Source organism: Apodemus sylvaticus, chromosome 19, assembly GCF_947179515.1.
Source record: "Apodemus sylvaticus chromosome 19, mApoSyl1.1, whole genome shotgun sequence".
Taxonomy (NCBI): domain Eukaryota; kingdom Metazoa; phylum Chordata; class Mammalia; order Rodentia; family Muridae; genus Apodemus; species Apodemus sylvaticus.
This window is the reverse complement of record NC_067490.1, coordinates 59,956,158-60,100,336: the sequence shown is the minus strand read 5'-3', so window position 1 is coordinate 60,100,336 and position 144,179 is coordinate 59,956,158. Positions and strand designations below refer to the sequence as shown.

Below are 144,179 nucleotides of genomic sequence, written 5' to 3'. Positions count from 1 at the left end.
TGGGTTGCATTGTGTAGAGCTTTGCCTAGTTTGAAGCATCAGTTAGTTGTAGATGGGTGATACCCAAATCCTTTCCTGAAAAAAATGGAGTTGAAGAACAAAATGGATTATGGTATTGCTTTCTATTACAAATTTTCCATTTCTCTACTACCAAGCTCTATCTCTACAACTATCAATATTTAAATTTCATTTACTTGTTTTATGTGTAATATGCAGATGTTTTGTCAGCATGTATGTATAGCTGTGCTCTATATCTGTGCTTGACATCCATGGAGCCCAGAAAGTGTATCAGATATCCTGGAACTAGAGTTTTAGATACTTGGGAGACATCATGTGGATGATGGAAATCCAAATTGATTCTTCTGGCAATACAATGCTCTTAAACATCAAACATATACCCAGTCCCTGATATTAATATTTTAAACAAACACTTGACTGTAATCAGGAACCAAAGTACCTTTATAGAAAAAAATAAGTCTAACTTTTAAATTTGTTGCCTACTTTAATCGGTCTGCTTCAGGATCTGAACAGCCTGGGCCTCCGCACTCGGTCTCCAGGAAGTTCAAAAGGCCTGATGTGCACCCTGAGACAGGCTGGGAGGACACAGCATGCTCCGGTGGGTCCAGCCCCACAGAGCTTAGGTTCAAGTCCTGAGACCTCTGGCAGGAGCCTTAAGATCTCTGCTTTGGGATCCAGAACAGCGTGCGCTACAACACCACATCTCCAGGCCTTGCAAGAGGCCAGAGGGGTACACAGGAGGCCGGTTGGGAGGAGTCAGGGTGCTCTGGTGAGTCCAGCAGGCCCCAGGCAGGAGCCTTCAGGTGTCTGCTTTGGGATCTGAACAGCCTGGGCCACAGCACTCAGTCTCCAGGAAGTGCAAGAGGCCTGGTGTGCACCCAGAGGCAGGCTGGGAGGACACAGCATGCTCTGGAGGGTCCCGCCCCAAAGAGCTTAGGTTCCAGTCCTGAGGCCTCTGGCAGGAGCATTCAGATCTCTGCCTCGGGATCCAGAACATCCTGGGCTACAACACCATGTATCCAGGCCCTGCAAGAGGCCAGAGGGGCAGCCGGGAGGCCGGATGGGAGGAGTCATTGTGCTCTGGTAAGTCCAGCAGGCCCTGGGCAGGAGACTTCAGGTCTCTGTTTTGGGATCTGAACAGCTTGGGCCACAGCACCCTGTCTCCAGGCAGTGCAGGAGGTCAGCTGTGCACCAGAGGCCAGCTGGGAAGAGGCAGCATGCACTGGTGAGTCCAGCATTGACAACAAGACCAACTAACACCAGTAAGAACTAAATGGCAAAAGGCATACACAGGAACATCACTAACAGAAATCAAGGCAATATGGCAGCATCTGAACCCAATTCTCCTTTAACAGCATGTCCTGGATACCCCATCACACCAGAAAAACAATACTTGGATTTAAAAATCACTGGTCATGATGCTGGTACAGGAACACATGAAGGACATACTTAAAGAAATTCAGGAGAAAATGAATCAAAAGTTAGAAGCCCTTACAAGGGAAACACAAAAATCATTGAAAGAAATTCAGGAGAATACAAAAGCCAATAAGGAGGAAACACAAAAATCACTTAAAGAAATACAGGAGAAATTTGGTCAACAGGCTGAGGTCATGAAAGAGGAAACACAAAAATCTCTTAAAGAATTACAGGAAAACACAAAGAAGCAAGTGAAGGAGCTAAGCAAAACCATCCTGGATCTAAAATCAGAAGTAGAAACAACTTAGAAAACTCAAAGGGAGACAACTTTGGATATAGAAAACCTTGGGAAGAAATCAAGGCACATAGATGCAAATATCAACAACAGAATACAAGAGATAGAAGAAAGAATCTCAGATGCTGACGATACCATAGAAACCATTGACTCAACAGTTAAAGAAAATGCAAAATGCAAAAAGCTTGTAACCCAAAACATCCAGAAAATCCAGGACAGAATGAGAAGACCAAACCAAAGGATTATAGGCATTGGTGAGAGTGAGGATTTACAACTTAAAGGGCCAGCAAGTATCTTCAATAAAATTATGGAAGAAAACTTTCCTAACCTAAAGAGAGAGATAACCATGAATATACAAGAAGCCTACAGAACTCCAAACAGACTGGACCAGAACAGAAATACCTCCAGTCACATAATATTCAAAACCCCAAATATACTAAAGAATATTAAAGACAGTAAGAGAAAAAGGACAAGTAACATATAAAGTAAGACCTATCAGAATCACACCAGACTTCTCACCTGAGACAATGAAAGCTAGAAGATCCTGGGCAGAGCTCAAGCAGACTCTAAGAGAACACAAATGCCAGCCAAAACTATTATAAGCAGCAAAACTCTCAATCACAATAGATGGAGAAACTAAGATATTCCATGATAAAACCAAGTTTACCCAATATCTTTCCACAAACCCAGTCCTACAAAGGCTAATAGGAGGAAAACACCAATACAAGGAGGGAAACTTCACCCTGGAAAAAGCAAGATAGTAAAGTTCTTTCTTCAAACCCAAATGAAGATAACCAATCAAATTTTAAAAATAACATCAAAATTGACAGGAAGTAATAATTACTATTCCTTAATATCTCTTAACATCAATGGGCTCAATGCCCCAATAAAAAGACATAGACTAACCGACCGGATACGTAAACAGGACCCTACATTTTGCTGCATACAGGAAACACACCTCAGTGTCAAAGACAAACACTACCTTAGAGTAAAAGGCTGGAAGACAATTTTACAGGCAAATGGTCTCAGGAAACAAGCTGGAGTAGCCATTCTAATATCAGATAAAATTGACTCTCAACACAACGTCATCAAAAGAGACTCTGAGGGACACTTCTTGCTGGTCAAAGGAAAAATAAAAGAAGAACTCTCAATCCTGAACATCTCTGCTCCAAATGCAAGGGCAGCCTCATTCATAAAAGAAACTTTACTAAAGCTCAAATAACACATTGCACCTAATACAATAATTGTGGGTGACTTCAACACTGCACTTTCCTCAATGGACCAATCAGGAAAACAGAAACTGAACAGGGACACAGTGAAACTAATTGAAGCTTTGGACCAATTAGAGTTAACAGATATATATAGAACATTTCACCCAAAAGAAAAAGAATATACCTTTTTCTTAGCATCTCATGGTACCTTCTCCAAAATCGACCATATAATTGGTCACAAGACAGACCTCAACAAATATAAGAAGATCAAACTAATCCCATGCCTTCTATCGGATCACTATGGAGTAAAAGTGGTCTTCAATAGCAACAAAAACAGAAATCCCACATACACATGGAAACTGAACAATACTCTACTCAATGATACCTTGGTCAAGGAAGAAATAAAGAAAAAAATTAAAAACTTTTTAGAATTTAATGAAAATGAAGACATAACGAAATCTATGGAATACAATGAAAGCAGTGCTAAGAGGAAAACTCATAGCCCTGAGTGCCACCAAAAAAGAAAATGGAGAGAGCATACACTAACAGCTTAAGAACACACCTGAAAGCCCTGGAACAAAAAGAAGCTATTTCACCCAGGAGAAGTTGAAGGCAGGGAATCATCAAACTCAGAGCTGAAATCAATCAAGTAGAAACAAAGAGAACCATACAAAGAATCAACAAAACCAGGAGCTGGTTCTTTGAGAAAATCAACAAGATAGATAAACCCTGAGACAGACTAACCAAAGGGCACAGAGACAGTATCCAGATTAACAAACTTAGAAATGAAAAGGAAGATATAACAACAGAAACTGAGGAAATTAAAATAAATCATTAGATCCTACTACAAAAGCCTATACTCAACACAACTGGAGAATCTAGAGGAAATGGACAGTTTCCTAGACAGATATCTGACACCAAAACTAAATCAGGATCAAATAGATCAACTAAACAGTCCCATAACACCTGAAGAAATAAAAAGGGTCATAGAAAGTCTCCCAACCAAAAAAAGCACTGGACCAGATGGTTTCAGTGCAGAATTCTATCAGACCTTCATAGAAGACCTAACACCAATACTCTTCAAACTATTCCACAAAATAGAAACAGAAGGAACTCTACCCAACTCGTTTTATGAAGCCACAATTATGCTGATACCAAAAACACATAAAGATCCAACAAAGAAAGAGAATTTCAGGCCAATTTCTCTTATGAATATTGATGCAAAAATACTTAATAAAATTCTTGGGAAGCGGCAGCGGTGTGGTAGCAGCAGTGCAGCAGTGGCTGGTCCAGCCGAAGGGCCATCAGCAGTGGAACCAAGGCGACACAGGGTCCAGTTAGGCCCTGCGCCCACGACCACTGACCTTCGCTGGCCAGCCAGGCTGCAAGCACTTGCAGATTTACAGTGCCTTTCACCGCACAGAAGCCACATCAGAACTCTGCCTCCCGCCAGTCACGAGAGACTCACCTCCATCTTGGTTTCAGACTCCAGAGAGATCGGACAGACTGAAGTACACAAGCATAACCCGAGGCCAACATCGCGGGGGTCTAAGCCCGAAGGGCGTTGGCCTGTACCCAGGACCTGGGCTGTTCGGGGGGCCATCAGGTTGCCAACCCAGCCAGGAGGTTTTTTTGCCCGTGCAGGCGTGCACGCCGCCATTTTGCCTACAAGACACCAGAGAGCTCTAGCAGGCAAAGCCGGTAACAGGCAGAGCCTGAGGCTAACGAAGTGGGGGTCTAGGCCCCAACAGGCCCTGGATTGACCCCAGGAACTGTGTGTCAACCCGCCCAGGAGGTTGTTAGCCCAGCAGACTCTCCCGGCACTTTCAGGGAGCACGAGCGCACATGCCTGCCACCCTGGCCACCTGACAGACCCAATTAACAGTCATAGCCCAAGGGGAACTTTGCTCGGACCTTGGCCTCCCAGGCTTTTACCTGGACCCAGGGCCTGAGCAGCCAGGCTAGCCTTGTGTGAACCAACCCGGTTGGGAGATCGGCTGCCCAGCAGAGTGATCAGCACGCGGAAAAGGTCCAGGCAGCATACACCATCAGCACTCCCTGAAGGTGCAAACGGACTCCATCTGGTTCACAGACACAATCTGGGGCAAAGCACACTAGAGCTGCAAGGGCACCCAAGAGGAAGACAGCACATCAGCAATCAGCTACAGGGGAAACCCAGCCATATAGTGTTGCAGTAATAGCCCCAGAGCCCTTCAGGAGGCCCAAACACCAGCCAGGGACAAGAACAACTAACTCCAGAGAACAAGATGGGAAAGGGCAAACGCAGGAACGCTTCTAACAGAAATCTAGGCAATATGGCAGCATCTGAACCAAACTCTCCAACATCAGCAAGTCCTGGTTATGCCAACACACCAGAGAAACAAGATTTGAATTTAAAATCACTGATCATGATGCTGCTAGAAGAACACAAAAAGGACATAAATAAATCTCTTAAAGAAATACAGGGGAACATGAATAAGCTAGAAACCCGTATAATGGAAACAGAAAAAATCACTTAAAGAAATGCAGGAGAATAAGGCTCAAGAGGTAGAAGCCAATAAAGAAAAGAAGAAACGCAAAAAAAAAAAAAAAAAACTTAAAGAAATGCAGGAGAACTTGAGTCAAGAGGCAGAAGTCATGAAATAGGAAACACAAAAATCTCTTAAAGAATTACAAGAAAACACAAACAAACAAATGATGGAACTGAGCAAAACCATCCTGGATCTAAAAACAGAAGTAGAAACAACTAAGAAATAACAAAGGGAGACAACTTTGGAGATAGAAAACCTTGAGAAGAAATCAGGGGCCATAGATGCAAATATAAACAACAGAATACAAGAGATGGAAGAAAGAATTTCAGACGCTGAAGATACCATAGATACCATTGACTCAACAGTCAAAGAAAATGCAAAATGCAAAAAGCTTGTATCCCAGAACATCCAGTAAATCCAGGATACAATGAGAAGACCAAACCTAAGCATTATAGGTATAGATGAGAGTGAAGATTTACAACTGAAAGGACCAGCAAATATCTTTAACAAAATTATGGAAAAAAATTTCCCAACTTAAAGAGAGAGATACCTATGAATATACAAGAAGCCTACAGAACTCCAAACAGACTGGATCTGAGCAGAAATACCTCTCGCCACATAATAATTAAAACCCCAAATGCACTAAACAAAGAAAGAATATTAAAGGCAGTAAGAGAAAAAGGCCAAGAAACATATAAAAGAAGACCTATCAGAATCACACCAGACTTCTCACCAGAGACCATGAAAGCTAGAAGATCCTGGGCAGATCTCATGCAGACTCTAAGAGAACACAAATGCCAACCAAGACTACTATACCCAGCAAAACTCTCAATCACAATAGATGGAGAAACCAAGACATTCCATGACAAAACCAAATTTACACAATATCTTTCCACAAACCCAGCTCTACAAAGAATAATAGGAGGAAAACTCCAATAAAAGGAGGGAAACTACACCCTGGAAAAAGTAAGATAGTAACCTTCCTTCATCAAACCCAAAAGAAGATAATCACTCAAATATAAAAATAACATCAAAAACAACAGGAAGTAATAATCTCTATTTCTTAATATCTCTTAACATCAATGGACTCAATTCCCCAATAAAAGGACAGACTAACAGATTGGATAAGGAAACAGGACCCTACATTTTGCTGCATACAGGAAACACACCTAAATGTCAAAGACAAAAACTACCTTAGAGTAAAAGGCTGAAAGAAAATTTTACAAGCCAATGGTCTCGGGAAACGAGCCAGAGTAGCCATTCTAATATCAGATAAAATTGACTTTCAACCTAAAGTCATCAAAAGAGACTCTGAGGGACATTTCTTGCTGGTCAAAGGAAAAATCCACCAAGAAGAACTGTCAATTCTGAACATTTATACTCCAAATACAAGGGCACCCTCATTCGTAAAAGAAACTTTACTAAAGCTCAAAGCACACATTGCACCTAACACAATAATTGTGGGGGACTTCAACACTCCACTCTCCTCAATGGATCGATCAGGAAAACAGAAACTAAACAGGGACACAGTAAAACTAATTGAAGCTTTGGAACAATTGGATTTGACTGATATTTATAGAACATTTCACCCTAAAGCAAAAGAATATACCTTTTTCTCAGCACCTCATGGTACCTTCTCCAAAATCGACCATATAATTGGTCACAAGAACATCATACTAAGTGAGGTAACCCAGACTCAAAAGGTGAATCATGGTATGCACTCACTAATAAGTGGTTATTAACCTAGAAAACTGGAATACCCAAAACTTAATCCACACATCAAATGAGATACAAGAAGAAAGGAGGAGTGGCCCCTGGTTCTGGAAAGACTCAGTGAAACAGTATTCAGCAAAACCAGAACGGGGAAGTGGGAAGAGGTGGGAGGGAGGACAGGGGAAGAGAAGGGGGCTTACGAGATTTTCGGGGAGTGGGGGAGCTAGAAAAGGGGAAATCATTTGAAATGTAAATAAATTATATCGAATAAAAAAATTAAATAAAAAAAAAGACAGACCTCAACGAATACAAGAAGATCGAACTAATCCCATGCCTCCTATCAGATCACTATGGTGTAAGAGTGGTTTTCAATAGCAACAAAAACAACAGAAAGCCCACATACACATGGAGGCTGAACAATACTCTACTCAATGACACCATGGCCAAAGAAAGAAATCAGAGACTTTTTAGAATATAATGAAGATGAAGGCACAACATACCCAAATCTTTGGGACACAATGAAAGCAGTGCTAAGAGGAAAACTCATAGCCCTGAGTGCCTCCAAAAAGAAAATGGAGAGAGCATACATTACCAGCTTAATGACACACCTGAAAGCCCTGGAACAAAAAGAAGCTATTTCACCCAGGAGGAGTAGAAGACAGGAAATCATCAAACTCAGGGCTGAAATCAATCAAGTGGAAACAAAGACAACTATACAAAGAATCAACGAGTCCAGGAGCTGGTTCTTTGAGAAAATCAACAAGATAGATAAACCCTTAGCCAGACTGACCAAAGGGCACAGAAAAAGTATCCAAATTAACAAAATTAGAAATGAAAAGGCAGATATTACAACAGAAACTGAGGAAATCCAAAAAAGCATCAGATCCTACTACAAAAGCCTATACTCAACACAATTGGAGAATCTGGAGGAAATGAACAATTTCCTAGACGGATACCAAATACCATAATTAAATCAGGACCAACTAGATCATCTAAACAGTCCCATAACCCCTAAAGAAATAGAAGGGGTCATAGAAAGTCTTCCAACCAAAAAAAGCACAGGACCAGATGGTTTCAGTGCAGAATTCTATCAGACCTTCAAAGAAGACCTAATACCAATGCTCTTTAAACTATTCCACAAAATAAAAACAGAAGGAACCCTACCCAATTCCTTCTACGAAGCCACAATTACGCTGATACCAAAACCACACAAAGATCCAACAAATAAAGAAAACTTCAGACCAGCCTCCCTTAGGAACATCGATACAAAAATACTCAATAAAATTCTTGCCAACCGATTCCAAGAACACATCAAAACGATCATCCACTATAATCAAGTAGGCTTTATCCCAGGGATGCAGGGTTGATTCAATATACGGAAATCCATCAATGCACTCCACTACATAAACAAACTCAAAGAAAAAAACCACATGGTCATTTCATTGGATGCTGAAAAGGCGTTTGACAAAATTCAGCGTCCTTTCATGCTTAAAGTCTTGGAAAGAACAGGAATTCAAGGTCCATACTTAACTTCGTTAAAGCAATATACAGCAAACCCGTAGCCAGCATCAAACTAAACAGAGAGAAACTTGAAGCAATCCCACTAAAATCAGTGACTAGACAGGGCTGCCCACTTTCTCCTTATCTTTTCAATATTGTACTTGAGGTACTACCTCGGGCAATTCGACAACATAAGGAAGTCAAAGGGATACGAATTGGAAAGGAAGAAGTCAAACTATCATTACTTGCAGATGACATGATAGTCTACCTAAGTGACCCAAAAAACTACACTAGAGAACTCCTACAGCTGATAAACAACTTCAGCAAAGTGTCAGGTTATAAAATCAACTCAAGCAAATCAGTGGCCTTCCTATACTCAAAGGATGAGCAGGCTGAGAAAGAAATTAGGGAAATGACCCCCTTCACAATAGCCACAAACAGTATAAAGTGTCTTGGGGTGATTCTTACCAAACATGTGAAAGATCTGTATGACAAGAACTTCGAGACCCTGAAGAAGGAAATGGAAGAAGACCTCAAAAAATGGGAAAACCTCCCATGCTCATGGATCAGCAGGATCAATATAGTTAAAATGGCCATTTTGCCAAAAGCAATATACAGATTCAATGCAATACCCATCAAAACCCCAACTCAATTCTTCACAGAGTTAGAAAGAGCAATTATCAAATTCATCTGGAATAACAAAAAACCCAGGATAGCTAAAACTATTCTCAGCAACAAAAGAAAGTCTGGGGGAATCAGTATCCCTGACCTCAAGTAATACTACAGAGCAGTAGTGTTAAAAATTGCATGGTATTGGTACAGGGACAGGTAGGCAGATCAATGGAACAGGATTGAAGATCCAGAAATGAATCCACACACCTATGGCCACTTGATCCTCGACAAAGGGGCTGAAAACATCCAATGGAAAAAAGATAGCCTTTTCAACAAATGGTGCTGGTTCAACTGAAGGTCAGCATGCAGAAGAATGCGAATTGATCCATCCTTGTCTCCTTGTACTAAACTCAAATCCAAATGAATCAAGGACCTCCACATAAAGCCAGATACTCTGAAGCTAATAGAAAAGAAACTGGGGAAGACCCTTGAGGACATCAGTACAGGGAGAAAGTTTCTGAAAAGAACACCAATAGCATATGCTCTAAGATCAAGAATTGACAAATGGGACCTCATAGAATTACAAAGTTTCTGTAAGGCAAAGGACACCATCAAAAGGACAAATCGGCAACCAACAAATTGGGAAAAGATCTTCACCAATCCTACATCAGATAGAGGGCTAATATCTAATATATATAAAGAACTCAAGAAGTTAGACTCCAGAAAACCAAACAACCCTTTTAAAAAATGGGGTACAGAGTTAAACAAAGAATTCTCACCTGAAGAAATTTGGATGGCGGAGAAACATCTTAAAAAATGCTCAACTTCATTAGTCATTAGGGAAATGCAAATCAAAACAACACTGAAATTTCACCTTACACCAGTCAGAATGGCTAAGATTAAAAATTCAGGAGACAGCAGGTGTTGGCGAGGATGTGGAGAAAGAGGAACAATCCTCCACTGCTGGTGGGGTTGCAAATTGGTACAACCACTCTGGAAATCAGCCTGGCGGTTCCTCCGAAAACTGGACACCTCACTTCCAGAAGATCCTGCTATACCACTCCTGGGCGTATACCCAAAAGATTCCCCAGCATGTAATAAGGATACATGTTGTACTATGTTCATAGCAGCCCTATTTATAATTGCCAGAAGTTGGAAAGAACCCAGGTATCCCGCAACAGAAGAGTGGATGCACAAAATGTGGTATATATTCACAATGGAGTACTATTCAGCCATTAGAAACAATGAATTCATGAAATTCTTAGGCAAATGGATGGAGCTGGAGAACATCATACTAAGTGAGGTAACCCAGACTCAAAAGATGAATCATGGTATGCACTCACTAATAAGTGGATATTAACCTAGAAAACTGGAATACCCAAAATATAATCCACACATCAAATGAGGTACAAGAAGAACGGAGGAGTGGCCCCTTGTTCTAGAAAGACTCAGTGAAGCAGTATAGAACAAAATCAGAAAAGGGAAGTGGGAAGGGTTGGGTGGGAAAACAGGGGGAGGGAAGGGGACTGATGGGACTTTCAGGGAGTGGGGTTCCAGAAAATGGGAAATCATTTGAAAGGTAAATAAATATATCAATAAATTAAAAAAAAAAAATTCTTGCCAACCGAATCCAAGAACACATCAAAACAATCATCCACCATGATTAAGTAGGCTTCATCCCGGGTATGCAGGGATGGTTAAACATAAGGAAATCCATCAATGCAATCCACTACATAAACAAACTCAAAGAAAAAAAAACCATATGATCATCTCATTAGATACATTAAAACCATTTGACAAAATTCAGCATCCTTTCATGCTAAAAGTCTTAGAAAGAACAGGAATTGAAGGCTGATACCTAAACATCTTTAAAGCAATATGCAGCAAACCGTTAGCCAACATCGAATTAAACAGAGAGAAACTTGAAGCAATCCCACTAAAATCAGGGACCAGACAATGCTGTCCTCTCTCTCCATACGTTTTCAATATAGTACTTGTAGTTCTAGATAGAGCAATTAGACAACATAAGGAGGTCAAGGGGATACAAATTGGAAAGGAAGAAGTCAAATTATCACTATTTGCAGATGACATGATAGTCTACTTATGTGACCTGAAAACCTCTACCAGAGAAACCTACAGTTGATAAACAACTTCAGCAAAGTGACTGGTTATAAAATCAATTCAAACAAATCAGCTGCCTTCCTATACTCAAAGGATAAGCAGGCTGAGAAAGAAGTTAGGGAAATGACACCCTACACAATAGCCACAAACAGTATAAAGTATCTTGGTGCGACTCTAACCAAACAAGTGAAAGATCTATATGACAAGAACTTCAGGTCTCTGAAGAAGGAAATCGAAGAAAACCTCAGAAAATGGAAAAATCTGCCATGCTCGTGGATTGGCAGGGTTAATATATTTAAAATGGCCATCTTGCCAAAAGCAATCTACAGATTCAACATAATCCCCATCAAAAACCCAATTCAGTTCTTCACATAGTTAAAAAAAGGAATTCTCAAATTCTTCTGGAATAAAAAAAACCCAGGATAGCTAAAACTATTCTCAACAACAAAAGAAATTCTGGGGGAATCAGTATCCCTGACTTCAAGCAATACTACAGAGCAATAGTGTTAAAAACTGCATGGTATTAGCACAGTGACAGACAAGTGGATCAATGGAACAGAATCGAAGACCCAGAAATGAATCCATACACCTATGGTCACTTGATCTTCGACAAAGGACCCGAAAACATCCAGTGGAGAAAAGATAGCCTTTTCAACAAATGGTTCTGGTTCAATTGGAGGTAAGCATGCAGAAGAATGTGAATTGATCCATTCTTATCTCCATGTACTAAACTTCACTCCAAGTTGATCAAGGACCTCCATGTAAAACCAGACACACTGAAACTAATAGAAAAGAAACTGGGGAAAACCCTTGAGGACATGGGCACAGGAGAAAAGTTCCTGAACAGAACACCAATAGCTTATGCTCTAAGATCAAGAATTGACAAATGGGACCTCATAAAATTACAAAGTTTTTGTAAGGCAAAGGACACTGTTAAAAGGTCAAAATGGCAACCAACAAATTGGGAACGAATATTCACCAACCCTACATCTGATAGAGGGCTAATATCCAATACATACAAAGAACTCAAGAAGTAGACCCCAGGGAACCAAAAACCCTATTAAAAATGGGGTACAGAACTAAACAAAGAATTTTCACCTGAAGAAATTTGGATGGCCGAGAGGCACCTTAAGAAGTGCTCAACATCGAAACTAAGATATTCCATGACAAAACCAAGTTTACCCAATATCTATCCACAAACCCAGCCCTACAAAGGATAATAGGAGGAAAACACCAATACAAGGAGGGAAACAACTTCACCCTGGAAAAAGCAAGATAGTAACCTTTCATCAAACCCAAAAGAAGTTAAGCAATCAAATTTAAGAAATAAGGTCAAAAATGACAGAAGGTAACCGTCACTATTCCTAATATCTCTTAACATCAATGGACTCAATGCCCCAATAAAAAGACATAGACTAACCGAATGGATACGTAAACAGGACTCTACATTTTGCTGCATACAGGAAACACACCTCAGGGTCAAAGACAAACACTACCTTAGAGTAAAAAGCTGGAAGACAATTTTACAAGCAAATGGTCTCAGGAAACAAGCTGGAGTAGCCATTTTAATATCAGATAAAATTGACTTTCAACCCAAAGTCATCAAAAGAGACTCTGAGGGACACTTCTTGCTGGTCAAAGGAAAAATACAACAAGAAGAACTCTCAATCCTGAACATCTATGCTCCAAATGCAAGGGCACCCTCTTTCGTAAAAGAAACTTTATTAAAGCTCAAAGCACACATTGCACCTAACACAATAATTGTGGATGACTTCAACACTGCACTTTCCTCAATGGACCGATCAGGAAAACAGAAACTAAACAGGGACACAATGAAAGTAATTGAAGCTTTGGACCAATTAGATTTAACAGATATATATAGAACATTCTATCCTAAAGCAAAAGAATATACCTTTTTCTCAGCACCTCATGGTACCTTCTCCAAAATCGACCATATAATTGGTCACAAGACAGACCTCAACAAATATAAGAAGATCGAACTAATCCCATGCTTCCTATCAGATCACTATGGAGTAAAAGTGGTCTTCAATAGCAACAAAAACAACAGAAAACCCACATACACATGGAAACTGAACAATATTCTACTCAATGATACCTTAGTCAAGGAAGAAATAAAGAAAGATATTAAAGACTTTTTAGAACACAATGAAAATGAAGTCACAACATACCCAAATCTATGGGACACAATGAAAGCAGTGCTAAGAGGAAAATTCTAGCCCTGAGAGCCTCCAAAAAGAAAATGGAGAGAGCATACATTACCAGCTTAATGACACACCTGAAAGCCCTGGAACTAAAAGAAGCTATTTCACCCAGGAGGAGTAGAAGGCAGGAAATCATCAAACTCAGTGCTGAAATCAATCAAGTAGAAACAAAGAGAACCATACATAGAATCAACAAAACCAGGAGCTGGTTCTTTGAGAAAATCAACAAGATAGATAAACCCTTAGCCAGACTAACCAAAGGGCACAGAGACAGTATCCAGATTAACAATCTTAGAAATGAAAAGGGAGATATAACAACAGAAACTGAGGAAATTCAAAAAAATCATTAGATCCTACTACAAAAGCCTATACTCAACACAACTGGAGAATCTGGAGGAAATGGACAGTTTCCTAGACAGATATCTGACACCAAAACTAAATCAGGATCAAATAGATCAACTAAACAGTCCCATAACACCTGAAGAAATAAAAAGGGTCATAGAAAGTCTCCCAACCAAAAAAAACACTGGACCAGATGGTTTCAGTGCAGAGTTCTATCAGACCGTAATAGAAGACCTAACACCAATACTCTTCAAACTATTCCACAAAATAGAAACAGAAGGAACTCTACCCAACTCGTTTTATAAAGCCACAATTACGCTGATACCAAAACTACACAAAGGTCCAACAAAGAAAGAGAACTTCAGGCCAAGTTTTCTTAGGAATATTGATGCAAATATACTTAATAAAATTCTTGCCAACCGAATGCAACAACACATCAAAACGATCATCCACCATGATCAAGTAGGCTTCATCCCAGGGATGCAGGGATGGTTCAATATAAGGAAATCCATCAATGCTATCCACTACATAAACAAACTCAAAGAAAAAAAACCACATGATCATCTCATTAGATGCAGAAAAAGCATTGCGACAAAATCCAGCATCCTTTTATGCTAAAAGTATTAGAAAGAACAGAAATTCAAGGCCCATACCTAAACATAATTAAAGCAATATACAGCAAACCGGTAGCCAACATCAAACTAAATGGAGAGAAACTTGAAGCAAGCCCACTAAAATCAGGTGTAGTCAGCCCACTAGACAAGGCTGTCCTCTCTCGCCATATCTTTTCAATATAGTACTTGAAGTTCTAGCTAGAGCAATTAGACAACACAAGGAGGTCAAGGGGATTCAAATTGGAAAGGTAGAAGTCAAATTATCACTATTTACAGATGACATGATAGTCTACATAAGTGATCCGAAAACCTCCACCAGAGAACACCTACAGCTGATTAACAACTTCAGCAAAGTGACTGGTTATAAAATCAACTCAAGCTAATCAGTTGCTTCCTATAATCAAAGGATAAGCAGGCTGAGAAAGAAGTTAGGGAAACGACACCCTTCAAAATAGCCACAAACAATATAAAGTATCTTGGTGTGACTCTAACCAAACAAGTGAAAGATCTATGTGACAAGAACTTCAGGTCTCTGAAGAAGGAAATTGAAGAAGACCTCAGAAAATGGAAAAATCTGCCATACTCGTGGGTTGGCAGGATTAATATAGTTAAAATGGCTATCTTGCCAAAAGCAATCTACAGATTCAATGCAATACCCATCAAAATCCCAACTCAGTTCTTCACAGAGTTAGAAAAAGCAATTCTCAAATTCATCTGGAATAACAAGAAACCCAGGATAGCTAAAACTATTCTCAACAACAAAAGAAATTCTGGGGGAATCAGTATCCCTGACTTCAAGCAATACTACAGAGCAATAGTGTTAAAAACTGCATGCTATTGGCACAGCGACAGGCAAGTGGATCAATGGAATAGAATTGAAGATCCAGAAATGAATCCACACACTTTTGGTCACTTGATCTTCGACAAAGGAGCAAAAAACATCCAGTGGAAAAAAGATAGCCTTTTCAACAAATGGTGCTGGATCAATTGGAGGTCAGCATGCAGAAGAATGTGAATTGATCCATTCTTATCTCCATGTACTAAACTTCACTCCAAGTGGATCAAGGACCTCCATGTAAAACCAGACACACTGAAACTAATAGAAAAGGAACTGGGGAAGACCCTTGAGGACATGGGCACAGGGGAAAAGTTCCTAAACAGATCACCAATAGCTTATGCTTTAAGATCAAGAATTGACAAATGGGACCTCATAAAATTACAAAGTTTTTGTAAGGCAAAGGACACTGTTAAAAGGACAAAACGGCAACCAACAAATTGGGAAAGGATATTCACCAACCCCACATCTGATAGAGTGCTAATATCCAATATATACAAAAAACTCAAGAAGTTAGACCCCAGGGAACCAAATAACCCTATTAAAAATGGGGTACAGATCTTAACAAAGAATTTTCACCTGAAGAAATTCGGATGGCGAAGAGGCACCTTAAGAAGTCCTTAACGTCATTAATCATTAGGGCAATGCAGATCAAAACAACCCTGAGATTTCACCTTACACCAGACAGAATGGCTAAGGTCAAAAACTCAGGAGACAGCAGGTGTTGGCGAGGATGCTGAGAAAGAGGAACACTCCTCCACTGCTGGTGGGGCTGTAAGATGGTACAACCACTGTGGAAATCAGTCTGGAGGTTCCTCAGAAAACTGGACATGAGACTTCCTGAGGACCCTGCTATACCTCTCCTGGGCCTATACCCAAATGATTCTGCAGCATGCAATAAAGACACATGCTCCATTATATTCATAGCAGCCTTATTTATAATAGCCAGAAGCTGGAAAGAACCCAGATGCCCCTCAAAGGAGGAGTGGATACAGAAAATGTGGTATATTTACACAATGGAATACTACTCAGCAATTAGAAACAATGAATTCACAAAATTTTTAGGCAAATGGTTTGATCCGGAAAATATCATCGTAAGTGAGGAAACCCAATCACAAAAGAATACACATGGAATGCAATCTCTGATAAGTAGATATTAATTAGCCCAGAAGCCCTGAATACCCAAGGCACAAATTGCATAACAAATGACTCCCATGAAGAAGTATGGAGAGGGTCTTGATCCTGGAAAGGATTGATCTAGCATGGGAAGGGAATATAAAGACAGAGAAAAAGGAGGGAGGTGAATGGAGAATGGACAGAGAGAAGAAGGTTTATGGGACATATAGGGAGGGGGGATCTGGGAAAGGGGAAATCATTTGGAATGTAAACAAAGAATATAAAAAATAAAAATATTTAAAAACATGATAAATAAACAGACAATAAAAGAAAAAAAAGAAGTGCTCAACATCATTAGTCATTAGGGAAATGCAAATCAAAACAACCCTGAGATTTCACCTTACACCAGTCAGAATGGTAAGGTCAAAAACTCAGGAAACAGCAGGTGTTGGCGAGGATGTGGAGAAAGAGGAGCACTCCTCCACTGCTGGCGGGGCTATAAGATGGTATAACCACTTTGGAAATCAGTCTGGCGGTTCCTCAGAAAACTGGACATGACACTTCTGGAGGACCCTGCTATACCTTTCCTGGGCATATACCCAAAGGATTCCACAGCATGCAATAAAGACACATGCTCCATTATGTTCATAGCAGCCTTATTTATAATAGCCAGAAGCTGGAAAGAACCCAGAAGTCTCTCAAAAGAGGAATGGATAGAGAAAATGTGGTATATTTACACAATGGAATACTACTCAGCAATTAGAAACAATGAATTCACAAAATTTTTAGGCAAATGGTTTGATCCGGAGAATATCATCCTAAGTGAGGTAACCCAGTCACAAAAGAACACAAATGGAATGCAATCTCTGATAAGTGGATATTAATTAGCCCAGAAGCCCTGAATACCCAAGGCACAAATAGCATAACAAATGACTCCCATGAAGAAGTATGGAGAGAGTCCTGATCCTGGAAAGGATTTATCTAGGGTTGGAGGGGAATATAAGGACAGAGAAAGAAGAGGGAGGTGATTGGAGAATGGGTGGAGAGAAGAAGGTTTATGGGACATATGGGGAGGGGGGATCTGGGAAAGGGGAAATCATTTGGGATGTAAACAAAGAATATAGAAAATAAAAATATTAAAAAAATTGTTGCCTAATTTTATATTAAGGTGTGTCTTTGGTATTTATCAACTAGCATTTTAACTTCTTTTTTCTAAATGTTCCTGTCATTTGTTTTCAACTGAAGCCACCAGATAGCTACTGTTTACTTACCCCCAGGAAAGACTCTTTTGGGTAGAGAGACAGTGTTTACACAGAGGAAGATTTAATATGGAGGAAATATTCACTTGTCTAGTACAGAGTTTGAGAAGAGACTCCAACTATATCCCAGATAAGAGTGACTTCAAAGTTTAGGGTTTGATTTTCACTGAAGGAAAATAAGCAAGCATTCATCAATGTGCATGACATAGCACAGGGGGCTGGGGCTCTGAAAACCCACAAGATTATTAGTGTGTGTGTGTGTGTGTGTGTGTGTGTGTGTGTGTGTGTGAGTGAGTGTGTGTGTGAATGAGAGAGAGAGAGAGAGAGAGAGAGAGAGAGAGAGAGAGAGAGAGAGAGAGAGAGTAAATCATTTTTTTAGAAATGATTTCTGTGAGAGTCTCCAACATTTAGGTCAGTGCCCTGTCCCTCTCCTATGTCACTCTCTCACATCTCTTTTGCAAAAAAACAAACTAAATCCTATCTCCTGACAGGTTTTAGGGATTTTTTTTTACAAGAAAATTTGCTTTCAAGACCAAGCAATTCCATTGCTCAGGAGGCTGTAACAAGAGAACTGTCAGTTAACATTGTAATGGGCAGCAAACCCACTGTCTAATGGGGAAAAGCCTATTAATGAATAAGCTGTTTTGGCCTTCTGTTTTCATGGGCACATTTGAAAGCGACCTTGTCTCGTATTCTTTGTGTTGGAATAATAATTTGATCTTTCTAAAATACTTTAAATTTATTGGTTCCTTTAAAAGCTTATGCCATGTGAAAGAAAGCAGAAATCAGAGCCTTCAATCAAGTTTGCCACATAATGTGTCTATTTTGCTTTTAGTTTCTTTTGTCCTTGAAGTTGATAAAATGATAAGCCGAATGATTATTTGTAGTAAGTTTTTTACTTTGATTGTTTTAAAATTTTATCGTACTTTATCAAATTAAATCGTTTTCAATATACTAACTGCCTAAAATTTGAATAATTAACTCTACATATATTTTTGTCACACAGAGCTCTGCAAGAGCTCTCAAGGAAAGTTCTATCATCTTGTAGTTAATCAATTCAATCTCTATTTTAATAGGAAATTACAACATCTCAGAACCATAAGTAAGAACTGAGATTTGAGATCCAACTTGTAGCCTTTATTATTCACACCAGTTATATCTATAGCCCATAAATATTTACAATAGTCATGAAGGAAAAGGCCATGATCACATGATTACATCAAACACTTACCCATCTCTGCGTTTCTCTCTCTTACTGACAAGAAAGTGATTGAAGTGAGTCAGTATTTCAAAAACTAAGAATTTGGTGGCAGAGATAGAAAGACCCTTGCTGAATTTGCTGAAAATTTACCTTGACTACAGGGACCTGCACTTCTTCCCTTTGGTCAGAAGAGGGGAGGAGAGGACCGGAAATACTACTCCACCACCTATTCACTGTCTCATCAGTCCACAGCATTCTCCAGCACTACTGTTTGTTAGATGCTCATTCATTCATTCATTCATTCATTTACTGAACAGTCTTCCTTCTGAATTTTGCTGGTACCTCCCTTGGGAGGATTTATTTCCCTTAATAATCTATGTGAATTTATTTAATGTAAAACCTTAAGTAATGTTAGAAAATCCTATGTTATTCTAAGGATCTACCTATCCAAATTGGGCTTCCATAGAAGGTTTCTTGTTAAGACCACTCTAGCCAGTCAGTGGTTGCCCACTCCTTTAATCCCACCACTTGGGAGGTAGAGGCAGGCAGATTTCTGAGTTTGAGGCCAACCTGGTCTACAGAGTGAGTTCCAGGTCAGCCAGGGCCACACAGAGAAACCGTGTCTTGAAAACCCAAAAATAAAACAAATAATTTTTTTTTAAAAAAAAAAAGACCGCTCTGAGTTACTTTCGTAGCTTGTGCTAGGGGGAACTATGAATAATCCTTCTTGTCCCTTAACTTCTCAGGGTCAAAAGAGACTAAGGATCCTGAGGGCAGGGAACTAGATTTGCAGACTCCCAGATGGCTACAGGCCCTTCTCCTTGGGGAATGTGTTGATGGAAAAACCACATCTGTGTGCTGCAATACCAGACATGCTGTGCCAACTGTGCAGTAAAGTCATGACTGCTAAGGCCTGGTTAATTTTTGTCCACTTGACACAGACTAGAATCATCTGGGAAGATGGTATCTCAACTGAAGAATTGTTTTTATCAGATTTTTCTGTAGGAAAGCACTTGGGACATTTGTTGATTAATGATTGATATGAGACTGCCTAACTAGGGTGGGCCATACCATCCCTGGACAAGTAGTCTTGGATTGTATAAAAAGTCCAGCTTAGCAAACTGTGGAAAGCAAGCCAATAAACAACATTTCTCTATTATATCCTTTCTAGTTCCTGCCTTGAGTCCCTCCTTTGGTTTCTGTCATTGATTGGCTAGAACTTGTAAGCTAAATAAATGTTTCACCAAAATTCATAAGTTGGTTTTAGTATTATTTCATCAAGATAAGAAAAACAAAACAAAAAAACAAACAAAAAATGAACTAATACATGGGGTAACTGACAACCTTCTGATTGAGGTTGAGTCCTATAGCATAGGAAGGAATTTCATGCCAGGTATTATAGTCAAACTATGCCCATCGTTTTGGAGGTCATAGATAATCTGCTATTGTTTTTAATAAATGGCCACGATGTTAAATTGCTTTCTAAACATATTTTGTTCATACCTATAAACCTGGGCTGCTCTAAACTTTGTTCTAAGGAGGTTTTTTGTTTTGTTATTGTTTGTATTTTTTGCAGTGGGCAGCAGGAGGTGGAGAGAAATGTATAACTTTTGAAAGTGCTGAGAAGAGACTGAGTCATAAATAGGACATATATATTGACCCCACAAATAGGACATATATATTGACCCCACCTCAGGCTTAGAGGAACATTAGGGGATAGGAAACAGGAGAACCATAAGAATCAGAAGACAGGGAAGGATGCCATGACATGCTGTCTTCTAGACATGATATGGCCACTGTACTTGTAGAACCACAGTAACTATGATTATTACACTATGAACCCAGCCAAAAACTTACCATAGATAGAGAATGTGTGCTTCTCTCCATCTCCATCTCCAAGATGGCCTTTGCTTTGTGGCCATCTGCCAGTCCCTGCCTACACAGTTGTCAGGCATTCTCAGCTGTGCCAATAGCTAGTAGCAGTAGCCTAGATAATAGGTTTCAGCAACTCCTTGATGCAGACAGTGTTCTTTCTTATCTCGTTGTGGCCAATACCAGGTAGAGTATTTCTTCTGTGAGGTACCTGCCGTGCTTCAGTTATCATGCTTTGACATCTGGGCCAATGGCGTAGAGATATATGCTGCAGTGGTTATCATAAAAATTATCCCCCTTGGGCTAATTCTTTTCTCTTACATCAACATTGTCAGAGCAGTCTCAAGGATACAATCATTTGATAGTTAAAAGAAGGCATTTAACACAAGTGGGTCTCATCTTCTGGTTCTGCCATCAGTGGATATGCATGCATGGCACCCAAGAGCAGCACAGCCGAACTGAAGGGCAAGCTCTTCTGTGGTCTCATAACCCCAATGAAAAGCCCTCGTATTTATACCTTGAAGAACCAGGAAGTCAAGGCAGCAGTGAAGAAGGTTCTTGTAACAGAACAAGAGCAAGGGTGGAACTTGGTTTAGGTGAAAGCAGATCTTACCACATTCCAGTCCTTGGTTCCATAGCAGTATTACCTACAGCCCTCTTTCCTCCCACCAGAAAAACAGAGCCTGATTGTGGCCACTTGTTATTCATAAGCTTGTCCCTTCATCTCCCACAGCTGTCTAGTTGTTCTAGCTATAACTTCAAGTACTATACTGAATAGGTATGGAAATAGTGGATGTACTTGTCTTGATTCTGACTTCAGTAGAACTGGTTTGAGATTTACATTGGTGTCAGCTATGAGCTTGGGACATATTGCCTTTATTATGTTGAAGTATGTCCTTTGTATCCCTAATGTATCAAGGACTTTTATTATGAAAGGATACTGGATTTTTGTCAAAGAGCTTTTCTTCATCTAATGTGATGATTCTATGGGTTTTATATTTTATCTGTTTATATACTGGATTTTATATATGTTGAACCATGTCTGCATCTCTGGGATAAAGACATCTTGAATTATTTCTCAAGAATTAGTTCTTTGAGAAAACCAACAAGACTGATAAACTTTTAGCCAAATTAACAAAAAAATGTAGAGTGAAGATCCTAATTAATACAATTAGATACAAAAATGGAAACATTACAAAAAACATCAAGGAAATTCAAAGAATCACTTGAGAACTAATTCATATTATATATGTTGAACCATGTCTGCATCTCTGGTATAAAGACATCTTGATCACAGTGAATAATTCTAATGTGTTTTTTAATTGAGTTTATAACTATTTTACTGAGAACTTTTGCATCCATTCATAAGGAATAGATATTGGTCTGTAATGTCCTCATTTTGAGGTGTCTGTGTAGATTTAGCAGTAGTGTAATAGTGAGTTAAAAAAAGAATTAGGAAATGTTTCTTCCATTTCCATTTTTTGTGCAATAATTTAAGGAATATTGGCATTAGTTTTTGGAAGGTCTGATAAAATTCTGTTCTGAATTAATTTGCCCTGACACAAACACACACACATGAACACCCACAGGAGGTTGTTAATTACTGTTTCTATTACAGTAGGAGTTATAGGTCTTTTAAAATTGTTTACTTTATCTTGATTTAACTTTGATAGATCACATATATCAAAAAATCCATCCATTTATTTTAGATTATCAAGTTTGGTGGAATGCAGATTATCTTTATTTAACATTGGTAGATCACCTAAAAACACCTATCCATTTATTTTAGGTTTTCAAGTTTGGTGGAATGCAAATTTTTAACATATGTTTTTATGATTCTTTGAATTTCCTTGATGTTTTTTGTAATGTTTCCATTTTTGTATCTAATTGTATTAATTAGGATATTCACTCTACATTTTTTGTTAATTTGGCTAAAAGTTTATCAGTCTTGTTGGTTTTCTCAAAGAACTAATTCTTGTTTCATTCAATCCTTATATTGATTTCTGTTTTGTTTTTATTTCAGAGATTCCATCCCTGCGTTTCCTTGTTTACTGATGTTTACTTTTTGGGTATTAATATTTTTCTAGAGATTTAAAGCATGTCATAAACCTATCAACAAGCAATTTCTCCAGGGTTTTTTGGTTAATTTATTTGTTTGTCTGTTTTATGCAGGTACCTAGTGCTATGAACTGGCTTCTGCCACCCACAAGATTTGATTTCAAATTCTAGAATCTGATTCTTCAGCTGCCTTTCCACTCAACTTGCTTTCTAACCATTTGTCTCTAATCTCTCTGGGATCTGGCCTGCTAATGCTACCATGTGGGCATGTAGAGGAATTTTAGTCCATCAACATGACTACTCTGGCTAGAGATCACATCCAAAGACCTATGTCTGTGTGATCCAGTTGGAATACAGACACATCATTAGTACACACCTTTACTCTCAGACAATGATGTCTAATTAACAGACAGCCAAAGTGATAACCTATAGAATATTTTGACAGAATAAGTCAAAAATAGGATCCATCCAACTCTGAGAACAGACAGGAAAGTGGCTACTTAAGAGCAGTGTGAGAGAGAGAAAGGTAGTAGTGGTGTGGTGTATGTGTGTTTGGCGGTACTACTGGGAGAGTTTCACAGAGACAGGTTGCAGAGAGAATAAACTAGACACAGAATGAACCAGAGAATGAAAATGAGACAGAAGATTAGAACATAATGATAAAGTTAGTATGAAGCCAAGCACAGCAATGCAATCAGAAGGTGAGAGAATCTGGATTGAATCAGTCACCTTGGAAGATTAGATTCTATGGAGGCAAGAGGCTTTCAGGCCTAGCCATAGGGATAGTGAGAACAGAAAATGAAATGCTCTGGCCTCAGCCTAAGCAATGTTTCAGACAGCTCGGGTGCGTCACTCATCTTAGCTCATTTTCTGAGGAAATAAAAGTATAATTTGTATCTTTTATTTTATTTTACACTTCAAGCTAAGAGTCAATCATAAAGGGAAGCTATAGCAGGAACTCAGAGGTAAAACCTATAGACAGGAACTGAAACAAACCCCAGAAGCATGTTGCTTGATGGCTTCCTTCTAGGCTCATATTCAGGTATATTTCTTATAAAACACAGGCTCATCTGCCTAGAATGGTACCAAGTATGTGCTCTTGGTTCTCCTCCATAAATTAAAACCAAGAAAATTTCCCACAAATCTGCCCATGGGTCAATATGACGGAGGCAATTTCTCTATTTGGGTTCCTTCTTCTCAAGTTTCTCTAGTTTGCTTAAAACTGACAAAAACTAAATAGAACTAATAAAATTTAGGACAGAAATTATGTCTTAACTAATGAAAAGTATGTCAAAATTATTTTAATGTTTATTCTGATCACCATGTCATAGGACTAGGAAACAATAACAGGAGAATCTTTGTAATATTAACTAACACACAGAATTCAAGCAGCATATTCCTCCAACTACCCATTGGTCAATGAAAAAAAACTACAATGAATGAGGAGAGTTAGTATATATTAATACATGTGCAAAATAGTCTAAAAAATTTATTAATAAAAACAATCCTTATTGTCCAAAATAACAGCACTAAAGAGAAAATCATAATGTAGCAAAACCTTAGGGTTCCATCAAAAAATAGATCTTAGAAATTGATTATACCAAATGCCGTCAAGGGACTGCAGATGCTGCCTTAGCACTTAAGTGTGCATATTGCTTTCACACACAACCTGAGTTTTATTCCCATTGTTCTCAGTGCACAGACTGGACAATTCCAGTTCTAGGGAGACTAATAGCTCTTCTGGCTTCTGTACACATGTGCACATAGACACAAAAATGCATTAGTAAAGTAAAATAAATACTTTAAATGAATACATCAAAAACTGGAGAAACAATCACAAAGACACTATGAATGTCGAATATTCATGGGTGAGCCCTCAATTTTGGTCTGCTGATTTATTTATCTTGCTTTCTGAATACTGAATACTTCACAGTATCTCAATTCCTAGATCTTTGTAGAAATTTTAAATCAGAAGTGAAAAATGCTTTAATTTTCTTTGATATGTGCTTATGTATTAGAATCTTGGAACTGTTAACAGTGTTGATTTTGTAACAATATCGGGCATCTTGGGATCAGAAGGAAATACTCAATATTAGGTAAACTCTATTGTAAATGTATGTGAAAATACCAGCACATTAGCAATCTCACCATAAACAAGACAGTGCTAAAATTAACACAAAGAAATCAGTAGCCTTCCTATGCTTAAACAGGCTGAGAAAGAAACAATATAAAGTATCTTGGTGTGACTCTAACCAAACAAGTGAAAGATCTGTATGACAAGAACTTCAAGTATCTGAAGAAAGAAATCGAAGAAGATCTCAGAATATGGAAAGATCTCCCATGCTCATGCATTGGCAAGATTAATATAGTAAAAATGGCCATCTTGCCAAAAGCAATAAACAGATTCTATGCAGTCCCCATCAAAATTCCAACCCAATTCTTAATAGAGTTAGAAAGAGGAATTCTCAAATTCGTCTGGAATAACAAAACACCCAGCATAGTGAAAACTATTCTCAACAGTAAAAGAACTTCTGGGGGAATCAGTATCCCAGACCTCAAGCAGTACTACAGAGCAATAGTGTTCAAAACTACATGGTATTGAAACAGTGACAGGCAGGTAGATCAATGGAATAGAATTGAAGTCCGAGAAATGAACCCACACACCTATGGTCACTTGATCTTTGACAAAGGAGCTAAAACCATGCAGTGGAAAACATGCCTTTTCAACAAATGGTGCTGGTTCAATTGGCTGTTAGCATGCAGAAGAATGCAAATATATCCATTCTTATCTCCTTGCACTAACCTCAAGTCCATGTAGATGAAGGACCTCCACATAAAACCAGACACACTGGAACTAACAGAAAAGAAACAGGGGAAGAGCCTTGAGCATATAGGCACAGGGAAAAATTTCATGAATAGAATACCAAAAGCTTATATTCTAAGATCAAGAATTGACAAATGGGACCTCATAAAGTTACAAAGTTTCTGTAAGACAAAGGACACTGTCAATAGGACAAAATGGCAACCAAATTGGGAAAAGATCTTTACCAACTCTACATCCAACAGAGGGCGAATATTCAATATATACAAAGAACTAAAGAAGTTAGATTCCAGAGAGCCAAATAACCCTATTAAAAACGGACTACAGAGCTAAACACAGAATTTTCACCGTTAGGGGCTGAGAAGCCCCTAAAGAAATGTTCAACATCCTTAGTAATCAGGAAAATGCAAATCAAAACAACCCTGAGATTTCACCTCACACAAGTCATAATGGCTAAGATCAAAAACTCAGGAGAAAATAGGTGCTGGTGAGGATGTGGAGAAAGAGGAACACTCCTCCACTGCTGGTAGGGTTGCAAGGTGGTATAACTGCTCTGGAAATCAGTCTGGCAGTTCCTCAGAAAACTGGGCATGATACTACCAGAGGACCCCACTATACCACTCCTGGGCATATACTCAGAGAATTCCCCACCATGTAATAAGGACGCATGATCCACTATGTTCATAGCAGCCCCATTTATAATAGCCAGAAGCTGGAAAGAACACAAATGTCCCTCAACAGAGGAGTGGATACAGAAAGTGTGGTATATTTACACTATGAAATACTACTACTCAGCTACTAAAAACAATGAGTTCATGAAATGCTTAGGCAAGTGATTGGAACTGGAGAATGTCATCCTGAGTGAGGTGACCCAATCACAAAAGAACACACATGGTATGCACTCACTGATAAGTGGATATTAGCCCAGAAACTCGGAATACCCAAAAAACAAATCACATATCAAATGATGCCCAAGAAGAAGGAAGGAGAGGCCCCTGGTCCTGGAAAGAATCAGTGCAGCAGTGTAGGGGAATACCAGTTCAGGGAAGCAGGAAGGGGTTGATTGGGGAACAGGGGGAGAAAAGAGGGCTTATGAGACTTTGGGGGAGGGGAGATCCAGAAAAGGGGAAATTATTTGAAATGTAAATAAAGAATATAATGAATAAAAAAAACCACAAATGTTTCCAAAAGATACTAGAACACGGACCACCCCCTCTCTGTTGCCCAGATCAGCTCAATAGTACCTCTTTTACTGAAGCCAAACAGACCTCTCATGAGAATAAAACTCAAACCAAATATCATTGTAGCAAAGATAAGCAACAACAACAACAACAAAAAATCACCTACCACATAATAGTAGGGACTGAGTACAGCAGAATAGTAGGACAATTTAAATACTGCGTGATTTTTCTTAGAAGGCAATAGGTGTATAATATCAGTAACAATTATTATAAATGATGAAAAATTCATTTCAACCGGGCATGGTGGCGCATGCCTGTAATCCCAGCACTTGGGAGGCAGAGGCAGGCGGATTTCTGAGTTCAAGGCCAGCCTGGTCTACAAAGTGAGTTCCAGAACAGCCAGGACCACACAGAGAAACCCTGTCTTGAAAAACCAAACCCCCCCCCCAAAAATAATTCATTTCATAAAATCCAAAATATTTTCATGATTTTTAAAAAAAAACAAATGATAATTTAGTAATAGAAATAACCAGCATCTGCAACAAACCCACAATTTGATAAAACACATTGTTATGTGACTGAAAACTTTAGTCAGCTATCACTAAGAAGATAAGAATATAATACTCATCACCTTATCTCAAAACTCAGAGTACCTATGCATAAACAAGGGTTGTGGTTTATATGACCTATTCTCTAGGAGACTGTATGTTGGATCCTTGTCATCAGTGTGGCAATTTTGACTCAGTAGAAAGATGATTAGCTTATTGTGATACTCCCTTGTAGATAGAATGATTCAGATGTTCTATGATAAAACTCTCAGGAGAAAGAGTTGTGGCAAAATTCAGCTCCTCTGCACAGAGCTATTGTCCTATCCATAAGAACTCTCAGGAGGGCAATGAGAAGCCTCCTGAAACTCACCAGTGAGAAGAGATTGTGAGTCTCCTGGGGAGAGTAAGAGAAAAAGGACTCAGAAGACACAAGAATTTTAGTATAATATGTATATAGCTCATTGTTTTCCAGGAAAGGAAACAGTGCATATAATGGCAATAGTAAAGTAAGTAAGTAAGTGTGTGTGTGTGTGTCTGTATGTGTGTGTGTGTGTGGGTGTGTATGTGTGTGTGTGTGTGTGTGTGTGTGTGTGTGAGAGAGAGAGAGAGAGAGAGAGTGTGGTTATTGGACACTTCCTTAAAGAACATGCTGCTCTCTCCTGAGATACACAATCTTCTTGAGATCAGGCATGGTTTCTGCCTGTAACCAAAGCTTTTCAGTGCAATGTAGAAAAGAAGATGGAGATGGTCTGTGTCTCCTATTTGTTGTAAGGAAAGGATGACCGGAAACCCAGGAGTGGCTACTCAGAAGTAAAAACCACCTTATTATTTCTTCACATACTGTTATTTGAGGTAGGTACCACAGTTAATTAATCAAGAATAGGCCTAGAAAAAGTGAATTGACATATATAAAAGGACATCAGATACTCAAAACATTTTTCCATTCTTAATATTGTAATTAATTAATTCTTTGTTGGCTATTATAGTTTAAACAGACTCTAGCACCCCTCTCAGAAAACTGCTATGTAAGGACTGGAGAGGTGGCTCAGCAGTTAAGAAAACTGCTGTGTGTTGTGTTAATCACTTATTTCATGGTAAATTAGAATTCACTTATTAATGTAATACTCATGGTATACAGGGGTACATTGTAATCTAGTCAAGTTCCCCCACAGATTCTATTGTGTTGAACAAAAGTGTCACTATACCACATAAATGTTACTAGGTGAGTGAATGAAAGGAAACTGGGAAGTCAGGGGTGAGCCTCTGAGTAACGTTTTCCTAAGTAATCTGCACAAGCTGTATATGCTGTTATAGAATTTTAGAAGTAGTCACCATATAATAGTAAAGATGAATAGTTCCAGGGAGTTTGTATATACAGACACTGCAGTGTTTCAGAAACATTTCTAACAGTGTGTGGTGGCCTTAAAAGATCAGATAAGGCACTGAGCCCACCAAAGAACCTTTCCAACCTTTTGACACCAGGAGAAAACTGAGGGTTTTTTCCACCGTACCATTCACAAAACAGAGAGCTATATACAGTGGGGTCTAGGCTGTGTGAGGTATCATGCAAAGCCAAGGCAGTAAGATTTCAAGGTCCTCTCACGTCATGGATCATCTCTTGCATATATACAGTTGCCAAAAAAAAACCCAAAAAAACAAAAAACAAAAAAAAAACAAAAAACACAGCTTGAGATATGAACCTTCAGAATCTTACCAGTGCTTTGTGCACACTTAGCTGAAGGTGTATGTATGAAATAGAGCTGACTATTGGTAGGAAACCAGTTCAAACAATTCATCTAGAAAGATGGGGAGGACATGCAAGATTTACAAACAAATAATGAACCCAAAATTACATCAAGAAAATGCAAGAGACGAGAAGCAGAAGGTATCCATACATCACAGTGTTCTGGCACTTGTTTCTCACGAATCTTGATACCCTTTCTGAGCAAATCATTATTATTACACAAATTGAAATGAAAAGATAACATTCTGTGTCTCAAGCTGAGTTTCTGGAAATTTAACTGAGAGAGGCAAGACCACACTCTCAAACTAGAGAACAACCTATAAAAATACAGAAACTACTAATGAAAGACAAGGTGGTTAAAAATATTTTACATTAAAAATAGCTAATTCTGTGTTGGCTTTTGGGGGGGCATTGTTTATTTTGGGCTTTGTTTTGTTTTGATTTAATATATTAAAGTGGACTATATAAGAATAAAATGCATCACAACAGAATTGTCAGCATTTCAGCAATTTATTACAAGATCAGATTCCATTTAGAAGTCATAGTTGTCAGAGCTTTAAATTAGTCCTGTGTTTTCTATACTTATATCTTTAGAACTTCTTCCTGAATGGGTAAATATCTAATCTAATAAATCCAATAAGCTATTATACACAATTATATCCCAAGGATAGAAAATTATGTATATTTTTGATTGTTTTCGATTATCTCCAATTAAAAAATAATCTTGTGATCAATCAATGAATAGGAACAAAGATTATAGATTATGGTGTGAAACTCCCCAAATTAGAGTGTACACAAAAGTAAACCTAAAGTTGCTGTGGGTAGACATAGAAACATGTTCATGCCTTATGTAGCTGATACGCCGTCAGCACCTGATCAATTTAAGTGATTTGGGAAATTAACTTCTTTCTCACTGTAGCAACCTCATGGGGAACAGGTTTTCTTCTTAGCCCCTTTTATAAGTGACCAAATGGAGAAGTAGAGTGTGAACAAATGCTGTTACCCTGCATTGTTGTTAATACTAACATTTAAACTCATACACAATCTCCACAGAATGATCACTTGCTCTACTCTATTGTGCTTCTCTATGGGCAAGAACATACCTTAGAATACCTAAGGGGACAGAAAAAGCTAAACTTCTCATTACAAGAAAACTTATGGACTGGTAAAGATGGCAAACATAGTGATAAGAACACTGAAGTCCATACTCAGTCTCTGTATAAGGCTACACTGTGAAAGAAATGAGAAGTAGTCACCATCAGAGTGCTGAAGGCTAGTTTAGCAGTTATAGAGTGAAAAGCATAGAGTGCAACTGTAGGCAGAAGAGATGGATGATATTCAGAAATCAGACAAGACTGTGCTGGAACTGAAGAGTTGTCCATGTATGCAATCAAGCAAGCACACAATAGCTCCCCTGTGAAAAAATGAGCAAAGAGGAATGAAGTATATAGATACTATATGTACATGTAAGGTCTGTTGAGATGGAAACTTATGAAGAAGTTTCTATCAAGCCAGGCACCATACTTTTTCTTAGAATTCTGGCATTCAAGAGACTGAGGTGGGGAATTTATGAATTGGAGGTTAGCCTGGACTACATAGCAAAACACCGCCTCTTCTATTTTTTTCCTTTACTTAACTCAGTGGTCTGATTCATAGAATATCATTAACAATATTAAGAAAACAGAAATTTAATGTGTAAACAGTGATTCCCTCACTAAGAAAACACTCTATAAAGAGACTGGAACTGTTAAGTTACAAAAATCAGCTTCCATGTTGAGGTTTGTTACATGAAGAGCTACAAATGTGTTTGGTAGACCCTACTTCTCTCTCTTATCTCAGCTAGTGTATCATAAGAAGCATCTCTGATGACCTCATTAATGCCCAGACATCAGGATGTGACTTGCCCTTAATTCTATGCATTATAGTAACCATGTATTTATTGAATTGTCATTTGATTTTACTTACCGTTCAAAAATAAGAGTCTTACTTGAGGAAATGATACCTTTACTTCCTGAATCTGAATACTAGCAAGAGCAATCACAGATTATCTGGGGCCAATACACACAGAAAATGGTTGAAGACACTGTATCTATGGGAGCAGGAAAGCACAGAGAACAGCTCTTCTCAGTAACACTGATAATTAATGAGAATGGGTAAAAAATAGAGCTACAATTAATGTTGCTATTCTTATTTGATTGATAGCTTACTCCAAATGTGTAGCTGAACTCAGACTCATGGTAAGCCTTCTGCCTTGGCTTCACTAGTGCTGGGACTACAGTGTACATCATTCTCTGTTAATTTTGTACACATCAGAAAATCACCTGATATAAACAAAGTATGAGCAATGAAAACCTGAGAGGATGAATCATTGAGGTACTAAGCTTTGATTTTTTGACTGCCTAGAAAGATTCTGTCTCTGCTGTAACCGAAGCTCTTAAAATCTTAAAAGGTTTAATTTCCCTCATAGGCAAGAATGGTTCTAATGACTTTCTGCTCTGTCTTACAGGAGATGAGTGTCAACTGCTCTCTGTGGCAAGAGAACAGCTTGTCTGTCAAACGCTTTGCATTTGCCAAGTTCTCTGAGGTTCCTGGAGAATGTTTCCTCCTGTTCACCCTCATCCTCCTCATGTTCTCAGTATCGCTGACAGGAAATGCACTCATAGCCCTTGCCATCTGTACCAGTCCAGCCCTACACACCCCCATGTACTTCTTTCTGGCCAACTTGTCTCTCCTGGAAATTGGCTACACTTGCTCTGTCATACCCAAGATGCTGCAGAGCCTTGTGAGTGAGGCCCGAGAAATTTCTCGGGAGGGATGTGCCACACAGATGTTTTTCTTCACATTCTTTGGTATAACTGAGTGCTGCCTATTGGCAGCCATGGCCTTTGACCGCTGCATGGCCATATGTGCCCCACTACACTATGCAACCCAAATGAGTCCTGGTGTATGTGCCCATTTGGCAATAGTTTCATGGGGAATGGGATGTATTGTAGGGTTGGGACAGACCAATTTTATTTTCTCCTTGAACTTCTGTGGACCCTGTGAGATAGATCACTTCTTCTGTGACCTTCCACCTGTCCTAGCGCTTGCCTGTGGAGATACATCCCAAAATGAAGCTGCAATCTTTGTGGCAGCAGTCCTTTGCATATCTAGCCCATTTTTGCTGATCATTTATTCCTATGTCAGAATTCTGGTTGCAGTGCTGGTGATGCCTTCCCCTGAGGGGCGCCATAAAGCTCTCTCTACCTGTTCTTCCCACCTACTTGTAGTCACACTCTTCTATGGATCAGGATCTATTACTTACTTGAGGCCCAAGTCTAGCTACTTACCAGTACTGGATAAACTCTTGGCCCTCTTCTACACAGCAGTGACATCCATGCTGAACCCTATCATCTATAGCTTAAGGAACAAGGAAATAAAGGCAGCCTTGAAAAGAGCTCTGGGCCTGAAGATAGCTCTGGCAATAAATAGGTAACAAAACCTTGCAAAGCTGCAGCTAATAAGAACATGCAACGAGCCAGATTAAACAAGTAAAAACTGGTACATTCTTCTATCTTCCTTATGTCAAGTCTCTTTGTAATTTTGAAGGTATCTCTCAACTAAGCTCTATCTTCTAATGCTAATTATGAAATGAAATCAAATACTAAGGAATTCAAGTAAAGAATACAATACTGTAGAGTGATTTTCCATTATGTTTAAGTCTAGGATATCAATCTAAACAGCCAAGTTATTTTTCAGAGGTCATGCAAACTCAAGGCCTGGTGTCCCTATGATTATGGACCTTTATTAAGACATATCGCATATCACTCTTTATTCCATAGTAACTGTATAAAGGGTCTTATTTTAGTAATATTTGTATTTTTATTAAATAATGCCACATACCCAACTCTCTGAATTCTTTTGTGATATATATATATATATATATATATATATATATATATATATATATATATATATATAAAATATACAAATACTACAATACCCTGAACTACTCAGATTTGACATGATGTGCTTTAAAATATTAAATATAGCATAAGAAATATTTTCAAGAGTTTCTATGGCAGTTTTTCAGACTTTTAATCTTTCTTCTTCTTATTATTTTACATATTCACTTTACATCCCACTCATTGACCCCCTCCCACAATTCTTCCCTCAATCCCACCTCCCTTCTTCTCTGAGTTGGTTAGGTCCTCCCAGGGAATCCCCAGCCCTGGCACTTCAAGTCTCTGTGAGGCTAGGCAAATCTCCCACTGAGGTCAGAAAAGGCAGCAGAGCTATAAAAATACATCCCACCTTCAGGCAACAGCTTTTGGGATAGTCCCTGCTCCTGTTGTTCAGGATCCACATGAATACCAAGCAACACATCAGTTCCTTATGTGCAGGGAGGCCTAGGTCCAGCCCATCAATGTTCGTTGGTTGATGGTTCAGTCTCTGAGAGTATCAAGGGTCCAGGTTAGATGACACTGTTGGTCTTCCTGTGGAGTTCCTATGCCTTTGCATGCTGCAATCCTTGTTCCTGTTTTTCCATAAGAGTCTCCAAGCTCCATCCACTGTTTGTCTGTGGGTGTCTGTATGTGTCTGAGTCAAGTGCTGGATAGAACCTCTCAGAAGACAGCCATGCTAGACTTCTGTCTGCAAGCATAGCAGAGTATCATGAATAGTGTCAGGGATTGGTGTTTGCCAATGTGATGAGTCTCCAATTGGTCTAGTTATTGGTTGGCCATTCACTCAGTCTCTGCTATATCCCCCATGCTAGCATTTCTTGAAGACAGGATAAATTTTGGTCACAATTAATATGGGTATGTTGCTGTCCCTATGGCTCCACTGGGGTTTCTGCCTGGCTACAGGAGGTGTCCCATATCTTCAATATGGTGAATCATAGTTCAGGACATCCCCCTCAATTCTGGGAGTACCTTCCTTATCCCAGGTCTTATCTATTCCTGGAGAGACCTCCTACCTTTCCACTCCTGTCAGTTGCAGATTTCCATTCATTCTCCCAGATATCTGGTCATCCCTCCTCTCTCTCCCTACACCTGATTCCCCAATTCACCACTGTATCCCTCTCTCACCGAGTTTTTTCCTCAATCTTCCTCTTATGACCTTTTTATTCCCCCTTCTAAGTGAGTGTCAAGCATCCTTTCCTGTGCCTTTCTTCTTGTTTACCTTCTGTACCTGGCTTTGTTGCTTGTGTTCTTTCATGGACCTTTAGCCATCTGGATGCCTTGGGTCCTGGATGTTCCTGTTGTAGTAGGTACTAGGAGGGGGGGGGATTAACCTCGATGGTCCTGGTATAGCATGCCTCTGATGGGTATCCTTGGACTTTATCATTCCAGATCTACAGGTCTGTATGATTCAGTATCTGTAGGTTTGTATGGTTCAGGAGCTGCAGATCTGATGAAATTATGCAGAGAATTGGCAAGAGAAAGGAGGTCTACCTGGGTTATCTGTCTGCTGAAGGCAGCTTGGCAAGCTCAGAGGACTCAACAAGCAGGGAAGATGGGTGGGGAAAGGAAGCTAACTTCTATTCTTCAGTGAGTCTGATGAAGGTAGTGGGGGAGGTGGCAAAGAATGGAGGTCCTCCTGGGATAGTGAGAGACGCCAATTCAATGTTTTTAGACCCCTAAGCAACTAGCCCATCACAGAGTAACTTGTTTTACTGCTTTCAGCTTGGGAAAGATAGCCGACCCTGTGACAGGCCCAATGTTTAACTATACAATGCCCCAAGGATATTTGCTCCAGATAATCTCTAACCTTCCTTAAGGCATAAACTATTGCCTGACTTCCTCATTCTGTAGTTTCCCCAGTTCCTTGTATGATTTGTCCTCCACCCCTTGCCTTGGGATTTTTGTCCTCCACCCCTTGCCTTGTGATTTTTCTGCTTTAAATACCTCTGACTTCAGTTGCATGGGGTCTCACAGTCCTCTACCTCTGCGCGTGTATGACTGTGGACCCCAGAGCCTCTGGAATAAAAATCCTCTTGCTTATTGCATGGAGACCATTTCTCGTGAGTGATATGGGTGAGGCATGGGGTGCTGGGGCACCCTCGGGTTTTTTGTTTTTTTTTTTTTCTGGTCTTACAATAGAAGCTGCTCAGGACAGCTCAGCTCGATATGGAGGACTCATATAGCCTCTATTAGTTTTGAAAATAGTGTTTAAAATATTAATATTCAAGAACCCATGGGGCAACTCAGGCCAGGGAAACAGGTAGGTTAGATGCAGATTATTGTCAGGGATGTAGAAGTCAACCTTGTAAAGAAAAAATGGATTGGAGAGAGGAGCACCACAGGCTCCTACAATTCCTCAGAGGCCTGATCTGATGTACAGAGCATTAGATCTAATATGGCCCCTGCAATACCAGTGAGAAAGTAGAAAGGAACCAAGGCCTGAGTAGTGGCTGTTCCTCTTGTCTTCATGAAAGTCTTAACAGGTGATGATGTTCCTCCAACTCCCCTTTATTACTCTGATTTTTCTGGGTGACCTCATCAGGCAGGGATTTCATTGGGGGACACCTAACTTGAAAAGATCATGTAGACCTCCAATCTTCCCTTTCCCAACTCATTCCACCCAGCCTCCAACATCATCAGGAATTCTCTGGGATCCTGTAGGTTACTCCTGCCTGGGAAGAAGATACTTTAATTGTGGATCTTCAAGGCTCCCTCCTTTCCACGAAATCCAATTCCCCAGTCTCACTCCTATCTCTGTAGCAGATCACCTCCATTCTGACCCCATCTCCAGCGCACCATACAGATGATCTTCTTAACCTTCCTCCATACTCACTCTCTTATCCCAGACCCAACTTCATCTGGATTTTTCTGGAAAATATGCCAACCTATACTGGCTGTGAAGCAAATAGGCCAGTGAAGCAGGTAGGTGAGGTTCAGATGTTCACACTCCCTCCTCTTCTCCGTAGCCAATCACCTATCTCATTCCCAGCTCTGTAGCAGACTACCTGTTTTGGCCTCTGTTGTACAGAGCCATAATGGGGTATCATGCCACATGGTAGGAACTTGACATTGGCAAGGACAAGGGCTTCGGACAGGAATCTTACATTAGGGCATAATAGGGAAGTAGGTTACAGCAGGAATTTTTATCCTAGGGTAGAATGCTCAGAGTGAACTTGACATTGGTCATGGTGAACTTCTTCTCCCAGTCTTTGTTGAGCAGGGATTTCTGTGCTATTCAGGGTGAAGTGCTCAGAGTGAAGGTGAAGCTCATTGTTCCTCCAGGTCTATGAATTCCTGAATTAAGCATGCGACCCACCCAGCTGCCTGAGCAGTGGAGCCAAGAACTTCCCTGAAACTCAGCCCAGAGTCTGGAGGGAGGCTTTTTTCCCAAGCTATATATTGACTGACATTTATTAAAGTTTCGGAATCAATTGGTAAACTATCATCCTGGCCCTCATTCTTTTTGCCCCTTCCCCATCCATCCCTCAGCTTCTCTTCCAGGAACCAGTTCACAGTAGCTGCAGGCAGCAACATAATGCAACATCCTGTCATACTCTGTCCCTTTTCCTAGGGGACTGAGTTTATCCTAGGGGAATAGCATGCTTCTTTCCTTCTTGTGGGCCCTCCCCCCACCCACCCAGCCCATCCCCATTCCTAAGAGTCAGCTCCAAAAAGCAAGAAACATATTTTACCTGGAACATGTAGTAGCCACATATATCAGGATCACAGAAGAATTTCAATGCTTTCAGCAAAATTTCAGAACACAAAAATAACATCAAAAAAAAAAAAACAATAGCCTATTTATATACTAATGAAAAATAGAGTGAAAGAGAAGCCAGGAAAACAATCCCACACACAATCACCCCTAAAAAAATGTGGAAATAAACCTAATCAACAAAATAAAAATCCTGTACAATAAAAACATTTAAGGCTCTAAAGTAAGAAATTAAATTAAATTAAAGAAGACAGTAGAAGGTGGAAGGCTTTCAATGCTCGTGGAATCAAAGAACCAATATTGTGAAAATAGCCACCTTACAAAAGCAATCTATAAATCCAATGCAACTATAATCAAAATCCCAATGTCATTGCTCATAGACAGAAAAAAATCCAAAAGTTTTTATAGAGATACAAAAGACTGAGTTTAGCCAAAGCAATCCCTTTAAAAAACCAAAATATTATCGTAACCCATTTCATATTACACTACAGAGCTATAGTAATAAAAGCAACATGATACTGGCACAAAACCAGACAGATAAAAATGGAATAGAACTGAAGACTCAGCTATAAGCCCATGGTTATAGCCACTTGATTAATTTACAAAGATGCAAAGTATATGTGCACTGAAAAGACAGCATCTTTAACAAATGGTATTGGAGAAACTGAACTTTATACTGCAAAAAAAAAGTGGAATTCAATCCTTATCTTTTATGCTGCACAAAACATAGTTTCAGAAGGGCAAAGACCTCAACCAGATACCCTGATACTACTAGAAGAGAAAGTAGGGCATATGGTACAGATGAAGACTTCCTGAATAAGACTCTGTAGGGCCATTGCTGATGGTAACATCCTGTTCTCCAGTTGGTTCTTGATCTGTCAGTAAAGAAAGCCAGGAGACAAATGCTAAGGACAATTGCTGGGCAGAAGGTGGTCCCTGGAGTAAAATGAAGATGCAAGGAAAGAGAGACAGAGTTTCACCAGGCTTCTGATGAGGAAGGGTTAAGGAGTCATGTGAGATGTCAAAATGGAATGATCACATAGGCTGCTCCTATAGATGGTGGTCAGGGGCCAAATGGTACTGGCCACTAAATTTTAGGGCAGGTGGGAGGTGTAGAGCTAAGAGTAATAACAAGGACATGTTTTTCCAGGTGGGAGATAGTAGTGTCCAGCAATTATACCAAAAAGGTAAGTTGAAAATGAATTTCTGTGTGTGTCTTTTATCCATGGATTCAAGGGAAGCTGAGTGGACTCCATTAACAAATACACATTGACAAGGTTGCACAGGAATCTTTAAATTAAATTATAGGGTCCATGCAATTCCCATCAAAATCTCCACAGACTTTTTGTTCTTTTTTGATTTTTGGAGATAAGAGTTTCTCTGTGTAGTCTTGGCTGTCCTGGAACTCGATCTGTAGATTAGGCCTGCCTTTACCTCACAGAAGTCCACCTCCTTCTGTCTGCCCATTGCTGGAATTAAAGGTGTCCATTACCATGTTCATCATAATATAATTAGTATAACATCTTACATAGGTGAGGCTGGCCTTGAACTCCTGATTTAATGTTTTATCTTTGGCTCTCCAAATTCTAAGATTAAAGGTGTGCACAACCACCTCTGAGTTGGCTTATGATCTTGCTTTTAAGTTAATGAAATTGGGTGGTGGGGCAGGGATAAAGACAGAGAGACAGAGAGACAGAGAGACAGAGACAGAGAGACAGAGACAGAGAGACAGACAGACAGAGAGAGAGGGGGGTGGGGAGAGGGAGAGGGAGAGGGATAGACAGAGAGACAGAGACAGAGAGACAGAGAGAGAGAATACGAATTATTTGCAACTAAATATGGGTGCTTAGAGTCCAGAAGCAACAGATTTCCTAGAGGTGAATATGGGTACTAGAGAAGAATGCACACCTTCTGCAGCTTGCCCTCCTGAGCCTTTTCTCAAGCTCCCTAGCTTATGATTTTGTATGAATAGATTTGTAGGATTGTTCACCATAAATAAGGTTTTACAAAACAAAAAACTCCAGTAGTATAGGAAATGAGACAGACAATCAATCAACAAATTTAACTAATTGTACTTTTCATCCTATTGGCCAGAATTAGTTATGGATGCACCTCGATACAAGAGACGCCAAAATATGTTCTCAAACTAAATGGAGTTATTACACTTTATGTGTTAGTTCTTATTCTGTCATTGTAAGAAGCAAGGATCTATGAAGGAGAAAAAAATAACTTTATTGTTTAACCTCCCCTGTAAAACTAATGGAAATCCCCTTGGCTACATATCTCATTCTCAGAATAATAACTGCTAATATCTAAGTTAAAATTAATTTAAAGCAATTATGTTTTATTTCAGAAAACTATATACAAAAATATATAAACTCTCTCTAATGCTGAGATAGCATGTATGTGGGCTGTTGTAGATGGTACTGTGCTTAGTCACTGCAGAGCCTGATGACAAAGAGCATATCCCACTCAAGAGACTCAATTATTCTCCCTATCATTCCTATTTTACATAATGAAAACCTTAGATATTCAGCTATTGGTCTTTCTTTGTAATAAGCATTCAGTGCCTTACTCATATCTTCTACATTAACACAACTTTTATCTCTTTTTTTATTGGACCTACTTTTGATAAAAATAATTAGAGACATAGTCAATATCACATATGACTAGGAAGGTGTCAAATTTATTAACCTAAATAATTTATAATAAGCAGAACAAATATTAGTTTCATCAAAAGAATATGGCATGAAGGCTAATTATTTAGTTTTCTTGACTATTTTAGATAACGCTTGGAAAATTGAAAACTTTAATAATTTATATTAATATTTTCCAATGGCCAAATAATAAATTATAATACCACATTTCATTTCATAACACAGGATGAGCAGAGCATACAGGAGCACTTATTATTAAATGACATCATTCATTACATTTATTTCTGATTTGTTCACCAATTAGATTTACTTCTTTTCCATCCAATTTAGCATTTGTCTGCAAACTCCAACAGGGATGTCCAGTTTGACTCTCAAGAGGAGATTCAGGCTGCCTTCTGACACTCTTCAGTAAGAAAAAACTGCAAAGTCTCCTGGGGAGAGTGAGAGAATCAGATCTCTGAACACAGCGGATAGCAGTAAAATATATTTATAAACATTGTTTTCAAGAATGTGGAAATCTCAAATATATCATTGTATGAATACTATAACTTGTATATGTCTATCTCTATCTATCTATCTATCTATCTATCTATCTATCTATCTATCTATCTATCTTCTATCTATCCTCTATCTGTCATCTATCAACTATCATCATCATCTATTTACCTACCTATCACATATCTATTTATTTACTTTCCTGTATCTATCATCTTTCATCTCCTGTGAGTGTGTGTGTGTGTGTGTGTGTGTGTGTGTATGATGCTGAATTATTGCCTCAAAGGACATAGTGTTCTCTCCTGGGATACACAAACCTCCTGACCTCAGATGTGATTCTTTACTATAACAAAGGTTTTTTTTAATGCACAGACTTAAAAATGATAATGAGAATGTGGTAAGGAGAGGGCACAGAGAAAGCCCGAAGTTGGCTAACCAGAAGCAAAAGGAGTAATTCTTCTCACATCTTGTGCTGAGATTGAAGGTATGTGCCACAGCTAGGTTGTCAATACTGGACTTAGAGAAAGTGAACTAAAGTGTAAAAATGAACAATTGATACTCAAAACACTTTTGAATTCTTGCTGTTATTTTATTTAACATCTCCATCTCAGAGGAATGTAATGGTCAACTCAGAATCATAGCTTCTTTGCCAGAAAAGAGCCTAAGTCCATGGGAAATCAGCACATCACAATGCTGACATGTGGAAACCCTCATTACACAGTGCACCTCAATCTACTTAAGTAATCCAACAATTTCTATTGTGTTGAGATAACATGTTATTTACTTGGTGACAAATGGTTCTGTGATGAGTAATTGAGGGAAAACTGGAAAGGTAGAGGTGAGCCTCCTGATAATCTTTTCCTAACAATCTACACAAACCATGTATACTATTATAGAATTTTAGAAATAGTGACTACATGGTGGTGATGATGAGTATTTCCTGAGAATTTTTGCACACAAACACTGCTGTGTTTCAGAAACAGAATTAACAGTGTATCATACTTTCCTTAGCTCACTGAAGAAAAAAATTTGGGGAGAGAGAGAGAGAGAGAGAGAGAGAGAGAGAAGGAATCAAGTCCACCAACGAATATTTCTAATTTTTTAAAGACTACCAGAGTTTATGGGATCTTTATAACACTGAAGATCTATATATTAAACAAAACTCATAAATGATAAAGAAAATTGCCAGGAGCCAAACTGATCTTACTTTATGTTTAGAGTCCATTTTAAAGATAGGCTTAGGTTTTGACTTCTCCTCAGCTACAGACGTTGGAGAGATTGGGTGGTCAATGGTCACTGTGCCCTCCCTGAAGAAGAAAACATCTTACAGCTGCCAGAGATTCCCCTTGGCAGAATGCCTGGGTTACATGGAAAATCCCACTTGCCTTACTTCTTCCCTGCTTGTATAAGTTGCCTGAGAAAATACAGTTTTGGGGGTCCTTGAACAAGTTGGTCTTGGCCTTCTTCTTCGCGTCTCCTGTCTCTATTTCTCTGCCCTCTCTTCTAGGGTCCCCTGTCGAAACCCCCCGCAGGCCGGGGCAGAAAATATTATGTTACAACTGTATGTGAATGGCTTCATTCTGTTACTAGATTGGTCACTCCAGAGGATAGTCACATAATGTTCCTAACTGTCTGCACAAGATGCTTCTCAGGGCAAGCACTTTTGCACTTTAATGAACATATTACTATTTTTCACATTGGGCTTCAAAGTATTTACAGTTTTAAGCTGAAACAGCTCAAATTGACTAATCTAAAATTTTACTTGAAGATTACTTTAAAATTAGAGACAGAGGCTTATCTGTTGCAGCCTATTCTGATACTTCCATCTTTCTGAAGAGCCTTGAGATCTGTATGTGGACTTGTGTGTATGTATATACAGTACATGAGACTGCATTCTCCTTTCATTGGTCATTATGAAAATAGAACTTTCTAGCATGAATTTCAAACAGATTTCTACTACATTAATCTCTGCATCCTGAGGATGACCTCATCAGCTGATGGAGACCTAAAAGCAATTGAAAATGTAGTCAAATTTTGGCACTTTCAATATAATTTCAAATAACAAGGACAGAAATTTTTACTGATTTGTAATTTTTGACTCCATTTTGTGTGATTTAGTATTTCTAATATCTCAACAGAATAGCATTTGTATTAGATAATAGTTTTAAAGTATTTTGAGACCTTCTGATGCTCCAATTTTTTATTTGACTCTGAACTTTGGAAGGTATGAAATATACTTATGACAGGCTGTATTTTTCTACTTGTCCTATAAGTATTAAAAGTATAAAATGAACAAGCATGGACAGACTGTAGGTTGCCAGTATTCACTGTCATCATTCTTCCACAAGGAATGCTTCCATTTCCTCAGACTCATGGGACCTCATCACTATGCACATGTTTGCATTGGGCTGCTGCAGTCTAAGTTACCAGTTAAGCCCTAGTCAGACATACCTGTGGGTACATTTCTCTCTTGGCTTCTAAATCTATGTCACTGAGGAAACTGTGGTTCCTTGAAGATGTGAAAATATACAACAGGTATAAATATACCTGAAAATTTAAGTGACAAATGAGAGTCTATAAACTCCAAAAAAAAATATTACTTAGGAGTCAGGACCCAATAAGAAAATATTGAGTTAAAAAAATGGTAAGTACAAAGTAAGACCCTGTCTCAAGAAAGAAAGAGAAAGAGGAGGAAGGAGGGCAGGGGATGGGAGGGGAGGGGATTAGAGAGAGGAAGGAAGGAGAGAGGAGGAGAGAGGGGAGGAGGAGAGGAGAGGAGAAGAGAAGAGAGGAGAGGAGAGGAGAGAAGGGGAGGGTAGGAAAGGGAAGGGGAGGGGAGAGAAGGGGAGGGTAGGAAAGGGAAGGGAAGGGGAGAGGAGGGAAGGGAAGAGAAGGGAAGGGAAGGGAAGGGAAGGGAAGGGAAGGGAAGAGGAGAGGAGAGGAGAGGAGAGGAGAGGAGAGGAGAGGAGAGGAGAGGAGAGGAGAGGAGAGGAGAGGAGAGGAGAGGAGAGGAGAGGAGAGGAGAGGAGAGGAGAAGAGAAGAGAAGAGAAGAGAAGAGAAGAGAAGAGAAGAGAAGAGAGAAGAGAGAACATGGTTAAAGAGAGCAAGTGATAACAGAAATAAAGAAACAAAAATAAATTTGAAAGGACCTTTTCATATTAGCATTGACAATTGACTAAAGGGAAACTAAATGGACAACTGACCACCCATTTACCTTTTTTTTTTTTTTGTTAGCACAATATCACTCTGCAATCTAGGCTATCATTTAACTCACAATGACTTTCTGCCTCAGCCAAACAACTCTTGAGAGTAAAGGATATACCACCTTTCCCTGCTAATATTTTGTCATGTAATAGTTGACAACTAACTATAAATTGTAAAAAAAAAAAAATCAACTAATAGTATGAATAGGGAAAAGATTTGATTTTAAAAAAAACTTTGAGGGTAAGTGTTGATTTCTGAATTTTAAAAAATTAATTTCTCAGTTAACAAATTTCTAATTTGCAAGAGGCTCTAGAATTAATAAAATTATATGCTATATAAATGGTTCAGTGATTAGTGTACTTGTTCAGGTGCAAGGAGTAAAGTTTGGACCCACAATACCCGTGAAAGACTGGGCAATCTAACATTTAGATATAATTCCAACACTAAGAGTATGAAAGGCAAAACTTTCATACTTCTGTGGGTTCTGTGAACCCACAGAACTTCTTCATAGTTCTGTGAACTTCTGTGGACCCTGTTTCAACAATTAAGGTGTAGACTAACAAAGAAAAATACTTGAAATTGGTATCTTTGGTATCTGAACATTACAGGCACATGACATGTACGCCCATATATCTATTACACACACACACACACACACAAGAGGGAGGGAGACTGGGGGAGAGAGAGAGAGAGGCTGAATAAATTCTCTCATCTACAAGAATGCTTGTAATGGTTTGCTGTCCTTTCTTTCAGGAGATGAGTATCAACTGCTCTCTGTGGCAAGAGAACAGTTTGTCTGTCAAACGCTTTGTATTTGCCAAGTTCTCTGAGGTCCCTGGAGAATGCTTCCTTCTGTTCACCCTCATCCTCCTCATGTTCTTAGTATCACTGACAGGAAATACACTCATAGCCCTTGCCATCTGTACCAGTTCAGCCCTGCACACCCCCATGTACTTCTTTCTGGCCAACTTGTCTCTCCTGGAAATTGGCTACACTTGCTCTGTCATACCCAAGATGCTGCAGAGCCTTGTGAGTGAGGCCCGAGAGATCTCTCGGGAAGGATGTGCCACACAGATGTTTTTCTTCATATTCTTTGGTATAACTGAGTGCTGCCTATTGGCAGCTATGGCCTTTGACCGTTACATGGCCATATGTGCCCCACTACACTATGCAACTCGAATGAATCGTGGTGTATGTGCCCATTTGGCAATAGTTTCGTGGGGAATGGGATGTATTGTAGGGTTGGGACAGACCAATTTTATTTTCTCCTTGAACTTCTGTGGACCCTGCGAGATAGACCACTTCTTCTGTGACCTTCCACCTCTCCTGGCACTTGCTTGTGGAGATACATCCCAAAATGAAGCTGCAATCTTTGTGGCAGCAGTCCTCTGCATATTTAGTCCATTTTTGCTGATCATATCTTCCTATGTCAGAATTCTGGTTGCAGTGCTGCTGATGCCTTCACCTGAGGGGCGCCATAAAGCTCTCTCCACCTGTTCCTCCCACCTACTTGTAGTCACACTCTTCTATGGCTCAACATCTGCTACCTATTTGAGGCCCAAATCTAGCCACTCACCAGAAATTGATAAACTCTTGGCCCTCTTCTACACAGCAGTGACATCCATGCTGAACCCCATCATCTATAGCTTAAGGAACAAGGAAGTTAAGGGAGCACTGAGAAGAACTCTGGGACTGAAGAAAGTTCTGACAATAAGTAAGTAACTGAGGATCCTGAAACCTCATTGGAAATGGTGCACAGTCTGTCAAAGTAAGCAAGCAAGTGCTCTTCCTGGCTGTATTATAAGAATCTTTAATAACCATCACTTTGATTTTAGAGTATTCTCTTTACGTAACACTATTTTAAATTGTAAATAATGGAAAAGTATACTTGCTACTAAATAACTTTAGTAAGTTAGTCCATTACTTAAATATATTTGTCTGGTAAGTGTTTAAAGTATGTGCTACTATCTCAAGAACCTTGAAAATTCTCTGTACACGCTCTCAGTCATTGTCTATATGTCCCTGATATACCTGTTACCCCTGAACTCTACAAAAGTTCTCAAAACATGGTACTTAATGCAATAATAGCTTTGTGAAGCAGGGTATTTCCTCTCATAAAAGTCTTTAGATACTTCAGACCTAATTATATAAACATGTAATATAGAATTAAATAGTTCTTTTGTGTGTTCTGTTTACAGAACATGGAAACATTCCAACAATGCAAACTGTCAACTTTGAACCTATATGCTACAAACCATTAAAGAAAAACTATGAGAAATAATTGTCAGCATTTTAAGATGTAAATTAATTTAAAGCAATTAATAGTTGTATTACAGGAGAAGAAATAAAGTATACAAAATTTAATTGGTATATTTTCAAGATTTTCTAAAATGTATGCATGTGCAGATGAATCGACATACATTTGGAGATAGTCTGACAAATTTCTTCTAAGTGATCTCAGCTTGATATGCTACAATTCCATATTCCTCAGCGCATATAAACCCAATGCATTGGACTAGAACAGCTAAGTAGTTCTCAGGGCAGTGAATTGTTAGCCTCTGCTCTGTGTATCCTTAGGTCAGTCCACACTCCAGGGGTTGGGTACCAGGTTTTTGAAACAGAAGTAGTTTCTCCTCCCCTCTAGGAATTTAAGTGGGATTACAAGTGATGAAAGACTAATGTAAAAGTTCAGCTAGTGTCAGACAATTGGATTCTGGATGTCATTCTATAAGAAAAGAAACCAGAGTTCCTTGGAGAAGAGTCATTTCAAAGATGAAACAACAAACCATCTAAATCATGAAGCACATGCAAAATGCTGAAAAGACACAGGAGCCAACATGGAAGAGCTTTCAACGGCCAAAGTTGAAGCAATTAGAACACTAAAACAATTAATGGTAGAAGTTATAATAATACACAAAATAAAATAATTATCTTGAGTCTCTATGCATATAATGAAACAAAAATAAAATTCCAATTAAATGTGCAGAACGCTTGAAAGAAATAAAAAAAATACCATTACACTAAAACTGCAGTACTGATTTATCCAAACAGAAGGACAATATTTATATACTCCTTAGACTCATTGTTCTGTGCCTACTTACATGCAGTAAGGACCATTACAGCCAAAGTGTTAGGGAAAATTCACTGACATGGTAAAATCAGTGCCTAATGTTTTGAAGAGACACAGAATATTTCCATAGTCTATAAGTATTTCTTCTATGACTTCTACTACTTTAAAAGGAAATACAAAAGGAAAATACATTAAAATATTTTTAATTAGCCCCAGAGCTCCCAGGGACTTAATCACCAACCAAAGTGTACACATGGAGGGACCCATGGCTCCAGGTACATGTGTAGCAGAGGACAGCCTTGTCAGACATCAATGAGAGGAGAGGCCCTTGAAACTGTGAAGGCTTGTTGTCCCAGTGTAGAATGCAGAGACAGGAAAGTGGGAGTGGGTGGGTTAGTGAGCAGGGGCAGGGGATATAGGACGGGGGAAAAGAGGATAACATTTGAAATGTGAATAAAGAAAGTATCTAATTAAAAAAAAGACTCAGGAGACAAAGTTACAAAGGGCTCCAGAATAGGTAATTCATTGATATAACCTTTGATACTTAAAGATGAGAAACATTATAAATATCTTTTTGGCTTTAAAAAATATTTTTAATTACAAAACTAAAATAGTTTAAAATAATTTCATTGCTCCTTAACCATGTGGTTAAGATGCCATGCATTCCCCTAATTCTGAACTGAGATAAGCAAAGCAGGAAACACTTTTTGGTATTTGTGCCAAGTACATACAACCTCAACCTAAAAGAGAGAAATCACTAGACAATTGCAAATTCAGAGACATTCCATCAAAACAAATAATTATTTATCTTCAAAGGTATAGTCACAGAAGATAAAAATACTAATGAACAATCATAAAATAAATGAAGATATATAATAACTAAATGTCAACTGGATTTCTGGATTGGATACTGACATATAAGATGTACAATACTAAAAACATTTCTGTAAAGATTAGGCCAACATATCATGGGACTTGTAATATTGTCCTTTTTCCAATTTTCTGATTTTGATAATTAGTCATTAGATTATAGAATATAAAATTCAGGAATTGGGGTGAGATGTAAAAGATTAGTACTGCTTCATATAAGTTAAACCTGGCTTTCCTGTTCAGTTTGACTTCTGCTTTTTTATTAGTTTTATTCATTTATTTTTGTTCTTAATTTATTTATATCCCAAATGTTGTTCCCCATCCCTATTCCCCAATATAGAGAATTCTCCCACATATCCCCATCCCTTCTCCTGATTTCTTCTGTTCAAAAAGACAAAAACAATTTAGTGAAATGGCATCCTCAGGTAATTATAAGGCATGATTAGTCCCTGAATAGATGCCTAATACCCCCTATAGATGTTCATTTAGCCATGTATTTGAAAATCTACAACACTGATGGTACAGACATCAGGAAATAGCTTCAAAAATGATCTTCAAAAATGAAATATCCTCTAGCTACCAGCTTGTCAAAACTAAAGAATCCCTTCTTACCCAACATACCATTGCATGTTATAAACAAGAAAGTTAGGGTAAAATTCTTCCCAAGAGAACTCAGGTGCATATGAAAAATATAAAGCACTGTAAGAGCAAAACTGCCCTTGTAACATACATAGAGAAAAATGATCAGACAAAAACAAACCAAACAGGAAGCTGCCTGGATTCAACTGAGGAGAGCCAATGAGACAGAGCCTGAGCTTTTATAGTGTTTTCTGTATGAGTTTATCGACTTTGTGGGTTACTACCTGGAAATGGACGCCTGCAAAAATCAACAACAAGCTAACCACAAGCGACAATATTTATAAAAGCTTAACAAATACGTGGAAAGTATTATTTTTCAGCTATATTTGAGTTGTGAGTATTCAAATGTTTATTAATTTGTATATTTATTGCTTTTTGAAATAAATAGATTTTAAGTGAATCAGGTGACCAAATCACTTTTCATGTATTTGATTGCATTATTGATTAAGAAAATGTTTATTTGAACATGATTATCTCTGACTATTAAAGCAAATAAAATTATATCACCCAAAAACTGCTATTCTGTTTTTATACTTTTTGGTTTAGATGTGTGAATGTTTTACCTGTATGTATATCTGTGTACCAAATGTATACTTAGTGTCCAGGAGGCTGAAGAATGAGTGTGTCCGATACCTTGAGACTGAAATTACAAACAGTTGTAAGCTATCACATGGGAGTTGGGAATTGGTCCCAGGTTCTCTGGAAGAACAGACAGTTCTCTTAATCAGTGAGCCATTTCTTCTTCTCCAGGAAGTGCCATTTTTATAAATACAGTGCTTAGACTGATCTGTCTTCTGCATAGACCACTGTTTTCTCTATTGTGATAATTTAATTTTAAATACACACACAACTGCTTCTTTCCTATATGAAGATTTAGCTATTTTGATATTTATTTATTTATTTATTTATTTATTTATTTATTTATTTATTTATTTATTCACTTTACATCCTGCACACTGCCCCCCTCCAGTCAGTTCCCTCACCTGGCAATATCAAGTCTCTGTGATGCTAATTACATCCTCTGCTACTGAGGCCAAACAAAGCAGCCTAGACAGACTGGGGTGGGGAGGTAAGGACTTATCCAGGAAGAGACAGAGATCTGGGATATGGGAGATACACAAGAATCAATGGGGTATTCCTTAGCTTTGACTCACAGCATTGGTGATATGGATCCTGAAGAGCCACCTCCTGTAGCCAGACAGAAACCCTAATAGAACTATAGGAACACCAATTTTCAACCCAAAATTTACACCGTCCACAAGAAATGCAGGGACAGGGGATGGAGTAGAGACTGAAGGAATGGCCAACTTGTAATCAGCCCAACTTGAGACCCAACCCATGGACAAGCACCAATCCCTGACACTATTAATGACACTCTGTTAAGCTTGCAGACAGGAGTGTATCATGGCTTCCCTCTGAGAGGCTCTACTCAGCAGCTGATTCAGACAGATGCAGACACCCATAGCCAAAGCATGAATGGAGCTTGTGGACTCTTATGGAAGAACAGAAGGAAAAGGAATTGAGGACTCTAAAGGGATAAGAGCTCCACAGGAAGACCACTGAATAAACTAACCTGGACCCTTGGGGCTCTCAGAGACTGAACCACCAATCAAAGAATATACAGAGGTTGGACCTGGGCCTCCTAGCACCTATGTAGCAGATGTAAAACTTTGTCTTCATGTGGGTCCTGAATAACTAGGGTGGAGGCCATCCCCTGTGGTGGCTGCATGTAAATAATTGAAAAACTAGAGTGGTCTGAATTGACAACACCATAAAACTACAGATCCAGGCCAAGACAATGAGTGTCCAGAGAAAGTTTGGGTGTCTGACAACTCTCTACTACAGGGATCAGCAGATAACAGTGACAGAAGTACACACTTTGAAGTCCAGTCACAAAAAAATGTAGACATGGATTATACAGAATAGTTGATGGTCTGCTATGGGCTTTTGAAATTCTAGACTATCTGAGGAACAACACTTGTCATGAAACATATGTCTAGGAAGGAGAAAATGGAGAGGAAGAAGTACATAGGTGTATGCAGTTTGGAGTTTAAAAAATGATACAAGTATGATCATTGTGCTTTCTGTCAGTGTCACAATGTCAATGACCAAGGTGTCCAGAAGAGCTGAGTGCAGCTGAAGCTGACCAGAGAAGCCTGGTAAGCTGAAATATGCTGAGCTGCTAAAATTTTACTCTATCATTGTTTCTTTGAGTTATCTTTCTTGGTAATTCTGACTTTATTCCAATAAGAAGAAATTTAGGTAATATAACTAATCAAAAGAACTAACTGAATAAACTATTTCTGCAGAAGAGAAAAGCAAAATACAGATGTAAAATAATAACATGAATTAAGGTATATGTACATTGTAAAACAGAGAACACAAAATGTATATGATAGAGTCATATAAAGACACAATTGATATAAATTGCATTAAATCTGGAGATTGTTTTTGATAGAATGGCTTTTTCAGAATACTAATCCCACCAATCCATGAGCATCTTTTCATCTTAAGGTCTTTCACCAATTAGTCTTTTACCAATCTCTTTCTTCAGTATCTTAAATTTTCACTGTAGAAATATTTCCCTTTCTTAGATTTATTCCAGGACATATTTTAAGGCTATTGTGAATGGTATTTTTCTTTATTTCTTCCTCAGTATATTTGCTATCTGTATAGAGGAATGATAATAATTTTTGTGTGTTAATTTTGCATCATGCTCCTTGGATGAATATTTATCAGCTGTAGAAATTTTCTGGTGGAGTTTTTAGAATGTTCTATATCTCAAATAATAACATCTATAAATAAAAATATTTTGAACTCTTCCTGTCTTACATATATATAGCCTTGATGACCTTCATTTGTTCTGTTGATCTTGATCAGATTTCAAGCCCTATTTTGAACAGAAATTGAGAGAGTGGATATACTTATTCCTGATTTGAGAAGAAAGGATTTGAGGTTTTCTTCTGTTTAGCATTATGTTGAATATGAAAGACTATTGGTAATTGATATTTTCTTGGAATGGGAAATGTAGTTGCCTTTAGGAATGTGGCTCCTTAAACCCAAGTGGCGCCGGGGGCAAGTTTAAACACCCAGGAGTGCAGAAAGGCCTGCCTGCATAGGTAGAACCACTTCCACCACTCAGAGGCTCACTCCAAGAACCCTCTGGCAGAAGCCCTCTGGTTTCTGACTCTGGCTTGGGTCCCTCCTCTGGCACAGCGCACCATACCCAAATGGTGAAGAGAGACAGCTTAACCACCCAGGAGTGTGAAGAGGCCTTTCTGCACAGGTAGAACCACCCCATCAGCTCAGAGGAAAACTCCCAGAACCCTCTGGTGGAAGCCCTCCAGTTTCTGTCTCTGGCTTGGGACCACTCTCTGCCACCATGCACCATATGCAAGTGACACAAAAAGGTAGCTAACCACTCAGGAGTGCAGAGAAGCCAGACAGCACAGGTAGGACCACCCCTGCTGCTCAAAGGAAACATCCAGAAACCCTGAGGACACAAGAGTCTAGGAGTAGCCTGGGACAGGAATCTTCTGAGTTGATGGAGCCACAGAGCTACATACCCAAATACAACACAAGAGAGCAGGTCTTGCAGGAGTACCTACATACCTATATACACAGAGAGAATGGGTCTCCCAGGAGCATAGGTACAGAGGCTTGCATGACAGATAAGCCTCAGTCACAGACAGCAATACCAGCTAACACCAGAGATAACCAAATGGCAGAAGGCAAATGCAAGAACATTACCAACAAAAACCAAAGCAACATGGCACCATCTGAACTAAGTTCTCCCCCAAAAGCAAGTCCTAGATATTCTGACACACCAGAAAAGCAAGATCTGGATTTAAAATCACATCTCATGACGCTGATAGAGGATTTCAAGAAATACATAAATAACTCCCTTAAAGAAGTACAGGAGAACATTAGTCAACAGGTAGATGCCCTTAAAAAGGAAACACAAAAATCACTTACAGAAATACAGGAGAACGAGGGTCGACAAGTAGAAGCCCATAAAGAAACACAAAAATCACTTAAAGAAATACAGGAGAACATGAGTCAACAGGCAGAATCCCATAAAGAGAAAACACAAGCATCCCTTAAAGAATTACAAGGAAATACAAACAAACAAGTGAAGGAACTGAACAAAACCATTCAGAATCTAAAAACGGATAGAGAAACAACTAAGAAATCACAAAGGTAGACAACTCTGGAGATAGAAAATCTTGGAAAGAAATCAGGAGTCATCGATGCAAACATCAACAACAGAATACAAGAGATGGAAGAAAGAATCTCAGATGCTGAAGATACCATAGAAACCATTGACTCAAGAGTCAAAAAAAAATGCAAAATGCCAAAAGCTCCTGACCCAAGACATACAGGAAATCCAGGACACAATGAGAAAACCAAACCTAAGAAATATAGGTATAGAAGAGAGCGAAGATTTACAACTTAAAGGGGCAGTAAATATCTTCAACAAAATTATAAAAGAAAACTTCCCTAACCTAAAGACAGAGATGCCCATGAACAAACAAGAAACCTATAAAACTCCAAACAGACTGGACCAGAACAGAAATTCCTGCCATCATATAATGGTCAAAATACCAAATGTAGTAAACAAAGAAAGAATATTAAAAACAGTAAGAGAAAAAGGCCAAGTAACATATAAAGGAGGACCTATGAGAATTACACCAGATTTATCACCAGAGACAATGAAAGCACAAAGATCCTGGGCAGATCTCCTACAGACCCTAAGAGAACACAAATTTCAGCCCAGACTGCTATACTCAACAAAACTCTCAATCACCATAGATGGAGAAATCAAGATATTCCACGATAAAACCAAATTTGCAGAATATCTTTCCACAAATAAAGCACTACAAAGGACAATAGACAGAAAATGCCAATATAAGGAGGGCAACTACATCCTAGAAAAAACATGATAGTAATCTTCTTTCAACAAACACAAAAGAAGATAACCACACAAATATAAAAATAACATCAAAAAAACTGGGAAGCAACAATCACTATTCCTTAATATCTCTTAGCATAATAGACTCAATTCCCCAATAAAAAGGCATAGACTAACAGACTGGATACATAAACAGTTCCCAGAAATTTGCTGCATGCAGGAAACACACCTCAGTGTCAAAGACAAATACTACCTCAGAGTAAAAGGCTGGAAAACAATTTTCCAAGCAAATGGTCCCAGGAAACAAGTTGGAGTAGCCATTCTAATATCAGATAAAATTGACTTTCAACCAAAAGTCATCAAAAAAGACAAGGAAGGACACTTTATACTCATCACAGGAAAAATCTACCAAGAACTCTCAATTGTGAAGATCTATGCTCTAAATACAAGGGTACTCTCATTTGTAAAAGAAACTTTACTAAATCTCAAAGCACACATTGCACCTCACACAATAATTGTGGGTGACATCAATACCCCACTCTCCTCAATGGACCAATCAGGGAAACATAAACTAAACAGAGACACAGGGATACTAATTCAAGTTTTGGACCAAATGGATCTAACAGATATATAAATAGAACATTACATCCTAAATCAAAAGAACATACCTTCTTCTCAGTACCTCATGGTACCTTCTCAAAAATTGACCATAAAGTTGGTCACGAAACAGACCTCAAAAGATATAAGAAGATATAACTCATCCCATGCCTAATATCACATCACTATGGAGCAAGAGTGGTCTTGAATAGCAACAAAAACAACAGAAAGACCACATACACATGGAAGCTAAGCAATGCTCTACTCAATGATAACTTGGTCAAGGAAGAAATAAGGAAAGAAATCAAAACCTTTTTAGAATTTAATGAAAATAAAGGCAATATACACAAATTTTTGGGACACAATGAAAACAGTGCTAAGAGGAAAACTCATAGCTTTAAGTGCCTCCAAACAGAAGCTGGAGAGAGCATACACTAGCAACTTAACAGTACACTTGAAAGCTCTAGAACAGAAAGTCGCTAATATACCCAAGAGGAGCAGAAGGCATAAAATTCAGGGCTGAAATCAACCAAGAAGAAACAAAAAGAATCATACAAAGAATCAACAAAACCAGGAGCAGGTTCTTTGAGAAAATCAATGATAGATAAGTCCTTAGCCAGACTAAGCAGAGAGCACAGAGACAGTTTCCAAATTAACAAAATCAGAAATGAAAAGGGAGATATAACAACAGAAACTGAGAGAATGTAAAAAAAAAAAAAAATCATCAGATCGTACTACAAAAGTCTATACTCAACACAACTGGGAAATCTGGATGAAATGGACAATTTCCTAGAAAGATACCAACTACCAAAGTTAAATCAGGATCAGATAGACCATTTAAACAGTCCCATAACCCCTAAAGAAATAGAAGTGGTCACTGAAAGTCTCCCAACCTGTACAGAGCCATATTGGAGCAGTCATGCACTTGGTTGGAGTTTGACTTTGGTCAAGGATAATCCCTGGCTTCAGGCAGGAATCTGCCATTAGGACATAATAGGGAAGTAGGTTAAAGCAGGAATTTTTATCCTTGGGTGGAGTGCTAAGAGTGTACTTGACTACGGTCAAGGTTAACTTCTCCCAGATAGCCAGGATCCTGCTCCACCTAGGGTGGAGTTCTCCAAGTAAAGGTTAGGTTCATTGTTCCTACAAGTCTAGGAATTCCTGAATTAAGCAGGTGACCCACCCAGCTGCTGGAGCAGTCAAGAGGAGGACCTCCAAGAGAAGCTAGACAACTTCCACCAGAACTCAGCCTGGAGTCTGGGGGGAAGGGTTTGCCCAAACTATTAAAAGGTCTGATGCCATTAAAGTTTCCGGCTTTGATCAGTGAATATTGTCTTGGCCATTTTTCTTTTTGCCCCTTCCCTATCCATCCCTCAGCTTCTGTTCCAGCTACCCACTTCATAATAGCTGCATGCAGCTATGGAATCCAACACCAACCAAAAAAAGCACAGTACCAGACGCTTTTAGTTCAGAATTCTATCAGACCTTCAAAGAAGACCTAACACCAATACTCTTCAAACTATTTCACTAAATATAAAGAAAAGGAACAGTACCCAACTTGTTCTGTGAAACCACAATTATGCTGATACCAAAACCACACAAATATCCAACAAAGAAAGAAAACTTCAGACCAATTTCCCTTATGAATATTTATGTAAAAATACTCAATAAAATTCTTGCAAACCAAATCCAAGAACACATCAAAATGATAATTCAACACAATTAAGTAAACTTCATACCAGGGATGCAGGGATGGTTCAATATATGAAAATCCACCAATGTAATCCACTACATAAACAAACTCAAAGAAGAAAATCACATGGTCATTTCATTAGATGCTGAAAAAGCCCACAAGTACTTGCTGACCAGGGCCTGATATAGCTGTCACTTGCAAGGCTCTGCTAGAGTATGACAAATACAGAGGGGGACACTCTCAGTGAGCCATTGAACTGAGCACTGGATCCCCAATGGAGGAACTAGAGAAAGTACCCAAGTTGCTGAATGGGGTTACAGCACCATAGGAAGAAAAGCTATATGAGCCACCCAGTACTCCCAGAGTTCCCAGGGACAAAACCATCAACCAAAGAGTACACATGGAGTTACCCGTAGGTCCATACGTATAGGCAGCAGAGGATGGCCTTGTTAGACACCAAAGGGAGGAGAGGCCCTTGTTCCTGGAAAGGTTGGATGCCACATTGTAGAGGAATACCATGTCAGAGAAGCAGGAGAGAGTTGATTGGGGAGCAGGGGTAGGGGAAATGGCTTCTGGGATTTTCATGGGTGTGGGAGAGGGACCAGGAAAGGGGACAACATTTGAAATGTAAGTAAAGAATATATCTAATAAAAAAAGAAAAAGAAAGAAAAAAAAAGAATGTGGCCCCTTGTAATTCAAACATACTTCAGTGGATTATATCATACCCCAGAGTCTACAGCAGCACAAATTAGACTGGGTGGGTTTAAAAAACATGACGATGCAAACTTATGCAAGGATGGACTTGGAAGTAGACATGGTAAGCACTGAAGGAAGCTGAATGTGATCAAAATATAATGTATGAAAGAATGAATAAAATTATGTATCAAAAACATATATAAAACATGTGTCAAGCTGTCTATGACAAATAATGTCAAATATACATCATTTGTGTGATCACATGACCTGAAAACAAATTGATGAGTACAGACATAGATTATGTGAAATACATATGATATAAACATACAACAAAATATATTCAAAATAGAAAGATTTTGAGGCAGATCTAACAAAATGAATTTAGAAGCAAGTACAGGATACAGATATTTACAGATATGACTCATAACTGTAAATAGGAACAGGTATATATGACTCTTCATATTGTTTTTATTGTATAATTAATTATGGAAGGTACATGGAATAATAACATTGAGGGTATTTGAATGTTTTTTTTTCTGTGAGTCACAGGTTTGTTTCATAAATATTTCTCTCCAGAAAGGTCCAATTCAGAGTTCTCAATATGCAAGTTATTTTGCCTAGCAAAAGTTCTAAATTCTACAGATTTTAACGTTTTTTGTTAAACTTTAACAATAGACAAAGATCTGCTAAACAAAGAAAGTAATAAATTTTATACAACTAATAACAAAGCACTGTGTTATGTGTTTAAAAAAATATTATGTTCATTATAAAGAGAAGCCAGCTCTGGATTTCTTCAGCTTTTAAACAAACGTCCTTTTACTCTTCTTAGAACATAAAAAGGAATTGCCAACCTCCCAAAATGAAAAGCAATCCAGCCAGTCTGTATAAAGATGGTTAGGTTATACATGACTGTACACACACACACACACACACACACACACACACACACATAAACACTACAAATGGATTAGGCTCAAATATCATGTCTGGTTTTGCCTGGAATTAATTGGATTTCTAAGATCATATGATAAAAATTACCTAATATTCTGAATACAGAAATCAAAGCTCAGAAATTATCATCCAATAAAATACTTAAAGAAACTTGAAATTTTAGTGAAAAGCGTACTTAGCAAAAGCAACAGGTGTAAAAATCAATAAAACTCCATTATGAGACCCACTGGAGCAGACCAGTGAGGGAGAACCCAGGCATGTATTTTTGACTAGAGCATTTCCAGAGGATATTGGTCCAAGGATATAGGATGCCATATTTCGCTGGTTTCACAGAAACATACCAGTAAAGAATAACAAAGACTTCTAGCTAGCTGTGAACACACTTATCTTTATACAAAAGAAATAAACCAGTAGACATACTTCATCTAATAAGAACCAGGATTCCTAATAAAAGAGTGACCCCTTAAAAGGAAAGAATTGCAGGAGTCTTTGACAACAGCAAATGTGTTCAGTTTATTAAATAATCTGATTATCAAGTCTATATGGGACATCTCTGACTGTGATAATTAGGGGAGTGGTTTTCTTGCTGTAGCATTCCAGAGAGGGCTGTGAGTTTAGATCTGGAGCATGTGTCTCATGGAGACCCTGGATAATTGATCTGGATGAGTACCTTCATCATTGTGAGGACAGAGAGAACTATATGTCTACCTTGAAAGAATTTTCTTTCCAGTGCTGAAATCTTTGCTTACCAGCCTCTTCAATGCTCCCTTTACATCTTTGTTTCTCAAAGTGTAAATGAGGGGGTTTAGAGTAGGAATAACTACAGTATACAAAAGGGTGATAAACTTCCCCTGATTCTGTGCATAGGAACTGTTAGGATGAATATAGACAGCAGTGCTTGTGCCATAAAATAGTACTACTACCAGCAGATGGGATCCACAGGTTCCAAGAGCTTTACCCCAGGTTAGAGCTGCCCTTAACCTCATCAATGCTTGCGCAATGTATCCATATGACACCAAGATGAGTGTCAGGGGAAGGAGGAGTAACACCAAGGAAGCCATGAATAGCTGCACTTCATTGGCATGAATGTCTACACAGGCCAACTTGATCATGGCAGGAACTTCACAGATGAAGTGATAAATCCTGTGGTTCCCACAGCGAGGCAGGCGGAGGGTGATGGTGCCCTGAATCAGTGTGTTGCCCACTCCACTCAGCCATGCCACACCTGCAAGAGACTGGCAGAGCCGTGGGTGCATAACTGTAGCATAGTGAAGTGGTCGGCAAACAGCAGCATAGCGATCAAATGCCATAACTGCGAGGAGGACACATTCAGTGGACCCCAGAGCCAGAGACACATAAAGCTGAATAGCACAGCCTGTGGCAGTAATTGTCTTGGCTGGGCCATGAAGGTTCCACAGCAGCTGAGGAACAATGCTGGTTGAAAAGCAGATATCAACGAAAGAGAGGTTGGTAAGGAAATAGTACATGGGTGTTTGGAGCGCAGAATCCAAACAGGAAACGAGGATGATCACAGTGTTGCCTACCAGTGTCAGGAGGTAGGAGATCAGCACCACCACGAAGAGAATCTTCTCAAGTTGTGGCTGATCAGAGAAGCCCACCAGGATGAAATCACCACCCGAGCTCTTGTTAATTGTCATCACTCTACTCACAAAAAGGAACGTGAAAGGTGCAGAAATATCTGTTAGATAAAGAGGAATGTAAATGGGATCAGAAAACCTCATGAGAGACATGGCCTCTAAAAGTGCAAGATGGGATATATTCTATAGAGGAGAGAAGCAGGAGTGGGGCAGAAAAGAGGGAGAGAGAGAGGGAGAGGGAGAGGGAGAGGGAGAGGAGAGAGAGAGAGAGAGAGAGAGAGAGAGAGAGAGAGAGAGAGAGAGAGAGAGAGAGAGATTTCCAGGAGGAAAGTCAAAGAATACAGAGTACACTGAGAACTATTAAAAGTACAGAGCTACACATAGAACTACAAACGACAAAAGAATGAGAGTGAGAGAAATTGTCTTACCCAGGGAAGTGAACACCAATTGGTTAAGCAATTCCAAATGGTCAGTCCTAAAAACACATAGGAGTAACATTATACAGACTTAACAGGATACACCACACACACACACACACACACACACACACACACACACACACACACACACACACATTCTTAAATGTATGTATATATGTAACAATTAATGAAGAAAGGCCATGGTTTGGAAAGAGAGCAAGAGAAGTATATTGTAGGATATGGAGGAAGGAAAGGGAATGGGGAAATGATGTAATTATATTACAATCTAAAAAAATAAAGAAAAAAATGTTCCAGAAAGGCTCAGAGCTATAAAACAGATCATTTAGAAAACACTCAACAATCAATGATTGCCCAGTTCTTCTAAGTTGTCTCAATTGTTCTTTCAGGAAACTTGCCTTTTTTCTTCCTTAACTTCTAAGACTATCAGCAAAAGGTAAAAAGAGAGATTGCAAAGATATAAACAAGGTCTTAGTAGGTATTCAATTGTGTCCCTAGGAAAAGTAACAAAGATGCATTTGGGAGAAAATAAATAAATAAAAGACATGACACTATCCTTCTCTACTTTAAATGAGTATTTGTAAGCTATTCAATTTCTTTACTTTTAATGTATATTTAAAAACACCATACTCCAAAAAGAGCATGCCATGGTTGTCTCTGGTGTGTCCCTGCCAGAGTCTTACAAATACAGAAGCAGAAGCTAGCAGTCATCACTTTGTCTGGGTGTGGGGTCGCCAATGGAGGAGCTGGAGGGTGGTCCAGAGGAGCAGAAGGGTTTTACAGCTCCATGGGGAGAACGAGTTCAGCCATCTAGACACCCCAGGACTCCCAGGGACTAAAACATCAACCAAGGGGTACACATGGTTCCAGCCAAAAATGTGGCAGAGGAATGCCTTGTCAGGCATCAGTAGGAGGAGTGGTCCTTGGTCAGGTGAAGACTCAATAGATGCCCAACAAAGGGAAATCGAGGGAGGGTAGTGGGGGAGTGGGTCGGGTGCAGGGGCATATACATGGAGGCAGGGGGTGGGAAGAGGGGTTGGGGGTCTTTGTGGAGGGGGAAAACGGGAAAGGTTTTACCATTCACAATGTAAAGGAAGATGATATTCAATAAATTAAAATAAACACCATTCTAAGAACAAAGTTCACAACCATAATGACTTAACTGTTGGATATCATGCATGGATTGTTTTTCTATCAGAATTTTTCTTATATTTTTTCTTATAAGGCAGTCTGGAATGTTTTAATAGTTAATGTAGACTACTCTTGCTAGTTTGAATAATTTTAGAGACTTGTAAATTTATTTCAGGCTTGTGTATTTTATGATACAGTATCTATGACTCAACTTTTCATCTCAATTGCTCTCCCTTTGAACATGTACTTTTTAAGCTATTTTCTTTATTATTGTAACTTCATAATATACAAACAATAGAAAATATAAATGTAATGGAATTCTTACTTTGTTTAGATTATATTTTTGCATATTCATTGCACATGGAACTGTGTTGCATGGTGCCACTTTCATAGAAGTGTATGTTGCATCTCAAGCAAAACCCTTAATTTCTTATTTTATTTTATTTTTTAATCAAGACTTTTTATGACTATCCTAGATAGGAAGCCTTATAGGTTATCATTTATTTTTTGGCTATAACTCTTTACTACTTGACTTCTTTTTTTTTTTTTTCGGTTTTTTTTTTTTGGGGGGGGATTTGGTTTTGTGGAGACAGGGTTTCTCTGTGTAGTCCTGGCTGTCTTGGAACTCACTCTGTAGACCAGGCTGGCCTGGAACACAAAAATCCCCCTGCCTCTGTCTCCCAGAGTGCTGGGATTACAGGCGTGCGCCACCACCGCCCAGCACTACTTGACTTCTTATGGCCAAAAAAAATATTAATATTAAAATAGGACATTGATCAATGTAAGTTATTTCTAAAAAATACCAGCTTCACACACTATCATTTAATTCAAGGTTCTTCACAATTTTTGTCTTCCTTTCTGTTTTCAGAATGATATCCCACTTCTATTACTTTTTATCAAATCCAGTTTTAACTTCTTTACTCATCCTGTGTCTCTTCCTAACACTGTTTCAGTTATACCTGCCAACTTCTATCCACATGTCAGTCCTATTTCCAGATGAACATCTTCCAAGCAGCACTGTCAGACACTGAGCATACCTCCTGAAACCTCAGTTGCTTTGTTTGTAACCATGTAAATTTGCACATGAGCCCATTTCACAGAGCAGGCCACATGTCCTAAAAGAAAAGGAAAATGCTTAGTGAGTATAATCTTTTAAAATCTATTTCTTATTATCTAAAATGAATGACTATTTTTAAACAACAGAATAGGCATGAATGTACTCTAATAAGTTGATATCTTTACTATATTACAAAATTATTATTCTCCCTACTTTCCTCTCTCAACTAGCAAATGTTTAAAGTATCTTTTAAATATGCAGCATGGTAAACTAATGTTTCTTAAACCATCTAATTTAAAGCCAACATATATATGGTAATATATTCACATTTACTGAAGAAACTAAACTTACAAATTGAAATTTTCAATTCAATTTATAAAAATTGAAGAATGTGGGTAACACTATCAAAATTACTACTATAATTTCTTTAAAACAGAATCCAAACATGAAATCCATCCCTGGATTTTCTATGCCATTCATACATATTTATGGAAAAAATGTGTTCATTCCCTAACCTTGTGCTCTCCATATTGTTTAGTCAAGGTACTTGAATATACTTAGGAACTGTGTGAAACCATATTTTAATAGTATAATGCTGGAAAATATAATTTCCCAGACATGTTAGGGCAAATACTACTATATATTGTATTTTCAAGTTTTTCCTCAGTTACAGTCATCCTGTTCAAATGTATTTATTTAACTCAACATTGTTAAGAAGGTTTAAGACATGAACATTTTAATTCAGTCATAATGAAGGGATAAGTATTTAATATGAAAATCATGTTTTTAATTCTCTATATTTTTCAAAGCCAAAATGATTCAAAGTCAAGGGAACATAAATAGTTTCCATACCTGTCCATTAATGAAGAGAAGCACAGGCTGTCTCCACAGTACCACACATATATCCAACACTATTGCTATATCAGAAAGAACTTCACATTTTTAGTTCTTCAGAAAACTGAAAAATTGGAAAGAATTTAAGAAAGCTAAGTCATAGGGAAATCCTTCCAAATATAAAAGTGGTCTCTTTTTGATTATCCAACTTTGCTTTTTTTTTCTTAGCTTTGAATATTTGTTCTTCAATTTTAAGGTAACTATAAAATATGAATTATTTTAAATCCAATTTTATACTGAAATTTATTTTACTATATCATTCAAAACACTTTAAATGTTTGGCATGATATAAGACATGTGAATATTAACTGAATCATATAAATAATGAAGACTTGACAGTTGATAAATATAATATTGTTTTCTTAGCTAGAGAGGTTATAATACAGAGAAATGAGAAAAAGAAAAATGTATGGCTATTATTTCCTCACTTCTGAAATTTTTGTCTGCTCATCCTTTCAATTATTTCCCTAGGCTGAGAAAATAATGAGTTCCAGAAATAACAGATTATGAAAATGAATCTTAGAATTCAAGGCCAAATATCAGATGTGAGTGCTTTGCCCAGAGCCAGGGGATACTGAAATGTGTCATTGTGGTTGGAAATGATATCAGCCCAAACTGGGACCTGGAGATCCCTAAATTCCCAATGGAACAATTATCACCAGGCATGAGTGACCAAGAGCAAAATCTACTGGGAAGCTGCATTGTAATCACTGCTGCTGCACAGGTAGGTCTTTAATATGAGAAAATTCCAGGCTGTCAAGTCACATTCTGGACAAGGATTGTGAAAATGAGAATAAATTTCTCACTTTGAGCAAGACTAAAGATCTAATGATTCTCCTGGAATTGCCTTCATTGACATATTTTGTAGTCTCTATATAATCAGAACATAATTTCAAGATCCTCTAACCTGAATATAGGTAAATGTATGTAACAACTGTTGTCACAGGGATAGATTTTCATATGTGGAGTCTATTGGAGAGAAATAAGAGTAGGTATTCTGACGATGTGATCTACATTCTTCAAATATTATAAAAGATACTGTAGTCAATTAGTTGAAGAGGCCTCACATATAAAAGTTCTCAAAGTTCATTGATAATTCTTTCATATTCATAAAGCAAAACACACAGGCTAAGTTGTTTGGGACTACTTTCTTCCAATTCATTTTCCTAAAAGTCTTTTCTTGAGTAATATGTCTTAATAACTTATATTAAAGCAAATGCAGGGAGACTTCATTACAGAAACATGCAATTTAGGAATAGAGAGAGCAAAAACTTCTTGACATCAGCCATAAACCACAGCTAATAAACACACAAACAGCGTGAGTTTCATGAAGAACACAGACATGAACACAGATAATTCTCTCAGTGATAACTTTCAGAAGATCTGAAAAAGAAAGCTAATTTCATTCAGGGTCATCTTTAAAAACAAACTGAAAATATATAGGTAATGACAATTTCACAATAAAAAACTGTCATGTTGAGATATTTAAGAGATGTACCTCTCTTTATGCCTCGAGATCAGGGTTGAAACATCATTAGATTAGTTTTATATAGGCTCCAAGTTAGTAGTAAGTCTTTAATGCAAAAATGCTTTTTTTATTTAAAGATTTATTTATTCATTCATTCATTTTATGTATGAGTACACTGTAGCTATCCCTCATACACATCAGAAGAGGGCACCAGATCCCATTACAGATGGTTGTGAGCCACCATGCTGTTTGTTTCTGAGAACTGAACTCAGGACCTCTGGAAGAGCTGTTAGTTAACCACTATGCCATCTCTCCAGCCCACAAAAAAATGCTTTTAAATAAGCTATTAGGTACTGGGAATTTTTGACTTATTGAATGATAGCTTTTAGATAAGCTCCTGATGCCCTTGGCTTCGCTGAGTGAAAACCTATCCTAGCTTGTTTTATGTCAACTTGACATAAGCTATAGGTATTTGGGAAGAGGTTTCCTCTATGGAGAAAATGAGTCTACCAGATTATGGGCAAATTTGTTGTTTATTTTCTTGATTAATTGATGTGGGAAGACTCTTTACTTTATGGGTGGAATTACCTCTTTACTGGTGGTCCTAGGTACAGATTGAGCAAACCATGATTAAGCCAGTAAGCAGCAGTCCTCCATGGACCCTGCATCGATTTTTACTTGCGGATTCTTTTTCTAAGTTCCTTCCCTGACTTGCTTGGATTATATACTGACTAAAAGTTGTAAGATTAAACAAACCTCCTCTTCTTTAAGTTGCTGATGGTCCTAGTGTTTGATTTTAGCACAGGAAATTAACTAAGACAAAGACTTTATGCCATGCGACCAACTGGATAGCTATCACGTCAAAACAGGATGCTTCAAACACTGATGGCCTTGAGGAAGCCACAGAAAAATTACATCTGCTTACTGTTGAAGTAGAATTTGAGCTCCAGGAGGGACTCTCTCAGCCTTGGCTGCCTCATACAATTTAAGTTAGACCTTTTCATCACAAGACTTGATGAATTTCAGATACTACTCACTCTTAGATATTCTCAGTTAAGGCCATGGTGGGGAGCACTTCCCTGTCTGCCTAACAGAAGTCTCATGATTGATTCAAAATCAATTCTTCCTATGCAAGGTCCATCTCAAAATTTTCTCTCAGGAGTAAATTTCTATGTTTGTTAAAACTTGTGAAAGTTATGTGTTCATTTGAATTTAATTCTAGGAACTTTCAAATTACTTCCTGATCCTTTCAATGTTTGACTACTCTTTCAAAAGTTTCTTGTTGGATTCCAAGTGGTTTTGTAGTTTCTGTACTCTCCTTCTACTAATTTCTAGTTTGATTATAATATTACATGATATAATAAAATAAATTAATTTTATTCTTTTATGGTAACATTTTCCTTATGTCATAATATGCATAATGTCCTAAAACAAACGATATCAAAACTGTTTAATGTAGAAACGCAAAGTATAAATTTCCCTAAAATAGTTAAGTATACTAAATCAGTGCTCATGAAATATATTCCTTGAACAAATGAATGTGTTGTGGCTCCTTACCCAGGATTGCTGTTGTGCATCAGTGATCTCAGGGTGGTCAGAGGACCTGGGGATCAGGGTCTCTGGTGGTGCTGGGTATGGTTGGTATAAAAATGCCAGAAGACTGTATCAGAGGACAGCTTATGAACTTAAATGGCAGGGCTAGTTTATATAGGTCAAGGCACGGGCAGGGGAAGAAAAAGAAAAAGGGAGTATATGCACCTAATATAAATGAAAACTTTACTCAGCTATCACTAACAAGATAAGAATATAATATTCAAACTCACTAATAAGCAGATATTAGCCTAGAAAATTGGAATACCCAAAACATAATCCATACATCAGATGATGTACAAGAAGAATGGAGGAGTGGCCCCTGGTTCTGGAAAGACTCAGTGTAGCAGTATAGGACAAAACCAGAACAGGGAAGTGGGAAGGGGTGGATGGGAGAAAAGTGGGAGGGAAGAGGGCTTATGGGACTTTCGGGGAGAGTGGGGGGCCAGAAAAGCGGAAATCATTTGAAATGTAAATAAAAATATATCAAATAAAAAGAGAATATAATATTCATCACCTTGACTTGAAACTCAGAGTGCCTAGGCATGAACAAGTGCTGTGGTTTGTATTAATGATTCTCCAGGAGACCATATGTTGGATCCTTGTCATCAGTGTGGCATTTTGATTCAGTAGTAAAATGATTAGCTTATGGTGATACACCCTTGTGGATGGAATGATTCAGATGTTCTGTAATAGAACTATTTCTGAGGAGAAAGGGCTGTTGCAGAATTCTGCTCCTCTACACAGAGCTATTGTCCTGTCCATAAGGACTCTTAGGAGGGCAATGAGAAGCTTTCTGAAACTCACCAGTGAGAAGAGATTGTGAGTCTCCTGGGGAGAGTAAGAGAAAAAGGACTCAGAAGACAAAAGAATTTTAGTATAATATGTATATAGCTCATTGTTTTCCAGGAAAGGGGAAAATACACATAATGGGTGTAAACCGTCCAGTGGTCAGTTATTCCAGGGTCCCAAAGAGGTGCTACCTGAGGGTCAAAAGGGGTGGGGGGAGAGAAGGAGGCCAAGCACCAAGAAAGACATGTCAGTCTGGGTTATGTCAAAGCCTCGTTTAATGTTCTGAGGTACACAGGTTTTAAGGCTTTCAGGAGGGATGTGCCTCAAGGCAAGGACAAAGGAAGGAAGGGCAATCTTAGCAGTTTCAGCAGGAAGAGATAAGGGTCCTCAGGTGGAGACAACAGGTGTTTGCACAGGCTGGAGCCTGCGGCAGTTATCTAAGGACTTCCTTCCACCGCAATTACCGGAGAGGCTCTCCTTTGTTTTACTCAGGACCTTTGCCCTGTCAGCCGAAGAGAGGATCTCTAATGGCTTCCCACAAATGGGAATAGTGAAGTAAGTGTGTGTGTGTGTGTGTGTGTGTGTGTGTGTGTGTGAGAGAGAGAGAGAGAGAGAGAGAGAGAGAGAGAGAGAGAGAGAGAGAGATTGGACATTGCCTTAAAGGACATTGTGCTATCTCCTGAGACACACAATCTTAACACCAAGCATGTTATCTGACTATAACAAAACATTTTCAATGCAATATAGAGAAGAAGATGGGAACGGTGTGTGTTCCATTTATGTTGTAAGGAGAGTATGAACAGAAACCCAGGAATAGAAACTACCAATCATCTTTTCACATACTGTGATTTAAGGTACGCACCACAGTTAATTTATCAAGAATAGGCCTGAGAAAAGTGAATTGAAGTATATAAAAGGATATCAGATACTCAAAACATTTTTACATTCTTGTTATTCTAATTAATTAATTCTTTGAAGACTATTAAAGTTTATGCAGACTCCATCATCCCTCTCAGTAAACAGCTGTGTTGTGTTAATCGCTTTTTCATAGTAAATCAGAATTCACTTACTACTGACATTCTCAGGTTATGCAGTACATTGTAATCTAGTCAAGTGATCCTTCGGTCTCTAATGTATCAAGCTAAAGTGTCACTCAGATGCATAAGTATTACTAGGTGAGTGATATAAGGAAACTAGGAAATCAGGGGTGAGCCTTCTAATAATCTTTTCCTGAGCAATGTAAACAAGTTGTATGTGACGTTATAGAATTTTAGAAGTAGTCACCATATAATAGTAAAGATGAATACTTCCAGAGCGTTTCTATATACTGACACTGCAGTGTTTCAGAAACATTTCTAACAGTGTATGGCAGCCTTAAAAGGTAAGGCACTGAGCCCACCAATGAACATTTGTTTTGACACCAGGGGAAAACTGTGGGTTTTTTCTACCCCATTCACAAAACAGAGAGATGTGTAGAGTGAGATCTAGGCTATGTGAGGTATCATGCAAAGGCAAGGCAGTAAGATTTCAAGGTCCTCTCATGTCATGGATCATCTCTTGCATATATACAGTTGTCACAAAAACACAGCTGGTGGTATGAACCTTATCTTAGCAGTGATTACCACACACTTGACTTATAACACTGAAGGTTTATGTATAAGATAGAGCTGACTATTGGTAAGAAAACAGTTCAAAGTGCTCAACTAGAAAGATGGGGAGGACATGACATGTTTACAAAAAAAAATAGTGAACTCAAAATTAGGTCAAGAAAATATAAGAAATGAGAGGCAGAAGGCAGATACACCACAGTGTTCTGACACTTGTTTCTCAAGAATCTTGATACTCTTTCTGAGCAAATCATTCTTATTACACAAATTGAAATGAAAATATAACATTCTGGGCTTCAACCTGAGTTTCTGGAAATTTAACTGAGAGAGGCAACACCACACGCTCAAACTAAAGAGCTACCTACACAAATACAGAAGTTACTAATGAAAGACAAGGTGGTTAAAAAAATATTTCAGGTTAAAAAATAGCCATTTCTGTGTTGGCTTTTGGGGAGGCATTATTTATTTGGGGTTTTGTTTTGTTTTCTCATAAGATAATACAGTGGACTATATAAGTATAAAATGCATCACAACAAAATTGTCAGCGTTTTAGCAAATTTTTACAAGAATAGAGTCCATTGAGAGGTCATAGTTGTCAGAACTTAAGTTAGTCCTGTGTTTCCTAGCCTTGTATCTTTAGAACGTCTTCCTAAATGGGTGTATGTCTAATCTAACAAATCCAATAAGCTATTATATACAACGATATCCCCCTAGGTTAGAAAATTATGTATGTTTTTTGTTTGTTTGTTTGTTTTCTACTATTCTCAGTAGGAAAATAATCTTGTGATCAATTAATGAATAGGAACAAAGATTATGGATTATGGTATGAAACTTCCCAAATTAGAGTGTACACAAAGGTAAACCTAAAGTGCTTATGGGTAGACATACACACATGTTCATGTCCTATGTAACTGATAAGCCTTCAGCACCTGGTCAACATAAGTGATTTGGAAAATTAACTTAATTCTCACTGCAGCACCTCATGGGGAACACAGTTTTTTTCTCAGACCTCTTTATAAGTGACCAAATGGAGAAACATAGTGTGAACAAATGCTGTTACCATGCATTGTTGTTTAAATTAACACTTTAACTTTAACAATCTCCCCCGTGTGATCACTTGCTCTACTCTATTGTCACAAGACAAACCTCAACAAATATAAGATGATTGAACTAAACCCATGCCTCCTATCAGATCACTATGGAGTAAAAGTGGTCTTCAATAGCAACAAAAACAACAGAAAACCCACATACACGTGGAAACTGAACATACACTAACAGCTTAACAACATACCTGAAAGCCCTGGAACAAAAAGAAGCTATTTCACCCAGGAGGAGTAGAAGGCAGGAAATCATCAACCTCAGGGCTGAAATCAATCAAGTAGAAACAAAGAGAACCATACAAAGAATCAACAAAACCAGGAGCTGGTTCTTTGAGAAAATCAACAAGATAGATACACCCTTACCCAGACTAACCAAAGGGCACAGAGACAGTATCCAGATTAACAAACTTAGAAATGAAAAGGGAGATATAACAACAGAAACTGAGGAAATTCAAAAAATTAGATCCTACTACAAAAGCCTATACTCAACATAATTGGAGAATCTGGAGGAAATGGACAGTTTCCTAGACAGATATCTGACACCAAAACGAAATCAGGATCAAATAGATCAACTAAACAGTCCCATAACACCTGAAGAAATAAAAAGTGTCCTAGAAAGTCTCCCAACCAAAAAAAGCACGGGACCAGATGGCTTCAGTGCAGAATTCTATCAGATTTTCATAGAAGACTTAACACCAATACTCTTCAAACTATTCCACAAAATAGAAACAGAAGGAACTCTGCTCAACTTGTTCCATGAAGCCACAATTACCCTGATACCAAAACCACACAAAGATCCAACAATGAAAGAGAACTTCAGGCCAATTTCTCTTATGAATATTGATGCAAAAATAGTTAATAAAATTCTTGCCAACCGAATCCAAGAACACCTCAAAACGATCATCCAACATGATCAATTAGGCTTCATCCCAGGGATGCAGGGATGGTTCAATATAAGGAAATCCATCAATGCTATCCACTACATAAACAAACTCAAAGAAAAAACCATATGATCATCTCATTAGATGCATTAAAACCGTTTGAAAAATTCAGCATCCTTTCATGCTGAAAGTCTTGGAAAGAACAGGAATTCAAGGCCCATACCTAAACATCGTTAAAGCAATATACAGCAAACCGGTAGCCAACATCAAACTAAACAGAGAGAAACTTGAGCAATCCCACTAAAATCAGGGACTAGACAAGGCTATCCTCTCTCTCCATATCTTTTCAATATAGTACTTGAAGTTCTAGCTAGAGCAATTAGACAACACAAGGAGGTCAAGGGGATACAAATTGGAAAGGAAGAAGTCAAATTATCACTATTTGCAGATGACATGATAGTCTACTTAAGTGACCCGAAAACCTCCACCAGAGAGCACCTACAGCTGATAAACAACTTCACCAAAGTGGCTGGTTATAAAATCAGCTCAAGCAAATCAGTTGCCTTCCTATACTCAAAGGATAATCAGACTGAGAAAGAAGTTAGGGAAATGACACCCTTCACAATAGCCACAAACAATATAAAGTATCTTGGTGTGACTCTAACCAAACAAGTGAAAGATCTATATGACAAGAACGTCAGGTCTCTGAAGAAGGAAATCGAAGAAGACCTAAGAAAATGGAAAAATCTGCCATGCTCGTGGATTGGCAGGATTAATATAGTTAAAATGGCCATCTTGCCAAAAGCAATGTACAGATTCAATGCAATCCCCATCAAAATCCCAACTCAGTTATTCACAGAGTTAGAAAAAGCAATTCTCAAATTCATCTGCTATAACAAATAACCCAGGATAGCTAAAACTATTCTCAACAACAAAAGAAATTCTGGGGATCAGTATCCCTGACTTCAAGCAATACTACAGAGCAATAATGTTAAAAACTGCATGGTATTGGCACAGTGACAGACAAGTGGACCAATGGAATAGAATTGAAGATCCAGAAATGAACCGACACACCTATGGTCACTTGATCTTTGACAAAGGAGCAAAAAACATCCAGTGGAAAAATGATAGCCTTTTCAACAAATGGTGCTGGTTCAATTGGAGGTCAGCATGCAGAATGCGAATTGATCCATTCTTATCTCCATGTACTAAACTTCACTCCAAGTGGATCAAGGACCTCCATGTACAACCAGACACACTGAAACTAATAGAAAAGAAACTGAGGAAGACCCTAGAGGACATGGGCACGGGGGAAAAGTTCCTGAACAGATCACCAATAGCTTATGCTCTAAGATCAAGAATTGACAAATGGGACCTCATAAAATTACAAAGCTTCTGTAAGGCAAAGGACACTGTTAAAAGGACAAAACGGCCTTTTCCCATATCAAATTGGGAAAGGATATTCACCAACCCTACATCTGATAGAGGGCTAATATCCAATATATACAAAGAACTCAAGAAGTTAGACCCCAGGGAACCAAATAACCCTATTACAAATGGGGTACAGATCTAAACAAAGAATTTCACCTGAAGAAATTCAGATGGCTGAGAGGCACCTTAAGAAGTGCTCAACATCATTAGTCATTAGGGAAATGCAAATCAAAACAACCCTGAGATTTCACCTTACACCAGTCAGAATGGCTAAGGTCAAAAACTCAGGAGAAAGCAGGTGTTGGCGAGGATGTGGAGAAAGAGGAATACTCCTCCACTGCTGGTGGGGCTGTAAGATGGTACAACCACTTTGGAAATCAGTCTGGCGGTTCCTCAGAAAACTGGACATGACACTTCTGGAGGACCCTGCTATACCTCTCCTGGGCATATACCCAAAGGATTCCCTGGCATGCAATGAAGACACATGCTCCATTATGTTCATAGCAGCCTTATTTATAATAGCCAGAAGCTGGAAAGAACCCAGATGTCCCTCAAAGGAGGAATGGATACAGGAAATGTGGTATATTTACACAATGGAATACTACTCAGCAATTAGAAACAATGAATTCACAAAATTTTTAGGCAAATGGTTTGATCTGGAAAATATCATCCTAAGTGAGGTAACCCAATCACAAAAGAATACACATGGAATGCAATCTCTGAGAAGTGGATATTAATTAGCCCAGAAGCCCTGAATACCCAAGGCACAAATAGCATAACAAATGACTCCCATGAAGAAGTATGGAGAAGGTCCTGATCCTGGAAAGGATTGATCTAGCATTAGAGGGGAATGTAAGGACAGAGGAAAAAAAGGAGGGAGGTTATTTGAGAATGGATGGAGAGTATAAGGTTTATGAGACCTATGGGGAGGGGGATCCGGGAAAGGGGAAATCATTTGGAATGTAAACAAAGAATATAGAAAATAAAAATATTTAAAATAAAAAAAAAGAAAGAAATTGCGCCTCTCCGTGTCGGGTACTGCAGTTGTTTCTGCCGAGCCATCTCGTCTCCAGGGATCCATCTTTTCCCCTGTGTCTAGCCGATGATACTGTACGGAGACATAATTCTTGAGTAGGGTGGAATCTATTTGTGATTTAATGAAGCGGGTTAATCATTGAAAAGCCCAGGGACCAAAGGAGATTAACAGTAATAACCCTATGAAGGGTCCTAGAATAGAAGGCAGTAGGGTAGAAAGCCACGGGGATGTGGAGAACCAATTTTCATACCAAGACTCCTGCTGTTCTTGTTCTCTTTTGCGTTTCTCTAAACTTTCTCGTACTCTCCTCAGACTGTCATCTACCAATCCTGTCTTGTCCACATAAACACAGCATTCTTCCCTTAAGGCTGCGCAAAGTCCTCCCTGTTGTAGGAAGAGCAGATCAAGACCTCTCCTATTTTGTAATACTACTTCTGATAAGGAGGCAACAGAATCTTTTAAATTGGCTAAACCATCTGAGTTTGGCCAGGTCCTTATCAATGGCAGCACTAAGTAAATGATATTGTTGTCGATTCTGTTGAGAAGTAACAAGGAGGCCATGCCTGTGGATGTCTTAAAGAAAATAAATGGCAGGCCACATTCTATCTGGTCTACACTTGAAATCTGTAAAGTTTAAATATATGGCCTTTTGACACCCTGAAGGGGGGCAATCAGCAGTAGTCAATATCTCCCCTTGATCTGTTTTATAATTTGTTTAACTTTCAGCTAAGTACAATTGCCATGCAAAGAGGGATGTTGAGTCCATAGTTGTCTGTGTTGTCAGCAGTAGTAAGAAGCATCCAAAGGTGTTGAGGACTGAGGCCATTTTCAATGATTATAATCAGCATCATTCTTTGTCTCAGCATCAGCATACTCTGGCAGCTAGCATGTTCCTTCGGCATCCTGCAGAAAAAACACAAACATGCCCTGCTCTCTACACTCAGAGAGATCCCTAGCATTAAAATTTTAAATTTTTTGTAGTATATAGAGATGTGATTCTCCCCTCTTTTATTATAAAAATATTGTTGTAAAGTTCTATGAGCTTGTTCTATAATATCTTATCTTTGCGAATTATGAGGAATCTCAGTAATATGACTAATATAAAATTGTTAATAAGACATCTCAAATGACTGACTATAATAATCAGTTATAATGTTTGTCTTAATCTGATTTGGAACATTTAGTATAAAAATATGTAATGACTAATTTTATTTTATATTTTGTTTCTTATGTTAAAATAATTATAACTAGAAAGCTTGAAAAGCTGTCAATAGTCGTATGTATATTTTTTGATTAATTTTTTGAATTGTATTTGTATAAATAATTGTAAAAGTTAAGAATTAGTAGCATTAAAAAGAAACAATTTTAAGCAACTGTAAGCCATGCTCTCTCTCTCTCTCTCTCTCTATATATATATATATATATACATATATATATATATTATTAACATATAAATCAAAAGTTTGATTTTTAACATTTTAAAACGAATAGCTACAGCATTTTTATAGGATGCATGTATGAATCTATAACAATATAAAAACATGTATAGAGGCAAATTTTTAACAATTTATCTTTTAGATAACAATTATTAATTTTGTAAAAAAAAGGCTTGTCATGTAATACATTAACAATTAATTATAATCACTTTGTTGTTTAAAATAAGGAACAAACATTTCATCATGCTCTTAAAACATTCTTTTTTAAAAATATTTTTATGATTTTCTTTTGTAACATTTTATTATTACACCAAATCTTTATTGGAGGATGTCAAAACCTTATTTGGAGAGATTTTTATATTAATGGTCTCTTTGTTAGGAATGGAAGTGAACATATATCATAAACTGTTGACAAATACTTACGGTAGCTTTTTCCAAGTTATGTCTCTCAGTATTTATTTTGCATCTATCTTGAAAACATCAGAGGCTTAAATGGCAAACTTAAAGTGTCTTAGACAAAAAGTTTATCTTAACACCTTTTGAAAAATCATTTTCTTAAAAATTTTAAAAGCCCATTGTTAAGAGCAAGCCATTTCTTGAGGAATAACTTTCTAATGAAAATCTTTTACAGATCTAAGTTTGAACTTTATTTTGAACCACATCTGTATGAATCTTTTTAAAAAAATGTTTTTTGGCCAGAAACTCTCTAAGTGAGTCCTACAAGACAAAACTGCATCTCTCAAGCCTCTGCAGCTTTGAGCAGCTTTGAGGCAGCTCTGAGCTTTGTATTAACTCAAATGTAAATCTCCTGATCTGAGTTTGTTATCTCTAAGGCCAGACCTACACCCACCGGTCCTACAAGGAGTAGCCTGTAACCAGACTCCATTGTATGAAGGTCAAATAACAAAAAGGACCTGTAATATCAAAGCATAACTACAATTTGTGGAAAGCAAAATCCAGTTTTAAACAATCTTTTCTCCTTAAAATTAATGGCAAACACATTATTTCCATATTGTAAAGTTTGTCCATCATCTTGTTGAATGTATGACAGTGTAACTTATTGAAGAGACATTATTTTAAATTGTATTTCTTATAAGTCCAATCTCCAGGCCAAGATTCACACAAAACACAATGCCAATTTAAAAGCATCTTAGAGGCCTGTATTTCCTGGGTTGCATCATACCACGTGTAACTAGATAAGATGCCTCCGACACTGAATCACCAGGGTTTGTTTTTTTTTTTGGGGGGGGGGATTTGTTTTTTCCTGAGACAGGGTTTCTCTGTGTAGTCCTGGCTATCCTGGAACTCAGTCTGTAGACCAGGCTGGCCTCAAACTCAGAAATCCGCCTGCCTCTGCCTCCTAGAATGCTGGGATTACAGGTGTGAGCCACCACTGCCCGGCTGAATCACCAATTTTAAACTAACCTTTTCTTAATAACACTATACCTTTTAAATCATAACCAATTAATTTATAACTCTATAGTCAAGATATGTAAAACCTTATACTATTAAGACCAATTAAAAACAAGAATAAAGCAATTACACAAATTTCATAAATTAAACCAAAGTTTTCCCAAACTGAAGGGTATTGGCCCTTTAAGAGAAAAAAAGTTGAGTACTCTGCCACTGCCTCTTTAGCATATCCTACCGGCCTGCACCACCAGAACCGGCTGCTGTGCGCAGGGTTTTGTTGTTGTTGTTGTTGTTGTTGTTGTTGTTTTTCTAGCTGTGTTTGACTTCTACTTAAGAATGTGAAGTACCTTGAATTAGCCTCCTCTGTGTAAACTAGGACTGACAGGACTACCAGCAAATAATTTTTTTTCCTTTTTAACATAAAACATAAAAACAACCAATCATTCAGCTAAACAAAACAATGGACAACACAAATTTACACACATATAAACAAGTTTTGGTGCACCAAGGACAAACAACAGACAGCGAGGGAACTTGATGTCCCAAAGAGATCCAAATATCTTAACCTGAACTAAGGAGATCTCCAGTAGGTTTCAGAGAGAAAACAGGACCGTCTCTCATTTTCCTGTTCTCATCAGGAGATTTTGAAATAGCTTCCAACCTTTTTTTTTTTTTTTTTTTTTTTTTGATATCGTGCCCTACACATGGAAAAACTGCTTTTCTGAAACCTGCTTTTTTTCTCTTGTTTAAGATTTAACAAGGGGGAAGTGGGGGGTGTCTAGGTGAACACACATACCTGTAGAGAGAGGTGGGAGGGGAGGAGAGTCCAGGAATTTCTTTGCAGTCCAGGTCTTACATGCTGCGGTAAGCGGTTTTTTGTCTGGCTGCCTCAGCAGCAGTCTCTGACTTCCAAAGAAAAAAATTTCCCTCAGAGAAAGCTCAGCTTGGGCCAGCTGGATAAATTCCTCGGGTGTCAGCCAGCCCTCAGCAGAAGATTCTAAGTGCCAAAGTGAAAGTCCACCCATAGGCTGTGACTGTGGACTTTAATTCTTCTAAAATTTTAAAGGAAGGGGCTTGTTTTGGCTCTGGCTTTTTCTAGGCATTTGTCTTTGAAATAAATCTTGAAGTTAGAGTGACCATTTGTCCCTCATAGCTCCTTTAAGAGGGCTACTTGCTCTCTGCAGCTTTTCTCCTCCAAGTTGGCTTTCTCCCGGGGCCGGGGGTCTCTTAACTTAATGGCATATCAGCAGGGGATGGTCCCTTTCTCATAGTTTCTTGTAGGTTCTTAATTTCTAAAGAAAGTTCTCCTAATTCTTGTTGCAAATGTAAGACCTGTCTGAGCCCGGTGATTTGTGCCTGAAGCACAGCTTTTGTTTGGGTTAATCCTTCAACCACTGAAATCAACAGAGGCCCAGGAGCGGCTGACGGCATCCAAGGTAGGTATGGTGGGGGCCAAGTGAATCCATGTCTTTGTGTGAAAAAGACTCGAGATTCTCGGGGTCCGTCACCATACCTCTCCTCTTCTAACTCAGCCTCGGAGGCTGGGTATAATTTTGAGTCTGAGGAGCGGTGCGGGCGGCACTTGTTTTTGGTTTCATTTTGGCTTTTTGAAATCTCCTTAAGAGAAAGGTATATACTTCTAGGAATTTTGGGGTCCTCTAGGGGTCATATAATCTTTGGAGGAGGGTCCTCCATATCCCCAGGCATATCTACAATCACAGAGGGACATAGAGAGCGTGGCTCACCCTCACTGCTTTTGCTTTTGCGTGACGGCAGTCTTGAAGCTTGCAGATGGGTGCTCTCCCCTCTATTCTCAGCATTTATTATTATGTCCCATATAAGGCCCCAGTAACTAAAAAATGCATCAGACACTGGTTCACCTGTTTTAAATCTTATTAATTTCTTTTTTTTTAAATATTTTTATTTTCTATATTCTTGTTTACATTCCAAATGATTTCTTTACCAACCCTATTCCACATTAGCGGGTGAATGTCAGGTCCACTTAAAACTAACCAAGGGCATTTTTTATCAATAAAACAAAAGAACTTAATTAAATCTTTTTTCTTAACTCTTATTCCTCTCTCCCTGAGTGATTGCTTGATTTCTCCTATAAAAGAAGCTTCTTTTGATAATTGTTTCCCCATGACAATTGGACGACAAATTTTTGACCACTTACCTGCCCCTCCAGTGACGCATGAGCAATGCGGTCTGTGGGGTCCTCCTTTTCCCAGGGGTTTCTCCTCCATCGTCCAGTAGTTGACCGTACTTCGGGTCCCTGTTTGGGCACCACTATGACCCATCCAGCAGGTCCAGTTATTCAGGGTTCCGAAGGGGTGCTACCTGAGGGTCAAAGGGGGAAGAGGGAAAGGAGACCAGACAAAGGGGGGGGGGTTCAATTGTCAAGGTCTTGTTTAATTTTCCAGGGCACACAGGTTTTAAGCTTTCAGAGGAAGGGCTCGCCTCGAGGCAAGAACAAAGGAGGGAGGGGCATTCTTGGCAGTATCAGCAGGAAGAGATAAGGGTCCTCTGGTGGAGACATCTGATGTTTGCATAGTCTGGAGCATCCCGAGGTTATCTCAGGACTGCCCTTCGACTGGCAGTTCATGGGGAGAGGCTCTTCTTTGTTTTACTCAGGATCTTTGCCCTGCCAGCCCTCCGGGCTGTTAGTGAGGGTCCATTATGGCTTCCCACACATATACAGGAATTGAAGTGTGTTTACAAGTGATGGAAGATTAATGTAAAAGGTTAGCTAGTGTCAGATAATTGGATTCTGGATGTCATTCCATAAGAAAAGAAACCAGAGTTCCATGGAGAAGTAGCAGGATCATTTCAAAGATAAGACAACAAACCATCTAAATCATGAAGCATATACAACATGCGGAAAAGATACAGGAGCCAACATGGAAGAGCTTTCATGGCCAAAGTTGAAGCAATTAGAGCACTAAAACAATTAATGGCAGAAGTTATAATAATATACAAAATAAAATCTTGAGTCTTTATGTATATAATGGAACAAAAATAAAATTCCAATTAAATGTGCAGAAAGTTTGAAAGAAATAAAAAAAATTACCATTACACTAAAACTGCAGTATTGATTCATCCAAATAGAAAGACAATATTTATCTACTCCTCAGACTCATTGTTCTGTGCCTACTTACATGCAGTAAGGACCATTACAGCCAAACTGTTAGGAAAAATTCACTGAGATGTTGAAAACAGTGCCTAATGTTTTGAAGAGGCACGGATTATTTTCATAGTCTCTCAGTATTTCTTCTATGGCTTCTATTATTTTAAAAGGAAATACAAAAGGAAAAATCTTTACAATATTTTGAATTACAAAAGAAAAAATAGTTTAAAATAATATCATTGCTCCTTAACCGGGTGATTAAGATACCATGCATCTCCCTAATGTTGAACTGAGATAAACAAAGCAAGAAATACTTTTTGGTATTTGTGCTAAATATATATGACCTCAACCTAAAAGAGAGAAATCCAAATTCAGAGACATTCTAGCAAAATAAGTAATTATTTCTCTTCAAAGGTGAGGTCACCAAAGATAAAAATAGTAATGAACTGTCACAGACTAGAATAAATTAAGATATATAATAAATAAATGTCAACTGGATTTCTGGATTGGACAGTGGAATAGAAGATGTACAGTACTAGAAATATTTCTGTCATCTTTAGGACAACATATCATGAAACTTGTAATATTTTACTTTTTCCAATGTCCTAATTTTGAGAATTAGTCGTTAGAATATAGAATATAAAATTCAGGAATAGGGGTAAGATATGAAACATTAGTACTGCTTCCTATGAGTTAAATATGACTTTCCTGTACAGATTGATTTCTGATTTTTTTATTATGTATTTATTTACTTTATTAATTTATTTACATCTCAAATGTTGTCCCCCTCCCTGTCCCCTTCACAGAGTCCCTTTCTCCATCCCCCATCCCCTTCTCCTGATTTCTTCTTTCAAAAAGGCAAAAAACAACACAGTGAAATGGCATTCTCAAGTAATTATAAGGCATGCTTAGTCCCTGAATAGATACCTAATACCCTCTGTATATATTCATTTGGCCATGAATTTGAAAATCTACAATACTAATAGTGTAAACATCAGGAAATAGCTTCAAAAATGATCTTCAAAAATGAAATATCTCTGGCTCCCTGCCTGTCAAAACTAGAAGAACCCCTCCTTACCCAACATACCATTTCATGCTATGAACAAGAAAGTTAAGGCACGATTCTTGCCAAGAGAACTCATGTGCATATGAAAAATATAAAGCACTGTAAGAGCAAAACTATTCTTGTAACATACATAGAGAAAAAATGATCGGTCAAGAAGAAAACCAAATAGGAACCTGCCTGGATTCAACTGAAGAGAGCCAAAGAGACAGAGCCTGAGCTCCTGTAGTGTATTCTGCGTGAGTTCTGGGATAATACCTGCAAAAGGACACATGCAGAAAACAACAAACTAAACACACGCTACCATACTTATAAAAGTTTAACAAGTATGTGGAAAGTATTATTTTTCAGCTATATGTGAGTATACTATTGTTTATTAATTTCTCTGTTATATTTTGAGAAAGATTTTAAGTAATCCAGGTGATCATATCACTTTTCATGTATTTGCATTATAGAATGTTTATTTGAATATGATTGTCACTGTAAATATTAATATAAATCAAATTATGTCAACCAAGAACATTCTGTTTTTATACTTTTTCTTTAACATGTATGAGCATTTTCCTTGCATGTATATCTGTATACTAAATGAATGCCTAGTGCCCAGGAGGCAGAAGAGTGTGTCAGATCCTCTGAGACTGAAGTTACAAATAGTTGTGAGCTATCACATGGGAGCTGGGAATTGGTCCCTGGTTCTCTGGCAGAACAGACAGTTATCTTAATCACTGAGGCATTTCTTCATCTGCAGGAAAAGCCATTTTTATAAATATAGTACTTAAGCTGACCTGTCTTCTGCATAGACCTCTTTTTTCTCTGTGACAATTTAATTTTAAACACACACACAACTGCTTCTTATGTTCATGTAGACTTATTTTTTATTTATTTATTTATTTTATTCACTTTACGTCCTACATACTGCCCCCCTCCAGCTCACCCCTCCCACAATCCTTCCCACATCCCCAGTCTTCTCTGAGCAGGTTGGGGCCCCATGGATATCCACTCACCTTGCATATCAAGTCTCTGTGATGCTAAGCACATCCTCTGCTACTGAGCCCAGCTAGACAATGGTGGAGAGGTAGAGGACATATCCAGGAAGAGACAGAGACCTGGGATAAGGGGAATGCCCAAAAATCAATGGAGGTTTCCTTAGCTGTGACTCACAGCATTGATGATAGCAAACATGAAGAGGCCATCTCCTGTAGCCAGGCAGGAACCCTAATGAAATGATAGGAACACCAACTTTCAATCCAAAATGTATCCTATCTACAAGAAATGCAGGAACAGGAGATGGAACAGAGACTGAAGGAACTTCCAACCTACAGCCAGCCCAACTTGAGACCCATCTCATGGACAACAGTGTCAGCACCAATTCCTGACACTATTAATGACATTCTGTTATGCTTATAGACATGAGTCTAGCATGGCTTTCCTCTGAGAGGCTCCACTCTGCAGCTGACTCAAACAGATAAAGACACCCATAGCCAAAACGTGAATGGAGCTTGGGGATTCTTAGGGAAGAACAGAAAGGAAAGGAATGTGGCCTCTGAGGGAACTCCACAGGAAGACCACAGAGTCAACTAACCTGGACCCTTCTGGCTCTTAGAGACTGAACCATCAATCAAGGAATATACACAGGTTGGGCCTAGGCCTCCCAGAACCTATGGAGCAGATGTGTAGCTTTGTCTTCATGTGGGTCCTGAGCAACTGGAGTGGGGGATATCCCAAAACCTATTATCTGTATGTGGGATATCTGTGTCTTTTAAAAATTTATTTGTTTGTTTGTTTATTCACTTTACATCTCAATATCAATGCCCCCACTCCTCCTAGTACTCCCTTCCAAATATCCTCCCCTACTTCTTCCTCCCCTTCTCATTTGAGAAGAGGGACCTCCCCTCCAACCCCCTCTTCTTCCTGGCACTTCATTAACTGCAGGATTTGGTGGATCCTCTCTCACTGAGTCCAGACAAAGCAACCCATTTAGGGAACAGAATCCACAGTCAGGCCACAGTTCCAGGGAAAGCTACCACTCCAGTTGTTGGGGGACCCGCATAAAGACCAAGCTATACATCTGCTACCTATGTGCTGGGAGCTTAGGTCCAGTTCATGTTCTCACTTTGGTTGGTCCTTTATTCTCTGGGAGTCCCAAAGAGACCAGGTTAGTTGACTCTATTAGTCTTCCTGTGGAGTGCCTATCCTCTTCCGGTCCTCAATTCTTCCCCTTTCTCTTCCAAAAGACTCCCCAAGCTCCACTAATATTTGGTTGTGGATCTCTATTTTTGTTTCTGTTAGCTGTTGGTTGGAGCCTCTCAGAGGTCAGTTATGCTAGGATCCTGTCTGCAAGCATTATAGAGTATCTTTAATAGTATCAGGGATTGGTGTTTGCCCATTGGATGGATCTCAATCTGGGTCAGTCATTGGTTGGCCATTCTGTCTCTGTTCTATTTTTATCTCTGCACATCTTGTATGCAGGGCACATTTTGAGTTGAAGGTTTTGTGTGTGGGTTGCTGCCCTTATCCCTTCATTGGAAGTCATACCTGGCTACAGGAAGTGACCAATTGAGGATCCATATCCCCCACTGCTATAATTTTTAGCTAGAGTCAGTCACCAGCATAAACACCCTGGGGACTCCCAGGATGGTTCCCCTCTTCACCCCCCCATCCCTGTCCCAGGTCTCTAGCACTTCCTAGAAATGCACTCACCCCCACATCAGATTTCTACTTTCTCTCCTATGCTTTCCCTACACCTACTCCCCGAGAACCCACTCCCTTCCCAATCACCCCTTCCACACAGTTCCCTCCATCCATCCACCTCAATATCTGTTTTGCTAAATGCATTGTAAAATAAGCATTTAGGAAATAACATTATATAAGTATTTAATGTCAATTACAGTATAAGAAGTATTTTATAAGTAATAATGGTAGATATGAACATATAAATTTTAAAGAGGCAAAAATTACTAAATATATTGTTAGAAGACATGAAGAAAAACCATTTATATATTCTATTAAGTAATATCATAAAGGAATGTGTAAAATGAGTGACATCACACAATTTTATTATTTTAAAGCTCTGTTTATTGCAAACGTTTATACACTGAAAATTATGACTGCTTAAACCTGCGTGAGTGTAGTTTGTTGTAAAGTTAAAGTTTAGATATACAGGTTGATGACAACAGCTATTTCAGACTCACAAGGGGATACATCAGGGTGTTATCTGTTACCTTGCCTATGTCTTCTTTCCTTTATTCCTTTATTCCTAAAGACTCATCTTATTTGCAGCCCCTGCTGAGAGTGAGACTAATCAGAAGAAAATGCCTAAGCATATATAACCCAGAATCCCCTAATGAAAAGGATAAGGATAAACATGTCCAAATAATATACTTAATGGAAACTTTCTGGTAGATCTTAACACTTGAAACAAAGTACAAAGAGAAACCCCACTTCCTAGAGTATTATCACATACAGGACAGACAAAAACTGTATCCGTGAAGTTGAAGATTTCTTTGGCAAGAAAAGTAGTTCATCCCTTGACAGCTGTGTCCTATGTCCATTACTAGAACAATGGCCATGCTTTATGAATGTAAACAAATAAAATCATATCAGTTTTAATTTCTCCTGAAAGAAAATATATAACTTTCCAGAGATGAAATAAAAGAATTTAAATTAGTTGGTATCAAAATGCTATTAAATTTTTCTGCCTACTTTTATTTAATAATTTTGACTGTTCCTACTATGACAAGAAAAGGCAGTTATATAATGTCTTCTGATCCCCAAAGCCTGAAACATTGTGAAAGATTGTCTTATTTCTCCCTAACTTGGATCTCTGGTCACCGACCTTTGCATTGTTCATCTAAATCCTTTGTTTCTCAAATAGATCAGAGGTGAGGGTGTCACTACCATGTAGAAGACTGAAAGGGATTTTTTACTTAAATAAAGGAACTTTACTCTTGGCCCAGAAACAGAGGCAAGCCTGAACAAGCCCTGGAATGCAGAGCCCACCCTCAAGGCTGTTAAGACATTAAGAGAGCTACCTCCACAGAGTCAGGGACCATCTGGGCTCTTTCTCCCCGCCCAACCCCGGCCCCTCTGTTGTAACAGATAAGCTTCCCGCCCTTCCCCATCACCTACACGCCAACCCGCACGTACTACATGCTGATGTAATTATATGAGTTACCCAATCTTGTAAAAGCACGCGAAACCCCCTCACCTTTCCTATAAAAACCCCCAGTTTTTGAGTCTCGGGGTCGGCCCCTCTGTCTTTTGTACAAGACATGTGTCGACCCGGAGCTCCGCCATTAAAACTACCTCATGTGTTTGCAGCAAGTTGGTCTCTCGTGCTTCTTTGGGTGTGCGCCAATCCAGGATGGGGGTCCCTCATTTGGGGGTCCTACAAAGACCAAGGAAATTTTCTGTACTTACATGCATTTGGGTGCATGTAAACAGAACTTTCAGTTCCAAAGAACAAAACACCAGGCAGTTGTGGCACATGCTTTTAATCCCAGTATTTGGGAGGCAGAGACAGGTGGGTTTCTGAATTCAAGGCTGGCCTGGTCAACGGAAAGAGTTCCAGGACAGCCAGGACTACACAGAAAAACCTTGTCTTGAAAAACAAAACAAAACAACACCAACAACAACAACAAAAGAACAAAAACATGGCCATAAAAAGGGACCCACAAGAACCAACAGCTTTCTTCCTGCTGTCAGTGAACTTTATTTTCAGCACACTCGTAAAAATGCAAGCAATAAGATAATGTGATATTCCCCTAGAGGAATTGCTGCCTAAAGGAAAGGAAATGCTGAGATGAGATTTTCTATGGATGTTAAAGCCATGAAAGTAATGGCTTCTTCACCAGGAGAGACTTTTTATACATAAAAATCATGCATCCAGTGGTGGCTACCCATAAATAATTGAAAAACTAGAGTGGTGTGATCAACAATAGACAAAGATCTGCTAAACAAAGAAAGTAATCAATTTATACAACTAATAACAAAGCGCTGTGTTATATGTTTCTTAAAAATACTATATTCACTAAAAAGAGAAGCCAGCTCTGGATTTCCTCAGCTTTTAAACAAACTTCCTTTTACTTTTCTTAGAACATGAGAAGGAATTGCCAACCTCCCAAAAGAAAAGCAATCCAGCCAATCTGTGTGAGGACAGTTAACTTCTACATGACTATCTACAAGCACACACACACACACACACACACACACACACACACACACACACACACACACTTCTGCTTTCTGCCTCCTCTCCCTGAGTATCCAGGTGCACACCTAAATGAAGTGGAGCCAGGAAGCCATAGGCCAGCAGGATCTTGGTCTGATTACAAATGAGCTGAGGGGATTCCTCAAAGGATTTCAGTGTTACAGCTCTTTTAGAAGGTATTCAGTGAAACAGCTTGTACATATATTTTATTCAGAGTGAACAAAGGCTATAAAAACCTAAGAGATCAGAAAAGGGTTTCCAGGTGAATTTACATTGATTGAGGGTTAAGGTAGTGGGAATGCCTCATTTTCATGAAGAGGCATTCCAGGTGTTTGCTTTCTGGGCAGATTTTATAAGGAGAAAGGGAGTTCATGCCTTAATTTAACCAAGGACTATGTGAAATTCCTCAGAGAGGATGTGGGGGCAGGAGGGGCAGGTTCCCCAGATAAAGTCAGGCAGAGAAAAAGAAGCACTACTGGGAAAGGAAGTTCCCCCAGTTATGCCAAGCTCAAGGAAGCTGTCTGGTCATAGTAGAATAAAACCTTAATAACTGAGCTTCCCAACATCTCCCCCTATTTTATTTTATAATGGAGAGATGTCATCACGTGCTTTGAGAACCTTATATCCTGTATTTGAGGAGTCTAGGGTCTGATAATGCACCATAACCTAGTTGTTGGTAATTCTGGCAATGATAGTAACCTGTTATCTGAGAAATTACATAAGGGAAGGAACAAATACCAAAATAAAACACGACTAAATCAGAAGGCTAAAAAGGTATTGGAGCCCAGATAAGAAGGAGTTATTGAATCAACTTAATTGCTCACTTGGTTGAAATCTCAAAAGCAAGTTTGTACAGAGTTTTTCTGAGAGTATTAATATTAGTCTTAAACATCATTTGATTCAATTACATAGATGCAACATTCTTTTTCCCATATTATGGAAGTCACTGCCATATTCACACAGGAGGTGAGATATTATTATATACACATTCCTAAAATAATCAGGGATATTAACATCTCACAGATATTTTTCACTTCCATTCTACACTGTACAACTGTACTGCATATAATGAATTACCACTGTATCAATGTACATAATCACATCCAGTCATTCATCTCCCTCCTACAAAATGTAATATTAAAAGTATCAAAACTATTTTCTTATTTTCCTAAAGTTTATTTTAAGTTATAGGTAAATATTACAGAGACTATTTTGTGCACATATATGTCTATAAATACACATATGAAATTAAAGATCTGCCCCTAGAATCATTGCAGGTGTGACTGCTGTGTCATAGTGCATCAAAAGACAGCAGAAAGAAGAGACCTACAAACATCTGAGTGATTAGTAGCCTAACATTACTAGAAGAAAAGAGAGAGAGAGAGAGAGAGAGAGAGAGAGAGAGAGAGAGAGTCTGAGACAATCACCAAACAAATGTCACAGTGCCTGAGCAGATAGCTAGTCTAAGATGACCATTAGTCTGGTGTCTTGCAGTTCTGAGCAGGGGCAGATCATGTCCCAGATGACCCTTTCCTGGAGCCACAGGGCACAAGCACAGCATAGCAATCCTGAGATCACTGCTGTGTTGACCACAGACACTCAGAGACCTCAGATTCCACTAAAAGGAACAAGTAGTAGAGAAATAGAAAAGAAAAAATAGAAGGATGTGAGCACAATATAAAGAGGAAGAACTGGAGTCTCAAGGGTAGTGAGGAATAGTTTTATATGAGTAGCTAGTAATGCCACCTAGGACCATGGTGGATTTCTGGCCTGTGCTGCTACCACAGTCTATATTTTGCTCTATGGTTCAGCAACATCAGGGATCTATCACCAAAAACCAGGTGGATTTCCCTGGTCTAGGCTGAGACAGTGTTCATGTCTGAGGGCTATGCAGAAATGACCCAACCCTCAACCTGGACATCATGGGAGAACTGGCCCTAGGTGTATTAAATCAAGAGGGCTGTCCATGGCCCTCACTTGCTGCAGCACTTAGGAAAACAGGCCCTACACCTAACAGGGGCAGCATAGTACAGTTGGGTTTTAGATAAGCTGGCTCCAAAGGCAGGAGTGTGGGAGAGCCAGCACTACATCATATCTGGTAAGTGGTCAGTGGCATCTGCAAGGGAGAGATTCCCCCCCTCCCTTTACCTTTGTCACCTACAGTGGATAAAAGAACTGACCACAACAGGGTCAGGAGACCAGGAGAGCTATCTTTGACACTCAACTGCTGCAGCACTCAGACAGTAGGCCCTACACCTTGCCTGGACAGCATGATAAAGCTGACCCTGGTTGTAGGGTCTGCTGGTGAGCTGACTCCAAGAGTGTGAGAGGAGGAGAGCCAGTGAGCTAACAAGCTCAGATACCTCTCAAACACAGATCTAGGACTTTGAATTAGCCCACCCCAAAATCTATCCGATTGATGAACAGCTGGGGTTATGAAGGGGCCAGTCCTATGTATCCAAACTACAGGACCTCCATGACACAGGGCAACAATAGGATATCCAAGAGGCATCCCAGTGACATTCTAATATTGATAGAATAACTGAAGTCACAAGACTCCTACCAGACCAATGAGTCATTGCAATGAATATTTGCAAGAAGAGTGGACAAAAGGCATTGAAGTGAAAATGTTTAGTTTCTTTGGAAAGTTAGTTATGTCAAAGGATGTTTTGCTGGGGCACACAGGTAAAAGGATGTCTTGCTAAAGCAAACACTTGAAAAGAATGTTTTCCTGAAACTGACACAGGTGAAAGGATGTTTTGAAATACCAAACACATGTAGGGACCTGTGATAGAGTATTAATATGACCCAATAGACAGTAGGAGATGAACATTGGGCATTGGTTTGGTTTGCTCTGCCTAGCTATTCTTTGCTCATGACACACATGTGTTGGTTGGCTTACATAGCATTGTTGAACTTGTGGTAACAATGATAACACCCAAGAATCTCACCCAAGAACTGCTTGTGAGGTTCCTGCTTCAATGACCTTACTTCAGGTTCATTGGTGAGCTTTGCAGTTCCTTCAGATAAGAATATCAGATTCCCTAGAAATGGAGTTGTGGATAGTCATGGGCCACAATATGGATTCTGGGAATTAAATCCAGGTCTTCTGCAAGTGCAACAAGTACTCTTAACCACTGAGCCATCTTTCCAGTCCTAGAATGCTCTTTAAAAAATACATATAACCAAGTCTGATTAGTGCTGCTTGCATACACAAAATTCATATGCAGAGTTCTCTATCCAGGGACCCCATCACTGAGAAAAATGATAGGCAACTTCATTGGTTCACTGGTAGGCAACTCAATGAAATTTCAATAGCCTATATTGTTTTGGGAAGCCTATTAACAAACATTTCAAGGGTTGGGGATACCCCATACCTGTGATTACAGGTTCTTGTTTGCTTGTTTGTTTGTTTGTTTGACATACTCTGGAAGGAGCAGTATACCTCTGATTATTTGTTAGATATTTTTATTAATATCCACAAAAATAATGCTTAAATAAAAATTAATAAATTTGTAAGTTGAATTTAGATAACATTAAAATAACTTGGTATACTAATATTGAGTTTTCCTTTATTCCTTTGAATTATGACTTGAGAAATACCCAGAATTGAGAATACTGACTTTTCTTTTGAACCAAGAACCAAAAATAAATTACTATTTTAAAAAAGTCATAGGTTATTCTAAGAATCCTATTATGTAATTTATAACCTGATATCAGTAAATTTCATAAATGTATTTGAGAAAAAAACTGACAAATATTTTTACCTGAACTTTCAGTATTGCACAAAATAATTGTGAACCCAAGACTTTATTTTTCTGGCACTAAGATCAAACAACCTGAAAAAGAACTTTTCTTGTAAAATATTCAGTATTATAGCTCAGAACCACATATTGCAGAACTCAATTTAATCCTTGTCTTTCAGTTAAATATTTTCCTCTTTCTTAAGTATTTACTTTCAACCATAATAACCAACATAAATATGTTTGCAAGTAAAAACACAAGGCATATAAATTCATCTGACTTCATCCTCCCATATTAGTTTGTATATCTACTAATTGCACTTTATCCTACATTGCATTAAGGGATACCTAGCAAGTCTTTGTCACTTAAAAAATTAAGAAAAACATCATCACCAGGTATCACTCTTCTACATTCTCCTTCTATTTTTTCAAACGTATTTTAATTTCTTAAAAATAAAGTGCTCACAAAAAGGGACCTAGCATGACAGCACTCTGGAAGACTCAACAAGCAGCTGAAAGAAACAGATGCAGATATTTGTACCCAACTAATGGACAAAAGCTGCTGGCTGACCCCAGTGGTTGAATTAGGGAAAAGCTGGAGGAGGAGGGTGACCCTATAGGAGGACCAGTAGCCTTAATTAATCTGGAACCCCAGGATCTTGTAAAGAGTGGACCACCAAACAGGCAGCATACACCAGCTGATATGAAGCCCCCAACACACATACAGTAAAGGACTGCCAGGTCTGTGTCCATTCAGAGATGATACACCTAACCCTCAAGAGACTGCTGGCCTTGGGGAGTTTAGAGCTCAGGTAGGCTGGAGGATGGGGATATCCATGTGGAGACAGTGGGAGGGGAAGAGGTATGGGATGTGGAACAGTCGGAGGGTGGATGGGTTTGGCAGAGTGGGGAATAAAATACAGAGTGTATAAAAATAATTAATTTTGGGGCTGGAGAGATGGCTCAGAGGTTACGAATACTGACTGCTCTTCTGAAGGTCCTGAGTTCAAATCCCAGCAACCACATGGTGAGTCACAACCATCTGTAATAAGATATGATGCCTTCCTCTGGGGTGTGTGAAGACATCTAAAGTGTACTTACACATAATAAATAAATAAATAAATAAATAAATAAATAAATAAATAAATACACACACACACATACATACATACATACATACATACATACATACATACATACATTTTTAAATGGGGGAAAAAGAAAAAATAAAATTCAGAAAAAGACTAGAGACTTGAACAGGCACTATGTATAAGCTCTCTCCATGATCCATTAAAAAAGGTAAGCTAGTCAACTACTGTAGTCATCAGGTGTATGTGAAAGAAGATTATATACCACGATGCCCTTTGCATACTACCAAAATGCCTGAAATTAAAGGACAGAGAATACTGAGTATGACATAGATGCATCTGCCTGCAGAGTGTCTATATGGAGTACAATGGATCCATCAACTCTGAAATCATGCCTAATTTCTGACTAAAATATCCATTCTAAGAGCTCCTGTCAAAATACTTACATTTTTATTTATGCAAATATACATGCAAAAATATCTAGAGAATCATTTTTTTATTAAAGATACAACTGAGAAACACAAAAATATTCATTAACACAATAGTAAATAAATGGTTTATGGCATATTAAAACAACAAAATCCAGTGTGGGATAGAGGTTATACTCTGCTGTTAACATGGGCCACAATAAATGATTCTCAGAAAGATGTTGTTGAATTAATGGTGGTAGAGACAAAAAACTGCAACACACAATTTTTCTTGCACCTTGTTAAATTCACAGTAATAGTTACACAGGGCTCAGTAAAACATATTCAATTGGGCCAATATAGATATGAAGAAAGGATGGAGAAATAGAAAATTTAGTTATGGTTAAAGAAGTAAAATTATCTGAACTGCACACATGTACACACCTATATGTTAAAAAATTATTGATGGAAATTTAACATGGAAACTGTTGAAATTCCTTAAACATTCTATATAGGCAGGTTATGAAGGTAACAGTTATTAGCTTTGTTTTTTTTCTTATATTGAAATAACTGAAATATCAGAGATCACATAATCTCCTTCCAAATGGCCTTCTGGGAAGGTTCAGGTTTGGATGCAATACAGCATGAAACTAATTGCCATAATGGGAGACCTGGGCCCCTGTGATATTTCCATTACAGTGGCCTGTATCCTTGCACAATCTCTCCTGATTTGCTACTCATCAGAGAATTACATTCTCAAATAGTAGCACCTACACACAACACAGTGCTGAGACACTGATTGTCATTCAAGGTAATAACACTATGAGCTCTCTGGCTCAGATTTCAATATTGTTTCAATGCTATTTTCCATATGAAAGAGTGAAGGAAATTATCTTCTGCACTAGTTTTCTACCACTTATGTCCTGATTTACGTCTATGCATGTGTGAGATTCTTAACAACATTCAGGTTTCAAGTGATGTTCGCTCACCTGGGTGAAAAGAGACAGCAAGGACCTCAGATGTGCTCAGGAGTATATCAGGGAGAAAAATAACTCTTCTAGAAACCCAACGAGCATATTCTAGTAGAGAGGTGGTCCACAGTCATGAATTTGTCTTATAAAATTCTTTGGAGGTTGCCCAAGTTTTTAAGTGTTTTAGAGGTAATATAGAATGTTTCATTTTATCAAGATGGGTTAGATGCCCACAAACAGGAGTCAGACAGAACTGGTATGTCTACCATCATTTCATTTCTTTGATGACTTCAAAGTGAGAAAATGATAGCCATGTATTTGTGTTTGTATGCATGCATAGTTATATAACTATGTGCACATATTAGAATTGGAACTATATATTCAATATATGTTACAGTTACTCTAAGCTAATGCAATATGGGTACATATTATGCATATGCACATATAATAACAATGTGTATGTGTCTAGACTTATATTATCAGTATATATGTGAGTGTACATACACACAAAATGGTTTGCTCCTCAGGAATTCCTTTTTATCTTTTTATCACTGTGTAGCCCTCTTCCTAATTTCAGTCATCACTCAGATACTTCACATTGTTTTTGGCTGTTAGGTGCTGGATCCCTTACTCAGCCCTCCCTGACTTAATTTTCACTGACTTCTGTAACAGATTTACATAATAAATGAAATTTGTTAATAGTTAAGAAAAATTCATATGTTAAATCCACAATTAATTTTCCTAATAATAAGAAAATTATAGTATATGAAATGTAAGGAAGAATTTTAAGGTGTGAGTGGCTGTATGTCAAGTACCAACTGAATTACACATCGGTGTAGTGGTCACAGTTTGAGGCACAAAAGAAAGCAGTGAGTTCACCTTAGATGTTTGTATTTGTAAATATTGCAAGTTTCTAAAAGTTATTCCTTTAATCTTGTTGAGCAATTAATGATTGTTAGGTACACATAGAAGCATCCTTTTGCATGAGGATCCCTAATTATACTGGCAAATATACTCAATATATGTTACAGTCACTATAAGCTAATGAAATATGTATATATATATATTATGTATGTGCACATATAATAACAATGTGTATGGGTCTAGATTTATGCAAACTAGGATCCCTAATTATACTTGCAGATATACCCTAAATTCAGATTCATCCACCTTCTCATTCAATATATAAATCCAGAAAGCCAATAATGCTACCCACCACCATATAGCTATGGAACAGAGCTGTGTAAATGCAATCTAATCCCTATTTGCCGCAAGTTGGTAGCTGGTAGACTGGACAAGCTAATGATTCTTACAAGAAACATGTTTCTGAACACATGTATGCATAAAATTTAAAATCCTGACATACATTTTAATGCAGTTTCATCAATACAAATATGTTTGATCTTTTACATCAAAAGTGGCCTTTATAATATCCAGAACCTGTTAATTTTTTTAAAAACTTTTTTTAAAAACTGCCTAATTTAAGGATTGTAGTTGAGGGAAGTAATTTTTTAAATAATTAACTAAGCATTAAAGACACTAAACTATTTTATTTAATTTGAATGAATTGTTATCAGCTATAAATGGCTGATACATATATTCCTTTGATGTACTTTCTTCTGTGAGAAACTCTGTCTCAGCTTCACACAGTTAATACTTAAGCAAAGACTTTAATTCCACAGTGTCTTTGTACTTCTCTAAAGATTCATATCCTTTCTGTGACAAAATCTACTTCGATTTCCATAAGACCCTGCATAATAAATCAATGTGTTTGTTCAGTGTCAGTATTTTTAATTATTTTATAGACAATGATTTTATGAATTTCTATTAATCTAATATTTTCCTTCTTGTCTACACCAGGTGATAGGGATGATTAACAGTAGTGTCAACAGTGACTTCATTCTGGTGGGTTTCTCAGATCAGCCTCAGCTGGAAAGAAGACTCTTCATAGTAGTTTTAATTTCCTATCTTCTCACTCTGGTGGGAAATACAATCATTATTCTGATCTCTTCAATAGATTCTAAACTCAAAACCCCTATGTACTTTTTCCTCACTCACCTATCCTTCGTTGACATCTCTTTCACTACCAGCATTGTCCCCCAGCTGCTATGGAACCTAAAAGGACCAGCAAAGACTATCACAGTTATGGGCTGTGCAGTGCAGCTTTATGTCTCTCTGACTCTGGGCTCTACTGAGTGTATTCTCCTGGCAGTAATGGCTTTTGATCGCTATGCTGCTGTCTGCAAACCTCTCCACTATGTAGCTGTGATGAATTCACAGCTCTGCCGGGCTCTAGCAGGAATCTCGTGGCTCAGTGGAATTGGAAATGCTCTCATTCAAGGAACAATCACTCTTTGGCTCCCACGTTGTGGCCATCTGTGGCTCCACCATTTCTTCTGTGAAGTCCCCTCCATGATCAAGCTTGCCTGTGTGGACATTCATGCCAATGAGGTCCAACTCTTTGTAGCCTCATTGGTCTTGCTGCTCTTACCCTTAGCACTGATACTGACATCCTATGGACATATAGCCAAGGCAGTTATAAGAATCAAGTCATCCCAAGCTTGGCGTAGAGCCCTGGGCACATGTGGATCCCACTTGATGGTTGTGTCTCTCTTTTATGGGAGTATCACAGCCATCTACATCCAGCCGAACAGTTCATATGCCCACACCCACGGGAAGTTCATCTCTCTCTTTTACACTGTTATGACCCCAACCCTTAATCCCCTCATCTACACACTGAGGAATAAGGAGGTGAAAGGGGCTCTGGGACGACTCTTCAATAGAGCCTCTGGAGCATGCAAACGAAGTAGAGCACGTGGTGACAAGATCCTGAGCTGATCCTCTAGTGTCTGATCTTGCACTGCAGTCATCTTGGCCTCTGAAGCTCACTATATAGTTTGCCATTGTTGTAATGCACTTCGCCTTGAGCCTGCTGTCTTCTCAGTCTCTTCCCAGGATGTTTTGGGACTTAGGTGAGGCAATATTTCCTTACATCCCTAGAAGTTCATGACTCTTTTGTTACTCATATTCTCCAATTTGTCCCATCCCTACTTTTTTTTCTCCTTGGCATATGAACTCACATACATTATCATAATGTTCCATATCATGTCCCTCCCCAGGAATATTCTAATAATCCAAGAAAGCAACTATTCCCACTTTTACAGCAAACACCACCATTAATATTGCAGAAAACATTGGGGGAAATTAAACTACATACTTGGGATTTTAACTCTACCATTTCTTTTCTGAGCTTGTGCAGATTTTAGTAAAATCTTCATTTTCATATTGAGTATTAATTTAAAAGTAATGTTCATTGTGATAACCAACTTATTTCATACTAAATGATAAATAGCATGTTTTCAAACTTCTATTTTTATGATTATAATGTTGATATATTCAGGCGTATCAAGTTTGATTATATCAAGTAATAGTCCTTACCCAATTTGTATTTATGTATTTACTTGCATCCATATATGAATGAAAAAATAACCTACTTGAAAATGTGACCAAAATGAGGTAAACATTATTTCATATTACTTTGTAACATATACTTTTTAAATATGATTTTTCAGGCTAGAGAGATGGCTGAGAATTTAAGAGCACTGGCTACTCCTCCAGGAGTCCTGAGTTCAGTTCCCAGCTACTACCTAGTGGCCCATAGCCATCTATAATGGGATCTGGTGATGTCTTCTGGCCTGAAGGCATACATGCAAGCAGAATGCTGTATACATAATAAATAAATAAATAAAATCTTTAAAATTGTTATTCTTATGTCATTCAGTTTTATTAAATTATTTTTTATTTTATGGGGATTATAATTACAACTTTTCCCACTCTAAACCCTCCCATATGCCCCTCCTTGTTCAGTGTTGTGGTCTGAATATGCTTGGCAAAGGGAGTGGCACTATTAGGAAGCTAGAGTAGGTGTGGCTTTGTTGGAGGAAGTTTGTCACTGTTGGGTTGGGTTTTAAGATCCTCTTTCTAGCTCCCTGGAAGACAGTGCTCTCCTGGTTGCCTTCAGATCAAGGTGCAAAACTCTTAGCTCCTTTTCTGGCACCGTGTCTGCCTGGATGTTGCCATGCTTCCTGCTATGATGATAATAAACTAAACCTCTAAATTTGTAAGCCAACCCTAAGTAAATGTTTGCCTTTATAAGAGTTGTCTTGTTAGTGTCTCGTCACAGAAATGAAAACCCTAACTATGACCCTAATTACTTGATTTTAATGATGGCAATGGAATCAAAGGCATCCTCCCATTACAGATGCTCTCTGTGTGGCAATAAATAGCAGCACCTGGAATAGGAAAAACTAACAGAGTTCAACTTCATGCTGTATTGGAATAGCTAGAAAACACTGAACAAGAAGTTAGTAAATAACATGTATCATTAATAAACTGTTTCTCATCCTAACAAAACTCATACTGTCAAGAAGAGGATATGGCCTTAATGGACATATAAATGTTTTCCAGAGATAAAATATCCAAGCAGTTACTACTCATTACCAATACCTTACTCAATCCATTTGTAATAATTAAACAAATTAGGCTTTATTCATCTTAAATAGTTGTTTTATGTAAATGTGTACTTTTAGGAAACAGTTTACTATGATAGGGTTACTCAGCTGCAGTCTAATGGTGGTGACTTATTTGTAGCTTTAGGTTTGATTTCTATGAATTTTGCTTTACAGAGTGTGGGGAAGATATATTCCTCACACTGACATGAACTCAAACTCTAAAAGACATTCTCACCAAACATTATAGATTATCCCCTATGGTTAATCACCTAATTTACCTCCTCCATCCAGGATAAAAGGTATTCACCTAGTACAGCTATAACACGTGGCACTTAAAGCTATTATTGAAAAGATATACTAGCACAATCCAGCTTTCACCTTATAGTTACTTACTTTATGCTTTTCGTTATAATTAGTTTAATAATAATGAGTTACAGCTGGGCAGTGATGGCTCACACTTGTAATCCCAGCACTCTGGGAGGCAGAGGCAGGCAGATTTCTGAGTTCGAGGCCAGCCTGGTCTACAAAGTGAGTTCCAGATCAGCCAGGGCTATACAGAGAAACCCTGTCTCAAAAAAACCAAATCCAAAAAACAAAACAAACAAAAAATTTAATGAGTTACAAATTTCCCTGCTATCTTTTGTTACCTGTTTTCAATTTTCTGGCATCCTTGTGTAGTCCCTCATATTAAAACTTAATCAATAATAAGTTAATATAAAATAAAATAAACCTGTAACCTTTCCCCATTTAAAAATTGTGTTTTAGGAAAAAAATATGAAGGTAGAAATGGTTAATCAAAATATCAGCCATGTATCATTCAAACAATATTTCAAGAACCACTGTAAGTACATCACTATAAGCAATTAGATGATAAATGTATTGCCCGTATTAATACATAATACTCCATGGAAGGGAATATAAACAAGAAAAAAACCTTAAATACATATACAGTAAACTTTACTGATTCTTGGGGTGTTTAAGAAATTAGTAGTAAATGATTTATTTTCCATTGACTGCTATTACTTTGCAGATGATATAACTGCAAATATATGCAAAAAAGAAACTTTTGATTTAATTAAGAATATTTTGAATATGCTGAAGAACAGAGGGCATATTTCTGAAGAATGGATGTCAAGTCCTTTACTTCTAATGATAAAGGTCAAAAATTGACCCCACATGGCAACTCACAATTTTTTAAATAAAAATAATTGAAGCATCTAGAATGTCAACAAAACAGTCACAGTTTTTTTCTTTCTTTCTTTCTTTTTTTATTTTTCGAGACAGGGTTTCTCTGTGTAGCTCCGGCTGTCCTGGAACTCACTGTGTAGAACAGGCAGGCCTCGAACTCAGAAATCCTCCTGCCTCTGCCTCCCAAGTTCTGGGATTAAAGATGTGCGCCACCACTGCCTGGCAATTTTTTTTTTTTTTTGCAATTACAGAGTGGTATTCACTTAACAGAACAATAATTGTCTTTGTATAAGCTGCATCAGAAACAACTGAAGATAAAAAAAAAAAAGAAAACCAAAAGAAAATGATTAAATAACTAAATAAACCAAAAACCAAACTATTATTCCCATATATAATTTATGTTGTACACCAACAAAAACTTGCTTTAAATTTCTATGCCAATTTACAACCCCCAGACTGTACCAGGCAAGGTTAGTGGCTATTGAAAATACCACCAGGACAGGACTATCTAAAGACACATTCAGCAGTGTGGTAACTATTCAAAAAAAAAAAAAAAGACACTGTACAGTTAAAAACAAATCTTACACTGCCTTACATTTCTTTCTCTATAAGGGGGTTAAATGCTTTATAGACAAGAGAAAAAATGTGTTAGAATCAACTTATTCATCATCATCTTCTTCTTCCTCTTCTTCCTCCTCCTCTTTACCTTCCTCTTCCTCTTTTTCTTGCTCTTTTCAGCCTTGACCATTGTCCTTTTCGCTGCATCAGGGCTTCCTTTAGCTCTGTAGGCAACAATATCCTTTTCATTCTCCTTCAGCTTGGCAACTGCCTTCTCATAGGGCTGCTTGTCATCTGCTACAGTGTTATTCCACATCTCTCCTAGTTTCTTTGCAACAGCACCAATGGATAAGCCAGGATGTTTGCCTTTGATTTTGGAGCAGTACTCAGAACAAGAAGAAGGCCAAAGGAGGCCTCTTGGGTGCATTGGGGCCCTTGAACTTCTTTTTGGTCTCCCCTTTGAGGGAGATGCAGGTTTCATTTCTCTTTCATAACAAACCTTGTCATCCTTTGCCGTATCTTCAAATTTCTCCTTTTCTTTAACAGACATGGCCTTCAAGCTCTCTGAGCACTTCCTGAAGAACTCTGAGAAGTTTATAGAAGCATCTGGCTGCTCCTTCCAGCAGGTTTGCACAAGGAATGCATATGAGGACATTTTGCTTCTTGGCTTCTAAGGATCTCCTTTGCCCATGTTTTTAGTTGATTTTCCTCCGTGAGGTACAGAGTCATCGCAAAGTACCCATCTGGCTTTCCCTTGACCTGGCTCTGTCTCTATGGAGCTCGAAGTACTGCAATGGCTGTGAGAGCCAGAGCCATACGCCCAACTCACACTTTTATAACTATTCAAACGTCCTTTAAATATTTCTATCAATTCATCCTCATTGTTATCCACATGAGTGTCTAAAAATGAGATCTGATCAAATATGATCTATTAAAACAGAAGTGATAATTGTCATTCTCTTAATAGAATATAAATGTTCCAATGAATAGTACCATGTGATCTTAAAAACAGGAGAAAAAGATAAAATCCATGTTAGAAGGCAGATTGTGTTGTGAAACTAAAATCATAATTTAAAACCTTTTCTAAAACATGGATAGTCTCCAGGTCCACACATCCAGGTAAGGGTTCTATGATGTCACAACATTTGAAAGTAAAACTTGCCCTTCAAAGCCTCAGGGTCTGAAGCCTGTAGAACTTCTATACCCACCCTGCTAGGTCTGATTGACATACTGTCAGTCAAGACTCTCCTAGATAAAGCATGCAGCTTTTACTTGAGAGTTTCCAAATTCTGCTCCGAGAACCCAAGCCCTGTAACACTGTTTAAAAATCTAGAACAAAGAGCTAAAATGATGCTGACACATGCCTCACATGATTCCCTGACTATCATCAGGAGTTCAGCAAGTGTCATAGTCCTGTTCATTTTGTGAATACATCATCTCACTTTTGAGTAGCACCTAGGACACAGGCTCTGGCATTAGTAGGCAGAACAAGAAAAAACTTTCATGGGCTTTGACTGCTGTTGACAAGACACTTAACCATTGATTTGATATGGTTATTCAGTACTGGCTTGTTTAGGCTTCCTACTTTGCCATTCTATCTTAAGGTGGGATTGTGTGTGTGTGTGTGTGTGTGTGTGTGTGTGTGTGCATGCATTTGTGTATGACTATGTACATACCTTGGAGACCATTTTAATTTTTTATCCATAAACTTGTTTTATTATGTTTAATTAATAAATCCATTACAGTGTAAATATGTAAGGAATAATCACAAGATTAGTGAGCATTTAACATGCATTATTCTGTGCTTATGTAAATAACGAATTGAAGATGTTCATGCCTCTGCATGAACTGATGGCAATCTGTGTCAGATGTAATGTACATTCCTATGATATTTGCAGATGGCATAAAGTCCAAAGCTGCTTTCCAAGATTTGTACAGATGACATTATATAACCAATTTGATACAAAATGAAAATCTTTGTTCTTTTCAATTTAAGTAAAAATTGTATCCAACTATGACTTTAATTATATTTTTAGATATAAGAATAAATATTTTATTATTCATTTAAGTGTTAAACAAGATTGTTTGCCTTAGTAATTATTGTTGTTTCCACTAAGTTACTATAAAAAATATGTTATCTGTTGGGCTCTGGCTTTCCTATGCTTCACAGATGCTTTTGGAATTTGTCTGTTGTTTTTTGTTTGTTCTCCTTCCTTCATGGTAATCATCTCTTCATCTTTGCAGAAATTTAACTTTTACCAAAACATATGTCTTTTAGGGACTCAGAGTTTTTAGTGATATCAGAACTAAGTGATATCTTTCTCCATTATTTCACTGCTATATTAACATTTTTATTGTTTTGAGATATGTTAAATGTGAGATCTTAATTATGAATTTTTCCAGAGATTTTTAAATGATATCCCTTCCAACCACATTCTATGGAAGGGATTTTTCTCCTTTATGATGTTAGATGCACATTTGATACAATGAATTTTCACATGAACTTCAGTTCATAAAATGAGAGAGGAAAAAAAACTAAATCAAGTCCAGTACATAAGTAGAGAGTAAAAATATGGAGCAGGAGCCAGACTAGGAGACCTATGTGGGTTATAAGAGGCAACGATTCAAAACTTTGCTTAAAAGATGAACAGTCTCCAGGTCCTCACAAACCTATAAATAATCAAATATCGCTTTATAATAGTCATACTTAGAAACATTTTACAACTGTATGAAGTTGCACTACTTTTCTCAAAACAGTAAGCACACTAGTTCCAATCTAGAAATTCCCTTATTTGTCCAGGTCTTATTTGAGTGGTTTGATTTCTTCTTACTGACTCTAAATTTTATATTTTGTTTTAATTTTTTAAATTTTTTTAGAGATTTATTTTGTTTATTTTATGTGAACACACACACCAGAAGAGGGTGTCGGATCCCATTATAGATGGTTGTGAGCCACCATGTGGTTGCTAGGAATTGAACTCAGGACCTCTGGAAGAGCAGTCAGTGCTCTTAACCACTGAGCCATCTCTCCAGCCCTTGTTTTAATTTTTTCTTGTTTGTTTCTGGGGTTTTCTTTCTGTCTGGTCCCTCTGGTTCTTTTCTTCTGGACATGCTGGCAACAATGGTGATAATTATGCTGAACCTCAGAGGTTTAAAACAGGATGCAACAAAGGAAATGGGGGAAACCTCCCTGTTGGTTTGTGGGGCCAGAAAACAGCCATAAATGGGAGTTGGATACTTAAATTTGGCCTTTTCATAGGTCAGAAAGAAGAGATTCAGACAGAAACTTGTCCGCACCCTCTATCTGAGACACAAGTCAGGTTTTTTTTTCCATTCCTGATCATTATGAGTATAGATCAAACTCTATAGAACCAATACTGGGAAAACACAGGAGGGATCTGGAAATGGAAGGTGAGTCAAACCAATCATTTATTTAATTTTGCTGTAGCTCTCAGGAATGGGATGGAAAAATATATAAAACAATAATTTTAAACTGAAAGGTTAATTCTCTCTAGTCATCCACATTTTCATTTTAAAAACTTTGAAAACTGGATTTGAAACCTAACATTATTCGATCTTTGATTTTGAATTTACATGCACAAACTTGAGCAAGGGCTGGATATATTCTTTTTATACTTGTTTCTTCTCTTCAATTGAAAAACCGATGATAATACTTATTTAGAGGCTTATTGTAAGAACTAATCAGGTATGGACATGAAAAGTATAATATATATGTGAAGATTTTATATATATATATATATAATATACATATATGTATACACATAATACATATATATTATGCATATACATTATGTGTGTGTGTGTGTGTGCATTATAGTATCCACAGATCCTTCTCATACAGTTTTATTACGAGGCTATGAAAATATACATCACTGCTAATGCTATTTACATTCAGAACCTTGTATCTTCATTTAATATCTGTAGATAAACTTTTCAGCACTTTCCAGATTGACTTTTCTGCATTTCAGTGTTTGTGGGTGTTAAAATAGAGAATTATGTGTACAAATCTACCTAGTACTAAAAGCCCAAACATATCAATAACTTCAAAGCTGTTTAAATTTGACAATTAAAATAAGGGCATCTAATAACCAAGTCAGGAAGTTAAAAACATAGCAATATCTAAGTAAATTTAGCTTGTTAGCATATATCTGAGCCAGTGTAGAAAGTGAGGAGCATAGAACAATTTAAACATCTGAGATGGTTAGCTACCTGCCTTAAGACCTAACATCAGATTCCAACCTCACGACCTTCCATTCCTTTTCACACTTTTTTTATGATACCAATTAGATACATCTTGCATATTTAATTCCTCCTTTCACAGGAACCACAGCATATTTTTATTTCTAAATTAAGTTTCCCTAAACACAATAATTATCTTATATATCAATAAGGCAACCACTCCCCTTCCCCATAGTCCTTTCAAGGCAAATCAACTGGATTACCTTAGTCTTAACTGTCTCCCTCATTATAATTTTGTTCTACCTTCTGTGCTTCTGCCTGACAAATACTGACTTAAGCATCTTCTGTGAGTCAGTGCAACAGCAGTACAGTCCTCATATGATTCTTTCCCTCCCACTCTCTGTTCCTTCTTCTCCATTTTCTTCTCTCAATTCTACCTTATGATTTAAGAATTGATCTTTTATCATTATTCATTTTTCTTCCATATTCCTATAAATATTTAATATTTAGGAGTGCATCAAGTACTTAAAACTGTAGAAATATGCTGTAATCCATATATAAAAACTATACTGTTGACTACTGTTATTAATTTATTACACTTATAATAAATTTTATTTTTATACAATATATAATTATGTAATATTATATATGCCATATATTACATATAATGTATCATATATTAAATATTTATATTAAATGCTTTATTATTATATTAAATATATGTGGATCTCACATTGGCAAGGAGAAAATCTCTCCCACAAAATGTGGGTGTATGCATTTTACTTAAAATCTCTGAAAAAATACATTAATTATGATCCCAGATTCTAACATATTTCAAAACAATTAGGAGTATATTTTACTAAAAATCAAATATTATATAATATATCATTATATATTATATAATTATAAGTAACATTTTATATTTATAATATACATATATTATGCAGAATATATAATATGTATAATATATTAGTAAGCAGAAAGCCTGGGATTTTAACAAAGGGCAAACTTATACAAATATTGGGATTAAACAAAAATGAATTTAAGCATGTGTATATTGTGTATATATATTTGTATATGAATGTGGGTATTCGCAGGTGAAAGCTATGAGAGGAGAAGAATAAAGGATTTCAGGAATCATTTCTTTTCTTCAAATTTGTTTTAAAGCAAGGTATCTTATTTTCCTGTTTCGGTGATGAACATATGAACTTCTGGCAAATCCTCCTGTCTCCCATCTTATTGGAAGAGTATTGGAATTACAGATGTGGCCCACTATCCCCACTTGTGACCTTATTGCTTTTTTAATTATGTAGGCTCCAATGATGAGCCTTGGGTTATATGGCTTGGGCTGCAAGCCTTTTATCAACTGAGTTGTTTCCCAGCCCAACAAAAACAAATTTAAGACAAGAATTAGAATAATTGGCCATTGAGGTTACTTTTCATAAGTGATAATATAAAGGAATTTCAATGGGGCAGCTGAGGTAGTAGACATAGTAGAACTAGTGAGTCATATTTCAGAATAAAGAAGGCTGAAGGGAAATGTGTACATTTGTGTGTGCTAATAACACTGAGCAATTACAAGTAGATACAGAATTGTACAAGGATTTAAACATTTGAAACTCTGGTGTTTCTCTAAGATGAAAAGTCTTTTATAGAGATATTTTTAAACAGCATGTTCACAATCTACAAATATCTTAGGCCTGAAATTTTAAGAAGGTTCTTAAACGTTCTGCTTTGTTCTATGATGCTTTTTATCTCACCATAGGATGGGCCGGAGAACTTGGAAAGAACAAAAGAAGTCCTGGCATGACATCTTCTTATCACCCAGGTTTTATGAAATGTTCCAGGTCTCATGAGATTCTTGGTCTTATTCTCATTGTGAGAAAGATGGATGTGTCGCCCTAAAACACAGACACAGACCCACTGCACTCTGCCTTTGCTACATTGTTCAAGTGGTTTGGAGGAACTCTGTCTTCCCCAAATTTGTGTTAATCTATTCTATGCTGTCGCTACTAAATGCCCACATCATGTTGAGCCAATGGTATTACTGAGGATGCATTTTAAAAGAAAATATAACAAAATCCAGAAAATAGCTAACCTGAATTAACCAGCCATTAATTAAGCAACATTCCCCAGGTATACAGCTGTTCTTTCAATACTACAACCATGCCAAGGCAATATTATACAGAGAGAAAACGGACATCTTATCTCTGAATTACTTCTAATTTTCCATTGTTTCCTCTTAGCTGAGTGGTGACCATCTCTGAAATTAGGTATTTACAGGTTAAAGCTAGAATTTTACTTGTTAATAGTAATATGTGGATCAACAATCAGAGCTCAGTAGATGACTTCATCTTATTGGGATTTTCTGACCGGCCGTGGCTGGAGACACCTCTCTTTGTAATTTTTCTGGTGGCCTACATCTTTGCCTTATTTGGTAATATCTCCATTATCCTGGTTTCTCGCCTAGACCCCCAGCTTGACAGCCCCATGTACTTTTTTGTCTCTAACCTTTCTCTTCTGGACCTCTGCTATACTACAAGCACTGTCCCTCAGATGTTGGTCAATCTTAGAGGGCCTGAAAAGACCATTAGCTATGGTGGCTGTGTGGCCCAGCTTTATATTTTCTTGGCCTTGGGCTCAACTGAATGCATCCTTCTGGCCATCATGTCCTTTGACCGCTTTGCTGCCATTTGCAAGCCCCTTCACTATCCTATCATTATGAACCAGAAACGGTGCATCCATATGGCCACAGGGACCTGGATTAGTGGATTTGCAAACTCTCTTGTGCAGTCCACCCTCACTGTGGTAGCCCCAAGGTGTGGACAGAGAGTAATAGACCATTTCTTCTGTGAAGTTCCAGCCCTTTTGAAGCTAGCTTGCATTGACACAACTGTGAATGAAGCTGAGCTTAACGTTCTTGGAGCTTTACTGCTCTTGGTGCCTCTCAGTCTCATCCTGGGCACCTATGTGTTCATTGCTCAGGCAGTGCTGAAACTCCGTTCTGCTGAGAGTCGCTGGAAGGCCTTTAATACCTGTGCTTCACATTTGGTAGTGGTCTTCCTCTTCTACTTTACAGCTATCAGTATGTATGTTCAGCCTCCCTCAAGCTATTCTCATGACAGGGGCAAGATCATGGCTCTGTTCTACGGCATTGTCACACCTACCCTCAACCCATTCATCTATACTTTGAGGAACAAGGATGTGAAGGCCGCCCTGAGGAGGGCACTAACAAAGGAGTTTTGGGTCAAGACAAGGCAATAGCTAAAGAAAGGCCAAAGCAGCAAGAATAAACAGATTTGCTTCTCAAAGAAAATTCTGGACTTAGAATTCATGTGGGAACCATCTAACAAATGCCACAGAGATCTTAAGAGTGACTGGGCCAAGAAGGAAACAGTCAACTATTGGTGAAACATATATTGCACTTATATACCTATACAAGTGCAATAGATCTCTCATTGTGGCAATAACCTTAAGGGATGCTTGAACTGCAGGCAGGACTGAGCACTGTGACTGAAGAACTCATACAACACCAGATGGCCATAACATTTGTTATTCTGAGTCACAGTAAAGACACTCATTTTAAAGCACATAAGAAAAATCTGTAAGAAAATTTGTACATCAAAATTTTAAATATAAAATATTTTGAAATAAAGCTTGTCTAATAATTCATAACACACCCAACACAATTTGGGGTTGTTACTCCATAAACAGGATGTGGTTTAAAATTGTCTAATCTGGAAGAAAAGGCAGAACAGTATGATGATTTGCACAAGAAACTCTAATTAGAATAACAAATGTTGAAAATGTTCTAACTGAAGAAAGTTAAGTCACATGAAATTTATACACGTAAAAAAGCTATCTCATTCAAGGCATGTTCATTTTATTTCAATGTATGATTGTGAGAACAATATTAAATTACAACCTTTGGTGAATATATTAAATATTTTATTACTTTTTGCTTTTGACTGATTAACAAATACATATTGGGTAAAGCTGTAAGGGAGAACTGAGTTCATCAAATGCCAGCATTATTACCTTAATAGGAGTAAAACTCATATTGAATCATAACATGATTTCTTCAACAAGTATAAGTTGTGTGTATAAGACATTTTTTTTGTCATTTTTTTCACCAAATGTGTGCAGCAACACTTTCCTTAATTCAATGTGCATGAGGGGGAGAGAAAAGGGGACAGAGAAATGGGGTGAACGCATATAGGTAATATTTGAAAGTGCTTTGAATTTTTCAAAAATGACATTGAATTTAATACTTAAAATTGAAGTTGTAAAAGAAATCATAGATGTGTTGTTAATACTGAGATTAAGAAAAAAAACAAGTTCCATAATTTGGAGCCAATCTTGAAGCAAACTTTAATTAAATACTGACCATGATAGACTCTGGTCAGATCTGCTCCCTGGAATCCAAGCAAGTAGCAATGAACACAAGTCACAGGAGCTTTTTTTTTTTTTTTTTAAATAAGTCTTTGTGTGTGTGTGTGTGTGTGTGTGTGTGTGTGTGTGTATAAAACCTGAGTACACTGTAGCTGTCTTCAGACACACCAGAAGAGGGCATCTGGCATCTGATCCCATTACAGATGGTTGTGAGCCACCATGTAGTTGCCGGGACTTGAACTAGAACTCAGGACCTTCGGTAGAGCAGTCAGTGCTCTTAACCACTGAGCCATCTCTCCAGCCCCATCAAAGGGGCTTTTAAAGACAAAACCATACAGTCACTGTACTTCAATATGACTTTGCTATTTTCCAAGAACTACAATACCCAGCATTCTAAGACGTTACCTGGTCCTTGGGCACGTGGGACTTACAAGTTGAATATGGCTCTTACTGTGTCTAAGTGAAAAATGAGTTATTTCTCATTTCATTAATCTACACAAATTTCTCTGTGATAATTTATAAAATCATGAACATATATGCTCATTATGAATAATGTGACATTTTCATACTGTGAGTATACATCCATAGGTTTTCTTTACACAAATCATATACTATTAAGTATAAGGTGTGAATGTCTAAACATTCACCTAATAAATAATACTTCTTTCTTTTCTGTCACTATTTCTTTTTTTTTAAATGTAACTGTTACTTTTTTAATATATGAGTATACTCTAGCTGCTTTCTGACAGACCAGAAGAGGACATCAGATCCTATTACAGATGGTTGTGAGACACCACATGATTGCTGGGAATTGAACTCAGGACCTCTGAAAGAACAGTCAGTTCTCTTAACCACTGAACCATCTCTCCAGTCCCCTGTCAATATTTCTAAGTTTAAGATTAAGGTCTTGACAAAATTTTTAAAAATGTTCTGAAAAATCCTTTTTTTTGGGGGGGGGGGTTACTGTTTTTTGTTTATTTGTTTTTGTTATTGTTTTAAGTTGTGCAGCAAATATTCTAGGGTATAGAATCTGAAATTTAAATTAAATGGGCTTGTGATTAGCAACATTAATGGTTTATATTTCCAAAATTATGGAAATTTGGAAATTAAGACCATGAAGATGTCATCTAATACAGAATATGTGCAAAAATCATATCCATTAAAGTACTCCAGTAAATTGAGATGCTACAATCCATGAGACTTTTCTTTTTGTGTATGAATTCTATTTGTTTACCAGACAACTTATTTAAAAATATATTACAGTTGCTTCTTTCAGCAACACTGATTAACCCAAACTTTCTTTAGATGGGCAGATTAGTCCTATTTGAATCTTTTACTTACTCTGTCATTTGTTAACTCACAGAGCACACACATAGCCTTCTGCTTCTCAGTATCATGCTGTAGACATTAGTGCTCAGTAAATAAAACAAGGATGATTGAGCTACACTACAAGGGCTGTGGCAATATTTCCATCTCCTTCTAAAACAAACAACAAAATGCTGTATTTCCTATCACTGACACCAAGGTAGCTTCTCCTTTTCCTGCGTTTCCAATTGATGAGGAAAAGGAATGTGGAGCATTAGAAAAGGCTTTTGTAAAACCTTGATGACCCATTGTTATACAAGAGGAGAGCCCATTTCCTTAGCTAAGTATAATCTGAAAAGGAATCCCAAGTTTACAAAGTTTTTTATCTCAGTATTTCTCACAAACTATTGCCTTTTATTAGGTGCGATTCACAATAATATGACATAAAATATAAGCTAACCTGTATTAACAAACGTGCATAGTATTAATGTCCATTGTTCAAGCAATGTTAATTCTCAGAAACCATGTGATGTTGAGAGTAGATGAAAAAATTACACCTTAGTTTCTTAGGTTTTCCTTAAAGTCTAGATAAAACTCAAGCATTAAATATTAAAACTTTTGTTTTGTATTGAAATACACATAATCATTTAGTTATGACAGTAGTATGAATTTCTAAACAAAATCACCAAAGAAATGTTTTGCTGTTTGTGAGATATTCTTATAATTCTCCAAGCCCACTGAGTTAGGATGACGCAGCAAAAAGTACCTTGGTGGGTCTGTGCCACGTTATGCTGCATAGACTACACCATGTAACAGATCTAACAGGAGAAGTTTACTGAGGAAGGGGAAACAGAAGCTGGAGTGGGGACATAAAAGAGAAGTGAACACTGGCAAGCAGAACAAAAGGGAGATAGAGAAAATGAGAGAGGCGTGACATCAAGAGGGACCTTGTAAAGATGTGTCTATTACATAGGAAAAGATGGAGCTCACAATGACAGTGAAAATGAGCCACATCTTACAACAACAGGTATGTAAGCTACTGGTGCTAAGTCACTGAAAGGTAGGCTGATGGAGTGCCTGATTTACAACATTCCTCCCTTTTGTTTGCTAAAAAAAGGTGAGAAAATAGAAAGGGAGGTAGGAATGAGGCTGCTGTGCTCTTTACAATGCTTCCTGTTGTCTGAGGTTGAAAGCATCTTTGGAGATGCAAGTCCTAGGAATGCTGGCTAATTCCCTGATTGTCTAGGCTCTGTGTGATGATCTGGAGCTTAAAAAAGTACAGGCCTTGTCAAAGCAATCTGTGAGACTGGACCATCTATCTGGGTTTAGCACTTTAAAGCTGCCTGGAATGCAGATTTGGAGGAAACATCTGGACCTGGCAGGATGCTGGAACAGATTAGGGGCAAAAGATAAAGTTAAGGAGTTTACATATTTTTTTCCTCAGGTCCATGGTCCTGGTAGTTGGTGGAGGGGAGTCCTAAGACCAGAAAAAGGGGAAAGGATCCTATCCGTAAGAATAAACAGATGGCAGAAACAGACTGTTGATTGACAGAAATACTTATCTGGAGTCCATTTGACTCATGAGAGGTGGATTCAAGAAAATTCCTTTACTATTACAAGAATTTTTTATGCTTATAAAAAGATCAGTTTTAGAAATAAAGATCAGTTTTATGTTTATAAAGAGATCAGTGGTGATAGCATCACCACTGTTTGTAATATGTACAGAAATTCATACTGTAGAGATGTTGTAGACATGCTACCAAGAGCATTGTTTGTAATTTATACTGAAATCTGCATTGTAGAAAAGATAGTAAAATTACATTTTTTGTGTCATGGTAGAATCTTGTGTTAAAAAGCATGAACTCTCTTTAAGGGGAGCTTAGGATGGACAAAACGTCCCATGAAGCAAAAGGGCAAAAGCTTGTGATCTTGATTTTCAGTATGACTACAAACTGTGAAAGAGGGGCTATTCTCTTCTATCTAGAAGACTGGAGGTATATACAGAAAGGTATCTCTAGAAAGAGAGTTTTTAGCACAAGGAGAAGCACTTCTAAATCTATACTTAGAAGACAACCAAATGTAGCCGCCAGCGGCTACATGTGAACCAGGTTACCTGTTGAGAGAATCTTGGGGTACAGGGACAGAGACAAAGGGATTTGAGTCAAGCCTAGGATTCTGGTCAAGACTGCTTTTAATAAATTGAAGACAGGTTTTATAGACATTTGGGGGATCGGCCAACCCCCCAGAAGTCGGTAGCTTCAAAGGCGGTGCTGTGAATCCTCTGGCTCCAAGTCTCAGCGGGTCGTCTGCCTTCTGCCTGGCAGCTCAGGTAAACGCCGGCCTGGGGGCGGTGTCGATAGCCGAGGTGTGGAGCCCCTTTGTTCACAGAACAAAGGCCGGAGGTAGCCATCGGAAGAGTTGGGTGCCTGCTAGCCAACTTAGTTGCAGGGGGGGGGAGGATACAATTCCCCCTTAATTATTAATTTAAAACCACTCAGTGGAAATGATTAAGTTCATCCAATGGATGACGGGCATTCACCAGTGAGTGAAAGCATTGGCCTTCAGCCCCCTTAAGCGTTACCGACATCTTTTTCGGGGGGTGGGGGGGCTAGACCGCCTTTTTCAAGACAGTCTTACGATGTCAAACGCCCATGCAGCTGGGCGTGCTTTTCAGGGAAACTCGGAGCCAGGAATTTTTTCCCTTTCCCTTGCAGTGCCTCGCCTCGCACCTCAACTGATGCCCATGTTTGTTGTAATAACAAACACGCATGATTCCGAGTATCATGCAGCCTCATCTCCGAGGATTTCCACTGGCAGAGTAAATTCTCTGCAGCTAAGCGCTGGCTAGCTGAAAAGGCTACCCATCCTCCACCTCAACCTCCACCTAGGGCCATTGCTGAAGGAATTTTGTCTTCTGAGTGTTATCTGCTTAAAATATAAAAGGAGATTAAGAGAACCTGTCTGGTTAGTCTTGGGAGCTCAAACCGGTTTTTGGTTTAATTGAAATTCAGTGGCCTCAGGGAAGAGCCCTGGCCTGCAACTTAGTTTGCAAGAACACAAAGGAACTATGCCTCCCCAAGCAACTGGGAGGTGGCTTGAAAAACAGCCTTTGAATTAATTATACTTACCTACAGTTTTGGGGGTGGAATCCACTCAGGCAAGAGGCCTGGCTTGCAACTTAATTTGCAAGAACACAAAGGAACTATATCTCCCCAAGTGAATGGGAGGCAAAGGAACTATATCTCCCCAAATGAATGGGGGGGCGGCTTGAAAAACAGCCTTCTGACCTAAATATGCTTACCAACCGTTTTTGGGGTCGAATCCACTTGTCTTACCAATCTCTCTGGCAACCAACGCGCCTCGTCCTGTTCCTGTGAGAAAACGCATACCGCGCCTCTTCCCCATATCAAAACGGGGTCTGGGACTTTCCAAGAATTATTTAAAGGATCCCGCCACTTAACCATGGCGTAGGAATTGGAAGTAGCCGGATGCCAATGTCTGTCAGCGGCAGACTGGCCTTCCGCATCCGTTTGGAGAAAATTTAAAACGAATAGAACAAAGGCAAGATGTGACTTTGGGGACCGAGGGGGATATAAATTTCCCTTCTTAGTTTTAATAAGCCAATTTTTAAGCGTGCGATGGGCGCCCTCCACTATTCCTTGCCCCATTGGATTATAAGGAATTCCAGTTTTAAGTTTTATATTAAATTCTTTACAAAATGAGATAAAGTTCTTACCAGTGTAGGCTGGTCCATTGTCTGTCTTAATGACCTTGGGTACTCCCATGGTATTAAAGGCTTGTAAACAATGATCAATTACATTTCTAGAGGCTTCTCCGGTATGCAGGGAAGCAAAAATAAGTCCTGAGCATGTATCAATGCAAACATGTATAAATTTTAATTTCCCAAACTCCGCATAGTGAGTTACATCCATTTGCCAAATTTGATTGGGCACAAGGCCACGTGGGTTAACCCCTAAATGGGGCACTGGTGCTAAAGTGAGACAATTAGGGCATTGCTTTACGGTCATTCTAGCTTGCTCCTTTGTGATTTTATGACGGAGCCTCAACGTATGAATAGAAAGATGAAATTTATCATGATCACGTTTTGCCAATTCTATGGGTGTGAGTGCCAAGACTTGACCAATTAGTGCTTTGTCAATGCACTCATTGCCCTGAGCCAGAGGTCCAGGGAGACCCGAGTGAGATCTAATATGTCCTATATAAAAAGGATTTTTTCTAGCAAGAATGATACCTTGCAATTGTGAAAACAAGGATCCAGCTGGCGTATTAAAATTAAACGTGCCACAGGTTTCTAGTTGCGGTATAGAAAATGCAACATAAGCACTGTCAGTAAAGAGATTAAACGTACTATTTACAGTTTGAAAAACACACAGCACTGCTGTAAGCTCTGATAACTGAGCAGATAACCCAGGCGTTTCTACGACCACCTGTTGATTGTTAACACGATATCCGGCTTTTCCTTTTGATGAACCATCTGTGAACACTAGGAGTGCATTCTGCAGCGGCTGTAGAGATGTCATTTTAGGAAATACAACCTCATGCATATTTAAAAACTTTATTAACTTGTCTTGAGGATAATGATTGTCTATACACCCTTTAAAACCAATCTGAGCCAGCAGCCAATCTGTGCTATGCTGTTTTAGCCATTCATCCTGATTTACACTGTAAGGTTGTATAATAAAGTCCGGTTCCTTACCAAAATAAGTCAATGCCTGCTTTCTACCAAGCATAATTACTTGGGCCACTGCTTCAAAATATGGCAAGATATTATGCCTAGAAGACACCCTCAAATGAATCCACATCAGAGGAGCCTTTTGCCATAATAATCCTGTAGGCGAATGAGTAGTATTAAAAATTAGCAGATGCAGAGGTAAGGAATAATCTATATAGGTAATAAATTGGTTCTCAATAGCTTTCTCCACTGTCTGTAAGGCAAAAAGTCCTTCTGAAGTTAATACCCTAGGGGATGTCGGATCAGCATTTCCTTTAAGAATATCAAATAAAGGTTGTAATTCCCCTGTTGTAAGTTTTAAATACGGCCGAAGCCAATTAATGTCACCCAATAATTTCTGAAAATCATTTAACGTTTTCAAATTGTCCCTGCGGATAATTATCTTCTGGGAAAAAATTGACTGGTCCGTAAGTTTAAAACCTAGATAGTTATATGGCTCCTGAATCTGAACCTTCTCTGGAGCTATCTGCAGCCCTTTAGCGACCAGGGCTTGCTGCAAATCTCTAAAACATAAAAGCAAGGTCTGAGGATTTTTTCCTGCAATTAGAAAATCATCTGTGAAATGGATAAAGTAAATATCTGGCCATTTCTGTCTCACAGGTTGAATGGCCTATGCTACGAATTTCTGGCACAAGGCGGGGCTGTTTGCCATGCCCTGGGGAAGCACGGTCCATTCAAACCTTTTCATAGGCTCTGCAAAGTTAATAGAAGGAACACTGAACGCGAACCTTTTGCAGTCTTCAGGGTGCAAAGGAATGGTAAAGAAACAATCTTTTAAATCTATGACTATTTTATGAAACCCTTTTGGAATAGCCACGGGAAATGGAAGACCCGCTTGTAAGGTTCCCATGGGCAACATTGTTTCATTTACCTTTCTTAAATCCTGTAACAATCTCCATTTGCCGGACTTCTTTTTAATTACGAATATCGGCGTGTTCCATGGAGATAATGACTCTATTAGATGTCCTGCCTCTAACTGTTCCTGCACCAGCAGAGAGGCAGCCTCCAATTTCTCTTTAGTTAAAGGCCACTGATCAACCCACACTGGAATGTCGCTAAGCCATTGAATTTTATCGGCGTGGGGTGCAGGCGAGATAGTGGCCATTACTGAAAATGCCCCAGACTTCTAGAGTTAGGGTTTGCCTGGGGGTTTTTAAACCTACTAGTGCCTTGTCCTTCATATCCAAGCTCCCGAGTAGGTACGGATTCCTCCGACACTGTCCTTTGCTTAGGGGCAATTTCATTAGGATTACACAGAATTAAATTCATCTGAGATAACAGGTCTCTGCCCCAGAGCGTGGTAGGCAACTTCTGCATCACGAAAGGCCGAATTTGTCCTGAATTTCCATCTGCATCTTTCCAAGTTAAAAGTCTAGCGCTCTGTTTAGGATTGTTTGCATAACCGATACCCTGCAGATGCGTTAGGGTCTCTGTCAATGGCCAGTTAGATGGCCAGTCCTGTCCCTTAATAATTGTAACATCAGATCCCGTATCTATTAATCCTTCAAAACTCTTTCCTTCAATAGTCAATTTAAGGTTAGGTCTTTTATTAGTAATAGACTGAACCCAGAACACTCCGGAGGAGCCAAAGCCCTCCTCTCCTCTTTTTTCTTTAATGAATTTGGAAGGCAGTGGATGTAAAGGAACTAAGACTAGCTGGGCAATTCTTTGATTAGCTGGTATAGTTATGACACCACGAGAGGAAGCAGCCATAATTTTAATTTCTCCCTCATAATCACTGTCTATGACTCCTGGATAAATCTGCAGTCCCTTCACAGTAGAACTGCTTCGTCCTAACAGCAATCCCCAAGTACCTTCGGGTAATGGTCCAAAGAATCCCGTGGGCAAAACCTGAACTCCCATCTCTGGGGCTAGTACGGCATGGCACATGCAGCAGAGGTCCAGCCCTGCACTTCCTGGTGTAGCTCTGGCGAGGTCAAGGATGGATTTCCTTGGCTCGGCAGTAGCTGTGCCCCGCAGACAGTCTGATGCATCGGGGCCTGGGGCTGGCCCCTCCCCCCGTTTCCCGACACGGGTCTACCTTGGAAGTTATTTTTTGACTTGTCTCTCTTAACCCATTGATTTCCTTTTCTACACTTATGGCACGTTCCTGGTGGACCACCTGATTGCCCGTTTATACTGGGCTTATTATCAGGACAATCACTCTTAAAATGACCCAGACTACCACATTTAAAACATCTCCTATTTCCTCGTCTTTGTGAAAGAATCCCCTGAATAGTTGTTCCCTGCAGCGCTGCAGCTATAGCTAAACCCTGATTATAGGATGGACCGATCTCAGAACAAAGGCGAATGTAACCGGCTAGGTCTGTCTTTCCCCTCTGGGGTCTAATGGCCTCTCGGCAGGCCGCATTAGCATTCTCATAGGCTAGTTGCGTAACCAGCGGATTCTCTGCCTGAGAGTTTCCAAAAATTCTATTAGCCGTTTTTAGCAATCTGTCTACGAAATCCTGAAAGAGTTCGTCAGGGGCCTGTTTCACAGCTGTTAGATTTCCACTAATATCTCCCTTAGTTGGTAACAGAGTCCAAGCATGGCGGGCGGCCACCGCAATCTGCGCATACACTGCGATGGGAAACCCAATCTGGTTATTATTTCCTTCATATAGGCCTTCCCCCAACAACATCTCCGCATTCCATTCTGGATGGCCTGCTTGAGTGTTAGTGGCAGCGGTTCTTTTGCAAGCCTCACGCCATTCAGAACTCCAAAGCAAGAAATCTCCCCCCCGACAACGGAGCTTTACACAGCGTTTTCCAATCCTGTGGAGTTAGATTCGACTCAATCACAGTATCCAACAACGCCTGTGTAAAGGGAGCTGTCGGGCCGTACTGGGCTATGGCTAGCTTTAACTCTTTTATCACCTTAAATTCCAAGGTCTGATATTGTCTGACCACATTGTCCTGGTCTTCTATCTCAAGGACTGGAAAAGCTAAGATTTCTGACGTATCCTGCCCCTCTCCGCGGGCCTGGTTTATAACTCTTTCTAATGGCGACTGGCGGGTCTCCGAGTTATTGTTCTCTCTAGTATTAGAGACCCTTTTTAGCTCCTGTAACTCATTAGTCAATTTCTGCAATTTAATTTTAAACTCTAACTTTTGTAATTGCATATCCTTCTGGATCTCGGCTTCTGCCATCAAGGTCACAGGCGGAGCAGATGGCGCTACGGGGGGCCAAGTTTCTCCATGAACTTCAATCGCTCCTTTCTCGGGATGAGCTATTTTTTTTCTTACAATATGCTCATCAGAACTGTCTCTGTGTTCACGAGACTTAGTTTGTGGAGAATCTTCTATAACAGGGATCCTCTCCACATGGCCTTTTACTTGAAAATCCTCACTTTCATGAATAACACCTAATTCTTCCAAACTCCCTTCATCTATGATGTCCTTAATCAGAGTCCAGAGGCAGAGGGTGATATTGTCTGCCTTGGCTGCCTTTAGCGAATTACCAATTCTCAGCCAAGTTCTCTCATTTAACGTTCGTTTTTCTCGGAACCAAGGACAACAGGAATATATCTGGTCCAAGAAATCTTCTAATCTTTCCTCTTCAAACCCAATCCCTTTTGCCTGAAGCAACTCTTGAATGTTGCGTGCGCAGATCTCGCGCGAACTTTCCTGTCGCATTTTTTCCTATCCTTTTAACCCAAGCAGCCCCTGTGCCGGGTGCGCACAGTATGCTTGAAAAACAGTATCCTTCCTACACTCACAACAATAGACACGAATTCACTAGCGCTAGTTTTGACCTCTATGTTGCTTACCGTGTGGATACTACTTCGTACCACCTTTTTCTGCGAAGCTTCGCTGGATAGGGCTACCTCAGGAAATTCTCTCGTGCCAGGTGCCCCACGTTGGGCGCCAAATATGTAGCCGCCAGCGGCTACATGTGAACCAGGTTACCTGTTGAGAGAATCTTGGGGTACAGGGACAGAGACAAAGGGATTTGAGTCAAGCCTAGGATTCTGGTCAAGACTGCTTTTAATAAATTGAAGACAGGTTTTATAGACATTTGGGGGATCGGCCAACCCCCCAGAAGTCGGTAGCTTCAAAGGCGGTGCTGTGAATCCTCTGGCTCCAAGTCTCAGCGGGTCGTCTGCCTTCTGCCTGGCAGCTCAGGTAAACGCCGGCCTGGGGGCGGTGTCGATAGCCGAGGTGTGGAGCCCCTTTGTTCACAGAACAAAGGCCGGAGGTAGCCATCTGAAGAGTTGGGTGCCCGCTAGCCAACTTAGTTGCAGGGGGGGGGGAGGATACAACCAAATAAATAAATAAATAAATAAATAAATAAATAAACAAATACAATCTTAAGCTTGTAACAATGATAGTAGTTGTGGTAGTGGTAGTAGTAGTAGTAGTAGTAGCAGTAGTAGTAGTAGTAGTTTACCAGAGCTAGATTAATAGCTTATCAGAACTCCACTGAATAATGTTAAAAGTCTGAACTTTTGTAGTCTTAATAAAACTGTTTATTATCGAGAAAAATAAATCTGAAGCATTTTGCATTCTTTTTATATACCATAAGTCACTTTCTTATCAGTTCAGCTTTCCTGTCCTCTAACTTTCAAAATTTGCATTTACATACATTAAAACACCCTGTTAGACCCTAAAACATTTTCTTAGGTTCCCACAATGTAAGCCCTTGTATTTTCAGATCTAAAATAACCCTTATACATTTTTTATCATGATATTTACCACAGGGCACATGTGGTTAAATACTGAGAGCAATCATTGTAAAAAGAGTTCCTTTAAATAAAGGAATAGTGAAGCATTACATTGAAATCTGTTTTGTGAGGTTATCTCTTTTCTCAGTCTGGTAACAAGGTATATTGTATATAGGCCTAGTAGTAACTCTAGGAGAATATGGCCTGTGGCCTGATTGTATACATGAAGAGGCAGGTCCTGAATCTACTAAAAATGGTCAGAGGGCAGGCATCCAGAAGACAGTCAGAGGACTACCCACCACCTGGGTTGGGAGCCACTTTAATGAATAAGTATTTGGTGGAGAGATGGAAAAGAAAGAGAAGCAGAGCAGGTTTTATACCATGAAGTGAAACAGAACTGTAGACTTGAAGGTCTTGAGGAACATCTTGATGTGAGAGGCTTATGTTGCTACCAGAGCTTATTGTGATGTCTGGGCCCATGCTGCCACCAAGGGCCGTGCCTGGGTCTATGGTTCCATTTCACCAGGGATCTGTGTGATGTCTTTGGCCCATGTTGCCACTAAAGGCCATGCAGACATTCTGATCTGCTGTCTGAAGCCACATTGATGTCTATAGGTTATCTGAGCAGATCTCATCCTTCACTGGCTGTGACAGTATAGATAGCTGTCCACAGCCCCCATCCTGGGAAGCACTGAAGATCTGTCCTGGGTAGCAAGGGTGTGGGAGAGCTGTCCTCATCCCTCAATGGCTATGGTACTACAAAGAGCTGACCCCACCCTTCACATGATCAGTTAGGGAAAGCTAGCCCTAGTGATGTGGGTGTGGGAAAGCTTACATGATAACCAACTCAGCTACTAAACTGGTCCAAATCCAGGGCTTTGAGATGGCCCATCCCAACATCTAAATCATTTATGAGCTGCTGGAGTGTATGAAGGAACTGTTCCTGCAGAATCTCCATGACTTAGAACAACAGCAGGAAATCTGAGAGGATTCTTGGTGAGGGTCTAGTATTCATGGGTTGGCAGAAGCCAGAGGCCCCAAACCAGACCACTGATGACTCATTGCCAATGAACATTTGCAAGTAAAGGTGTTTGGGCAAAAGGGTATACTGTGTAACACACCAACACACACTGCAGCTTCCACAGAAAGATGGAATTTTTTGGTTTTTGTTTGGTTGTTTTTTTTATTATATTTTTTTATTTTCTTTTTTGGGGGCTGGTTTCATGGGTGGAGGACAGATGTGGAAGGACTGGGGAATGGGTGGAATAAGGGTATATGATGTGAAATTCACAAAGATTCAAAAGAAATATATTAAATTTTTAAAATGACAGAGACTTGGCCGACTACCTGGATAGAAACCCTAGGTTTCTCCATGGTCATTTGGACAGAAGTCCCAGGGTAGTATCAGTCTTTGGCTGCCAGGCCCAGAAATCTGGTAGACTTTCCTGTAGGGTAGGACCTTGGGGGCAACTGCAAAGTGGTAGGGCAGTTCACAGTTTGGAGAGCATTCTGGCTGCAGTCAAGGTGAAGGGCAGGTTTTCACCCATAGCTGGCCTTGACACATTAAAAACAAACTCCACGTGGACTTTCTTCTGTGCCTATCTTCTTTGGAGGAGAACAGGAGTACTGCCAGGAAACAACATATCTCTCCCTCATGAAAAACTTTTTTATTGAACATTATAAATGTCATTTTCTGCAGATCTCTGAAGAGTTTGAGGGCCATCTATCTATTAAGTATACCAGATGTTATTACTTGCTCTAGTTACTTAACTTTGAAAACTGAATAAGACTTATTCCTGTAAGTAATTATATTAGCACGACTACAAGTATAGTTCTTAACATATTACAGAATTTGTTCATTTGTAAGATGACTGATAATATTAACTTGTATTTCTTAATTATCCTTAACAGTTTACAATAATTTAGTGAGTCTAGGACTTAATAAGACTAGGACTTTATATTCCATATCTATTATGTTTACACTTAAAAATAACATTTTTTTTTTTTGGCTTTTTTGGAGACAGGGTTTCTCTGTGTAGCCCTGGCTGTCCTGGAACTTACTTTGTAGTCCAGACTGGTCTCGAACTCAGAAATCCATCTACCTCTGCCTCCCAAGTGCTGGGATTACAGGCATGCGCCACCATGCCCTGCTAAAAAAAAATAACAATTTTTAATTGAAGCGCTTCTAGTATCAAAATAAAACTTTTAATTATAGACACAGTCCATAGAGAGAGTGGCAACTCCTTTGATGCTTTTATAGTGCACTATTATATACCATTGAATTTTTTTGTATGGCTTAATTTATCCAAATAGCTAAAACTTAAAAAAACAAAGAAAGCTAGACAATTATTACTGTGAACATGAGTAGACCTCAGAAACTTATAAATCTTGATTATCAAACATATGTTGTTACTTTTCTAAATTTTCTAGCAGCTTGGTGTTAAGCAGTTACCAAAGACATGTCATTAGTCCTACATCTTAAATTAACTTTTATTAATCTGAAAAGACCTTTAGAACCTCAAAATTTTATCATCTTAAACAGTATATCTGAAAAACAATTGAATGGCATATACAATATGTTGTAGCAAATATAACCTTAATTTTCTAGCATCATAGTTAAGTTTGTACCAATTCAAAGTATTTGAGCCTTGTTGCTTCCTTAATATAAAAGGAGATACAATGAGAAATAGAAAGCTCATTAGGACTAAGACGTTTTACAATTATTGCTTTATGCCATGTGTTCATCTTAAGATGGTGAGGTCACATAGGATGCACTCTTTAACCTTAGTAAAGATAGTTGCCAGCCCATGTGGCTGCTTACATCCTGATGACATCACTAGCAGAGATGGGAGAGAGCTACATGGTTGCTATTTAAAAACAAATATTTTCCTACCTATACATATATTAAGATATATTATTTAAAAGGCTTATGGCTAAAATAAATATAATTTATATAAATAATAATTTAAAATGTTTATATATATATGTATAGATATAGATATATATCTACAATAACTTACAAATCCTGAGATAAGAATTTACAGCATAATCTTAGGATATTGTTTTTGGATCTAAGGCCAGAGGTCACATGAGGACAAGCTGTAGCTTAAGAATCTGACTCCAGAATTTGAAATCAAATTCACAAACAAATGATCTTCATACCTTAAGAGATTATTTCCAGCAGGCTCTGCAGAGGGGAGTAGGTGCAAGCAGAGCACACCACAGCTAGCCTACTTTGTTTTTTCCCCCTGCTCCCACCTTAACACACTGTGGGGGACAAGGAGATCAGACAGAAACAAAAAGGGCTCAGAGAGAAGAAAAAAGAAATAGGAAATGAGGAATTTTTATGTTCCCCTGATTATTTGGTTAGAAGCATTAGGATTCATTATTTAAGGTGTATGGAAGCCAAATTTGACTGAAAGGGGAAGATAAGTTTAGAGGCCATTAAGTCTGGCACTAGGTATAGTCCTGATAGGTCTATGGTATTTTTTCTTTTTTAAAATTAGTTATTTTATTTATTTACATCCCGTCCCAGTCCCACCTCACAGAGTTCTTCCCCCCATCCACCCACCTGACCAACTCTGAGAAGATGCCACCACACCCCCATATCCCCTCACCTTGGAGAACCCTCTGACCTGAGAGGTTTTCCAAGAAAAATCCCAAAGTGGAACAAGGAGGTGGATGAAGCAGTTCCCATAGGTGAGGTAGAGAGGGCAGTCCAAAGCCTGAAGTCCAAGGCGTCTCAAGGATTTAGGGAAGACCAGGTAAAAAAGGCACAAGTTGGACAGCAGGTTGTCACTGCACAGTCCAAGGGCCAGGGCTAAAAGCCCAAGGAGATGTGGATGACTGGTACCAGGACTTTCCAATGAAGCCAGAAGGTGAAATCCATTGAAAACTCACCAAGGAGTCCCAAGTGGGCAATTCCACCAGAGACTCAGGGAAGCATTTACACTTTCTGAGATGGATCAGTCACCAATTCATGGATAGAGTGTCATTGTAGGCAGACTGGGGATAAAAGATAGGGTCCTAGTGTAGCTCAGGCCCACAAGAGGGGAGCACACAGGCACCAGGATATCCTACCAAGTCTTTAGTACTAACTTTAGGATCAGGCAGCACCTGGAGCTTGGCTGAAACAGGCCAAGGTATGCTACATTGATTATGTGATATAACAGATCTAACACAAGAAGATTATTGGGGGTAGAGGGAGCAGACAGTCACCTTGGAGTTGGGACATGGGAAAAAAGAGATACCAACAGAGACAGATAAACAGGGAAACAGAGAAACAGTCGAGATGTTGAGAGGGACCTTTTATAAAGGGTATGCATGTCACATAGAAAAATATGCAACTCATAGTCATAGTGGAAATATACCACACCTGGTACTGACAGGTGATGGTGTAAGTTCCCACAGGTGAGGTAGAAAGGGAATTTCTGGTGCTGAGATGCTGAAACTTAGGCTGGTGGAGCACTGGTTTACAACACAAAATATCTATTTGATTCTGTCCACATCACAGACTTGTCAGAAGTATTTCAGGGATTGGATGTAGAAAACCCAACTTTGAATTTTTAACCATATAAATATGGTTCACATTTCTACATGAATGCTTCCCAGTGTTATACCATTAGAAACCATGGGAAAGACCAAAGACTTAGACTTCACTCTAATGTAGATTGAATGAACTTATTCTTACTGCTAGCAAAAGAACAGCAGTCTTAGAGCCAAACATACAATGCAGTAAGAAGCTAAAAGAATAATTTATAAAGGTGAGCATCAAAAGTTTATATTACAATGTTTTTAAATATTTATTCATTATTTTATTTAAGTATACTGTAGCTGTCTTCAGATACCAGAAGAGGGCATCAGATCTCTTTACAGATGGTTGTGAGCCACCATGTCGTTGCTGGGATTTGAACTCAGGACCTTCGGAAGAGCAGTCAGTGCTTTTAACCTTTGAACCATCACTCCAGCACTACATTACAATTATCAATGGAATTCATAGCTCGGCAGGAAATTGTTTTACACCCCTCAGATCCTTCTCTTTCTCACTATATAGTAATAAAAAGACTATTTTTTATTTACAGCAATAAGTAAAGATTACAAAAGAGAAAGCAGGAACAGCATTATCTTATTATCTCACAAGCAAGACACTAAAATCTCTTAGGCATTCCAGAGCAAAGGTCAATGGCTCTTAAAGCATGCCTAATAGCATTTGAAATTTCCTTAAGGACCCCATGGAAGTTATGTGTAAGTATTACACAGGGTAAGCACTGTGGGGGAAGTGTCACTGATTGACTGGGATAGAGCAGGCAATAGCATAGTGACATCAGGTTAGGACTGACTATGACATCCCCACACTAGAAAGAATTTAATGCATCTAAACACAAGGCTAAGTCCACTAAAGAATATGTAACATCAGGCAAGCAAATCAAATTAGTTTAACAGTAAAAACAATAAAAAAATCTTTATCTTTGAAATTAATTTAAGCTATTAGTAAATTGACTAAACATATTGGCAATTTTTGCAAATAGACAGTGGCCATCAAATAGAAAGAAAAGTATAGACCCATATTTCATAAGCTAAAAATATTCATATTGTTAGGTTTCAAACCCAGCACAAACAGCTGAAATGCCTAGTTAACATATCAAGTCAGATACTGGCTGCCAGTTCACCCTCTATCCCTCAGGGCCCTGTTACAGTGCCCTCCTAACCATTTTGGTTACTGGATCTTTTCATCTATTCTCTTTGGGGCATCTCTTTCCCCTCTCTCTTCCTCTCCCTTCTCCTCACATGGCTCAGGGTCATGTCTACTCTGAACTCTCTCAGATATCCTTGACCCTGGCTATACTCTCCCACATGTCTATAATAAATTTTCTTCTTCACCATACCTAGAAGCAGTTATGACCTTTCCTTTTTCTTTCTATTTTTCATATCAGAACATTGTTGCCATGTTTATTAGACATAAATGGACAATTTCCAATGATGCTATGAGCAAATAATAGTTTTACATTTTGAATATAAGTATTTATTATCATCTTACCAACATACTAGACTTAGCATTCACTGACCACATGTGTAAATTCTTTTTTGGAGGGGGGTTGGTTTTTTGTTTGTTTGTTTGTTTGTTTTGTTTTTTGAGACAGGGTTTCTCTGTGTAGCCTTGGCTTTCCTGGAACTCACTCTGTAGACCAGGCTGGCCTTAGAAATCTGCCTGTCTCTGCTTCCCAAGTGCTGGGATTAAAGGCATGCACCACCACTAACCCATCATGTGAATTCTTAAGAATAAAGAAAAAATAGAAAAATAAAATAAAGGATTGGAAAATGAAAAGCAAATTTTAAAAGAGAAAGAACTTCATGATGGGTTGGTAAGTATAACTAAATAATACACAAATAAGTAAAAGACAATCTTGCAAAAACAACCACTGAAGATGTATTGAACCCAAATGAATGCCCAGTGAGTTGAACTGTAACTGTAAGTTTTTTGATTATCTAACCCTCATAGTTCCTACTTTGCCTATAAGACCACCTACTTTTGAAGAGCTTACCACTTTCTCTATTAGCTATTTCATAGTTGGGATCAAATGACTGGTAAGAAGAAACTTTTGGAATCAAGAATTAATGTTGGCTTAAAGTTTGAGAAGGTACTTCCATCACTGGGGAAGACATGGTAGCATGAGCATGAGGTCATGTTGCATCAACAGGGAAGAAGCAGAGAGCCCAGAAGAAGTGGAACCCAGGTTAGAAAACCTCAATGCCTAGTCCAAATGTGCAACATAACTCAAAGAAACACAATCTCCCTAAAATTCCAACAACTTTCTGAACAATGCCACCTATAAGGCCCCAAGCATTCTGACACATGAACCTGTGAGAGATATGTCACATGAAAAACCCATTAATTGTTAAAATGGAGACTTGAAATGAATCACCTTTACAATGATTTTAGAAAAGACACGATGTTTGGAGGAAGCTTAGAGCTCATGTAATGCTAATATAGTTTAATGCTAAGAATTCTTGTAATTGAGAATTCACATATATAAACATCTACTAAATATTTACCTATTTATATGAAGCTTAGACAAATGTGCATGAGTTTATCAATGACAAATTAAATTGAAATAAAAAAATAAAGGGAAAAAGGTTCTTTTCACATATAAATCTATAAACAAACATTAGAAATCAGATTTAAAAACCTATTTATTTCCCTTACCTGTAGTACTTGGATTATAACATTCAGTTATATCAAGGCAATAATTAAAGAGTCTCCACTGGGTGAGTCCCTGAGGAAGAATTCCTCAAAATTCCACACTCTGAACTCACAGTGTTTATCTGAGAGCCAGCTTAGAGGAACAGCATGTCCCTTGGTGCCTGGGCAGCTTCAGGTACCATGAACCTAATGAGAGGTTAAAGCATCTTTTGCTTCACATCACTTTTGTGTGAAAGCTCCTTAGTTTTCTCCTTGGAAGAAAATCCCACAGCTTGATTCTTGAACAAAGATGTTCTGTCTCAGGGATTCAATGATATTTGTTCCTACCAACTAAGATCAGCATCGGTGAGTGAAACTTCTTCAAATTCTATAAGATGCACCTGAGGTTTAAGCAGCATGAGCAAGCATCCATGTCAGGTATCAGGGGTATGACTTCTAATAAAACTTACTAAAATCTCCTTCCTCAAAGAATAGTTTGAATAGCCTGGAAAATACATGCAGAAAGTGAATTTATGAAAATCACATGAATTATAGCCACCTTAGTGTGCATGATCTGGGCTACCTTGAGCAAACACTGCTTGGCCTGCCTATTGTGCTCAGAAGAATTTAAAACCAGGGAAATAACATGACTGTCTTAAAATTATCAAATATTTTTTCAGACAAAGTAGATGGGGTCTTAGAGGAAGAATTTCAAATTCCAAACATCAAAATTAATTTTGAAATTGAAATTTCAAGTATCAAAGCATGATCCAGGAAAAACAAAACAGCATAGACTTGCAATATGACTGATTCTTTGTGAATAATCTAAGAAATCATCATTATTAGACACGGGGAAAGGATTTGATAAGTAATAATGAGTAAAGAGTAGGTCAGTCAGGAGACATCTTGGGGAAGATAATGTTTGGCATGCCAAGAATTTTGGGTATCACTTGTAATAATGAAATTGTCAGAAAATAAAGTATGAAATTAAGAAAGTCATGGCGATTTCCTTCACAGCTCTGCCCAGCACAAAATAGAAGCATGATTGGAACTGCATAAAGTTAAAGAATGAAACTGCCAAAGATGAAAGAGTCATTTACAACAACATAACAAGAGGTAATAACTAAAGAAACAGGTGCTTGAATGTGAAGATGAAAGACATGTGACAGACAGAGGTGGAGTTGACCCAGTGGGAGATAGCTAACCATGAATATGAGGATCTGAAACAGGAGCAAAGAAGCAAGAGAAAATAGACTATAAGAGAATGCTGAGAATGGAACATGGGCTTTTGTCTAAAATGGATGAGATGTGATATATATATATATAATAAAGAGATGTACAGAGAGAGAGAAAGAGAGATGGAGGAATAGGAAGAGAGAGAGAGAGAGAGAGAGAGAGAGAGAGAGAGAGAGAGAGAGAGAGAGAGAGAGAGAGAGAGAGAAGAAATCACACTGTAACAAAGCAGTCACTGAGATTGAATACAAATGGCCAAAGAGCACACACAGGCTTGGAAAAGGCAGAAAGAACTTTATTTCTGTGCAGATAGGAAAATGAAGAACTTAGTACAAAGTTGCCTTCATGTTCTCACTGAAGTGACTAATAGGTTTCTTGTCATTGTTGTTCCTAATCATTTATAGAGTGTGCCAGTAACTGAATTTTCTATAGTCATCAGAGGAGACTGCAATATATTAGCTTGATGCTAAGGTACCATGTATAAAGGATGATGTTACTATATGACCTCATTCCCACTGGCTTTATTGAAGTAAAGCAATTTTAGTCATTCAGTTATTCTAATAGTGACAAGTCAGGCTCTAGCCCAGAAAATTCTTATGACTTGTTGATTACACTTAAGGTTTCTAGTTCCAGAAAATTGCTAAATATTTGTTAGAACTGAATGTTAACTAATCCCAGGAATAACAAGTTCTTCTTGCTATCACTAGTTTTCTTTTAGCTTTTCTTAAATAGAATTAAACTTTGAGTCTCAAGAGTGACTATAATGAATGTGAGCTTCAAGACTGGATTCCTCCTCATGGGGTTCTCTGATGAGCATAACCTTCAGATTTTACATGCAGTGCTCTTTTTGATCACATACCTATTGGCCATCATGGGCAATCTCCTCATTATCACCATCATCACCTTGGACCAACGTCTTCATTCTCCCATGTACTACTTCTTGAAGCACCCCTCTCTTTTGGACCTCTGCTTCATCTCTGTTACTGTTCCTCAGTCCATTGCAAACTCACTCATGGACAATGGTTTCATTTCTTTTGGTCAGTGTGTGCTTCAGGTTTTCTTCTTCATAGCTCTGGCTTCATCAGAAGTAGGTATTCTCACGGTGATGTCTTATGACCGGTATGTTGCCATCTGTCAGCCACTGCAGTATGAGACAATTATGGATCCCCATGCTTGCAAGTGTGCAGTGATAGCTGTATGGATGGCTGGAGGAATATCTGGGCTCATACACACAGGTGTTAATTTCTCAATTCCTCTTTGTGGGAAGAGAATTATTCACCAGTTCTTCTGTGACATTCCCCAAATGCTAAAACTAGCCTGTTCTTATGAATTCATTAATGAGATTGCAGTGGCTGCATTTACAACATCCACAGCCTTTGTCTGTTTGATTGCCATAGTATTCTCCTACATTCAAATCTTCTCAACTGTGATGAGAATTCCATCAGCTGATAGTCGGACTAAGGTGTTCTCCACCTGTCTTCCACATTTGTTTGTAGTCATGTTCTTCCTCTCAGCTGCAGGCTTTGAATTTCTAAGACTTCCTTCAGATTCCCTTTCAGCAATGGACCTCATATTCTCCATATTCTACACTGTGATACCTCCAACACTCAATCCACTCATCTACAGCTTGAGAAATGAGTCCATGAAAGCAGCTCTGAAGAAAGTGTTGTCAAGAGAAGAATTTTCTCGGAGAATGGTATATGCAAAAGCTATATTCAATCTCTAAAGAGACAACAAACCAAGAGATATTGCTACTATGTCCTAGATTAGAGGAGTAATGAATTAGATTTCTTCTAAGACTCTGTTTCAGTGTTTCTCTTAGTTATGTCCTTCTCAAGAGAGTTTTCCTTTGGTTTTTCAAGACAGGGTTTCTCTGTGTAGCCCTGGCTGTCCTGGAACTCACTCTGTAGACCAGGCTGGCCTCAAACTCAGAAATCTGCCTGCCTCTGCCTCCCAGAGTGCTGAGATTACAGGCATGTGCCACCACTGCCCAGCTCTCATGAGTGTTTTATCAAATGAAAGATAATTGACCAGTAAGGATATGCATGGGCTCCCTTGTTCCTCTAATTCCAATATTATTTCAGATGATTTCTTAAGGATGTACAGGAATTAAGAGTGAAAAAAGAGTTAGTTTTGACAAGACCCAATACCAATTTAAAGTTAATTTTAATAAATACATTTTAAACTGCCATTAGGTAAACTGATTTTGTCTGTGTGATACTAGATCCCTTATTGCTGTACATAATTCTCTCTAGGCTACCATGTTACTGGTATTCTTACATAGCTACAAGGTTTTCTTGCTCATAAAAAGTACAGTAACCATGTCCATAACTTATTCAGTCCTTACCAAAATTCATGTTTCCTATATATTCCTTTCCTAATCCAAGTGAACCAATTTATAGTTTTACTATATTTTCCATTTTTACTAATAATGCAACAAGAATATCTTTTCAAATAAAAAATAGGTAAAATTAAAACTCATGTTAATGTTCTTATAGTGTATATTGATCTATATGTCTCACAACATAAATGCTTTGTTCCCAAGAATAATTTGTATGTGTGCATATGAGTATAAAAATAGGGACACGTGATTATACCTCACTAATGAAGTAGATCCCAAGGATCCTCTTTTCCATTACTGAAAATGCTCAAGTTAAATCTTACCCTATCTGATACAAAAAGAGACTCCAGCAAGATCCCTACAGTCAAAAGCACATCTGTGATGAGTCCTGTGTGCTGAGCACAAATCTCTGAGTGCATTAGCTGAAGTGTTGAGAAGCTAATGGTGTTGCTCACTTGGGTTAATAACCTGCTTTTTTCCCAAAGACTCATTATTTACAAAGTTAAAATATAAAGGATCCTTTATCTTGAGTGTTCAAAAGAATCAAAGTACACAATTTAATGATACGGGGAATGAGTAGTGGTCGAACAATAGATTTTTAGATTGTTCTATTGACTATATGCAATATTTACTTTACTTTTTATTTTGAATATTTAACATCATTTTAAACATGATTTAATTATCATCTGGACCTACAAATGCATTTATCCATGTATGTAAGTAATTCCTTGGCTTTTATGCCTCATCCTCTCTCCTACATGAATTCAATTCTTGGCTGCATCTTCCTGAGTACTGTTTTACCCACTATATTCCTTGAATACAGGATATCATCTATGAATTATATTACCATTGATAAATTTTAAAAATTTAAGTGTTTTATTTTCTCACAGAAGTAATTTTAAAAGTTCCAACAAGAAAGAAAACAATGACACAAAATAAAGATAAATAACATTGAAGGTTTATCTGTGTGTGCCTCTTTGATTCTTGTCATCTTTGCGTATCATTAGATTGTACTGTTGTTGAAAGGTAAGCCCACTGAACTCTAATCAGAAACTATTTGTCATTTCATGGAAGGAAAATATGTAATACTAATTGACTGACTAACTTCCAGAGAATCAGCCATAATCGGGCATTAATAACTTCCACATTTCAATCTTTTCTCATTTTCAACTCACATTTATTTTTGTATCAGTTTTTTTTTCTCACCACAGTTAATGATTCCTCTGGCCACTTAATTGTTTATGTACTTGAATGCTATCTTCTCCCAACCCTCAACCAACCAGTCAGTAATTAGTTCTGATTGTATCTTCACTGGCATTCTGGCTTTAGATAAACATTTTCTCAGATTGGTACACTGGATAAACAATCCCTAGCAACTTTCTGTTTTGAATGCAGTATAGATTTCTTTAATTTGCATTTTGCCATCTTAATTGTAATGAGATTTGTATACATTAAAAATAAATAGCAAAAAAAACCAAAAAAATAAAAAAAAAATAAATGGCATTCATGTCAAGTGTACACCTACTGAGCATTAAAGTCAACCATTTAAATAAGCAGCTTCAATCAAGACACTCACAGAACCAAACTGGTATTCACATGTATCTGGGAATCTTTTCTGTCCCAGCCTTCTAACCCCAGGGACCACCAAACGACTTTTATCATTACACAGTTGTTTCCCTTTCTGGATTTATACCATTCACTCTTCAGCAGGAAATGTTGCTGAGTGTGCTATTCTGAGGCTGAACTACATAGTTCACTTCTTTCTATCTGAATTGTGTTCCATTACATAGACATAGGACACTTACTTTGTAGTAGTATGATTTGTTATGTCTTTTACTAGGGGAATATCTTGTTCATTATGTTGTTGGCTGGTAAACAACTACATTGACTACAATATGGGATCATTCTAAATAAAGTTTTTATGAATGTTAATACAGCATTCTAAGGTCATGTTTTTGTTTTGATTAAATGTGTACAATGAAATATTTTACATGTATTTGGTGTATTGTTCCCCCCCTCATGCCCTCTCATCTGACTCTTACACTTGCTATTCTTCTTTCTCCCCTCTTCTCTACAGATCCCTTTCCTACATTTCCACACAATGTTACTTTTTCTTTATAGCTTTCTGGTTTTGACCAGAATGTGTGGCCAGAGATTTGGAACTACCCATAGAATAGTGGTGAGTTCACCATTTGGTTCACAACTGAAGGCAATGGCCATACATTCCCTAGAATTCATCAGTCTGACATAGTTGAACAAGGAGGAATAGGGGACCTGTGAGCCTCTACCCAGTACATGAGTGTATGTTGGCAGGCTCAGTTTTATTTAAGCCCAATTCAGTTTTCTATTTGCAGTAGACTGTAAGAGATGTGGAAGCTCATGAATCATTTCTACCTCCATAGTGACTAGCTTAAGCTTATGTAGGTATTGTGGAGTCAATTATAGCCCCTTTGAATTTATTAGTACAATGGTTCTGAAGACACTATTTTTCTGGTTCTCCAAGGCTCTTACAGTCTTTCCATACCTTCTTCAGTGATGGTCCCTGAGTCATAGAGTTCAATGATATAACAATATGGATGGCTCAGTCTTATACTTTGACAAGTTGTGAGTTTATATGTTAACTACTATCTACTGCATATAGAAACATCCCACATAAGGCCTGACTTCATAGTTTAATATCTCAACTTGACACATATGCTTTCTGTTGTCACTATAAATCCCAGAAACACAAAGCAGCCTGGGGAGGAAATGCTTTATTTCATCTTATAGTCCACAATCCATAATTGAGGGAAATTAGTGAAGGAGCTTAAGGCAGGAACCTGGAAGCAGAAACTGAGTCATGAAGAAGCGATGCTTACTGGCTTGCTTTCCAGGAGTTTTTCAGCTTTCTTTGTTTGTTTGTTTGTTTGTTTGTTTGTTTCTTTCTTTCTTTCTTTCTTTCTTTGTTTCTTTCTTTGTTTCTATTTTTGTTTCTTTCTTTCTTTCTTTCTTTCTTTCTTTCTTTCTTTCTTTCTTTCTTTCTTTCTGTCTCTCTCTCTTTCTCTCTCTCTCACTCTCTCTCTTTCTTACTTTCTTTCATTGAATATCATCTTAATTTACATTGTCAATGGTAAAATCTTTCCCAATATCCCCCCTCCCCTTTCAGCTTGCTTTCTTATACATCCCAAAAACACTTGTCCAGGAGTGGCTCCACCCACAGAGGACTGTGCAAATCCACATCAATCATTAATCAAGAACATGCATCCACAGATTCGCTTACAGGCCAACAAAATTGAAGCATTTTCTCAATTGCGTTTTCCTCTTTACAGATGATCAAAGCTTGACAAAATTTAACCAGCACAGCACTCAGGAGAAAGAAGTATCTATTATCTTTTTTCAGAGTTCATCTACAGTGATATCTAAAATTATACAGTAAACCACAAGTGAATGGTAGATTCTTTCCATTATTGTGTTTACAGAGTCCTCTCTGATCATGGAACAACATGGAATGAAAATGAGAATGCTCAGTAGAATCTTGTTTTATTTAATTTTTATAATTTTTCTAGAGTCTCAGAAGTTGCAAGTTAGAACAGATCTGTACCATGCCTCCTTTATCTATCTTACATTACTCCAATGTAATATCAAATCATAGATTTATAGTCTTTTCTTACACGTATGAAGCAATATAGCTGCTACCTCAGTTGAGACATAACTATTTTATCACCACACGGATGTCTATGGTCTTACCCTTTACATAGTTACATTCACCTTCCTTCCCTACCATATTCCAGTCCTTAACAATCAAAGGTATTTTCCCTATCTTCAAAACATTGTTATTTCAGGAGTTGTACAAAAATACATAGAATCATACATCATGTGAACTTCTGATGTTGACATTTTGACACTTATCACTGTTCTCATCCATATACATAAACCTTTCCCTTTCTGTTCTTGAGTGGTATGTTGTAATAAAGATGCACTAAATATACTTAACATTTCACCCATTAAATAATATTTAGATTGTTTCCAGATTGAGGATATTAAAAACAAGCAGAACTGAATATTTGTGCACTACTGACTTTCATTTTCAAGGCCCAAATACATATGGATGCAATCTTTTGATTAAACAACTGTTGCGTGTTTGTATTTGGTTTTTAAACAAAAATTACGTAAGGTGTCTATGAGTCCTGCCTGGAAATAGATGTTTCACGTCTACCTACATTCGACTAGTTGTAAATAAGGTGAATGCCCAACCATGTTGAAAGGTGAATTGGGACATGTACTCTGTTAATACAAAGAAGAGAGATAAGGGTTGATGAGTATATGGCAGTATTTGTTTTTATACTGAAAGTCATTTACTCACTTTCATAAAACTTGTTTTTTACTATAATTAACTATTAACAAGTTTATATTGATAGCCTCTGTAGAATGAAATATTTTATGCACCTACCCCTTTAAATGATCCTATGCTTTACAGTGTCAGTTGGCTATTGGACTTCTGGGACGGGAGGATATAAAAAGACAACAGAGACTGTGAGAAAGAGAGAGAGAAGTAGAACTGAGGAGTAAGCAGGAGGATGGTTCAGGAGTCAGAAGAATAGTGTCTTCAAACTATTCCACAAAATAGAAACAGAAGGAACACTACCCAATTCCTTCTACGAAGCCACAATTATGTTGCCACAATTATGTTGATACCAAAACTACACAAAGATCCAAGAAAGAAAGAGAACTTTAGACCAATTTCCCTTATGAACATCGATGCAAAAATACTCAATAAAATTCTTGCCAACCGAATCCAAGAACACATCAAAACGATCATCCACCATGATCAAGTAGGCTTTATCCTGGGAATGCAGGGTTGGTTCAATATACGGAAATCCATCAATGCAATCCACTACATAAACAAACTCAAAGAAAAAAACCACATGGTCATTTCATTGGATACTGAAAAAGCATTTGACAAAATTCAGCATCCTTTCATGCTTAAAGTCTTGGAAAGAACAGGAATTCAAGGCCCATACCTAAACATAGTAAAAGCAATATACATCAAGCCGGTAGCCAGCATCAAACTAAATGGAGAGAAACTTGAAGCAATCCCACTAAAATCAGGGACTAGACAAGGCTGCCCCCTTTCTCCTTATCTTTTCAATATTGTACTTGAGGTACTAGCTTGGGCAATTCGACAACATAAGGAGGTCAAAGGGTTAAGTCAAAGGAAGGAAAGGAAAGAAGTCAAACTATCATTATTTGCAGATGACATGATAGTCTACCTAAATGACCAAAAAAACTCCACTAGAGAACTCCTACAGCTGATAAACAACTTCAGGAAAGTGGCAGGTTATAAAATCAACTCAAGCAAATCAGTGGCCTTCCTATACTCAAAGGATAAGCAGTCTGAGAAAGAAATTAGGGAAATGAGCCCCTTTACAATAGCCACAAACAGTATAAAGTATCTTGGGGTGACTCTTACCAAACATGTGAAAGATCTGTATGACAAGAACTTCAAGACTCTGAAGAAGGAAATGGAAGAAGACCTCAAAAAATGGGAAAACCTCCCATGCTCATGGATTGGTAGAATCAATATAGTTAAAATGGCCATTTTGCCAAAAGCAAAATACAGATTCAATGCAATACCCATCAAAATCCCAACTCAATTCTTCACAGAGTTAGAAAGAGCAATTATCAAATTCATCTGGAATAACAAAAAACCCAGGATAGCTAAAACTATTCTCAGCAACAAAAGAAATTCTGGGGGAATCAGTATCCCTGACCTCACTCAAGCAATACTACAGAGCAATAGTGTTAAAAACTGCATGGTATTGGTACAGTGACAGGGAGGAGGATCAATGGAACAGGATTGAAGATCCAGAAATGAACCCACGCACCTATGGCCACTTGATCCTCGACAAAGAGGCTGAAAACATCCAATGGAAAAAAGATAGCCTTTTCAACAAATGGTGTTGGTTCATCTGGAGGTCAGCATGCAGAAGAATGCGAATTGATCCATCCTTGTCTCCTTGTACTAAGCTCAAATCCAAATGGATCAAGGACCTCCACATAAAGTTAGACACTCTGAAGCTAATAGAAAAAAAAAAAACTGGGGAAGACCCTTGAGGACATCAGTACAGGGAGAAAGTTTCTGAACAGAACACCAATAGCGTATGCTCTAAGATCAAGAATTGACAAATGGGACCTCATAAAATTACAAAGTTTCTGTAAGGCAAAGGACACCATCAAGAGGACAAATCGGCAACCAACAAATTTGAAAAAGATCTTCACCAATCCTACATCAGATAGAGGGCTAATATCCAATATATATAAAGAACTCAAAAAGTTAGACTCCAGAAAACCAAACAACCCTATTAAAAAATGGGGTACATAGTTAAACAAAGAATTCTCACCTGAAGAACTTTGGATGGCGGAGAAGCATCTTAAAAAATGCTCAACTTCATTAGTCATTAGGGAAATGCAAATCAAAACAACCCTGAGATTTCACCTTACACCAGTCAGAATGGCTAAGATTAAAAATTCAGGAGACAGCAGGTGTTGGAGAGGGTGTGGAGAAAAAGGAACACTCCTCCACTGCTGGTGGGGTTGCAAATTGGTACAACCACTCTGGAAATCAGTCTGGCGGTTCCTCAGAAAACTGGGCACCTCACTTCCAGAAGATCCTGCTATACCACTCCTGGGCATATACCCAGAGGATTCCCCACCATGTAATAAGGATACATGCTCTACTATGTTCATAGCAGCCCTATTTATAATTGCCAGATGCTAGAAAGAACCCAGGTATCCCTCAACAGAAGAGTGGATGCAAAAAATGTGGTATATCTACACAATGGAGTACTATTCAGCCATTAGAAACAATGAATTCATGAAATTCTTAGGCAAATGGATGTAGCTAGAGAACATCATACTAAGTGAGGTAACCCAGACTCAAAAGGTGAATCACGGTATGCACTCATTAATAAGTGGATACTAGCCTAGAAAACTGGAATAACCAAAACATAATCCACACATCAAATGAGGTACAAGAAGAACGGAGGAGTGGCCCCTTGTTCTGGAGAGTCAGTGAAGCAGTATTCGGCAAAACCCGAATGGGGAAGTGGGAAGGGGTGGGTGGGAGGACAGGGGGAGAGAAGGGGGCTTACGGGACTTTCAGGGAGTGGGGGGCTAGAAAAGGGGAAATCATTTGAAATGTAAATAAAATATATATATATCGAATAAAAAAATGTACCAATGCAAAAAAAAAGTTTAGATTATATATTATATGCTCTCAATTACTTTCTGCATTTACTCACCTTAATGCTTATAGAAGAAAATGGACGTTATGAATTATAAAAAGAAAAGTAAATTATTAAGAGTAAAAGATACTTTAGTCTTATAAATAATTTTGATAGTTTAAGAGTTTAGACTGTCCTGTATTCTAACTATTTAGAAAAAAAATACAATCCCATTCAGAGATGTTGGTATTCATGCCTGCAATTTCGTTTAACTTCTTAAAATAGGCATAACCTCCAGCAGAAGTACATATGCATGTGTACTTGTAAGTTCCCACTGCTGCTATTTACAACATCCAAGTGGGCAACCACTCTTCATTTAGAGATTTGTATCGTCAGTTTCTCTCACTTTTTCTCCTTTCTTCTCTATTTTGTGGAGATTTGGGCTGTAAAACCACTTTAACCACCAAATTAAAGTTACTTTTTTGAGGCTATAACTTCTATTTCTTCTGGGTTATCAGGGCTGAGGTAATGATGAACAGTGGAGCAACTATTAGTGCTATTAGTGACAATGCTCATGGTAATGAATAGAGGGTTCAGTCCAGAAGAGCATTGGCTCCTTATCCACAGGGCTTATCTTTGATTTCCAGAACCTAGAAAAGTTCAAAACTGTCTATAAGTCCAATCATGGGGGATCAGACACTCTTCTGGCCTATTCTGATACCAGGAATGCACTTGGTATACACAGTGTACAACTTTATCTGCCTAAGTTAAATGGATTTCAATTTTTTTTTTACATGACATACACAAAAAAACCCTTTTTACAATAAGGAATCAAAATGCATGTGCCTTTTCACCATTTGCATAACTGGTGCTCTAAGCAGTCAGAAAAATGCATGAGTTGTCCTAGAACTGAGAATACAGGCAAACCTGCATCATCTGATGTGGGTTCTAGGAACCAAACTTGGGTATGCAATGTGAGCATTACAACTAAACCTGCAGCTCTCATACATCTGCTTATAATGCAAAGGATGAAGATGTTCCATTACTATTCTGTCTCCTATCACTTGAAGATGATGTAGGCCCTGCTAGACATTTGTCGAAGGATTCAATAGTTTTATGAGCCTCTGTAAATGGTCTCTACACACTGCTTATTTTTTATTATTAATACAGTTTTCTTTTTGGCTTTGGTTTTGTCGAGACAGGGTTTCTCTGTATAGCCCTGGCTGTCCTGGAACTCACTCTGTAGACCAGGCTGGCCTCGAACTCAGAAATCTGCCTGCCTCTGCCTCTCAGAGTGCTGGGATCACAGACGTGTGTCACCACTGCCCGGCATTAATACAGTTTTCTAACGTGACAAAAGATAACAAAATGTTACCTTTGAGTCAGTCAGACTCCAGTCAGATTATATTAGAAATTTTTTCATCATTTAAGATATACTCTTTATTTTTAGAATACTTTTGAGATAGGATATCTTCACATAGTCAAGTCTGTCTTTCAGGTCTTAGGACTACAGAAACATACCTTTAAGGCTAGCTGAGATGTATTTTTAAAATAACCTATCTTTTGAATTGGAGAATGAAAAGATACATTCACAAAGGAACCTTCATTGTTTTGAAGAATAGCAGTACATCTTGAAATTCTACAATAATTTAATCTGGCAAATCAATTTATGTATTCTCATTAATTAGGTTATTACTTTGTTAATATTATACAATTAAAATATTTGAACTGTGTTTGTATATATATATACCTGAGTTATGGTGTGCATGCAACAGGTAGAGGACAACTTACTGGTGTCTAGTATCTATTTTGCCTTTGTGAGTTCTACAAATGAATCCCAGGAAGTGATTTGGTTCAAGTGATCTCACTGGCCCTTTTTTGGGTTTAAAAGTTACTTTTTAGATGTGGTGGTGTGTGAGTGTGCATATGGTACAGGCCAAGTGTTATAATCTGAAAAGAAGAGAAACATCTGTACGAGTAATATGGTTCTCCCAGACATTAAACTCAGGTCATCAGGCTTAGAAACAACAAACTTTACCCTTTACTGTGACAATTCTCTGGCATTCATTTCTGTTTCTGAGCAATTGTTATGAACAGTTGTTTACTCTTAACAATAAGCAAACACATTCCCTCCAAAAGATAGCAACATACCATTTTCATTTACAAATAGGATTTATTATTTCAATTATCTTGTTTTCTCCATTCTTAGATGACAATGTTTACATTCTGAGAAGAACACAATGTTTTACTGATATTGTAATGTTTCAACTAATCTTATTCTAGTATCATGAGAGAGATAGCTCACTGGGAACTATCTGTGGTGTGCAAAGCTGGCAACCTAATATTGATCATCATATAAAGATGTCCAAATAGACCCCACAAACCTCTCTTCCTGCAGATATGTGTCATGGCACTAAAAACTCATAATAACATTACACACACACACACACACACATACACACACATACACACACACATTTATTTTTCCTTAAATGAACCCCATTGCTACTATATTATCTAGCATTTCTAAATAATTCCCTTAGGAGACAGGGCTTCAAATTGAAAGTCAATCATGGGTAGAAGCTATAGTGTTATGTAGATTATAACACTTGGTCTATACCATATGCACACTCATACACCACCACATCCAAAAAGTGTTCTGCTTGAGAGAGCTTTGTGAAAATCACCAGACAACTCAGTTTTTGCAAACCAAATTAGTCTTTTATTTTCATATAAACTCCATAGTCCACCCGAGATTCCCTTTTGATTATCCAACAAATCACTGTCTTATGATCTTATCCCCTTGATTCTTAGAAATGACATCAAGTACATTTTTTAACATAGCAACTGAATTCAAAGATCTGCCTAACTTTGTAAGCAGAGACAATTAGCTACCTGTGTGGGATCCCATCCTGAAATTACCATTCTCACCGAATCTGTGCCAAACATCTCTCTGTTCCAGGCTGTCCTTAAACTCAGGAACTACCCTACTTTTATATCTCTCTGAGAAGCTCATTATTATTGTAGTTGTCTTTGTTATTTTAGCTCTATGAAGCCCCTCATACAATTACACTGAATTTTTATATTTTCCATAGTTATGAAATCATATATTTTGGAGAACATCATACTAAGTGAGGTAACACAGTCTCAAAAGATAAATCATGGCATGTACTCACTGATAAGTGGATATTAGCTTAGAAACTTTGAATACCCAAGACATAATCCACATATTAAATGATGTCCAAAAATAATGGAGGAGTGGCCCCTGGTTCTGAAAAGACTCAATGCAACAGTATAGGGGAATACCAGAACAGGAAAGTGGGAAGGGGTAGATGGAGGAACAGGGGGAGGGAAGAGGGCTTATGGGTCTTGCGGGGAGTGGGGACTCAGAAAAGGGGAAATCATTTGAAATGTAAATAAAAAATATATATATCAATAAAGGAAAAATAATTTAAAAAAAAGAAATTATATATTTTTGAGTTTGCATTTGCAAATTTCTTTCCCACATCCTTAACAGCTGCCTTGAAGGTCACAGCATTTAGCATTTTTGCTGAGGAACATATACACACCCTTGTTCCCTGGACTCATGCTGTTTCTAATTATCATGTAGTCAATATCCTTGGCAGGAAGAACATTACCCAGTAACCTTGGGAGGGAAAATATTTCCAAAAGGAGAAACATGAAGTAAATTATGTACATCATTATACAAATAAGCCCTAGGTCCACAGGAACTGTCAACACTTGTGGAGGCCAACACCCTGCTAGCCCTGCTCCATGGGTGGGAACCATGTTAAGCTGTCCCTTTCATGGCCATACAGAACAGCACAAGAATCTGAGATCTCTTCCATTACACTTGAATGAATATGGTAAATTATTCACTTCCTTCAAAACTAATATGAAAAGTTTTAAAACACGTTTGATTTTTTTTCTTGAAATTGAAGACAACTATGAGATCTAAAGCCTGTATCAAATTGTTTACAAGAATAGGGTTTTTCTCTTGTATGAGTTCTTTCCTGAATGTCCTGACATCATGAAGACATATAAAGTCTTCAAAATATTTACAAGACTAGAGACCTGGCTGAGCAGTAAAGATAATTTCATACCCAGGACCAAGTCAGGCTTTTAACAACTTCCTTGAATTCCTCCTACAAGAATATCAAAGTGTTCAACATTCATGGAAACCAGCATTAATGTACACAAACATACACACACAGAGACACAATGACATCCCATGATGTTTTTCTTCTGTAAGGATTCATTCCAGTAACTCAGGTGTTAAGGCACCTGAAAGCTTACCTACTGAGTTTTTCTTCATCATGTATTGGTTCATGTAAGATAAGAGACAGGAAGCATGTAGGCTTCAAGTCAGAAAAATCAGTCCTCCTCAGTTGGTGGTTTCCATTGGAGAGATTTAAGAAATATTGCCCTGCTGAAGTAAATATGTCACTGGGAATGGGCTTGAGAGTTTTACATCAACACACCATTTCTAGTTTCCATTCTCTGCTTCATGCTTCAGCTTGCTGATATGAGCTCAGAACTTCCTGTTTTAGCTGACATGTGACATTTTTTACATTGCCATTGTCACCCTGATCCCATATCCCTCTGGAAACATACATCAAATTAAACTGCTTTATAAGTTGCTTTTGATATTCTATTTTACAGCAAAAGATAAGGCACTGATACACATCCATAAAGCTTTACACCTAGATGATGTTTTTCATGTAATTGAAGAGAATTGTGAAATATAAAAGGTATATAAAAATATACCTTATTCATTAAATTTACAGGGCTTTTGTCTATACGAGCTTGCAAGTAGAAACAAAATAAGGAGGAACATCATAATGGTTGAATAGATTATAGACACTTGTCACATGCTTATCCCAGCATAATCTTGTATAAGTGAAAATCAGTATGTTGACTAATGATCTTACCAAAGCCTTTATATTTATAGATTCCATTTAGTTCTCTCAGGTCTTCAAAGGCTATTGTGATATACACAGTCTTTAACAGACTGATTACATGCTAAAGGTTTTACTCTTGTATAAAGTTACCATGAAGTGCAAACCTTTACCACACTGACTACATTCATGGTGTTTCCCTGGAGTATGGCTTTTTTGTCATAATTTTAATGACTACTGGTACATACAAAGGCTTTCCCACATTGCTGGTCTGTAGGCACACACCTTCAGTATGTGTTCTTTTATGAATTCATAGATATGTGTGTTGTGTTTTAAAAGGCTTTATCACATTGACTACATTTGTAGAGTTTCTAAATAGTATGTGTTCTTTTAAGTATTTGTAGACCACTAAGAAATGCTAAGTCTTTAACACACTGGTTACATTCTTAGAATTTCTCTCCAGTGTGCATTTTTGGGAGAAGGTGAGGTAATGTACTTTTTTCACAGGCTGTCACACACAGTGTGACTGTCTTCAGAAGCAGGCATGGGAAACCGGACAATCAGTTACAGAAGGAGGCTAGGTCTTTGCCTGATACTTTTTCACATCTTTAAATTTGGCATGCATTCAAGTGCCTTTTCCAGAATAGGCCAATAAAGACAAGTCCAATTTGGTGCTTAATGCTTCAGTCAGCAACCTGGCCAGCAGCTCATGCAGACACACTGCTATGGGACTACACCCAGTTTTTCCCTTTCCAGTCATAGTGTTTGGGGCTACTGGAGGGAGAGGATAGCTGGATTTGCTTCTTTGGGTCAATTTGTTGATTATGTAGTTTCCTAGGTCCCCGCTCAGCTTAATGGTGAGCATGCCACCCTCAAAGGAGACATCATAGTCCTCCAGGGGATAGGGTTTGTTTGCAAGGGCTTCAAAGAACTGCCAGGGCATTCAGCATCTCTTCTATGAGTCTTTGATGAGCTATCTCTTTTAGAGTGCTTCTGTTGTCCAACATCTTGAGTTCCTCAAATGCACCATGCAGACTGTCTGCTTTTTGTTGTTCAGAGTCTGACTCAGGTAGTGGAGGTTCAAATGGACTTTGTGGATGGGGGCAGGCTGTGTTGGCCGTGACCACAGCCTCAATCAGCTCCCTCCTGCTTGAGCCAGGTGGATCCACTACACAAACATGGCAAAAAGCCTGCATCACACACATGCTGCTCCTGTTAGGTGGCAGCTCTGTGTGTATTCTTTTATAGATTAGGAGATGACTATGTTGTGGAAAGACTTTACCACATTGGTTACATTCATACTGTTTCTCACAAGTGTGTGTTCTTTTATGTATTTGTAGGTAACTATAGTGAAGGAGGATTATGATATTGATTACATTTATAGGGTTCTTCTCTAATATGTATCCTTTTATGTTATTGAAGATGACTATAATATACAAACATTAGGAAGAAGCAAAAGAAACTTGTCTTAGGTATTGCCTCTTTTTTATCAGTCTCCATGCCATCATAGGGTAAGGCTAAGTTTATCTCTCCAGGGTCTAGAGGAGATGGAGACTTCCAAATACCAGACCAGCTCCTAATTTTTATCTTTTGTACCCCTAAACATGACTCTTCCTAATCATAGCTTATGCTATTTGTCTTTTGTTCCTCAAAATATAATGACTGTTCCTAAATACAAAAGAACAAATAGATATTATTGGTTAGGCTGCAAAACCTATATTCTGCATCAGTTGACATAGATTAGCTACATAAGGACATCCCTTATTCCTAAATCCTGAGAGATGAAAAAATATATACATAATAGTACAGATGTTTTTGATTTTCAGGCTAAAAAGTTGTTTTTTGTTTTTTGTTTTTTTTTTTTTTTTTAATATTCTGGTTCAGCGACAGGAGTGTTTGTGGCACAGTTCAGCTGCTGAGTTTGATCATGTGCCCTGATTAGTCAGTAGTAGCTTGATTGAAATAAGTTCTTGACATTTATATTGACCTGGTCATTGAATAGTGTTGAATCTCAGTGGCCCATAACACAAAGGCCTTAGCACATTGCTCATATTCATAGAATTTCTCTCCAGTTTGAATTCTTTCATGATGACAAGTATGTAATTGTACAAAAGTTTACCATATCAAATACATTCATACAGCTTCTTGTAGTATGAATTCATTCATGTTTCCAAAGATGATAATGACATGCAAAGATTTTACCATATTCGTTATACTCATAGGGTTTCTCTCTGGTATGTATGTATTGTTTTACATTCTAGCTGTCTCAGTCTTAGAAAAGCTTTATCACATTGATAACATTCAGAGGGTTTCTCTCCAGTATGTGTTCTTTTATATAGGAGAAGGTAATTCTGATGTACAAAGACTTTATTGCACTGATTACATTCATATAGTTTGTCTCCTGTTTGTGTGTTCTTTTATGTATTTGGAGACCACTGAAATATAGAAATGCTTTACCACATTGGTTGTATTCACAGGGTTTCTTTCCACTATGTGTTCTTTTATATATTTGGAGACTATTATGATGTGCAAAGGCTTTACTACATTAATCACATTCAGAGGGACTCCTTCCAGTGTGTGTTCTTTTATGTACTCAGAGACCACTGTAATATGGAAAGGCTTTACCACATTGGTTACATTCATAGGGTTTCTTTCCAGTATGTCTTCTTTCATGTTCTAAGAGATGACTCTGACTTACAAAGTCTTTTCAGCATTTATTATATCCACGGGGTTTCTCTCTAGTGTGTGTTCTTTTATGAATTTGGAGATTACTTTTACTTGCAAAGGCTTTACCACACTGGTTACAATTATAGGGTTTCTCTCCAGTATGAATTCTTTTATGCCTTTGAAAATGACTGCTACATGCAAAGGCTTTACCGCATTGCTTACATTCATAGGGCTTCTCTCCAGTGTGTGTTCTTTTATGTATTTGGAGACCACTGTAATATGTAAAAGCTTTACCACATTGGTTACATTCATAGGGTTTCTCTCCAGTGTGTGTTCTTTTATGAGTTCGGAGAACACTGTGATATGCAAAGGCTTTACCACATTGGTTACATTCATAGGGTTTCTCTCCAGTGTGTGCTCTTTGATGTATTTGGAGACTCTTGGAACATGCAAAGGCTTTGCCACATTGGTTACATTCACAGGGTTTCTCTCCAGTATGTGTCTTTTATGTTCTAGGAGACAACTCTGACTTACAAAGTCTTTACCACATTGATTACACCCATATGGTTTTTCTCCACTGTGAGTTCTTGTATGTATTTGGAGACTATCATAATGTGTAAAGGTTTTACCACATTGGCTACATTCATAAGGTTTCTCACCAGTATGTATTCTTTCATGCCTTTGAAGAGAACTATGACATGCAAAGGCTTTACCACACTGTTTACATTCATAGGGTTTCTCTCCACTGTGTATCCTTTTATGTATTCGGAGAGCACTGGGATACGGAAAGCCTTTATTACAATGATTACATTCATAGAGTTTCTCTCCAGTATGGCTTCTTTTATGTATTTGGAGACTATGATGACATGAAAAGGCTTTACCACATTGGTTACATGCATAGGGTTTCTCTCCACTATGACTTCTTTCATGCCTGCAAAGACAATTGGCACATGAAAACGGTTTACCACATTAATTACACTAATGGGTCTTTCAATCTATACAAATTAATTTTACAATTTAGTCTAATGGTAAGGAGGAATCACTTTGTTTACATTCATGGCCATTCCCCTATGTTATGGGTTGTTTTGAATTTATTATATTGCTCACATTTATAGCATCCTTTATCTAGATGAAATTTTTCACCTATGAAGAAAATTACAAAAGCTCAGAAATTTACCACACTGAGAACATTCATAAATTTCCCTTTAGTGTAGAATACAATATATTTGTATACTGCATTTACAATGTGAACCAGGACAAATAGAAGAATTTCCACATTCCTGGTACTGTAGGGATTTTCTGCAGTGTGAGTTTGTGGACGAACCCTATGAAATTGGAAAACCAAATAAGTGTAACTAGCATCACATTAAAAAACTCTACTCAATGTGGGGACTACTACATATCCTCTAATTGTACTAAGAGAGAGAGGAGTACATTGCTTCTTTCAATATCCCTATGCTCACAACGCTTATACTAATTGTTACTTAGAATATACCTATTCTATTAAAAGAAGAAAAAGAAAGGGTTCCACATTGCATTTTACAAAGGTTGACACTGTCTTCATCATAGACCTGAGGCAAGGGATTGAGATTTCTCCAAAACAACATTCTTGACTTTCATAAACTATCCCCTTCTCACTTAAAGTTAGCAATGTCACTGCAAGTATATAAGTAGCACCAGCTTTACTACGGGCTATTTACCTATTAGAAGGCTTTCCACATATACTTATCACCTATTCAATGCATATACATTTTGCAATATCAAACTGGTATGGGATTAAACTGATAACCATTTCTATAGCATAATCTAATGGGGCTATGAGACAAATGCTAGTATTGATTAAGGCATTGATTATATCCTCCTTACAACAATGCACTGGGAATACAAATCAGATACCTCAAATTGAGGTACATGGTTTTGTGAGAATTTAAGAATCATTGATATACTTAAAGCTGTGCTTTTTTATATTGTTGCTGTTCTTTAAAACTTCAAAGGAACATTAAAATTGCTTCAGAGGCATATTCAAACCAACTTGCACATGAAGATTACCTTCCATGTCTTCTAGAACTTTGAAAATAGTCTTTGATATTGTCATCTTCCCAACTGTAGCCTAAAATATAGTAACAGAAAATTTATAACAGATTATTGGAAATTGGGGAAAATTTAAGTTAGTTTCTCCAGTGAACCTTAGACCCATACCTGATTAATTTACCTCATTATTCGCCATTCTCAATTGAAATCACAGAACAGCAATGATACCAAAGAAACAATTGTCCTTTTATTTTAAAAGGTGAAAGGAAATTCACTGTCTTACCTATAGCAGTGAGATTCCTGTAGTTCTCCAGCATCACATCTCTGTAGAGACTCTTCTGTGAAGGATCCAGTAAAGTCCACTCTTCCGGAGTGAAGTTTACACACACATCATCATAGGTCACTGCATTCTAAAATATCCCATACAGGTGTATAATACAAATCATGATGCCAATATTACTTTAAATGTATGCCTCACTGTCAATATATTTATATAATTCTAGTCCTGCCCCACTGATTTTTTGACACAGAAGTATTAATGTAATTGCAAAAATTATTTCAGAAGGAAACTGAATAATAATGTTCACCCCTGTCATTTCTGTGTCATTGGAATAGTATATAGGCTTGCAAGAGAAATGCCAATTAACAGAGAGACAAAGAGAGACAGACAAATACACACACACACACACACACACACACACAGAAAGACAGAGGAGAGAGAGAGAGAGAGAGAGAGAGAGAGAGAAGTAAACTGTACTGAACACACATCAGAGAAAATGTATGAACAATTACTAATTAGGAAAAAATAATGGGCAAGGTGGGTGTATTAGCTCATGCTTTTGATCTCAGAATTCTGGAGGCAGATGTAGGAGTTATCTCATTGAGGTGGATATCATCCTGACT

General features: G+C 38.2%; 7 protein-coding genes and 4 pseudogenes across 9 annotated transcripts in view; 6 read left to right on the top strand and 5 right to left on the bottom strand.

The window, feature by feature from the left end:
* The first annotated feature begins 31,739 nt into the window (after positions 1 to 31,739).
* Positions 31,740 to 32,705, top strand: LOC127669358 (olfactory receptor 10C1-like). Of its 2 annotated transcripts, XM_052163168.1 has the most exons (2): positions 31,740 to 32,071; positions 32,504 to 32,705. In XM_052163168.1, the coding sequence occupies exons 1-2, from the start codon at positions 31,740 to 31,742 to the stop codon at positions 32,703 to 32,705; spliced, it is 534 nt and encodes a 177-aa protein (XP_052019128.1). The 2 variants fall into 2 exon arrangements, with proteins under 2 accessions (XP_052019128.1, XP_052019127.1); XM_052163167.1 differs by having other exon boundaries at positions 31,740 to 32,705.
* An 11,270-nt stretch (positions 32,706 to 43,975) lies between these two features.
* Positions 43,976 to 44,968, top strand: LOC127669355 (olfactory receptor 10C1-like). Of its 2 annotated transcripts, XM_052163163.1 has the most exons (2): positions 44,003 to 44,342; positions 44,763 to 44,968. In XM_052163163.1, the coding sequence occupies exons 1-2, from the start codon at positions 44,003 to 44,005 to the stop codon at positions 44,966 to 44,968; spliced, it is 546 nt and encodes a 181-aa protein (XP_052019123.1). The 2 variants fall into 2 exon arrangements, with proteins under 2 accessions (XP_052019122.1, XP_052019123.1); XM_052163162.1 differs by having other exon boundaries at positions 43,976 to 44,968.
* Positions 44,969 to 57,378: 12,410 nt separating this feature from the next.
* On the bottom strand, positions 57,379 to 58,332 carry LOC127669363 (olfactory receptor 2G3-like). The gene has a single exon (XM_052163172.1). The coding sequence runs from the start codon at positions 58,330 to 58,332 to the stop codon at positions 57,379 to 57,381; it is 954 nt and encodes a 317-aa protein (XP_052019132.1).
* Positions 58,333 to 85,199: 26,867 nt separating this feature from the next.
* On the top strand, positions 85,200 to 85,304 carry LOC127670276 (uncharacterized; annotated as a pseudogene).
* A 6,718-nt stretch (positions 85,305 to 92,022) lies between these two features.
* On the top strand, positions 92,023 to 92,991 carry LOC127669320 (olfactory receptor 2G3-like). The gene has a single exon (XM_052163143.1). It carries the CDS (start codon positions 92,023 to 92,025, stop codon positions 92,989 to 92,991), a length of 969 nt encoding a protein of 322 aa, XP_052019103.1.
* A 3,520-nt stretch (positions 92,992 to 96,511) lies between these two features.
* Positions 96,512 to 97,101, bottom strand: LOC127669376 (high mobility group protein B1-like; annotated as a pseudogene).
* A 5,825-nt stretch (positions 97,102 to 102,926) lies between these two features.
* Positions 102,927 to 103,874, top strand: LOC127669366 (olfactory receptor 2B6-like). The gene has a single exon (XM_052163175.1). It carries the CDS (start codon positions 102,927 to 102,929, stop codon positions 103,872 to 103,874), a length of 948 nt encoding a protein of 315 aa, XP_052019135.1.
* A 21,026-nt stretch (positions 103,875 to 124,900) lies between these two features.
* LOC127669361 (olfactory receptor 14J1-like) lies at positions 124,901 to 125,863 on the top strand. Its single transcript, XM_052163171.1, has one exon. The coding sequence runs from the start codon at positions 124,901 to 124,903 to the stop codon at positions 125,861 to 125,863; it is 963 nt and encodes a 320-aa protein (XP_052019131.1).
* Positions 125,864 to 139,203: 13,340 nt separating this feature from the next.
* LOC127669319 (frataxin, mitochondrial-like) lies at positions 139,204 to 140,783 on the bottom strand (annotated as a pseudogene).
* Positions 140,784 to 140,850: 67 nt separating this feature from the next.
* Positions 140,851 to 143,158, bottom strand: LOC127669318 (zinc finger protein 431-like; annotated as a pseudogene).
* Positions 143,159 to 143,290: 132 nt separating this feature from the next.
* The window catches only part of LOC127669317 (zinc finger protein 431-like), a 3,259-nt gene continuing 2,370 nt past the window's right edge, over positions 143,291 to 144,179 (bottom strand). Inside the window, exons 2-3 of the mRNA XM_052163142.1 lie at positions 143,560 to 143,686; positions 143,291 to 143,355 (exon numbers count right to left, since the gene is read on the bottom strand). Coding sequence (XP_052019102.1) covers positions 143,291 to 143,355; positions 143,560 to 143,686 — 192 coding nt within the window. The remainder of the gene's footprint in view (positions 143,356 to 143,559; positions 143,687 to 144,179) is intronic.

Excerpts from the sequence above, each read along its gene's own strand:
- LOC127669361 (XM_052163171.1), top strand. The coding sequence starts at position 124,901 with ATGAATGTGAGCTTCAAGACTGGATTCCTCCTCATGGGGTTCTCTGAT.
- LOC127669366 (XM_052163175.1), top strand. The coding sequence starts at position 102,927 with ATGTGGATCAACAATCAGAGCTCAGTAGATGACTTCATCTTATTGGGA.
- LOC127669358 (XM_052163167.1), top strand. The coding sequence starts at position 31,740 with ATGAGTGTCAACTGCTCTCTGTGGCAAGAGAACAGCTTGTCTGTCAAA.
- LOC127669320 (XM_052163143.1), top strand. The coding sequence starts at position 92,023 with ATGATTAACAGTAGTGTCAACAGTGACTTCATTCTGGTGGGTTTCTCA.
- LOC127669363 (XM_052163172.1), bottom strand. The coding sequence starts at position 58,332 with ATGACAATTAACAAGAGCTCGGGTGGTGATTTCATCCTGGTGGGCTTC.
- LOC127669355 (XM_052163162.1), top strand. The coding sequence starts at position 43,976 with ATGGTTTGCTGTCCTTTCTTTCAGGAGATGAGTATCAACTGCTCTCTG.